Here is a 133,338-nt window from a genome sequence, read left to right on the forward strand (position 1 = left end):
TAAAAAGAAAAAAAAAATTGTGGGGCCTTATGGAAGAAGCCACTGGAATCACTGACTCCTACTCCACTCTCTTTCTGTAACTGCCTGTATTTTCTTTGTGTTTATTTTTCTATTTAACAACTCCCTGGAGTCGAACTCCTGCTTAAAATCTAGTTGATTAATAGTAAAAATTTTGAATTGATATAGTTATATGATGTAATATAAATGGACATTGATACGGTATTTTGAATATAATATAAAAGATAAAAAAAGTAAATATTTAAATTGCTATTTTTAAGAATTTTTTTTTGAATAAATAGTGAAAATCTGCATAAATATCTCGATGGGTGTGTTTGTTTGGAGGTTTGGATTTTGAGTTAGGATTTAAATAGTAAAAATTTTGAATTTGAATAGTTGTATGATCCGATATAAATAGGTGTTTGATGTGATGTTTTGAATGTAAAATTGAATTTTAGTATAATATAAAAAATAAGTATTTGATTTGATATTTTTAAGGAAAATGAGATAGAGCAGTGGATTGAAAATCTAATCCCAAACAAACACACACTTACTGTTTTACCCTTGTAGGCAGTAATCAATGAAAGACTCAGGTTATATTTATTAATTTATTTATTTTCATATTTTTAAACACAGTTAATTTAAAAATTCCATGCTTGAATGAGATAGGGTTTACTTTTGGTGATTTATATATTTCTGCAGTTGACAACTCACAGCCCTTGAAAATTTTTAAAACATATATTTCTATTCAATCGAAATTAATATAATAATAAAAATTTTCAAATAAAATAAAATAATCACAAAATAAGAAAACCCACTTGTAAGAATTATTGCAATATTATTAATCCAAAATTTGAAATAGATTTGTTTGGTTTCATCCCTTTTGTTGAAGGGTCAACATCCAGTCCCTGTCAATCAACACTAACCCCCATCAAGATTCTAAGCTCCCGGAGCGATCCACGCCGTCCATTGCATGCAATCAACGGTGTTGATCATCCCAGGATCCGAGGTCCGGGTCCGGCCAAGAAACTGCCATATAACTAGTGGATTTCATTACATTCTTAAAATTAAATAAAAACCCACTAATTGTCATTAACATTTGGCGTTGTTTTCTTGCTACATAATGTCCTAATTAATATCCATTTTTTCTAAAAAAATAAAAGGCAACTAACACCCCTACCCTACCCCTACACCCTACCCTACCCCACCCCACCCCCACCCACTTAGTAAAAAAATAAAAATATTTGTTTCTATTATAGGCAATGGGTCATAAGTATCTATCATTGTAGAGGGACAATGTATTAGTTAGATTGTCCTATAAGTTTAGTGTTTAGGACAACATATACACACAAAATATGCACATTATACATATTTGTGAAATGGGTTTTTGGGGGGTCCATTATTATAATGATTTTGTAAGAAAAAAAAAAAAGTTGTGGGAATTATTGATGCACCAAATTTTATTTTATTTTAATTTTTATAGTTTTTATGGGGAATAAATGTTTGTTTGCATGTATGTACGTACCATATTTGCAATGGTGATATGTCCCCTACCAATTATTCTTCTTCTATTTTATCCTCTCTATTAATGATTGCTTTTATTGCAAAAATTTTGTTTGATGTACACCTTTGTTTACTTTCTATTATTTTGTAATTAATATTATTTTGAGTCACAACAACACAAGCAAAACAATTGTCCCGTAGATGACAAGGACAGACTTGTGACCGGGAGATCATAAGTTCAAACTTTAGATGCTTTCAGATTGTGCATATTACATGTGGTTCGTCAAATATAATATATTTTATCGGGTTTAATTTACAAATTATTAAATTTCACTGAAAAATTTAATCAGAATGCACTTAAAAAGTAGCGACGAAAAATTCTCATATCGTAAATATATACTCCCTCCGTCCCAATACAATAGTTTTCTTTACCATTTTTGTCCGTTCCAAAACAATAGTCTTATTTCCATAAATAATCATATCACCACAAAACTACCTTTATTGTTTCATTTTTATTATACAATTACCACTATTTTTTACACTAATACACTCACAAGGGCAAAAAAGTCTTTTATCCATATTTTTACCAACTACCAATATAATATCAATATTTCTTAAATATCATGCCTAACCCAATTAAAACTATATTTATGAGACGGGGGAGTATATCTTATCTTTCACGTATGATTCGCCTAGTGTGACAGCAGGTGCAGATTCCCACGTCATTAAAAAATCTAGTAATTGTACTTGTATATTGATTAAGTCTATATCATAGTGAGATAATATAGATTGGAATTTAATTTCGATACATATTTGTTAGGGACTTCCGTTTGCGAATATATAGATTAATGACTGTGTTTTTTCTAACAGTTCGAGCTTTTAGGTGAGTCGGACATTCTGCATCCAAAATGATATATTCATATGTTAAATTACATGGGAGATAATTTCTATACATGATCTATATACAGTCCTAAAATAATAAAAGTGTCGAATGGAGATTAAAAAAAATAAAAAATAGTTTATTCAATTAGATAAGATCTCATTAGTACAAATAGAGAATAAAAGGAATCCCTAATTATTCATACAATTCGATTTAGAAGAAAGAAGAAATAAATATTTCAAAACTATTTAAATATATTTAACGACTATGATTATATATTCATAATTTAGTAACATCAATATTTAATAAACCAAATTTAGTCATTAGTATAACCAATTAACAAATTAAATTACTAGCTAGTTCTAGTAACAACAATAAACTTTAAATTATTTAATGGCTATCCCAATTGTTTTTAAGGAAATATATTTTTATATATTTATCAATATACTTACAAAATAAAAAAAAAGTAAATTATCCAACAACCAACACAAATTTGATCTCTAATTTTTAAATAAATTTTACATATGATCCAAAAATATATTCATTAATTATCAAATTAGTCGTTATCTAAATATACTAGAGCTGGCAAAAACTAATCCGATACGACAACCCCCGACACGAAATAATTGGATTTTGGTCAAAGATTTTCAACCCGTTTATGTATACGGGTCGACACGAAATCGACAAGATAATAAACGGGTTGTGTTAGGGTTGTGGCTCTCAACTCGAACCCGACATGACAACCCGATTATAATATATTAATATTTATTAATATATTTATTATATATGTAAAATAATCATAATTTAATAATTTTTTCATAAATTAATTTAAACAAAGTTCAATTTTAAATAATTCAACTTAATTCACGCTCAAACCAATAAAAATTAACATAACACGACAAAAAAATAATTTAATTTGAATCAAGAATTTCGACTTAAATATACATATGGGTCAACACGGTCAACCCGAACCCGACACGATAATAAACGGGTCGGATTATGGTGGAGTAATTTAACCCGTTTAAAGTATTCAATCCGACACGAATCGACTCATTGCCGGCTCTAAAATATACACACATGTACGTATAATTTATAGTTTATTTATTTGTGTGTTTTTAATTATTATTCATATTTTTAAAAAAATTAAATAGAAAAAAAAATGAACAAAAATACGCGTGGAATAATTTTTATTTTTATTTTTAAAGTTCCAATAGAAATTAATTTGTAGAATGATTAGGTTCATAAATGCATTCCTAAGATGCTTATGAAGTAGCTTGTTTGACTTTAGTACATAGTTTCTTTTTTTTAATAAATATTGTTGTCAATGGTCAACTATACCTGAAAATTTATTAAGCATTTGAATAAGTCTCCTAAACCAATAGGGATTAGGCAACTTAACTTTCTTGCCATAATTAAATACACAAATTAACATTAGTTGTTATGATTAATGCCATTTTGACCCATTCAATTTTTATTTTTTTTGGTGCTATTCTAAATCATTTCTTAATTTTTAATGGTGATTGTAAATTATTTTTAAGGTATTAATTATTGGGGGAATAATATATATATTTTTTAATTTTTTTATTTGAAATGAAAAATCATTATATTATTTGGTTTATAGAATTCTAGATAATATATATATATATAATAATAATAAAATATCACATCAAAATATTGTCTAAATTAAAAATCAAATAAAAATAATACTTTTTTTATTTGTAAAATTATATATACTTTTTATTAGATTATTTTCTTCAAACTTATGTTTATATTATAAACAACAAATATTTTTCTAGTCACTTAAATATTATTCATATTTTACCACATAATAATAATAATTTTAGGCTAAATAGCACAAAATCTACCCGTAATTTCATGAAATTACGCCAAATCCCCTATAATTCTAAAATTGCGTCAAACTCCCTCGTAGTTTCATAAACTCCGCGTCTAACCCCCTAAATGCGCACAAATTAAAAATAAATTTTAAAATCTCAATTTCTAAACCCCTCAAATTATAAATATATTCATTTTTCTTGTATTTAGTCTCAAAAAAATACTAAATATACTAAAAAATAGTTATTTTTATCAGGTTTTAAGAGTTTATTTTTACTGTTTTTTTATGCTAAATATAAGAAAAATATATATATATTTTTAATTTTAGAGGTTTAGAAATTAAGATTCTAAAATTTATTTACAGTTTGGGTGCATTTAGGTCAAATACTATTAAATAAGGACCGTCGAGGGGTTAAACGCAGAGTTTATGAAACCATAAGGGAGTTTGACGCAATTTAAAAAATACAGAAAATTTGACGCAATTTCGTGAAACCACCGGTGAATTTTGTGCAATTTAGCTATAATTTTATTAATATCATTATATTATACATATATTATCAATTAAATACTAATAATTCTTAATGAAAATTTCAAATCCCACATAACTTTTCCTTTTATAATTTATATTATCTCTCTCCCATATAATTGTCTTTTTGTTTTTTAAAAAATAGTTACATATATTAATCCCATTTTAAATATCATCAATTATAATTTTCTTAATACTAATTAATTAATTTAATTATCTTTAATCTTAATTTATCACTAAATATCATCATTTTATAAGTTTATTTTTCTATAATTAACATAAATTGATTTTATAGAAGATATAGAGTTTTAAATGTAGATTACTAAATTATTAATAATAAGTCATCATATTATTTTATTATTTTTTATATGAGTAGTATTGTTGGTATTTTAAATTAGCATTATATTTCAATAACATATATACAATATATATTATTTTATAAATAATAAAATTTTATATAATACAAAATAAATAAATAAAATTATATTTATTTATCTATCACTGCCATAAATTAGTTTTATAAGAAAATAGAGAATTTTAAAGATAAATACAAATATTTATTAGTTAAAAAAATATATAGATTTAAAAGTGATTTTGAACTAACTATACGTGTAAGATGTTAGAAATTTAATTTAATTAATTTTTATTTATTAATTGTGTTTAATATCAATAAATTTATCAAAAATATAAACAGACGTAAGCTTTTGTGGAATAAAAAAAAAAGGAAAAATGATCTAAGATGATATATTTTTATTAAAAATGATATAAAATATTACTCATTCCGTCCCAATACAATAGTATTGTTTACCATTTTTGTCTGTCTCAAAACAATAGTTTCATTTTCATAAATAATCATATCACTATAAAATTATCCATACTTTTTCATTATTATTATTACACAATTGCCACTATTTTTTACACTAATATACTCACAAGGACAAAAAAATCATTTATCCTTACTTTTTACCAACTAACAATGTAATATCAATACTTCTTAAATCCGTGCCCAACCTAATAAGATTATACTTTTGGGACGGATAGAGTATATAATTTGAAATTTAAACCAAACACATTCCAAACTTTAGATGTTTTCTTTTAAAGATTAATTAATTAGCATTTTTGTTTTAATTTTAAGTTTAAACATTTAATGTAATATTTTACATAAAAGAAAAAAATTATTTTTATTGAAAAATATATAATTATATAATAAAAAATTAAAATTAAATTTACATAGTGCGCTATTCAATAAAATCATATACTAAATATAGGTTTTAAACATCACCTTACTATTTTTATGTGACAAAACCTTACCAATCCTAATTATAGATCACACTTGCATGAAAATGACATTTTTTTTTTCATTTTATATTTATTTTTTTATAGTCAAATTAATATAAAATTCACATTTAATTTTATTATTTTTATCATTTTATCGGGACACAATTTTTTTTTTGTTTCACTCCCTAATTAAGTAAAAAATATATATTTATTTTTATTCTTTATCAATTTAAATGAACTATTTTATTTTCTATTTCCATTTTAGCTATCTAATTTTTCATAAAAAAAAATATATATTACATTCAATAGATTATTATTAACTTTTTTTTATCAAAATATCATTTCACCTCAAAATTTTTATAATAAAAATTAAAACATAAAAGAATACACACAACAAATAATACATACCAATTTTTGAATAAAAATATATTTGTGAAAAAAATAAAAAATAAAATATATCATACAGGAAAATGTGGGTCTTGTATTGTACATGAAATTGTATTGGCCTATTGGACCTTATTTAATTAGGCCCAATAAAAAGTGCTTATTGTCCTCCGTACGGAAATTGCCGGGAATAAAACCCCGCCGTTGACCGTCCGACGCCGGAGTTAAACCTCCGCCGTCGCGCAGTCGGTTCCTTCAAAATTTCCTCCATTGAAGATTTGAAATCAGCTGATTGCAGATGAAGATCGTTAAAACGCTTTATGTTTCTAGCTTGCTACTACTGCTGTCGAAAGTTCTTCACTGCGCCGATTCTTACAATGTAGGAGATCCCGTCCCGTTTTTCGTCAACAAAATTGGACCTCTCCATAATCCTAGGTAATACTTTTGATTATTTTTTGTTTGGTATGCTCCTCAAGAAGGATTGGATTCTGTGAATTTTGGTAGCAATTTGGTTCTGTAGTCTGGGGATTGCTCGGGTTTGGTGCACCGTTTGGTTTCAGCAACTTGATTCTGCATATAGTGTTCAATTTGAATTTATTTTCGATTAATTAGGACATGGTTATCACAAGGAATCATGGCTCAACGTAGTCAAACATCACTCACACGAATGAAAAAGTGCCCTCTACAATTAAGCTAGATGAGGAACAATCGAAATTCGACTCATAGAATTGTTACTATGGTTTATAAATTAACACTCATGGTTAATTACACATGAGGATCAATTGTATTTAGAACATTTCTGTTAAAAGATGAGCCATTGTGATTGTGTTCCTATGTTTTGTCAAGTGCTTGCAAGCTCTAAAGCTCAAAAAAACAAAGATATTTTCATGTTTCGGCTTGGATAAAGGTAATGTAAGGTTGTTTGCAAATTTGTTTGTAGCTGTTAACCAATCAAAATTACAAATTTCAGCTCGAAGGAGGAAGCTGTATAGTGCATCTAGCAACTTCTTGATATTTCACATTAAACAAGTTTTGAAGAGGTTAATCTGTAGTTGAATTATATATATTCGTTAGCACATAGTAATTTATCTTTCTGATGTCATTAAAGATTTATTTCTTCTAATAATGACTCTATCTGCAAACATTTTAATTGAAGAGTAGGAATGTTTGCAAACGGTGGCATCATATTGAAGGCATCTATTTCTTATCATTAATTAATATTGTATCCTTTACCGGAGCATCTTCAGTAGTAGGCGGCTGAAATTTTCATATTGCGGCATTCATTTGTTCATGCTCTTTTGTTTTGATATTGGTCTAGAGAAAGAAAAAAAATAAATCTAGACTGCAAGTTCTTCATCAATAATTGTTGTGATGGACATATGCCAATCTTTCTCTGGAAGCCCTCCTTCTGTTCATTATTCTAATCTATTTTCATTTATTTCAATTTTGCAGTGAAACATACCAATATTATGAGTTGCCTTTCTGCCATCCAGGTGGGGAGTGAACTTGCACAAATTCTTTGAGTTATCCCTCAAACTTTATTGAAGCATGCTTTGAACTATCATTTTCTCTTTTGATGTGATGTTTGTTATGTGTAATCATTGTGTATTAGTCGATATATGCATAAAATATCACCAATGCTACCGTAGCCTATACCCAAATTTAATTATAGATGCTATTTGGTTGCATTTGTGTTAAATGATGTCCTGTCTTCTTTAATCTTTTTTTTTTTTTTCCTTTTGAGTTAGTAAGATTGAAACTATATTTATGTATATAATTTAAAGTTTCACTTTTTTATGTTTGTAATCCATCTGATGTTGTTTTATGATTGAATCGTGCTAGAGGACTTGGATAATCAAGAATTTTGTGTTGTGTAAGTTGATATTTATTAAAATGGGAATGTTTATGTGTGTATAATTTGAAATGTTGAACTAAACACATGTAATTGTTTGTTAATGATTGAATTACAAATATTATAGTAAGAACAAGGAAAGAAAGTAATTATGGTTGTTCAAATTTTAGGGAGTAGAAAAGATAGCAAATGTTAACAAAAACAAAGCAACAATATTCCGGTAAACTGATCACATGGAAATTGGTGTTATGTTGTTGCAATAGTAATGAATAAGCCATTTAGTTGTTTGGTTACGTGTAATGGCTTTGGGATTTTTAAGTCATTGTTCTAATGGCATTTATCCAAATAATAGAGCCTGTATTTTAATTGACTTGATTTTTCATAACATGATTGTGCAACATAACCAGCATTTTCTCAGAGGGAATTTTATATGTTTCTTCTTGTAAACCTTATATTAGTTATGGATGATTCTGTTATACGGTACCTGTGTAAATTTGAAATGCCCTTTATAAAGCTTTTCCTTATCTTCTGAATTTGTTGGCAGGCCGAGTTCTTGAAAAGAAAGAAAGCTTCGGGGAGCTTTTAAATGGTGATCGGATGGCAAATGCTCTGTACAAGTTGGAATTTGCAGTGAACAAAACTGGCGAAAATCTGTGTCACAAAAAGCTTAGTAAGGATGATGTCGCGAAATTCAGAGATGCTATAAAGAAAGATTATTACTTCCAGATGTATTATGACGAGCTTCCCCTGTGGGCATTCATTGGAAAAGTTGAAGATGACAATACAGGACCTAAGTATTTTCTATTCACCCATGTTAACTTTTATGCTCTTTACAACGGGAATCATGTCATTGAAATCCATGCCTTGAGCGACCCAAATCGCGCCGTAGATGTAACAGAAGATGCTGCTCTTGAAGTTGAGTTTTCTTATTCTGTGTTTTGGAGTGAAACCTCGACACCATATATGAATAGAATGGCGAGATACTCGAGGGCGTCCTTACATCCTGTCCTCCAAAAGATTCATTGGTACTCGTTTGCTAATTCAATCATCACTGTCATTCTGCTCACGGGTCTTCTTACCATGCTCTTCACGCGGCATCTCAAGAATGATTTAAGAAAGTAATTTTCTGTGCTGCTTTTACTGTATCATTGCAGTCGAATCATCGTTTTTATAATTCTAAACTTGGTTGTTCATTGTTTTTTTTTTTTTGTTTTTTTTTTTCAGATGGTCGATTGGTGATGAAGAGGAGGATGAGGTTGGTCGTAAATACAATTCTGTGCACGCTTTAGTATGCCCGAAAAACATCCCATTATTCTCTGCAGTTATGGGTTGCGGCACACAGCTGTTGACCTTGTAAGCTGTTGTTTTTTACTTTCTCAATGAATATGCCAATGCTTATTACCGTTGAATTAACTGTTAAATATCTTTGTAATTGGCTCGTTCCACAGGGTTATCCTCTTATTTTTTCTCGCATTGCTCGGAGCCATCTATCCTTACAGCCATGGCTTAATCTCGACGTATACATTCACATCTTACATTCTTACATCTGCAATTGCTGGCTATACATCTGCATCCTTTTGCAGCCAACACGCCGAGACTGGTTGGGTAGTGATTCTTTATCTTTTACTCATAATTTGTTTTCATTTACTTTTTGCTACTCAATCTACAAATTATGAATAAAATTTTATGCAGAAATGGAGCGCCGTCTTATCAGGAATGCTCTTTATAGTTCCTTTTACAGTTGCAGCGTTCTTCCTCAACACACTGGCTACATATTTCGGAGTTACTTCAGCACTTCCTCTCGGAACAATATTTTTAATTCTTCTCATTTACTTCTTCGTCGCCTTGCCATTACTTGTCTTTGGTGGAGTGATTGGACACCGCCACAAATCTGATCTGCACGTGCCGCCTGTCGCCAAGAAATATGCAAAAGAGGTTCCCTCGCTCGCCTGGTACCGTAAAACTCCAGCCCAAATGTTCATTGGAGGGCTTTTACCTTTCAGTGTCGTTGTCATGCAGCTGCACAACTTATGCAGTACCATATGGGGATACAAAGTCTACACCTCTCCCGGGATTTTGTTCGGTACATTCACAGCTCTTGTTGCGACCACGGCCTTATTGAGCATTTGCTTGACGTATTTTCAGTTAGCCGGAGACAACCACGACTGGTGGTGGAGGTATGCTCCCTCCCTCCTACTGTTTCGTTTAGATAGAAATTTTGAAAATTTTTGAATATAATATTTCCTTCGTCCAGCTAAAAAGTACTCCCTCCGTCCCAGCTAAATTGACCTATTTAGCTTAGGGACGGAGTTTTAGGTATTGTGTAATTAGTAAGTAATTAAAAAGTGTATTAGTAAAAATAATTATGATTTAATAAAACTAATTATCGATTAACATTATGACTAAATAGTTAATTAAAATAAATAAATAAATAAATAGATATGAAATTTGAAATGTAATTAATATATAATTATATTTAAAAAAAAAGAAAGGACAAATTAGGTGAGACGGACGAAAATAGAAATATGAGACAAATTAGGGGGAACGGAGGGAGTATATATATTTACTTTTTGACGAGTATTTTAATTGCAGTGAATAGTTAAAAATAGTATAAAGATAATAGTGTAATACTATTTTTAGAAAAAAGGAAGTATTTTTGAAATTGTCCGAATCAAAATATGTATACTTTGTTCGTGGACTACGGAGGAGTATAAATATGGGTATTTGATGTGATATATATAATTTTAAAAAAATTACTTTGATAAATAGTACTCTTTCCGTTCCGATACAATAGTCTTGTTCACTATTTTTGTCCGTCCCAAAACAATAATCTTATTTCCATAAATAACCATATCACCATCAAACTACCGTACTTTTTCATTTTTATTACATAATTGTCACTGCTTTTTACACTAATACCCTGACAAGGACAAAGAAGTCTTTTATCCATACTTTTTACCAACTGCCTATGTAATATTAATATTCCTTAAATCTCGTACCGAACCCAATTAAGATTATAATACTGGGACGGAGGGAGTAGTATAAAAAGTTTCAAAAGTATCTACGTAAACAGAATTTGACAATGCCCTCTTTTGACCTGATTGGATGCCTTGTTGAGCATTTGTTTAGAATTTTGGAAATGGTAAAAAATTTGGATATTCGACATAATGTTTCTAGAGAAAAATTGTATTTGATATGATTTTTTTTTATTACTATTGATAAATAGCGTCAAAAGTTCTAAAAGTATCTATAGAAACAACATAATCTAAGTGTTTTGCTGCTTATATTTTATGTTATCATAATTACTCGCCCATTTCATTTTGACGACGCCCTCTTTTGATCTGATTGGATCGCCTTTTCAATGTAATTCAGGTCTATATTATCCGGGGGCTCGACCGGGATATTCATGTTTGCCTACTGCATATACTTTTACCTGAAGTCATCGGATATGCGCGGCGCGCTGCAGGCATCCTTCTTTCTTGTATACAGCGGTTGCTTGTGCTATGCATTCTTCTTGATGCTCGGAACTGTGAGCTTTCAGGCGTCGTTGCTGTTTGTCCGGCGCCTATGCCGCGCCGGTAAGAACGAATGAGGTTGTTGTCTTATGATGTCCTGCCACCCATCCGCAGGTACGCTATACACACTCACTTTTATTCTACTAATTTTTTGTTTGTCACTTTTTTGTCCTAATACATGCTAGAATGATTGAAAACGGGGTTTCCAATTGTACTAAAAAAATGTTTGGTTGATCCATTTTTCTCTGGAAAAATACACTCCATTTTCTCATGTATTTGGGTTTAGGTCACATCCTCTTTGCTAGAGCATGGAATTGGTCTTAGGGGTTATGTATAGGAGTCTAATGCTGTGTTTTGAATTAAAAATTTAATCTTTAATATAATATTAGTATTTTTTTTTTTTGAAAAAAAAAAATGATGAATTGCACAAGATCAAGGCCAAACCTACCAAAATAACAGATAAAAGTGCTTGTGGTTTGAGTGGTTTTATGTTTGTTTTTGGTGTCAAATCACAAATAATAAAAATGGAAGAACTTCAGATCAGAAATTTCAAAGTTCTGCAGAAAAATGTCAAAAATAACAAAAAATTAAATATTTAATATACTAGTTTTTTTAAAATAAAAAATAAAAAATCATATATATAGTATATATATATTTTTAAAGTGTTTATAAATAACAACGGACACTCTTTATAAATATTATTAGTTATGATATTATTATATTATTTTTTTGTATAATTAATAATATTTATATTTTTAAAGTACATTTAATATATATAATTGCAAAAATTAAAATATATATTTAAATATTTAAAAAAATTATATAGCCATTACAAAATATATGCAATATGACCCTACTCATTTATATGTTATATAGTTAATTAAGTTATTAGTTAATTAGTTTATTTATATTTGTTAAATATATTTTGATTTAATAATTTTTACTAAAAATAGAAAAATATCAATTCACAGAAACAATTGAATAGTGACAAAGAAAATATTATAATTACACTGGCTATAGACTTTTAGGAAGTAGTATTTTTAATATAAAATAAAAATCAAATACACTCTAAATAATTTTTTTTTTTTTTTTAACCAAAAATACAGACCTTAAATATTTGATTTGATAGTTTCAAATAAACAAATTCTTTATATATATATTGAAAGACCAAGAAGGAACTTAACCAAAGCATACCCTTCCATTCTCGTCATCATCTAAATTTAGAACATACAAAGGGTAATTATTGACTGACTGGATAGAACATTTCATCTGGTGGAGTAGAAAATGATGTCCAGAAAGTGTTGAAATCAGTTCACTGTGAAGGTAAAAAGAAAAGCTGCAAGAGAACATTCATCTGTTCTTTGCAGTCTAAAGGGTTAAAAATAACATCAAACTCACAGTAAAAAGAAGAAGCTAACGTAACAATTATTCAACAAACACCAAAATGTGTCTTCTGTCGAGACGAGTAGACAACGAAGGCGCAAATGCTCGCTTCATTCTTCAGATTGTCTCTGCCCCAAAACTGGAATATCCTCATAGCGCTTCTGTAGTGTTAAAAACTTATTAACAACACGGATTATTATGGATGGATGACTTTAGCACACGTGACTGTGTGTAAGGAAAAACAGTACACATAATGAAGCTCGAGATTTAAGCTATGGAGAATGTAAGGATTGGTAAAGAAGAAACTACAGGTTTATGATGTGTTGCATAATTGATTGTGTTTTTTTTTTTTTTTTTTTTTTAATGCTTCATTCAATTAAATCATACTACCTTCGTCATCGCCTTTGTATTTTACAAAGGGAATGGAATGCATAATTAAATTATACTCTCACCGTGCTCTAAAGATCACATTTACTTCTTGCGTGTTGATATTTGAATATTAATTATTATATCAAAACGTGGTACAAATTAACAAAAAAAGGCCAAAAATACTTCTATTACTGTCTTATAATATTAATATAATGACATTTGTACAAAAAATTATACAAATATAAGGATATTTTAACGTTAAATACAATGACACAAAAAAGCTAAATATAACCCTTAAGAGGCGGACAAAGAAAGTATTTTTTTTTATGCCCAATTCAACACAATGGAAGGTAAAATTATTATGTGCTAATCTCAATGACAACCCAATAACTGCTAAAACTTGTAAAAGGATAATCAGGAAAAGTTTCATAAATTATCAAAAAAAACTTTCAACAATATAGATTCAAATACTATACATGTCATCACATAGAAGATCACAAATCAATGCAACAAAGAATGAATAAGCTCGAACAAACTTTGATTTTGCACAGAAAAGGATAGCCATCAAACCATTTTGCTTCATTACCCTGTATCTTAATAGTAGTCATTTAAGCTTATCTAGCCATTGACTCGAACCTCATTCTATAGATTTTATAATCCGAACCGTCTAATTTGACAAACACATGCTACTTCAAACATTCACACACTATGCAATTAGAAACATGCTAAGACAAGTAGTAACAAACAAATAACACCAAACAAAGATAACACCTCTTGATTTCAGAAGTCGAAAGAAAACACAAGAAACTGGCCGAAGCATCCCATGTAAGCCGTGTAAGCATACCCAACAAAACAAAACCCTAGGTGACATCTCAATCCTTAGTATCTAATTCAATTAATAAGATGGGAGGATGCTATATACTACAAAACATTCAGATAATTGTATGATTAGCTTATAATCCCTAATATTAGTTTGATAATACAAACTTTAGTACAAATATTATTATGGATCAATCCCGGGTTTTGATCTATTAAAGTAAACGCTTGATTAGGTGGGATACAATAATATTATACACACTAATTAACCAAACTAAAACACATCCCAAATGAATCGATCTCTACCCTTTCCAACAGTATAGAGCAGATTTTGAATTGTGCAATATGAAGCAAGAATCTCACGCATGAATCGGTTGAAGAAAATAGCATACCACAGTACTAACCATAAATGATCAAAAAAAGTTACTCAATAATGAACAAAGATTGAGAAAATACCCCAACATTGACGTGCTCCCATAGGGCATGAACGCCGCGATCCACAACCTGAAACCAAAAACGCAGAAATAGATATATCCATGAAACCAAAATTTAAATAGGTAACCAAAAAATTTCTCCCCGTTTCCCATGGCACATCACAAAAATGTCTCAGATCCAACAAAGAGTACGAAAACTAGAACACAGGCACGCCGATAAATCAACCAAAACATCGAAAACAAAAGTAAAAATTCGATACAGACCCGTTCCCCAACGAAGGCGCCGACGACGACGAACGTAACAAGGACAGGCGTCCGGCGCATAAACACTCTGTACAAGCCTTCCCATACGCCGCCGCCGCTTCTCCTAGCTGCCGATTCCATTTCCGATCCCAAAAAAGAACTTGTTCGAATCTGCCAATCTCGCGTGAGGAATGAGAAATGGGAGACGGCGAGGCTGCGCACAATCGATTTATCCCTCGATACTTTTCAACCCGGAATTTCAGCGTGGTTGTTAGATGACCCGACCCGGCATAGATCCGACCCGAGTACGCAATCTGGTTAGGCCCATTTTAAAAAGGCCGATATTATTTGGGTCAACAAATTACACTACTGAGCTCCAATTAGTCCTATTTGGGCCTACAAGAAAGACCCATTTACGCTCTAGGGTTACTAGTGAGAGTATCTCTACTACAATTTTCAACCCGGAACGTCAGCGACGTTGCTAGATGGCCCGACCCTCCGTCGATCCGACCCGGAAACGCAATCTGGTTAGGTCCATTAAAAAAGGCCGATATGATTGGGCCTAGAAAATACACTGTTTAGGCCCAGATGGTTTGTTTTGGCCCATAACAAGGCCCATTTAAGTTCTAGGGTTTTTAGTGAGTGTATATCTCTATGTTATAGTTCATCAAGTGCCTCCCGTCGTCTCATTCTCTGCAAACCCTAATCCGGGGATTTCTCTTCAGGTACCTCTCTCTGTCTGATATTTTCTACGCCGTGCTTCTTTCGATGTATGTGTGCGGGAGATGTGTTTGTTTTTCGTTCTTGAAACTAGCGTTTGGATGCGTACTTGCTGATAGATTCGATTTAATTTTTTTGTGGTTTGAATCAGGAGCGTGCTGGGAGAGAGAGGATCTTGAACCATGAGGTAAGGGTAAATTTGATGTATTTTGGATGATTATGTTAATGTAATTAATTGGATTGATTTTCATCGGTATTAGAGTTTTTGAGCTATTATCTATACATTAATAGTGTGTGGATGCTATTCTCTGCAACGCCTTCGGTTTTCGATTCTAACGAGATGATGTGTAAATTGCTTGGCGCTTTTTTTGGTTTTAATATGATCTTTTTCAGTATCTATCGTTCATTTGATGTATGTGTGTTGGGAGACGCTGTGCGTTAAATGGATTCATAATTGCCCAAGGAAAAAAAGAAAAAAGAAAAAAAACACAGCTTATAGTTGTAATCTGTTTGTAATATTCCTGCAGTAAGCTTCAGAGTGATGCCTTGAGAGAAGCAATCTCTGTGATTGTTTCGGACTCAAAGGAGAAGAAACGCAATTTCACGGAGACAGTTGAGCTCCAGATTGGGCTCAAGAACTATGATCCCCAGAAGGACAAACGTTTCAGTGGCTCAGTCAAATTGCCCCACATTCCTAGGCCGAAAATGAAGATATGCATGCTTGGTGATGCCCAACATGTTGAAGAGGTATATAACTCATCCATGTTAAATTGTTAACAGAGGCCCAAAATCGAAAAAAAATTGATTACGCTTTATGTTCTATACAGGATGATATTATTTAATTTTTACTGTGCAATTCATGTTTGTCTAACGCGATAAAAATAAGCAATTTTTATGATCATTGTTTCTGTTATCTACTGACTCTCAACAAGTATGGAAAAGCTTATTTCTGGAGTGTATATCATGAAATATGCTTGATTTTTCTTTATTTATATTGAAATGTTTACATAATCGGCTTTATGTTGTGCTACAAACAACCTTAATTTGGTTGGCTTTTTTAGATCTTCCCGAGCACTTGCGTTAGCCAACTCGTGTGAATATATTGTACAATCTTTTTTCCTTAAAATTTTGTTTCTGTAACTATTTTAGTAACTACTTGGGTAAGATGCTATTGGAAACAACTTTTTTATTAGACTGTCTAAATAGTCGTGTATCAAGAATCAGTTTGAAATTTCTCTTATGGTTTTCGATTCTTTCTGCAGGCTGAAAAGATTGGGCTCGAGTCCATGGATGTGGAGGCTCTAAAGAAGCTGAACAAAAACAAGAAGTTGGTGAAGAAGCTTGCGAAGAAGTATCATGCTTTCTTAGCATCAGAAGCTGTTATCAAGCAGATTCCCCGTCTCCTCGGACCTGGTCTGAACAAGGCAGGCAAGTACCCTGTCTTAAGCAGCTCCATTCCCTACAATAGCATAGTGTTTAAATTTTGATAGAATCTTTTTCTCTCGCCATTATCATACATGTTCTGGATTGCAATGATGACGAATAATGTCTGCTTATACTGTTTATTTGACGATGCAGGCAAGTTCCCAACACTTGTGACCCACCAGGAATCTCTCGAATCCAAGGTGAATGAGACCAAGGCTACCGTGAAGTTCCAATTGAAAAAGGTTCTTTGCATGGGTGTTGCTGTGGGAAACCTTTCGATGGAGGAGAAACAGATTTTCCAGAACGTTCAAATGAGTGTCAACTTCTTAGTTTCACTTTTGAAGAAGAATTGGCAGAATGTGAGTCGTCCGTCCATCTATATCTATATTCTTAATTCAATCTTGCTGCTATTAACATAGTTCTCGATCATCTAATGGTCACTCTTTGTTTTCGATTTGTTTGCATCAGGTGAGGTGCTTGTACTTGAAGAGCACAATGGGACGACCCCAGCGCATTTTCTAAAGGGTTTATTCTCTTTTTCGATTTGAAGTGAAAACAATGTGATGCCTGTTTTTAGGTTTTGTATGTTTGGATTGGATCATCGACTTCATTATTTATTCCCGTGTTTCAGATGCTTTGATTTGCTCTTTGAATGCATGCCGAATTTTGCTGTTTATTGTTCTTATTGTTACTGTTTAGCTGCTCTGCTGGTTGCAAAATATTTTTACTTAATTCTCTGTTCTATCATTCTATGGTTGGCTTAGTTGTGTTTTTGGGAGTATTTTAGGATTTTGGAAATAATATTTTAGTTGAAATAGGTTTTTGATCTGGTTTTAGATGTTTTAAATGCAAAATGTGTTTGGTATATGTTAATTTTGTTATATATTTGATTGGTGTTGTTTTGAAATTAATTTAAAATAGAGTGTTAGGTTTATAAATTTGTTCACTTAGAGGTGTCAATTTGTATTTTCGGGATGTGTTTGTGTTTGGTTGAGTTATGGGTGAAATGCTTTTGAATCGGGTTTAGATCATCTTGTATCAGGTGATCCGAAACCTTTTGGTACAAAACAGATCCAATTTACTTAGGGTGTGTTTGTTTGGGGGATTGGATTGGATTTACACTGTACATCTAATCTTTTTTTCCAAAAAATATCAAATCAAACACCTCTTTTTTAATTTTTTATATCATATTAAAAAATAATTTTACATTCAAAACATTACATCAAACAACTATTTATATTATATTATACAACTGTTTAAATTTAAAATTTTTACTATTCAAATTTTAAACTTAAAATCCATATCCCAAACAAACACACCCTTAGAAGAATTCAATTTTAATTTTATTTTTTATATTATTTTATATTTAATATAATATAAATATTATTAATTAAAATAGCAATAATATAATTTTAATTAGATTTTGCATTCTTTTTATTGAAAATAGTAAAATTATATTTTCAAATTGTGATTTTATTTAATTGAATTTTATTAATTATAAAATTTCTTTAAAAGAAAAATACTATTTTCATCTACCATCAATTTACCAATTTTTTTTGTGTTATTATTTTTAATATATTTCCTTTGTCTCATAAATATAGTTTTAATTGGGTTAGACTTTTTTACCCGTATTAGCGTAAAAAGTAGTAGTAATTGTGTAATAAAAAAAAATAAATAAAGGTAGTTTTACAATTATTTATGAAAATAAGACTCATTAAATTACATTAGTATTATAAAGAAAAAATATTTTTGTTATTTTCTTTTGATTTATAGTAGATTTTGTATAATAATTAATATTTAAATATTAATATACAATAATAAATGGGCAGATTGACAAAAAAAAAATTGATAAATTGACTGTTGACCTTAGTATATATTTTTAAATATTTAGGGTTTTGTTCTTTTTATTTTTTTATTTTTTATTTTCTTATTTACAAGATTTTAAAAAAGAAATTAAAAAATTAGTTCCTCTATCCCAAATACGGTTCCTTAGATATAGTAGTGAAAATAATTATTTTTTGATAAAAATAAATTAAAATTAAAATTAAAATTAAAATAAATAATTAATATAATTAAAATTAAAAAAAATTAAATTAAAAATTTTATAATGAAATTAAAGGGTATAAGTGAGACAATCGAAAAATAAAAAAATGAACAACAGTGTACATTTATTTTTCTTATATTTTTTTACTTATTTTTATATATTTTATATTAAAAAAAATAAAAATTTAATTATTTCACAAAACAAATCATATCCAACTTTTGAGTGGAATGAATGCATATATATTGGGAATTGTAATTTGAAATCTCGATAATTATTAAAAATGTTCTGTAATATTCCATGGCTTGAAAAGTATTTTTGGCAAACAAGAAAATTTAGATTATTTTATTTTATTTTCTCTCTTTTCAATTTAAAAAACAAACAATTGCAACATTTTATTTATAATATTAGAAATAAATACTACTCCCTTCGTCCCACTCACTAGTTGCAGTTTCTATATATCCCACATTTCATATCATTTTTTTTAAATATTACTAATTTTAACCTCATTTTAAATTTTTTAATTTATTTTTAAAATTTTAATTAAATTAATTAATTATTTTAATTTATATTATATGTTAATTAATTTTACTAATAAATTTTAATTATTTATTAATTATATTTATCCTAAATCTCGTGTCTATAATAACGAAAATATTCAATGTGGGACGGAAGAAGTATTAGATATGGGTGTCTTTCTTTGGATAACTTTAAAAAAAATTAATTTAAATTTAATATAAAAATAATATTTGATGAGATGTTTTGTAAGAATTTTTTTTTTTTTTTAAACGTATAATCCAAATAATAAAAATTTAAAAAACTTTGGTAAAGAAACAAATTGTCTTTTGAAGGTAAAAGTAATTTATTATATAAAAAATTATATATATATAATTATTTAATTATACTTTTTTTTAAAAAAGAAAAAATTCAGTCGAAATCCCCCAACTAATTATTTACTAGGGTGGATTTTGAGGTAGGGTTGGTGAGTGCCCTAACATATGAACAGGTGCACCTTTCTGTCTGCGGTCATATTTACATTTCTCCAGAAGCTTCTCTAGACACTCCTATTTTTGCACCTGCTGCCCTCTCCTCCCTCCCTACAGATTCAAATCTCTCCCTCTCCTCTGGAATCTTAGGTATCTCCGCTTCCTGTTTTTGAGTTTTGGTGTTGAGGATGTTTGGGTTAATGGATTTTTGTTTTGCTTTTTACTCTATTTGGATTGTGGAAGAGTAACGACATTTTGCCATGTTCTAGGTTTTGCTCGATCCAGTAAACATTCTTGTTGGATGATTTATTTTTTGCGTTTATTTAAGTTTCTATGCTTGAAGCTGGTTTGGAAATGGTTTCTATCTACTAATTTTGATTTCGTTAGTAAGCTGTGTTTCGTGTTTGAGACTAACTGCAAATCTGGAGGACTGCTTGTGTTGTGTTGTGTTGGCTGCATTAACTAATTTTATGTCTGGGATATACTGGCTTATTGCACGATTCTTTTGTTGTTTTTATGCGATTGTGTTTTGGAATTATTCTAGTGAAATTTGCTTTAGGTTAAAAAGGTGCAATTGGGGCAACGTCTGTAGTTTGTCTCTATACCCGAAGACGTTGTAGTTTCTGTCGATTTTGTGATAGATATTCATCACCTACTTCTGTTTAGACATGAAGACTTAATTATAGTTTCTGCCCATTTGTAAATGATTGATTTATTAATTAAGTAATTTATGTTATACATTAGGTTGTAGTAATATTAAGGCTTGATGATGCAAAGAAAATGACCACATGAGAATGACTTCTTGTATCATGGATACAAAGGCTAATTCATTTTGGTCTTTGACCATCAACAATGCTTTTAGATTAGATTTTGGCCCACTGCCTGAAATGAGTTGCAGAAAGATTTTGGTGGCTTGTCTAATGGTTTTGTAATTTGTGGACAGAAATGAGTGCTGCTAGGGGCTCCGGTTAGATATAAGTTTTAAAACGTTTGGAGTTTTTGGGAAATTTTGAAAATAGTAAAAATTGTGTTGTTTGATGTGATTTTGTGAAAACTAAAAGAATTCGATGTGATGTTTTTCTCAAATGTTAGTGTTTTTGGGGATTTGCTTTCTTTATTTTCTAATTATGTGTTTTTTCTCCCATTGTTTTCTTTTCAACTTCTCCTATACATCTTTTGCACTGACTATAAGCTCATTGGATAAAATGAGCTAGTTAAGTTTGTTCGCTATTATGGTTTTAAGTTGTAAACATCAGTTCGTTAACTATTTGATGCAACAAAATCTTCTCTTTGAGTTCATTTTTTGTAAATTTTGTGGAGCCTCGAGTGAAGGGCACAGAGACATTGTACTTGCTCTTCTCATAATGCTCCAAATATTTACTGCTCTGTTGCTCCCGAAATGGATGACCATTATGGTTGATCTCATTGGGATTATCTGCATCAGGCATATATTAGCAATCATATCCATGACCGAGAAGCCACATTTATTGTAGAGGGATGGTTTAGTTCATCTGTGAATCTACCAATTGGATGTGTTTGTTTGGGGGGTTTGGGTTTTAAATAGTAAAATTTTGAATTGGACTAGTTATTTGATGTGATGTAAATAATGTTTTGAATGTAAAATTTAAATTTTTTGTTGATATAATGAATGATAATTAGGTATTTGACTTAATGTATGGTTGTGGAGAAAGTTTTTGGGAATTTGTTAAAGATGTTACGTAGGATCTCTCAATAACAATGTCAATCAACATACTGATAAGATTAATTATTTTCTTTAGGAGAAAAAATGGCGACTGCGGTGCTTCCCACTGTATGCATGTTTGGAGGTGCTACACAATCCCGAATCAAAACTACCTTCGTCAAGAATACATCCGCATTGGGGTCAGTAAAGAGCAAAGCAAAAGCCTTTGGCCTTTCAGCGAAGCCTAACTTCAGAGTATCCGCCATGGCCACATACAAAGTGAAACTGATTGGACCTGACAACACAGAATTTGAATTCGAGGCCCCTGATGATTCATACATCCTCGACTCAGCCGAGAATGCAGGTATCGATCTTCCATACTCGTGCAGAGCCGGGGCATGCTCCACATGTGCTGGGAAACTGGTGTCTGGCGTGGTTGACCAGTCGGATGGCTCATTTCTCGATGATAACCAAATGAATGAGGGATACTTGCTGACGTGCGTTTCTTACCCGACATCTGATTGCGTGATTCATACACATAAGGAGAGCGACCTCTACTGAGTGAGTATTGCTTTCTTTCTGTCATTCGATTGCCTAAATGAAGACTAGTTGTACACCTATTTAAATCTATTCGAACTAAATCTTGTTGGCTGGTTTTTCTCCAATCTATATGGTCTTGTTCTTTGTGATTCTTCTACTCTTTTTGCCTATGTTAGAATAGTGTTTCTTTGTTAGTATGTGGTTTTAGCTGTTCGATAAGGTTTTGTTATAATTTACTTGTAGTTTGAAAAGTTAGTTTAGAAATTGTACGAGGTTCCCTTCGTAGATTACATAAGCATTACATAAAATCCCGTAGAAATTATGTGACGTTCCTTTGAGTTATAAAAATTCCGATGTTTTTTAAAACATAAGGGGTCATGTAGTTTCAGAAATTCTTTCTTGTTTTTTCTTTAACATCACAAAATCTTATAAAAAAAAAGGGATTATTTGAAATATTTTTGCTTAGATTAATGATCAATGGGCTATGATACAAGAACCTTTTGAAAAGGGCTAAAAGTGTAGGCTTTTAGAAGTATTCTGGAGGGCCCAAAGAACAATCTGGATGAACTACTTGTTAGGGGAATAAGAATAAAGTTAAATTTATTGTGCTCTGGCCCTCCACTACAGATTTTTTTTTTCCTAATTAGAAAATTGAAATGATTTATTTCTAGTTGTTAAAAGAGGTTGAAGGAAGTCCAGGCTTGATGGGTTGGGGGTATGGTAGGTGGGTAGGGTAGGGTATGGTAGTAGGGGTCACACACCTTTATTCATATTCCCCTAAGTAAGTACTGTGGATTTTATTCCAATCATACCTCATATAAAAGGTGGGTTAGGGTTGTGTGTGGAAAGATCTAACATAGGTCTGTTTGAATTAGGTTTCTGATTTTGATGTTATATTAGAAAGTGAAGTTGTTTTTGAATGAAATTGTATTTATTTTTTATGTTTTTTAGGGATATAAAATATCATGAATGAAATTGTATTTATTGTTACATGATTGTTTTTTATTTTTTTTATTGTTGATGAATAGTAGTATTAATAATTAATTTATGTTTGCCTCCAATTTACGATGGGATTTATTTACCATTCTTATTATTAAATCACGGTTTGATAATAGATTTATTGTAATAGAATGGTTTTAAATTTTTATTTAAATATTTGTTTAAACAATGTTTTGATTTTATGTTTTATAAGAAAAAAAAATATATTGTATTTTTATTGATAATGGTGTTTGAGGGTTCAAAAGTTTTTAACAGAGCATTTGTGTTCAAATGAAACATTGAATTTTTTTAATTCAATAAATTTTAAGTTAGGTGAGTTAATTGAATGTGTACATTGTTCATTGAATGTGTACATTGTTCCACAAGATTGTAATTAAATGATATATATATATATATACACACACACATATGTATAAGAGAAAGAGAATGAAAATGAAGAGTGTATTTTTTTAACAATAAATAAATAAATATGTTTTTTAAAAATATTAATATATTATATATTCTCTACATTGTTTTTTATATATCACATAAAAAAAAATATTTTTTAAAATTATTTTACAAAACAAACGATACCCAAAATTTGAAAACTTATATTGATAGTGCAATGAATTTTTTTTTCATTTACTTTTGAACTAAACATTTATTTCATTCTAAGCATTATGACTTTGTTCTTTTTAATGTTTTCAACAGAAATTACTATTACTATTTATATATACATAATTTTTAATAAAAATAAATTATTATTATTATTATTATTTTATAAAATATTATATCAAAATAGTATTTAAATAAAAATTAAAATTAAAATTTAATTTAAAATTACATCAAACAAACTCATAATAATTTAGATACAATTATATTTTAATTTTTATTAAAACTAGAGATACCTGTGAACGGTCTCATAACTCCCCCGAAAGTGCGCACATCAAATATAATACTCTGGAAACGAGTCTTAAGATATATTGGAGTTCTTTTCAATTTCCATACCATTTATGGATAATCAATTAATATATAGATATAATAATAATAATAAAAAATAGAATATATATTTAAATATTTTAAATATTATATCTAAATAAATATGTATAATATGATTATTATTTTTTTGTAAAGTGTTAAATTTAATGTAATATAATATAAAATAAAAATTTATTTATTTATATTATATTTAACAAATTTATATAAAAAATAAAATTTTAAAAATAGATAAGAATATTTATATATAAGAAAATATAAATATATATATATAAGAAAAAAATTTACAATTATTACTTACTTTTACTAAAATTTGTGTCCGATCAAATGAGCAAATATTTGTACGAGGAAGGGAGTAAAAACTATCTAAATAAATTATGTATAAAAATATTGAAAAGAAATGAAGGGCATTTCCGGAAATTCACTACACAAGATCAGTTAAGCTAGCTCATGATCATCAGAATCAGCCTTGACTTGAGTTGAGAGAGAAAAAGTTGAAAAGGAATAAAACAATCACATTAAACAGAAACCTCTCTCTCTCTCTAGATATATATACATACATATATATATATGTACGTGGAAATAAACTATTGGAAAATGCATAACAAAAATCCTTTCTCTGCATACAGTGAATGAGTATGTATAGCATAGGGAATTGAATTCCAAATAAAGCAACCAAAGCAGCCTCCATAGCTCTCTGAGAGAGCTTACTGACGGGACGGCATCAATTCCTTTTGCCATGGCCACGCTTTTCCGGCTTCTTCCTCTTCTTCTTCTCTTTTCAGGTACTTTCATCTTCTTCAAATTTAATTTTTAAGAGAAGAGTCCTTTCTGCTGCTTTCATTGTTACTTGGTTCATAAGCTTCGACTTCGCATTTTATTGTTTCATCCTTATGTTATGTCCTCTTCTGATGATTATTCGATCTTATTTTGTACCTGTTGAGGAAATGATTTGATATTTGAAGTTTGATTGATTTTAGTTTAGTGAAAAGAATTTTTTCGAGTTCGCATTTGATTGATTCGGTCTTATTTCCTCTTTTGATGATTATGCGATCTTATTTTGCAGCTGTTTGAGGGAATTGTTAGGTATTTATAAGCTTGATTGGTTTTAGAATTCGTGTTGTTTGATTCGCAACATATTCAGAAACTCTCTGTTTATTCAATTTTTACCGAGTATTTTGCTGTTCATAGCGATTCACAGTTTCACATTCGTAGCAATTTCGAAATTCTGCTAGCTTTAAATTAATCTTTAGATTTAGATTTCGATTTCCAGTTATTGTTCAATGAATTGTTGCTCTGGTTGTTGGAATCTTCAAGTTCAATTTCGATTTTGAATTTGAATTTGTACTGTGTGTCCAGATTGTTTTCCGACGACCGGAGCCGTCGGCGTGGGGATAAACTACGGCCAAATCGCGAACAACCTGCCGTCGCCGCCGCGCGTGGCGTACCTCCTAAGCTTACTCAACATAACGCGCGTCAAGCTCTACGATGCCGATCCAAACGTCCTGTCGGCGTTCGCCAACACCGGCGTCGAATTCACCATCGGCCTCGGCAACGAGCACTTGCAGGCGGTTACCGATCCAAGCCAAGCCAGATCATGGATCGAGCAGCACGTGCATCCGTACATCTCTCAGACGAAGATCACGTGCATCGCCGTCGGCAACGAGGTCCTCACCGGAAACGACACGCAGCTAATGTCGTACCTCCTGCCGGCGATGCAATCCGTTAACGACGCCCTTTTAAACTCCGGCCAACAGATATCGGTGACGACGGCGCACTCCTATGGAATCCTATCGACATCATTCCCGCCGTCTTCCGGCGCATTCCAACAGAATCTCGCCGAATACATCCGGCCAATCCTTGAGTTCCACCGCCGGACGGGGTCGCCGTTCACAATCAACGCCTACCCGTTCTTCGCCTACAAGGACAATCCCGACGGGGTGTCGTTGAGCTACGCCTTGTTCCAGCCGAGCTCCGGGATGATCGATCCGTCGACGAATCTGCGTTACGACAACATGTTGTACGCGCAAGTCGACGCCGTTTACTCCGCGATCAAAGCGGCTGGATTCGACGATATCCGCGTCCAAGTGTCGGAGACGGGATGGCCTTCGAAGGGCGATCCCGACGAGGCGGGCGCGACGCCGGAGAACGCAAAACTCTACAACGGGAACTTGGTGCGACGGATACAACAAAATCAAGGGACTCCCGCAAAACCGTCGGTGCCTATCGACATCTACGTTTTCGCGCTTTTTAACGAGAATCAAAAGTTCGGACCCGCCTCCGAGAGGAATTACGGATTGTACTATCCGAACGGGACGCCCGTTTACAATATCGGGTTGGAAAGCTATAGCATTCCTCATATGGACTATTCGGCTTCTAAATCGACCGTAAGGGCTCATCGACATTCGCTTAATTGCGCAATTCATTTACTCCAAATGATCGTCTTATCTGAAAGTTTAACTAAGACTAACTTTGCGATGTTTTCTTACATTTCAGGTAAGATGTTTCGTCGACAAGCGGACGGTTGTGGCGTCTATATTGATATATGTATACATATATACATTCCATTGTAGGTAAGAATTCATCGATTTGAAGAACGGGGACAAGAGTCGAGGAAACTTTTCCTATTTATGGAAAGATATTCGGGAGGTACGATGTCTTGTCCTATTTACCATTTGCCTTTTTCGTTCATAACAAATCGAAGGGGTTAACAAGTTGAGCAAAGTTCAAATTCGATATAGAAAGGAATGCATATAGATGTTTTGATCTTTTTATTATTTTAAATTTTGATCAACATTGTTCAATCTATAATTTCGATAAAAATATATTATTCTTTTAAAAATAATATTTTATTTCAAATCAATTTTAAACTATAACCAAATAAGCTGAAATTAACTTTAGGAGGTTAGATTATTACAATCTTATGGAGAACTAAGGCAACACTCTTAATGCAACACTCTCTCTAATCATGTGTTTTTGTTTGGGTAAATTTAAAAATAATAAGAATTTATATAAAAATAGGATGGATAATAAGAAGTAAACTAGAATATAGGAGTATGTCCAATTTATTAAGGGTATGTTTTTTTTTTATCGAATTTGAAATATTTTGGTATTAAACTAATGTATGATGTGATATTTTGTTAGAAAAAAAAAATATATTTTTTTCTAAAAATATGAGATTTGAAGTTAAAGAAAAAACTCTAAATTTTTTATAAAAATATAATGAGTTAAATATAAAAGATAACGTATAAATCAATTATTATTGATTAAAGTAACAATAATATAATTATGAATTGATATATATATATATTTTTATGTTAGACTAAGTGGCAATGTTGAGAATACTGGCATAAAATACACAAATAACACATAAGATATAAATTACAACTAATAAAATAATATAATATAAATAAAAATATGAATTGACAGGATATGATAGTATCCACAAAAAATATATATTTCAATTACTTTTAACATATAATGTATATTACCACAACACATAGGACAACACGATTAAAATATTTCAAACAACATGATGATGCTGATTATCCTCATCCAATACCTAATTATTTTAATTTTTTCAAAAAAATTATAAATAAATTATTGATAAATTTAATAGTCAAATAAATAAATAACATAATTTTGGTGGAAGAAAATAAATATTTTTTTAAAATTACTCATTTTCGATTAATATTAATTCCCAAAGTGTGTATAAGAGCATATATAATGTTGCCATTGACATCGAAAAGTAATAAAGGGTTTGTTTCTGAGTTTTTATTATTTGAACTTTGCATTTCTCGAAAAAAATATATATATTTTTTTTCTCACAAAATATTTCATTATATATTATCTTAATGTCAAATTCAAACCAATTTTTTTTTTCAAATTCATAAGAAAGGAACTTTTATATGCTCTAAGTAGTCCCTAACCAATTGATTGAAATGTTGAATTTAAGGACAAAGATCACTACTAATTATTATTATTATTTAAAGGTAAAGAGTCTTCATCATCATAATCACCCAAAATGAAGTGGTTTTCGATTGGTATTAGATTTTAGAGTTTGGAGTAAGCCAATGAAATTTTGAATTGAAATTATTCACAATGTTTACCCAAACCAACTTTTGAATTGCGATTTTTCAAAACTAATAGTGAATAATACAAATAAAAGTAAAAAATAGATTCAAATATTTATTGCAAGAAGTCAAAAAATTAAATATTTAATTTCAAATAATATTATATTTTATATTTTTTGATACAACTTTTTTTACCAGACATGCAATTATTTGTGTTTGTGTTTTAAATATAAAATTAATAAAACAATGAAAACGAAAATAAATAAATAATTTAATATTCGAACAAATAATAATAAAATTAATGAGTGAAACCTACGAACAAACACACTATGATGTATTTGAAATGACAGAGTTCCTAACTTATTACTTTTTTCCTACAACAAATTTCATCGACATGTCTCCATCCCATAATTTGCTATCAAGCTTTTTTTTTTTTTTTTTCTTTTTTTTTAAAAGAATTTATAATATATATATATATATATATATATTTTTGGTATGTTATGTCGACATATTACATCATGGTTTGATGTGCAATAAGTAATTTTGGTGAGTTTCTCTACTCTTATTATCACACCTATTTCCATGCTTTTGCTTTGGGCACAAAGGGCTTCTTTATTTCTAGTATTTTTTATATGAAAATTTCACCATTTATATTTAAAAATATCATTATATATATATATATATACACTTATAGATTTAAAAGTTATTTCATGCATTTATTATTATTTTTTTATTAAAAGTAAAAATCTGGATAAATATATATATATCATTTGAAAAGTGTAGGTTAAAATCTAAAGGTGCAAGTAACATCAGTGTATATATATATACTCCTTCTGTCTCAATACAATAGTTTTATTTACCATTTTTCTCAGTATCAATACAATAGTCATAAATAACCATATGACTGTAAAACTACCCTTATTTTTTCATTTTTACTACACAATTGTCACTAATTTTTTACACTAATGCACTCACAAGGACAAAAAAATCTTTTATCAGTACTTTTTACCAACTACCAATATAATATCAATATTCTTTAAATCTTGTACCGAACTCAATTAAGATTATAGTTTTTGGAGGGATGGAGTATAATTCTATGTTGGTTCAATTTGTGTGTGGCTTTCAACATTGAAATTTTCACCCTTTAATTAATCATGGATTTGATTTAAACCAACTAACAGGATAAGATAATAAGAAGCCTGATTGATTGACATAGACCCTTTAATTTTTTGACTTCATATTATTATTATTATTATTATTATTTTTAAAAAAAATCATTTTATTTTATAATAAATAAATCAAAATCTCAACAACAAATTAAAATAGTAGTATTAGTCAAAAAATCACATGTTATTAGCAGTTCTTAACACAGTTGTCTTAAGACAATTATTGGTAATGTCTGCAGGTGAAGCTGCTGCCATTGGCACACACACACACTTGTTATTTACATACATACATATGTATTTATTTATTTTACATATTAATTATAGTCTTGGAATTGCATTTCATTTTTATTGAGTGACAAAAAACAAAAGAACAAGTTGGAAATAAATCATCGAGCTTGTATTACTCCTTCCGATCCCGAAAATTATTCATAATTCGATGAATATAGAAATTAAGAAATAATAGTATTTTTTAAATATAAAAGTAGTATAAGTAAAAGAATAAAATAAGAGAATTATGAAAAATAATTGATAAAAAAAAAAATAATAATACTCCCTCTCTTCCTTAACAATATATCCATTTTTCTATTTTAGTCCGTCTCGTAACAAAGTATCCAATTTTTTTTAGTAATTGTATTGTCTACCTAACATTACAAATACTTTTCCAATTTATAATATATTACACATATGTCATTACATTTATATTATACAATACTAATAGGGTTAATTTAGTCTTTTTACCTTTATTTCTACTTTATCCGTAGATTTGGGACGGAGGGAGTATAAAAATATTAATAAAATAGTTATTGTTCATTAAAATAATAAATATAATAAAATTATGAATAAACAAAAATTGACATAATTTTGCTAGACATATATATATATATATATATTTAGCAAAAGAAAAACACAATATTGTGAAAATTGAATTTCTATAAGACTATCAAAGTCCACACACAATAAAATGAATATTAGAATATCATATGTTATAACTTATAATTTTTTTGATCGGAATATTATAACTTACAATTCTTTCAATGACCAGTTGTTTGGATCGAAAGTTGTCCGTACAAAATATGATTTCATTTATTTATTTTTATTGACGTACATTGTGAAAAACAACGCAATGTTCGTTGATATAGTTTGAATTTTCTTAAAATCTCATCATAAGATATCAATTTAAGAGCAAATTTACTATTCTAATAATTCAATAATCCATAAACTTTTAAAATGAATAAAAAAAACTATCGACCGAAGACTCACAAATTTCTTTAACTATACTGTCAATTATAAAAAAAAAAATTAATTTGATTTGGCTTTCTCCGGGTATATATTCAAGTTTGCAATATCAAAATCTTCATCACTAATGTGGTTTTTAATCATCCCTTTTTACTATTTTGAGTTGTATTCGAAAATTCAATCTCTTTTATTCCAAGAAAATAAAATAAACTCTCTAAGAATTACTACTAATTTTCTCTATAACATTATCTTGATAGGGTAATCCATTATTTATCTATAATCTCGATCCCTTACCTTATCGATCGGCTAGAAATGACATCTATGTAAAGACTCGGCTAAACTTCACTTTAATTGATTTAAAAATCGTATTTTTGTCACAATTGTCTAACGTTTAAATTATGTTGTCGAATTTTCATTTTATCGTCGGTCATTATTGTTGCAAAGTTTGAATATCTTGTAAATATTGAACAAAATAAGATAAATATGTATAAAGATATTAGTCGAAATTCATATTATTTTTCCACGATAAAGACCACACAACATTAAAGAATCTTATATCCCCATTTGCTATTAAACTTTTATTAGGGAAGAAAAAATTCAATAATTATTATTATTATTATTAGTTTCTTTTATCATTTGATGTTCTTGCTGATTTATTTATTTTAATTATTTCAATCATAAAAAGTAAGAATATCATCATCGTCATCGTTATCCTGGGAAATACAAGACAATAATTAATGGTGAGATTGACGTAAAATAGCCTTTGGTTTTATCTATACATGAATGATTATGAGACACTAGTGGTGGTGGATTTTGGATTTGATTTTTATTATATATATATATATATATATATTTTAAAAAAATAATAATAAATAAACTCATGGAGTATTATAAAAAAAGTACTCTAATTTTAAAATATTATTAGTTTAAAATGATAAATAATAATAATAATTGTAATAATAATAATAAATATTGGATATAATATATATAACGTTATTCATAATATTTTAAATAAAAATTAAATGTTAAATAAGGGTTCTGAAAGTCGCAAAGGTTTAAAACATTTGGGAACAATAAAAAATTAAATAAAAATAAATATATAATGTGATATTAACATTGCATGTATTTTATATTAAAATAAAATTTTAATTTAATATATTAAATAAAAAACAAGTATTTTATATAGTAATATTTTCATATTTCATTATTTATAAATAATGACATCTTTTAGGTATGTGAAACTAACTCTTGGAGTATAAGTAAAATATTACTTTCAATTTGAGTAAATATTAAAAATTTTGAATTAAAATAATTATTAATATAATATTTTATATATAAAAGAATTTTTTATAGCATAATATAAAAATAAAAGTATTAAATATTTAATTTGATATATTTAAAAAAAATATATTAATAAATAATAAAAGCTAACAAAACAAAACCTCTATACAAACACAAGGTTAAATAATAGATCTGTGACTGTGAGATCTCTGGACACATTTGAATATGGTATGAGTTTCCATATCATCAAATAAAAATACATTCAAACATCTCACGGCTCAAAGTCTATTTGCTACACATCCTTGAATTTAATTTAATTTGCAAGGTATTAAATGTTATTTCCACAATATAAAAATAAAATAATAATAAGAATAAGGACAGGAGAACCCCAATAGTAATCAATGTGGGTAGGAGTAACCAACCAATAACAATGCCAATCCCAATCAATACAAGTAAGGATCATATGACAATCTTCATCCCCCCCACCCCATATTCAATTTCCTTCCTTCTTACAACCAATTAATGTCTCTCATGCTCATAATCACAAATCTACCCATCCACTTCTGTCTCTCTCTCTCTCAAATCAAATCAAATATCCTCACAACTTACCTCAAGAACAGGAACAAGAAGACAACAATGGCTGCTGCATTTTTCAGTTATCCACTTCTCTGTAGTTATCTACACAGCCATCACAACTCCCAGCGGAAAGCGATTCGCCTTCTGCTTCCGCTTTTTCTGCTCCCGCCAGTCCATTCGCATCAGCGCCACCGTCCGTATTGCCGTTTTGGAAGTTCCCCGCGCCATCGGGCGCACCTGATCCCGCGTTAGACTCCAAATTTGTCGTAGTAGCTTGAACGCCGTTCTCTTTCTTCGTGCTCCGCCGCTTCTTCTTCTGCTGTTGCTTCTTGAAACGGCCTTTCTTTGGCTTGAGTGCGGCCGCAGTCTCCTGAACGCTGATTCCCAGGTCGGACACTTTCTTCTTCTGTGGAATTACGCTGTAGACGGAGGAGCTGCCGGCTTGATCTGCAGAGATAGAGCCCGAAGATTGGATGGCTAACAATGCCGTCCTCGCTGCTTTGATTTCGGCTTCCTTCTTTGTGGTTGTTGCAGCTCCGATGTACTTGATGCCCCCGATGTCGACGCTGCAAGAATACATTGGTGCTTTGCCGCGTTTCTCATCTTTGTGGCACTCGTACAAGGGGATGGCGTAGTTCATCTTTTGCGCGTATTCTTGCAGCAAGTTTTTGCACAAGCCGGTTTCATGCTGAAAAATTTGTAATCATCGAATCATGGCGTATAATCAACAAACAAATGAGCGGGAGAAAATAACTAGGAAACAGAAAAAGTAATGTATAAATAAAATGCAATCGAATATTATTATATAGTGAAATGTTTCTCTATTTAGGTAGATACTCTTGAAACTTTTTAAATAGACTAGTATTCATCAATAGTAACTTTTTAAGAAAAAACAAACAAACAAACATCATATTAAATAATTTTTAGTCTCACAAAACATAGCTATCAAATAGTCAAGTTTTCACTTCACCGATTTTTTTTAAAAAAACCTCTATATGAACGTAGATACTTCGGGATTCCTTAACAACAAAATACTAGCAGCTGGTTCAACGTTGCAATGGGTTTATATAATAGATACAGAATGAGACAGATGTCGAAGAACTTTTAAAGGGCTAATTTCACTTGTCACAAATGATAAAAACTTTTAAATGGTTAGTTTCACTAGTCACACAAATGATATAACTTTTAAAGGGCTAATTTCACTTTGCTATGTCGAGTTGACACCAAATCGGATACTGCATTCTAAATGCAATTGAATCAGATTCCACCTGGCTGATAAATATGACTTAGTCTACATGATGATGCAAATCACAGAGACCAAGATCAAAGAACATGACAATATAAGTTAAGCAAACCTGCATTTCTAACCAAAGAGTTAAGTAACGTTCATGGCAGGGGGTACAGCAACTCATTTTTAACTTTTTCAAAAAATCTAAAGATTATTCAGAAACATGGTGGGCAGGATATTTAAAGTTTTAGCTAATGCACTGCATGAGTCACTACGCAGTGAGCAATTATGGTAAGATGGGCTCATTGTGGGATCACATAAAAAATATGGATGCCTTAACACGTAAAATTATATACATAAAAGAGTGTAAAGAGAATTACCACTGGTACAGATATACCAAACTTTGTGCCAACAGATTTGGAAAGTTCTATGAGTGCGACCTCTGCAGCCGACTGCTCTGCTGTCTTGCGATTGAAAAATCCAGGTAGGGAATCATATCTTACGTTGTTCACAATGACAGTTGTTCTGAAGGAAGGCTCATGCGAAGGGCCTTCCTTGATAGTTTCGTAAGTGGGAGTTGTGAGCCCTGCTTTTTGACAATACTCTTGCAGTCGGCTCTTGAAGGCATAACAGCTTGAAACACCTGGAATACATACGGATGATCATGTGTCCTTAACATTATTTAGGAATAATAAGAAAAGTTTTCATTCTGAGAGAATTACATTAAAGAACATCGAACAATTACAGAGAAAACTTATATTAACAAACAGAAGATTACTCAGGAGGTCGACTCAAATTTCTCAGCAGGTCCTGATAATATTTTCATTAGCTCCACAAACATGATCGGGTTGGGAACCTTAGTACATAATAAAAACCAATGTTCACCAATTTAACCTACAAGCTACATATTATTAGAAAAGATTACATAGCAAGCTTGCCAAACCATTCCTCATTCCCCAAGGAACTTTCTAAAAAACATTATAGGTGACACAATGAAATGCTTATTCATACAGCTATCAGTCGGTAAAATATATATATATATATATATGCACAGCACGAAAGCCAAAATACAGAACAAAATAAAAATGAGGCAAAGTTTGGAGCTCACAACTTTGACACAAATTCTGTAAAGAGTAAAGGAATCTTCAAAATAAGAACTATGAATTTCCGGAAAGTAGAAGGTCTTACTTGCAGGTGCATTTTTGTCTTGAATTTCATGATTGCTGGCCATGCTCAATTTTGTGACTCCCAACACTTCTTTCTGTTTGTTTGGCTTGCCCACACCAACAAACAAAACTACAGTCGATATCTAAAGGGTACTAGAAGTTGCACCAGACTTCTTCTGCAAGTCAAGTTTTATTCCCACCCTGAAGAAACATTCAGAACCTCAGTATTAGAAATTTGAGGACCAACCAAACTCACAAAATGAAGATGTGCATACCGAAGGGCCTAAATCTAAAACAGCATGATTGATTTCGAAGTCCAGAGCCCTAATATATGGTTACTCACCTTTCCAATGCTCTTATATGTCTGTAATTAGGTTAAATAAACACTATTATCATCTTATTTTCACCAAACCCTTTTTAACTCCACAAACACGTGCAACCAAAACCTTATCAAATCTTATCCCTTTCTAAACTGAAGCAACAAAGTTTCACCAAATCCTTTGTCAGAATTAAGAACTGATATGGCATTCTCCATTCTAAGTTAGTAATTTCTAAATCCAAATCTGCTAATGCTTGGATGTGATATTGAGAACAAAACACTTGAAATTTCTGCTATCAATCCAATTTAGAACAAAATACAAAGTGAACCTTTTTCCATATAGCACGAACCAACATTACTTCAATCATACAAGACTAAGGAAAGCAACAAGCACCTCCTCAGCCAACACAATTCTGTATCACTCAGTCAAGAAACATTACATCAAATTTCCAAAAATAAAAATAATCCTCCTCGAAAATACAAAGCGAAATTAGAATTTGTAGTTCAAAACACATTAAGCCCTCGCAGCAATACAAATTACTTCAAAAAAGCAGAACACAAATTCGAAAAGATACGAAAGCCAAACGCAAGTAAAACTACCTGGTACGCAGCGGAGCACAGCAGTAAAGATTCCGCCTCGACGAACGAGAGAATTTAGGAGAGGTGGAAGAGGCCGATTCCTAAAATTCTTCGGCCATTAAAAGGCGAAATGAAATGCAGAGAGCAGAACGAGCGAGACATAGTAAATCAATTTGGGCCGGGCCCAGGTGGACTTAAAGCCCATAACATATGTGGGCTCTCAAAAGCCCAGCCCAGCCCAGATTATATTATTTCTACATAGTAATTAAAATGTGTTTGTTTTGTGAAATATTTTGAAGATATAATTTTTTATACTAGTATATAAAATTGTATAAAAATAATAAATATTTATAGTATATTAATTTCTTTTAGAAATGTGTGGAAAATAAATATAAAGAGAACACACTGACAACAAATAGCATGAAATGAAATAAATTGATACGTTTTTTCCTTTTTTTTTTCTTTTTTATCTTCTTGTATTATTATTATTATTATTATTCATTTTTAATATGCAATTTGTGATAATAAAATATAACTAAAAATACATTAATAATATTCATGTTTTGTATTTTATTTTACTTTTAACAAATTTATATATTTTATAAATAAATAAATAAATGTAAAAAAACTAATGGGTATGCTTTTTCTTTGGGTGTGTTTCTTTAATATTTTGAATTTGAGGGAGATGACCATTGTTTAAATGCAAATAAATAAATAAATAAAATTAGAGTAAAAAAAATACTGTTCCAAAACTCTGAATGATTTAGGGAATGTTTCTTTGAGTTCAAAAAATTTTGATTGAGTTTATAGTAAAATAATATATTTAGGGTGTGTTTGTTTGGGGGTTTGGATTTTGTGTTGGAATTTGAATAGTAAAAATTTTGAATTTGAATAGTTGTATGATGTGATATAAATAGGTGTTTATGTGATGTTTTGAATGTAAAATTGATTTTAGTATAATATAAAAAATAAAAAATAGGCGTTTGATTTGATATTTTTTAGTAAAAAGAAATGTACGTTTTTAAATATAAAAAAAAGTAGAAATCATTTTTGTCCCATTCAATATCATAATTATCAATTTTGGTTTCATTAAAAAAATATATCAATTTTGGTCTCATTCAAATGAAAATTTATCAATTTTAGTCCTAAAATGGTTGACTGAGACTGAATACGGCCGTGTTGGACGACTCAGAAGGTGACTGTACCAGGCAGCTAACACGGCCATGTTGGTTACCCTGCACTTCTGAACACGGCCATGTTCCTGCCCGTGCTCTGAATACAACCATGTTCATGTTCTACGCCATGTTTCTGCCCATGTTTTCAACACAGCCATGTTCTAGGCCATGTTCACGACCATATTTTCAATATAATTATATTGTAGGTTATATTTATTATTATTTTCATTTTCTTAAAAATTATTTGATATATACATTTATAATTCAACAAAAATATTCTTTACAATTATTTCATAATATAAAAATAATTATTATTTAATATTTTTAAAATATATAAAAATAATAATATATTAATATATTTTTTTAAATATCTATAGTAAAAATTTTAAAATATTATTTTAAATTAATTATTTCTATAAAATATAAATTGAATTTATTATTCAAAATAATATCTTAAAATAATACTCCTTCCATCCCACATTGGATGTCTAGGTCACCATAGACATGAGAATTTATGATAAATATAATTAGTAGATAATTAATAATATATTAGTGAAAATAATTATCATATAATATAAATAAGTATAAATTAAGATTAAGATAACTCATTAGTTTAATTAAAATTAAAAAATAGTCTGTAATTATTTTCCAAAAAAGGAAAGTGACATGGAGATGCGGGACGGTCAGAAACGACAGATATGGCAAGTGGAATGGAGAGAGTATTATTAAAAAATATATATTAATATATTATTATTTTAATATATTTTTAAAATATTAAAAAAAATTATTTTTATATTATGAAATAATTGTAAAAAATATTTTTGTTGAATTATAAATATATATCAAATAATTTTAACCAAAAAGTGAAAATAATAATAAATATGACCTTCAATATGATTATATTGAAAACATGGTCGTGAACATGACTTAAACATGGCTGTGCTGAGAACATGGACAGAAACACGGCCGTGTTAAGTGCAGGGTAAACAACACGGCTGTGTTGAAACCAACGTGGCCATGTTGGCTGCCTGGAACGCTCAATCAAGTCATCCAACACAGCCGTGTTCAAGCCAACACGGCCGTATTCAATCTCAGTCAACCATATTGGGACTAAAATTGATAAATTTTTATTTGAGTGAGACCAAAATTGATAATTTTTTTTTCAATGAAACCAAAATTGATAATTATGATATTGATTTGGATCAAAAATAATTTTTACTAAAAAAAAAAAAAAAAAAAAAAAAAAGAAAAAAGCAAAGAGTCCAGATAGTGCAAAACTGTTAGTTTGTTTGGGATGTAAATAAACAAACTCTTCGTTGTTTTAAATTCAACATTTACTACAAACTTTGATTAGCAATTTGACTAGATTGCTAAAAGCTAGAATAATTTGTTTTTTAAACATTTCAAACCAAAACATTATTAACTCTGCATAGTTTTCAATAAAAAATACTTCACAAAATATCCCATCCAAAAATTAAAATTAATTTTTATTTCAAATCTAACTTTAAACCACAACTAAACAAACCCTTATAAATAAACCAATTGTCAAACACCTTTCTAAATAACAATGGTTCAACATGATGGTTCTTGCATCACAGTATCGACAACACACAATATATACAAACATTACACAATAAAACATATGAACTGACAGCGCATAACACTTAGTCGATACAGTGCATCTCAACACACAATATATATTAAGACATAACATATTTAAACTACAACATGTTAATCCACATCCTAACCATTTCCTTTCAGGCTTCAACATATAGTATCAAAGTTCACAGCAAAATGCAAGATCTCCATAGCCAAATTTAAGCCAAAATGTATACCCATGCATATATATATATATATATATAACGTTACCTACAAACAGTTTCCCCTCTCCAATTTATTCCATTTCAATCAGAACTATCCTCTTCGACGCTTCTGCTTGCTTCGACCTTCATGTTTTGCAGCCGGCACTCTCCTTTTCCCTTTCTTCTCTGTATCTTTTGTCCTTGATAATCCCGCTTTCGACTTCTTCTCGGCATTCTTTTCTCTAAACTCTGCCGATATTGAAGGTAACGGGTTAATAAATAGATGGATATTCAAAAAAGCCAAGCAACAATCGTCAATCAATGCAGACATAAATCTAAGTATTCCAATAATCATCATCGTTCTGTTTTTGTGGCACAATGCAAAGATGTTTGGGGAAATTGAAACAGATTCTCACTCAATGAATTGATAGGAATACAAAGCTTGATAATTTTAAAAAACAATTACGACAAAAATAGACTCAGTGTTGATCTATAAGGTCAATCCACGACTGTCTAACACAAAGGTTGGTTTACAAATCATGCTGCTTTTCTAGACATTCTTTTCCTCCAAAAATATTACATCTAAAAAACTATTCATTTGAAAAAAGTCAAAAGGGCAAGTAGGTAAAACAAATCTATCCAATAGCTGTCAACATAAAATTTAATCAACGGCACACAAGATTCTTAAGCAACCATAAACATACAATGAATTGAAATTCGAGACCACAGAAACAGGATACTGCTTATTGTAAGTGCTCAACCATGCATGATGTGAGGATAATTTTATTTAAAAAAAAATTCAACTATTAGCACACATTTGATGCAATGAAGAGTTTTTAATCTAACAAGCTCGATGGTTTAAACAAGAAACTTGTGCCGTTACTTTACTTTGAATAAGCATATGATACTCTGTATCTCCAACAACATTTCATGCCCTTATGGTCACAACACCATTTGCAAAGGAAGAAAAGAAGATGGATTTAGTTCATAATCTCCCCAATCTATTAAGGAATCATTCGATCCGGATCGTGCCTTTTCATTCGCAGTTAGTTCAAATGAAAGTTTCACACATTTATTCACCAATATTGATGTATAAAGGAAAAGACAGATTCAAATAATATGAACTTCACATATCTCTGAAATAATGCTCGGCTACTAGCCAACAAATATGTAATCCTCACTTGAAGCATAAACATCTGTGTGAAGCATACAATGAAATTCTAATCGATACAACTTATCATATTCTTTGTAAATCTATTAACAATTTGTTCGATAGGGTTAGTGTAGAAGCCAGTTTCCAATATCCTCAAGACTCAACCGAATGAAAGTCACTGACCTTCGAGCGAAGATCTGAGATCAGTATCAAATTCTGGAAACTCAAGCTCTTCCAAGGCCTTGAATACATCTTCAGCAGTGATTATATGTCGATTTGAATCTTTACATATCTCATTGGCTCTGCATAGATCAAGAAACCTTTGTACATGTCCAGTGATAATCCATTCGACTCCCAAAACTCAAAATCGTGATACCGATATTGTCAATCTTCCATAGTTTCATGATTTGTAACCAAAGTCCAGAAATGCACACTACAATTCACAAGTTGAAATCACACTAAGCAGTAAAAGCCCTAAAATCAGATTAAACCCTAACCAATTTCAGAACATCAGCTCATCTTTCAAAATCAAAAACTAATTTCCACAAATTGTGCAGATCTATGAAATAACAATCCGAAACGAATCCAATCAAACGAAGAAATGGAAATCAATCGAGTGAAGCAGTGTGTAAAACGCAATTGATTTACAGATTTTCGAGCGAGGATAGCCTTACGCAGCGGAGAGTGAATGGATGAAGACTCGGCCGCCTACACAGAACGCGTCGAGCGATTCGCCAACCAGAGGGATATCGGAACCGTGTGAGAGCTGAGACAGCGTATCCTTCACCACGCGGCGCACGATAGCCTTGGGCAGCCCCTCCGTATCCGGAATGACCATTTCCGGCAAGTCTTTGTACTTCCCCTTCATCTCCTTCGCAGCCGGCGGCGGCGCACGGCGTGCAGATTATCAGTGTAAATGGGCAGAGCCCGATTGCCGCTTTTCTTTCCCGCCTTCCGAAAAACGACAGGCGAATTTATTGCGCTCTGACAGCGGAAGAAATGAGGATTCGGCCCAAAGAATTTCTTCTGCGCTGACCATTTTGCTTCAACGCGAGTCTCTTCTTCATCTTTGAATTGCTGATTCTAATCCATAATTGAACAGTTGATCTCTTTTCAATTTCAGATTTTTTCTTTGCGTTGGATCAATCTCCATTTCATTTCAACAAGGGCCTCGTCAATCAATCAATCTCCTGCTGGGCTGTCTTCTTCAAAGTACTTGATTTTTTATTTATTCTTTTAACAAAATTATTTTTAATAAATAATTAATACTTCCTCCGTTCCAATAAGATATCGATTTATTTTTTTTTTATATAATTTTAAAAATATTAGCATTGTATTGAGATATAGTAAAAAAAAGGAATAATTAAAATAATCTTATTAGTATATTATAATATAAATGTGATGACATATTTGTTTAATATATTATAATTTAGAAGAATATTTGTAATATTAAGTAGATAGTACAGTTACTAAAAAAACGAAATTGATACTTTGTTATTCTTTTTATGGGGTTTGAAAATTTTTTGTTGGAATTTGGTATAAAAATAATATTCCCTCCGGCCACATAGAAAATAAACATTTACTTTTGGCGCTGTGTTTAAAAAATAATACTTCCTCCGTCATTCAAATTTATGTTCATTTTCATTTTGGGGTTGTCATTGAAAAATATTCTCATTTTTTTTAAGTAAAAAATTATTACACTTTATACTTTTTTTTACTATAAAAGGAAAAAATAACAATTACTATTCACTTTTATTAAAATTTATCTCCGGTCAAATAAGCACACATTTGCATGATAAGGGTAGTATTTTAATTATAGTGGATAGTTAAAAGTAATATAATGACATTTTTGTCATTATTTTTTTATGTAAAAGTAATGATGTAATGTAAAATAAAAGTATTTGTAAAAAAAAATGAAGTATTTAATAAAATATTTATTTTGTAATTAGACGTCTCCAAATAGAAATATCTACCATTTCTAGCTTGACAGAGAGAATATATGATAAAATATTTTATAAAAGAAAAATATATATATATTCTAAAAAACGTAGAATCCAAATTAGTAAAAATTTGATTTGAGACTAAAGAAACATAATAATAATAATAATAATAATAATACAAACCAAATGTAACCATACATGTTGCGTCAGAAACTATAAAAACAAGTCTTAAATTTCAAACATCCGAATATCATATCAATATTTTTTTCCGCCAAAGCGCCTATCTCTTTTTTGAAAAGAGAGTAACGCCTCGACATAATCTTGTTCTTCAAACTCAGGGAACATTTTCTTGGAGAAGACAAGCTCGGTATAAGCCATTTGCCATAACATGAAATTACTAATTCTTTGCTCGCCACTCGTCCGGATCAACAAGTCCGGAATTGGATACTTCGCACAACTCGTCTCAAGTTCCTCCTCTATTAGACTCTTGTTGATGTCTTCTATTTCCACAATTCCACTCTTCACTTTGAGCACGATATTTTTTGTCGCCTTTACTATATCGTATTGACCACTGTAGTTTATAGCAATCAAAATGTGAAGTCCTTTGTTGCCTTTGGTGTTTTCTTCCGCCATGTTTATCACTTTGATTAAGGATTCTGGTAGCTTCGCTCTATCTCCCATTACAGATATTCGTATGTTGTAGCTAAAAACATTCATAAAAACGTAAGAGAATGTGTATGCTTAAAAATGATGTTAGATAAAACTATTTTGATTCAAAATAGCAAATAATTCACCATTTTATACTTCTTCTATTAATCTAAAAAATATGTTTATTTTTTTAAAGCGTGAACTTCACTTTATTATACAAGTTATATTTAAACTTTAATAAAGCTTTTGAAAATTTTGAAGTTTCAAGTAATTTTAAAATTAGTAAAAATTAAGTATTTGATGTGATATTTTATTAGTTAAAATAAATACTTGATACTATATTTTTTATAAAAAATTATTGTATAAATAATATCAAAATTTTAAAATAAATAAATATATATATGTGTAAATAGAGCCTCTCTGTTTATATGCTAACAAATTTAGTATAAGTATAGCAGCAGTAACATTAATTATTCATATGCTATTTTAAAATATATTCAAATTTTTTAGTACAAGTTTTAATATGAAATTATATATATATTTATCTTTTTATTGAAAAAAAATACAAAACAAAATATAATTTTTCATGAAAAAAAAATAAAAATATATTTAAAGGACGGATAAAAATAAATAAATTCTTTAACCTCAAATCTTATATTTTTACTATTTGAATAATGTATTTTTCAAAAAAAATTATAATTTTTTTTCTCACAAAACATTAATCATATATTATTTTAATACTAAATATAAATCAAAATTTTTTCGAACTAATATAAAAAAAAAAACCTAAGTAAATTGTTATTATTATTATTTTATTATTATTATTTTTTTTAATGTGAAAGTACCAGTTACCTGAAAAAGTCAACTAAATATGTCTGAACCACTTCCTCAAGCAATGTCATCAAATTGTCAACTTCCTCCTGTCTCAAACAAGTATTTTAGGAATTTTGAATTATTTTAAAATAAATATCAATTAAAATTAAATATATAATATAATATAATATAAATATTGAATATAATATTTTATATAGAAAATAGAATGTTACGTGTAACATTTTAACAATAATAAAAAATATTTAAATATATATATTTGATTGAAGGGTAAACTGTTTATTTAGTCCGTGACTGTACCCCTTGTCATTTTAGTCCCGTAAGTGGAGCATGTACCAAACTAATCCCATAAGTGAAAATTTTTCGTTGTTTTAGTCCTCCGGTGCCGGAGATGTCTGCGTGGTTCGCCGGAGGTGACGTGTCCGCCAGGTCGTGGATTTATTTTATTTTATTTTTATTTTTAATTTTTTTTAAAACTTATTTTTAATTTATTTTAAATTTTATTTGTATTTTTTTTATTTTTTTTATTTGGTTCAATTAAAAAAATAAATAAATCCACATGTCTACCGGATGTCGCTGACCTGGCGGGAAACCTGGCGGACACGTCACCTCCGGCGAGCCACGCGGGCATCTCCGACGCTGGAGGACTAAAACAGCGAAAAAATTCTACTTATAGGACTAGTTTGCGACAGGCTGCACTTGCGGGACTAAAATGATAAGGGGGACCAGTTACGGGATTTAAAAAATAGTTTACCCTAATATATATTAATTTATATAATTTATTTATATTATGAATATAATTAAGATAATTAACTTTTAAGCTAATCAGCACAAGATTCTTACCGAAAAGTTAAAATTATGTTTACTAGGAATGATTATTATGATAGAAATAGTAGTTGGGTAGATTTCAATGACATTAAAGGATGTACACATGATGCACTGTTTCAAACCTATTAGTTTTGATCAAATAATTCCACCCATTGGACTAAAATAAATTATATGTTAGATAAATAAAATTTATTTATCTTCATTTCAAATTTAATACTCCTTCCGTCTCAAAAAGCGTTTTTTGGAATTTTGTGTTAGATTGAAAAATAATACTAATATTTTATTGGTTAGTAAAAATGCGTAAGTGATTTTGATATTTTTGTCATTTAATTTTTTGTACGAAATAATTGTATGTGTAATAATACGTTTGTAATTTAAATAAAAACTAAATTTATTTTAGTATTAGTGTACAATCAATTTTACTGAAAATGAAAAAAGATACTTTCGAATTAGACGGACGAAAATAGTAAAGATAATACTTTGAATTAGAACAGATAGAGTAAAATAATCTATATTTAATAAAAATTTATCGAAATTAAAACACGAACACAGATTAAAGAATAGAATCCAACAAAATTATAAAAATGGAGAAGGTGCGACAAGCTAGCTTACTTGCGGCCGGCTCCAATTTTCCGTTGAGAAGCAAAAGAGCGAGAGAACCTTAACGCCCCATTTGCACGATAGAAATGCGATTTCCATCATAACTCGCTTGCCTTCGACGTGCCCCAACTCCACCGGAAAACCTCTTGCCTTAGCCCACCGCCGGTTGCCATCCAAAATCACCGCCACGTGTTTTGGCATTAGCTCAGCCGTGAGTCCCTCCGGCAGCGCCGCGGCGGCGACACCTATTTTTTTCTCATCGGAATCCATTTAATTTTTCAATTAGTTTTAAATTTATGCATGAGAACTCATGAGTACTGAGTGTATTTATAATAGTTGCTTCAAGATATCTAAGAAGCAAGTTACATGAATTTCCTTGAAATAAATAAATAAATAAAATTTCATTCACATTGAAATATTAGAAAGAAAATAAAAAATTCATACTTTATAAATATCATATATAATTCCATTTAGTATTAATTCTTTTTGAAGAAATTTAGAAATAAATCGCCTGATCCGGAGTAAACAATATTATATTTATTGTTAAATAGCGAAGTGTCAATTAAATGTGAATGAAAAATAAATAAATAAAGAAAATTAGGTGTTAGCGCATCATTACTATTTATGTACAATAATATGCATGTATATTAAAAAAAATAACAAAATATCAACTATATCATTTTTATTTAAAATATTATCTTTAAAATATTTTTTAATTGAAAAATCATAATAATATATTTTTTATATATATATTATATCAAATATTTATTTACATTCAAAATTTACTATTTCTAAAACAAAAAAAAAATATTTATTTTCAAATCACGATCGATACTATTAATTTATGACTAATTTTAATTCAAAGAAAAAAAATCAAATTAAAAATTTAATCTTTATTTAGAATATTTAATCAAAATTATATTTTTTATGTAAAAATATCAAATATAATATTTATTTACATGACATAAAATAACTATGTTTATTTTTTTATTATTTTCAAAACACCAAAACATATTCAAATAAAATGAAAGCAAAATAGCATAAAATCGTTCTGTAATTTTCGAAATTTGTTTGAAATCCCCTTAGCCTTAAAATTTCATTATCTATTTGTAGTTTTCAAAATATTGCATAAAAAAATTCCCCGTTAGTATTTAACGACAATTACAATTCATGCACCCAAAATATGATTGTTGATAAAATGGAGCACAATCGTTAGTACTTAATGTGTTAATGTAAGTACGATCGAACAATACAACAAAGAGTTTTTTATGCAATCTTTTTTGAACCAAAAATAGATAATAATTTGTAATTTTAAGACCAAAGTGAGTTTTCAGTAAATTTCAAAAACTACATGGGATTTATGATCAACATATAATTAATGAAATATCGATAGCAAAAATTAATAATTGATCATAGATAATTGACTAAATTTATAATTTTTCCTCACAACTAATCTGGCTAATCATGTGACATTTATTGTCGGAAGTAAATTGCAAGAAATCTAGTTGGAAGTGAAGTGTTTTGTTTCATAGTTGTATAAATTACAAGAAGACTTTAAACAAGGGGAAGACTTTAGCCTATGTTTCACATATTCGTGTCTTAAACTTGACACTATATACAGCTTGTCTCGACGTATATATTTTGTATAGAAAATAACGTGTAAGAACATTAACAACGACGTGCAGCAAAACTCATTATGCGCATTATATATTTTTAGAGACAATTTGAAGAAGCGTAGTGAATATAACACATAAGTAAAACGAAACATGTATTAGGGACCCCTCAAATCCGTATATCGTTTTAAGTCTAGGGACTAAAACGACGAGCTAATTAAATATTTTATTGGTTATTTTTAAATTCCATATGTCTCGTAAGAAGAGTATCATGAGTTTTTTGTGGGCAGATATTTGAATATTAATTATTATATCAATACATAGTACAAATTAAGATAAAATAATACAAATACATCTATTACTCTATTATAATAGAAATACAATAACATTTGTAGAGTAAATTATACCAATATAATAATATTTTTAATGTTATGTACAGTAACTTAAAAGACAGATGGTTACAATATTTTGTTAATCATTAATATATTAATTAGATCAAAATTAGTTAATCTAAATATGAAAAGTCGGCGTTAAATTCTTTTAAAATAAATTAAACTTGATTTTAGAATGTATAAAATATTCTATTTAATCAAATTTCAGCGTATTAACACATTATTACAAAGAATCAAATCCTCATCAGCGCTATATCAAATTCACTCTCTATCATCGGAAAATATACTCATGCTTTTTGCAAAATTTTAATGTGCGTGGATATATTATAATATTACGGATACTTTTTATCCTTTACAATAAAAAATGGTAAAAGATGACAAAAATTGATATAAATTTTTACTAAAATAATAGATAAGAATTTTTTTTATAACAATAAAAAATTAAAAACAAACATAAATTTTGATGGCAGATATAGTATTTTTTATTTTCATTTTTTCGAAGAATTCATTAATTAATTATTTTAATACAAAATTAAATATATGCTTGACAACTTAGGAATGTATTTATAATAGTTCACATGGTCGTGTTACTTCTTATTCAAGTACAAGTTTTGTTGGAATTTAGTTTTTTTTTGTTGAAAAACATTGTGAAGAACATGCACCAGAGTGTAATGTAATGAAACTCATCACATGCACACTTATTTTCCCGGGATATTCGAAGAAGAATAATTAACAAAATTAGAACTAAATTAGAAACTGTTGAATATTGTCTCATATTGCTAAATGTGTGGGAACTCCCCTAGCATGTAAGGGTGAAGGCCACTCCACCTATCACCAATTGGTTTTAGGTTGGAAGCCCGGATTCCTCCATAACATGGTATCAGAGCCATGACACCTTAATTATTTACTATTTATGTTTATCTTAAATTCTCGAACTTATATTAACCAAGACACCCAATGTGGGACGAAAGGAATATTATTTTTTACAATATTTTATTAATAATGTGTATGTATATGTTCGAATTATTTTTGGATGTGTTTATTTAGTGTTTTGGTTTGAAAATTGAATGCATAAATAAAAAGAAAAAACATCTAATATAGTTAATAATTACAATTCTTACTTTTGCAATATACAGGTGCAAATTTAATGCAAGATCGAAATCCCCATTTAGAAATAAAGTAAAAAAATACTCATGCATTCTCTTAAAATATGATAAACTTATAATATATTTTGTTAAAACCTTAAAAATATTTAGGTGTTTGCTAAAGGATTATTTTGTAAATGTTGATAAAAATTACTAAATTGGATAGATATTCTTATTACAACTCCAATTTCACAATAGAGTTTAAATAAACTTAAGGATATATTTTTAACTCATAAACTTTGATATTATTGTGAAGAAAAATACTAATGTTTAGTTGTTATAAAAATAATTATTGATTAGTCTATTAGTTAAGAATTAACATTAGAATTGCTTGATGTATATTATAATTATATGATTAGTCATAAATTTAAAATTAAGTTTAATGTACACTATCAAATCGATGGTTTGAACCGAAACCGCCAATTTGATCTTTAAAATAAAAAATAAAAAAAATATCATACATAAACACACTAATAGTTGTAATTTATTTATTTTTTCATTGAAAATGAAGTGAAAATTTACATGAAGTTAAGTGTGCAATATGAGAATATTCTTTGGTTGATGCTTAATTCAATAAAAGTTTGAGAAAGTGATGGATTTTTACGAGAGAAACAAATATATTTTCTTTTTATTCGCGTTCTTCCATCTCTTATTTTTTTGGAGAAGAAGATGATGAACTCATAAAAAAGCTTAATCTCACCGGGATAGTTTATGTGCCGGAGTTATTACTACAATATAATATCTAGTTCTTTTTTCTTTTTTTTTTTCTTTCTTTCTTTTTTTTTTTTTTGTGTCTAACAAAGCAAAGAGAGCAAGAAAATAGACTAGTTTGTTGTTTATGGTTATCGGATGTATCGAATCCATGTAAAATTTAGAGTAAGTCAAATACTCCTTTCGTTCCACATACTAAGTCCACGTTGCCGTTTCTGTCTGTTCCACATAACATGTCACTTTCATTTTAAACTTTTTAATTTAATTTTTTTTTAAAATTTTAATTAAATTAATTAGTTATTTTAATCTTAATTTATAATTATTTATATTATAGAATAATTATTTTTACTAATACATTATTAATTATCTACTAATTACACTCTTTCTAAAATACCGTGTCTACAGTGATCTAAGGAAGTCATCCTAAAATACCGTGTCTACAGCGATGTAAGGGAGTCACGTTGACATCTTGTTCATGACTAAGGTGTCTAGCCTAACTAGACACGGTATATTAACATGATCTTTGACCACATGCACACATATATACATACATATATATATACTCTTTATATATTCGCTTTATTTTTATTGGTTTTGTGTCTCTCGTTTGAATCATTAATTGTGTCCAAATTATTACAAATAACATTGAGTTGTTTGCCACCAAATTATCCTAATTAATAATATATGCTTTCAAATTATGGATTTGGATTAAATATTTAAGAGCTTTAATTCTAGTTATGTTCCATTGACATTCTTCCAAAACTATTGGATTAACTTTTAATATGTAATCCTCACTTGAAGCATAAACATCCATGTGAAGCATACGAATCGATACAACTTATCATATTCTTTGAAAATCCATTAGCAATTTGTTCGATAGGGTTAGTGTAGAAGCCAGTTTCCAATATCCTCAACTCACTGACCTTCGAGCGAAGATCTGAGATCAGTATCAAATTCTGGAAACTCAAGCTCTTCCAAGGCCTTGAATACATCTTCAGCAGTGATTATATGTCGATTTGAATCTTTACATATCTCATTGGCTCTGCATAGATCAAGAAACCTTTGTACATGTCCAGTGATAATCCATTCGACCCCCCAAACTCAAAATCGTGATACTGATATTGTCAATCTTCCATAGTTTCATGATTTGTAACCAAAGTCCAGAAATGCACACTACAATTCACAAGTTGAAATCACACTAAGCAGTAAAAGCCCTAAAATCGGATTAAACCCTAACCAATTTCAGAACATCAGCTCATCTTTCAAATTCAAAAACTAATTTCCACAAATTGTGCAGATCTATGAAATAACAATCCGAAACGAATCCAATCAAACGAAGAAATGGAAATCAATCGAGTGAAGCAGTGTGTAAAACGCAAGTGATTTACAGATTTTCGAGCGAGGATAGCCTTACGCAGCGGAGAGTGAATGGATGAAGACTCGGCCGCCTACACAGAACGCGTCGAGCGATTCGCCAACCAGAGGGATATCGGAACCGTGTGAGAGCTGAGACAGCGTATCCTTCACCACGCAGCGCACGATAGCCTTGGGCAGCCCCTCCGTATCCGGAATGACCATTTCCGGCAAGTCTTTGTACTTCCCCTTCATCTCCTTCGCAGCCGGCGGCGGCGCACGGCGTGCAGATTATCAGTGTAAATGGGCAGAGCCCGATTGCCGCTTTTCTTTCCTGCCTTCCGAAAAACGACAGGCGAATTTATTGCGCTCTGACAGCGGAAGAAATGAGGATTCGGCCCAAAGAATTTCTTCTGCGCTGACCATTTTGCTTCAACGCGAGTCTCTTCTTCATCTTTGAATTGCTGATTCTAATCCATAATTGAACAGTTGATCTCTTTTCAATTTCAGATTTTTTTTTTTGCGTTGGATCAATCTCCATTTCATTTCAACAAGGGCCTCGTCAATCAATCAATCTCCTGCTGGGCTGTCTTCTTCAAAGTACTTCATTTTTTATTTATTCTTTTAACAAAATTATTTTTAATAAATAATTAATACTTCCTCCGTTTCAATAAGATATCTATTTATTTTTTTATATAATTTTAAAAATATCAATATTATATTAAAATATAATAAAAAAAGTAAAAATAATTAAAATAATTTTATTAGTATACTGTGATATAAATGTAATGATATATTTGTGTAATATATTATAATTTAGAAAGATATTTGTAAACGTTAGGTAGATAGTACAATTACTAAAATAAACGAAATTGATACTTTGTTATTCTTTTTATGGGGTTTGAAAATTTTTTGTTGGAATTTGGTATAAAAATAATACTCCCTCCGGCCACATAGAAAATAAACATTTACTTTTGGTGCTGTGTTTAAGAAATAATACTTTCTCCGTCATTCAAATATATGTTCATTTTCATTTTTGGGTTGTCATTGAAAAATATTCTCATTTTCTTTTTAAGTGAAAATTTATTACACTTTATACTTTTTTTATTATAAAAGGAAAAAATAACAATTATTATTCACTTTTATTAAAATTTATGTCCGGTCAAATAAACACGTATTTGCATGATAAGGGGTAGTATTTTAACTATAGTGGATGGTTAAAAGTAATGTAATGACATTTTTATCAATATTTTTTGATGCAAAAGTAATGATGTGATGTAAAATAAAAGTATTTGTGAAAAAAAAAAAGAGCTATTTAATAAAATATTTATTTTATAATTAGACGTCTCCAAATAGAAATATCTACACTTTCTATTTGGACGGAGAGAATATATGATAAAATATTTTATAAAAGAAAAAATATATATATATATTCTAAAACACGTAGAATTCAAATTAGTAAAAATTTGATTTGAGACCAAAGAAACGTAGTAGTAATAATAATAATAATAATAATAATAATAATAATACAAACCAAATGTAGCCATACATGTTGCTTCAGAAATCGTAAATACAAGTCTTAAATTTTAAACATTCGAATATCATATCAATATTTTTTCCAAGCGCCTATCTCTTTTTTGAAAAGAGAGTAACGCCTCGACATAATCTTGTTCTTCAAACTCAGGGAACATTTTCTTGGAGAAGACAAGCTCGGTATAAGCAATTTGCCATAACATGAAATTACTAATCCTTTGCTCGCCACTCGTCCGGATCAACAAGTCCGGAATCGGATACTTTGCACAACCTGTCTCAAGTTCCCCCTCTATTAGACTCTTGTTGATGTCTTCTATTTCCACAATTCCACTCTTCACTTTGAGCGCGATGTTTTTTGTCGCCTGTATTATATCGTATTGACCACTGTAGTTTATAGCAATCATAACGTGAAGTCCTTTGTTGCCTTTGGTGTTTTCTTCCGCCATGTTTATCACTTCGATTAAGGATTTTGATAGCTTCGTTCTATCTCCAATTACAGAGATTCGTATGTTGTAGCTAAAAATATTCAAAAAAAACCATAAAAAAATGTGTGTATACTTAAAAATGATGTTAGATAAAACTATTTTGATTCAAAATAGCAAATAATTCACCAAACTATACTTCTTCTATTAATCTAAAAATATTTTCAAACACAATATATATATATATATTTATTTTTTTTAAGTGTGAAACCTCACTTTGTTATACAAATTATATTTAAATTTTAATAAAGCTTTTGAAAATTTTGAAGTTTTAGATAATTTTAAAATTAATAAAAATTAAGTATTTAATTTGATATTTACTAGTTAAAGTAAATAATTGATACTATATTTTTTTTATAAAAAGTTATTGTATAAATAATATCAAAAATTTCAAATAAATAAATATATATGTGTATGTAAATAGAGCCTCTCTGTTTACATGCTAACAAATTTAGTATAAGTATAGCAGCAATAACATTAATTATTCATATGCTATTTTAAAATAGATTCAAATTTTTTAGTACAAGTTTTAATATGAAATTGTATATATATATATATATATATCTTTTTATAGAAAAAAAATACAAAATAAAATATATTTTTTCTTGAAAAAAATATATATATATATTTAAAGGACGAATTAAAAATAAATAAATTTTTTAACCTCAAATCTCATATTTTTACTATTTGAATTTTGAATTTTTTGAAAAAATATAATTTTTCTTCTTATAAAACATTCATCATATATTATTTTAATACTAATTATAAATCAAAATTTTCTGAACTAATATTAAAAAAAAAAAAAAAAAAAAAAAAAATCATTTTAATGTGAAAGTACTAGTTACCTGACCAATTCATCTGAAAATGTCGGAACCCCTTCCTCAAGCAATCTCATCAAATTGTCAACTTCCTCCTGTATCAAACAAGTATTTTAGGAATTTTGAATTATTTTAAAATAAATATCAATTAAAATTAAAATAAATATATAATATAATATAATATAATATAAATATTGAATATAATATCTTATATAGAAAATAGCATGTTTGGTGTAACATTTTAACAATAATAAAAAATATTTTAATATATATATATTTGATTGAATGATACAACATGCAACAATGTTAAAACATAATTAAATAATATTTTTTCCTTTTCATCAATTAATATAATTTATCTTTTTTTAAAAAATATAATTATATTTAAAATTTTATAGTTTAAAATTTTTTAAACTTAATTAAATTAATTACTTATTTTTAGTTTATATTTTGTTTTATTTTATAATTATCATTTTTAATAATATATTTCTTAATTATATTTTACCTAAATTTATGTATCTACAGAAATGTAAACAATTTATGTAAAAAAAAAAAATAGTTGTTAATTTTTATAAAAAAATGAAGGCCATCGGTAGGTGCGGAAATAATATTTCAGCACTTGTCCGGAATACTTTAATATATATTAATTTACACTCGCTCAATCCCAAAAGTACGGTATGTGTTGTGTTTGGCAAGTTATTTAAGAAATATTAATATTATATTGGTAGTTGATAGAAAGTACGGATATAATTTTTTTTTTTGCCATTGTGAGTATAATAATGTAAAAAGTAGCGCTAATTGTGTAATAATAATGAAAAAGTAATGATAGTTTTATAGTAATATGATTATTTATGAAAATAAAACCATTATTTTGAGACGAACAAAAATGGTAAATAAAACTATTGTATTGAGACGGGGAAATATCATTTATTTATATTATTAATATAATTAAGATAAAATGTAATCAGCATAGATGCTTAAATTAAAATTCAACATACATGGGTAGATTTCAATGACATTAAAGGATGTTATATATTAGATAAATAAAATTTTACTCAATTTTTATTTCAAATTTAATACTCCTTCCGTCTCAAAAAATATCTTGAAATTTTGTATTAGATTAAAAAATAATATTAATATTTTATTGATTAGTGAAAGTTTGTAAGAGATTTTGACATTTTTGCCCTTTAATTTTTTGTATGAATTAATTGTATGTGTAATAATACGTTTGTAATTTAAATAAAAATTAAGTGTATTTTTACTTAAAAGAAAAAAAGATACTTTCGAATTAGACGGACGAAAATAGTAAAGAGAATACTTTGAATTTGAATTAGTACAGATAGAGTAAAATATTCTATATTTAATAAAAGTTTATCGAAATTAAAACACGAACACAGATTAAAGAATCGAATCCAACAAAATTATAAAAATGGCAAAGGTGCGACAAGCTAGCTTACTTGCGGCCGGCTCCAATTTTCCGTCGAGAAGCAAAAGAGCGAGAGAACCTTCACGTCCCATTTGCACGATAGAAATGCGATTTCCATCATAACTCGCTTGCCTTCGACGTGCCCTAACTCCACTGGAAAACCTCTTGCCTTAGCCCACCGCCGGTTGCCATCCAAAATCACAGCCACGTGTTTTGGCATTAGCTCAGCCACGAGCCCCTCCGGCAGCACCGCGGTGGGGACACCTATTTTTTTCTCATCGGAATCCATTTAATTTTTTCACTTAGTTTTAAATTTATGCATGAGAACTCATGAGTACGAGTGTATTTATAATAGTTGCTTCAAGATATCTAAGAAGCAACTTACATGAATTTCCTTGAAATAAATAAATAAATAAAATTTCATTCATGTTGAAATATTAAAAAAAAAAAATTCATACTTTATAAATATCATATATAATTCCATTTAGTATGAATTCTTTTGAAAAAATTTAAAAATAAATAGTTTGACCCGGAGTAAACAATATTATATTTAGTGTTAAATAGCGAAATGCCAATTAAATGTGAATGAAAAATAAATAAATAAAGAAAATTAGGTGTTAGCACATCATTACTATTTATGTACGGTAATATGCATCTATGTTATAAAAATAAAATAACAAAATATCAACTATATCACTTTTATTTAAAATATTATCTTTAAAAAATTTCCTTATTGAAAAATCATAATAATATTTTTTTTTATATATATTATATCAAATATTTATTTCCATTCAAAATTTACTATTTCTAAAACAAAAAAATACATATATTTTAAAATTACGATCGACACTTTTAATTTATGACTAATTTTAATTCAAAGAAAAAAAATCAAATTAAAAAATTAATCTTTATTTAGTATATTTAATCAAAATTATATTTTCTATGCAAAAATATCAAATATAATATTTATTTATATGACATAAAATAACTCCAAAATAGTATAAAATCCTTCTGTAATTTTCGAAATTTAAAATCCCCTTAGTCTTAAAATTTCATATTATATTATCTATTTATGGTTTCCAAAATATTGCATAAAAAAATTTCCCGTTAGTATTTAACGACAAATACAATTCATGCACCCAAAATATGACTGTTGATAAAATGGAGCACAATTGTTAGTACTTAACGTGTTAATGTGAGCATGATCGAACAATACAACAAATTTTTCGATTACTGTATTACAGTGTGCAAGTACAATTTGGAGAACAGTTTTATTTGGACGCGTGAATTGCAATCGTGGTTAAGTATTAACGGAGAGAGAGTTTTTTATGCAATCTTTTTGGAACCATAAATAGATTTCAGTAAATTTAAAAAACCACATGGAATTTATAATCAACATATAATTGATGAAATATCGATAGCAAAAAATAATAATTGATCATAGATAATCGACTAAATTTATAATTTTTCCTCACAACTAATATGGCTAATCATGTGACATTTATTGTCGGAAGTAAATTGCAAGAAATCTTGTTGGAAGTGAAGTCTTTTGTTTCATAGTTGTGTATATTACAAGAAGACTTTAAACAAGGGGAAGACTTTGGCCTATGTTATATTACAAGAAGACTTTAAACAAGGGGAAGACTTTGGCCTATGTTTCACATGTTCGTGTCTTAAACTTGACACTACAGTCTAAACGTATATATTTTGTATAGAAAATAATGTGTAAGAACATTAACAACGAACCGCAGCAAAACTCATTACGCGCGTTATATATTTTGAGGGACAATTTGAAGAAGCGTAGTGAATGTAACACATAAGTAAAACGAAACATGTATTAGGGACCCCTCAAATCCGTATATCGTTTTAAGTCTAGTGACTAAAACGACGTAGCTAATTAAATATTTTATTGGTTATTTTTATACTCCATATGTCACGTAAGAAGAGTACCATGAATTTTTTGTGGGTGGATATTTAAATATTAATTATTATATCGATATCTAGTACAAATTAAGATAAAATAATAAAAATACATCTATTAGTCTCTTATAATAAAAATACAATAATAACATTTGTAGAGTAAATTATACAAATATAAGAATATTTTTAATGTCATGTACAATAACCCAGAAGACAGATGGTGTCCTTATTATGAGACGATAATATTAATTTTACAATATTTTGTTAATCATTAATATATTAATTAGATCAAAATTAGTTAATCTAAATATGAAAAGCCGATGTTAAATACATGCTTGACAACTTAAGAATGTATTTATAATAGTTTACATGGTCGTGTTACTTCTAATTCAAGTACAAGTTTTGTTGGAATTTAGTTTTTTTGTTTTTTTGTTGCAAAACGTCGTGTAAGAACATGCACCGGAGTGTAATGTAATGAAACTCATCACATACACACTTATTTTCCCGGAAAATTCGAAGAAGAATAATTAACAAAATTAGAACTAAATTAGAAACCGTTAGAATATTGTGCTACATTGCTAAATGTGTGGGAACTCTCCTAGTATATAAGGGTGAATGGTCACTCCACCTATCACCAATTGGTTTTAGGTTGGAAGTCCATATCCCTTCTTAACATGATATCAGAGCCGGATCACGCTTCATGAAGAATAAATCGAGCTTTGGATCAATCAACCATGTCCATGTTGCATTCTTAATTATTTACTGATTATACTTATCCTAAATCCTCGAATTTATATTAACCAAGAAACCCAATGTGGGATGGAAGGAGTATTATTTTTATTATTTTTTACAATATTTTATTAATAATGTGTATGTATATGTTCGAATTATTTTTAGATGTGTTTATTTAGGTTGCTTTGAAAACTGAATGCATAAATAAAAAGAAAAAAACATCTAATATAGTTAATAATTACAATTCTTAAATTTTGCAATATATTTTGTTAATTTAATGCCAGGTCGAAACCTTAAATTTTGTTAAAACCTTAAAAATATTTAAGTGTTTACTGAAGGATTATTTTATAAATGTTAATAAAAATTACTAAATTGGATAGATATTCTTATTACAACTCCAATTTCACAATAGAGTTTAAATAAACTTAAGGATATATTTTAACTCATAAACTGTGATATTATTGTGAAGAAAAATACTAATGTTTAGTTGTTATAAAAATGATTATTGATTAGTCTATTAGTTAAGAATTGACATTAGAATTGATTGATGTATATTATAATTATATGATTAGTCATAAATTTAAGACTAAGTTTAATGTGTACTATCAAATCGATGGTTCGAACCAAAATTGCCAATTTGATCTTTAAAATAAAAAATAAAATAAAATAAAATTAATAACAAACCGGCCGTTTGAACAGCCAGTTTAATATGTATGAGAGAAAATAATAATAATAATAATAATTGGAATAAATAAAAAAAAAAAGAAAAAAATCATAATTAAAAAATTTGTTACGAAAGAAAAAAATAATCACGATGACTTTCTTAAAAGTAATTTTTTTGTCAATTTTAAATAGTATAAAATGAATATTTGTTGGACATATATGCTTTCTAACTAAATATTTTGCAGTATTTTAAAAAATAAAAAGCCTCGAATAATAAAATTATCGACAATAAATATATATATTGTGTTAATTTAAAAAATTTCAAAATTAGCCTCCTTTTTTTGGAATTCTAATTCACCTATGCATATTTGTTTCTACTTACTTACATGTCCACTTTTTTTTATAAGTGATTTAGATTGGTTGATCAACTAATATCACATAAAGCTACACTACAAAATCCATCACTTTCTCAAACTTTTATTGAATTAAGCATCAACCCAAGAATATTCTCATATTGCACACTTGCAAGAGCAATTAACTTTATGTAAATTTTTACTTCATTTTCAAATGAAAAAAATAAAATAAAATTACAACTATTAGTGTGTCTATGTAGGGAAAAAATCTTTTTTTTTTTTGTCATAATACAACCAAAATTCATTAATTTTGGTTCCAATATAAAAATCTTATCAATTTTGGTCTCAATATAACCAAAATTTATCATTTTTTGTCTCAATATAAAATTTTTTATCAATTTTAGTCCAAATATAACCAAAACTCATTATTTTTTGTCCCAATATAATCAAACATTATCTTCTTTGGTCCCAATATAATCAAATCTTATCTTTTTTGGTCCCACACCGTCAACAAACAACGGAAAATGCTGACGTGAAAAGAAATCAAACCTTATATTTATATTTGAAGAAATTGCACAATCTTGCAGCATTTTCCGTTGCTTTGATTATATTTGGACAAAAATGATGAGTTTTTGTTATATTGAAACTAAAATTGATAAAAATTTTATATTGGGACAAAAAATGATGAGTTTTAGTTATATTGGAACAAAAAGTGATGAATTTTGGTTATATTGGGACCAAAATTGATAAAAATTTTATATTGGAACCAAAATTGATGAATTTTAGTTATATTGAGACCAAAAATAATTTTTTTCGATTTATGTATGATATTTTTTTTTATTTTTATTTAAAGAATAGTTTGAATTAATATTTTGTTATAATAAATAATATATTTTTATCGAGAATTGTAAAAATTAAATAGGGGAGGAAAAATGTTACCAAGCAAATTAACACAATTTATGTTGTATTTTAAGTAATTGATTTTTATTATTCTTTTAAGTAAAATAATTATTACATTCTATAATCTTTTAAATAGAAACCGGATTTATTAAGGTAAGATTGCAAATTAAAACACTTGAATATTATAATAAATCAATAAATATTTATTTATGAAGAAAATAATAAATATTAATATAATATATATCTCATATTTTAATATAAAGTTATATAATTACATATAATAAAATATATTTTTGGTTTTATTAAAATATATTCTAATTTCAGTATATTAGTAATTTGAATCAATCATCAAATATTTATTAACAAAATAATAAATATTAATATAATATATATAGCAACACAACATATGATATTTCTTTTGTGATGAAATATTAATTATTTTAAATTAATGTGTTATATTATATTAATGTCATTTTAACCTCGTCGGCACCTTAATCGCCGCATCTATATATATTGGTTTAGGTTAGTCTTTGAGTTGGATATTTGGCAAAAGATAATACTCCATATTTTATTAAAAATAATAAAAATCAAATTAAAGACAAAATACAAAGTTTCATTTGTACTTGTATTTAAATAATGATTGGATTTAATATTTTATTAAATAAAATAATCGTATAAATCATACAATAATTTTTAAAAATAAAATAAAATAAAATCAAAGAACAACAAATAAAATAAAAACTACAATAATGTTTCAAATCCCATCCTCTTGGTCTTAACTTAGTTATTAGTTATTAGCATGGGCATAGGTCAGCCGTTGATCTTGATATTTATACATATCTCAATATATTTATAATAAAATATATGTTATATTATAATTCATCATATCTTGTAACATATGTATATATATATACACGATGATTATATATGTATATAACATATACTAATTCCATCAAATTAACGCCATCCTAACTTGGCCGGATCAGTCTATTAGCATAGTTTGCAAGTTTTTACACTCAGTCAAAAAATTTACCCATGATACATTCGAAAGCAATGTAAGATATTCATAATATAATATTATATATATATATATATATATATATATAACACATATATATGGATTGTCCACTCAATCCAATGCCCTCATTATAACCACTCGATCCTCATTCCTCTTGCCAATTTTTTAGGCATCCCTAATAAATAGGATACACATATATATGTTTCTTGACTTTATCCCCAACAACTTCTTCATGTCTTTCTCGTGCACATTATTATGAATTCACACAATTTTATTTATTTATTTTTTTTTTAAAAAAACCCTTTTATTATTCTCATTATCATTTAAATATAAATATAAATAAAAAAAGAAGGAATGGAAAGCAAAAATCAAGAAACATGACAGCCTGTGGTATCCTCAACCTAAACCACATATCTTCCACTTCTTGAATCCATTCCGCCATGGAATTGGAAGCTCATAATCAAATCCATGAACCCCATTAATGATCCCAAAACATTCCCACCTGCACCAGAATCATCTCCCAATTCAAAAGGGTTTCATCTTCCCACAAAAAATAATCATTTTCTTGGCAGCCATGGAAGCACCAGCAGAAGCATCTTCAACCTGCAGGAGGAGAATAACAATAATAACAATAATTATAATTACAATATCAACAAAAAGTACCCTTCTTCCCCTCCCGTCAATTCCAATTATTACCACAATTATTCCCTTTGCACAGAGGGTTTGGGATTCGAGAGCTCCGATGACGTCGAGGGTTTGTTCGAAACCTGCGGCGATGATGATAACGCCACGAGTCGTCTCCACAATCAATACGATGAGGGAAGAGATGGGTCGACAGAAATTGCAGAGATGGAGGAGGAAGATGACGAGGAAGCTTCGAAGAGAGGTAATGAAAAATCGAGGGCTTCATTTCCTCCCCCAATTTCTTGTATTGGCAGAAATGGGAAGCCATGGGTGAGCTTCAAAGCTTTCAGACAAGAAGGGAGATTCATTCTCAAGGAAATTAGGGTTCCTACACAGGAGTTCTTGCAGGCCTGCCGCGAGAATGGACGGCTCAGATTGCAGTTTGTTCAATCCGACGATGAGGATGACGAGGAGGATGAACTTAGGGAAGACAGTAATGGTGAACAAGATCATAATGAAGGGGACAACCTACGAGTTGGGAATTAATTAAATTGGATTTTCCATTTGAGATTATTGAATCTTCATCTTTTTAATTATTAAATTCCCTTTTTTATTTTTGTTTTCTTCAACATCTGCGTAATTTGTGTGTAATTTTTCTGGAGGAATTTCAGATTAATGAACATGAAATAGCCAGAATTCAATCAATTGTACAGTTTCTAAGTTCTATGATCTTTTGTTATTTATTTATTTATTTTTTTTTTTTTTGTTTTTTTCCATTTGATTTGATTTGATTATTTATTTATTTATGTCAAGGCATAATATAAAAAATTGAAGTGCTGATTCAAAAAAATTACAATGGGTAAACTGAAAAATTTAACATTCTTGTCTTCAATCAATTCGAGAATGACATTGATAACAAAATATCTATACTCCAGTTCAACAATTTTTATTTTATTATTATTTTTACAATCCCTCGAATTTTTTTTACGAGATTTGGATGTTGAATCTAGAAAATGAAATGTATGAAAGAATCATCCAAATTAATCAATGGGAAAATCCCACATTATCATCTTCTCACTCAATGTGAGAATGATAGTTATACTTTTCTTCGACAAATTAATTTCTAAGAATTCGATGCAATTTGCACTTTCATTGATAAATTAATTTAAAAATTTTTAGCCGCCGAGGCATCATTTATATAAAGATAGTAGGATTTGAAAATTGGTTCTATAGACTTAATTATTCAATAATCAATAGAATAACATTGAAATATTATTTATTGTTTAGCATAATTTAATCTTAATTGAACAATATAGGCATGTTGATCAACATAGGTTAACCTTAATTCAATATCAATGTTTAATGAAATAATATTAAAATCTTTATGTAACATTGATCTCAATTAATTTCCGATTAAATAGATTTGTGTTAATTTATTTCGAAAAGTTACCTCAACATATTTTTTCAAGAAAAAATGTATCATAAAATCCTCTCTAATGCAAAATAATTTTCAATACTAATTTGATGATGAGATAATTCGTCTCAACATTCAATTACTCGCTAAATAGTTACGAGCAAAAGACCACGGATAAGACTATTGCCAAAAATTCTATCATTGGCGCAAGCACATAGTTCAAAATAATTTGATTGAGACTAATATTGTAAATTTATAACAGTGATAAATCTTATCGAAGTTTTCAACTAAATTAATTAATATAATTACCTTTCTATCAAATCAAATAAAGCATTTGATACTAATAACAACATTGGAATTAAAAATAATATTTATATCATCCACTTTATAAATATATATTTGCCTTGTGCTATTAGTATGTATGTTCAGTGACGAAACTAACATTTAAATCCTGATGGACAAAATATTATAATTTATTTAATATTTAGTTAATAAATTTAAATAAATAATAATGATAGAATTATGGGGGCAAATTGTATAAAAAATTAATATTTTTAATACTAAAAAAATCATAAAAAATTTGGCTTAGGGGACATTCCATCCCTGTGTATGTTGTGTGTTATCAACACAATAACAATAGTCACATATCTAATTTATTATCACCGACTATCTACAATTAGACGGCGGTTAAGGTGTTGAATTTTAAAATTTAATACCGTATTGATAGCACATTATGTAGTAAAAATACAGTATATAAACTAAAAATACATAAATCTAGGCAAAAATATGATTAGTAAATAATTTTAAAATATATTAATAAAATTAATTATTATATAATATAAATAATTATATATTAAGATTGAGATGATTAATTAATTTAATTAAAATAAGATTATAAATTATGAAAATTTAAAATATTATTAAAATGTACAATTATTTTCAAGAAAAATGAAGGAAATAAATTATGTGAGACGAAGATAGTATTTTTTATTTATTTATATACATATGTGTTCAATATATATTTGTATTAATAATTTCATCACCAAAGTTTATGAAATTTATATAAATTAATAAAAAAAAATATCCCACAATTTTATTAATTATATGAAAATTTTATTTAAATCAATATATAATCCTAGGAATTCTATAAGAAACCTTCAATTAAAGATATCATTCAAACTTTGCAGTGAAAAATATTATTTTATATTAAAATTGCTAAAGAATAATTAGTTAATTGTATCTGTACGGGCTTTATTTTTATTTATTTATATATTTTTATGAAATTTAAATTTGTGGGAAATTTTGTGGCAATTAGACTTCCAAGTGGGTTCACAATATCCATGCACATATGCATGGCTTCTTTTATTAAAATGTACATATTTTTTAAATTTGACATTTTTAATCAAAATTATTTTTTAAATATTAAATTACATATTTATTTTAACTCACAAATATAACATTGAAAAATCAATTTTTTATTTAATATTTTCAAAAAAATTCAGAACTACAAAATTTCAAAAATACATTTTTAGACGGATAGTATATTATTCTTAATAATGCTTTTAGGACTTTACTATATAATAATTACATAGGGTACCATAATCAAAACCAAAATAAATTACATTTATTACTCATTTATTGTAACTCATTTAATTATTCATATGCTGACCATTGTTGTTTTACTTATTTTATCCTGCTCAATTATATTAATTGATTTTTAATTAAATGAGTTGCAATAATAATAATAATAATAATAATAATAATAATAATAATAATTTAAACAAATTTTAGGCCACGGATTCGGTAGAATTTCATGGGATTGGATTCTAAAATTGTAACGGATTCATATTTAGTTAAAAAATATAAAATTTAGGGGCTGTTTGGTTCGTAGATTTGGTGGGATTCATGAGATTTGGATTTTAAAATCCTAATGAATCCATGTTTAGTTATAAAATTGATAATGGAATTTTAAGTGCATGCAATTTTAAAATCCTAAAAATGCAGGATTTTTCAATAACAGCGTATCCTATGTTACTTTAAAATCCTATGTCATTGTATTTTATATTTTATTATTATACTCGCTAATAAAAAAAATCATATTTTTTTTAATATTAAATGTATATATATTTACATTTAAATTATATTTTATTGGATTTATAAAATATAATATTATATTTAAGCATACTATTACAAATTATATATTTATTTATAATTATTAATGTTATTTATATTTAATTATTTTACAAATGATAATTTAAATAAATTAATAATTTAAAATATAAATTTATTTTACTGATATATTAATTTTTTATTTTTAGTTTAAAGTATTTTTTTTATATTAAATATGAGAAAGAATGTCGATACTACAAAAAAATAATTAAATTGTCGTATTTTTTAGTGTATAGATTATATATTACAGTATATATTTTGTATGAATATATATAAATATTATATTTTTTATTATTAATTGAAAATTGTATTAAAGTTTTTGTATTAAAATACTAAATTTAGTAAAAATTAAAGTTTACGGAAAAAAAATTGATGTAAGTTTAATTTATCACAATAAATAAAATTCGTTAAAAGATAATTACGTAATTTAAAATATCAAAAATTAAAATCCTTGAACCGAACAGCCCAACCAAACACGGAATAGGATTTCGAATTCTAAATACAATAAATCCTATGACATATAAATCTGCTGCAAAATCTCAATCCCATAAAAAAAATAAAAATAAAAAAAAAATAAAAAAAAAAATCTTTAAACCAAACAGCCCCTTAAAGTAGTTGAGATTTTAAAATCGTACGAATGAATAAATTTTTAATGATATGAAACTTTATTACTTTAAAATCTCATTTTCAATGTATTTTTAAATTTTCTTTTATATCCTTCTATCTAAGGTAAAACTCTATATTTTTTAATATTATAAGTATATATTTATATTTAAATCATATTTAGTTAATTTTATAATAATATAATACTTTATTTAAACATATTACTATAAATAAAATATATTTATTTATAATCATTAATTTTTTATATATTTATGAACTATATTACTAAAGATATTTTAAATAAATTAATAAGTTTAAACTTATTTTTTAAAAAAACTAATTTAACATAAAATATTACATTGAAAATATATTTGTTACTCTTTTTTCTATAGTTCAATTTATCATATTAAATATTTAATTAATTTAAATTATTTAGAGTTTGTTTGGTTTGTATTTTTATTTAAATAAAAAAAAAACTAAGAGTTTTTTTTAACCAACAATTGGAATAATTTTCCCTTCTCTTTATTCATTTTCTTTCAACATTTCCTAGTGCCTCTAATAACCTCTAAAGCCAGTTGTTTGTTAATGAAATTTTTTGTAATATTGTATAAAAAAAAAAAAAAGAAGTAAATATATCGAAGATGAACATACTAAAATGACAACATAAATATATTGAGTGTGGATGGAGATAATATACTTTTAACGGTGCAAGATAATACTCACTCCGTCATCTATTTTTTATTTTTAAAAAATAATCATACATTAATACTAAAATATCTTTTAACTTTTATTTAAATTACAAATATACCATTATATATACAATTACTTATACATTAAAGTCAAATAGCAAAAATATAAAAAACTCTTATATACTTCCGGTAACTAATAAAATAATATAATTTTTTAATCTATTATAAAACCCAAAGAACCTCTTTGATTTGGAAGGAGATTAAAAAATTGTGATTGAATTCAAAACTAAAATAATCCCATAAAGAACTAAAACAAACTATAAAATATTGAGACATGAATATTAATATAAAATACTAAATAATATCTTAAAAGAAACATGTCCTAAAATAATTAAATGGAATACATAGTAATTAAGTAGCCAATCTTGGTGGTTGGACTAAAAAAAAAAAAAAAACCTACAAACCCTTTTATTCATTAAAATCTTAAGACATCAACAACCAACTCTTCAAGCATTTGGGTCCTTAAATTTACTACATTGCTTACTTCTTGTAATAATGTAGATCAAGAATTAGTATAAATAGAAACCCCTTTGGGATGATGTTCTTTCATTGTAACAAAATATATATATATATATATATCACAAAAAATTATGGGCATTAGTCGATCTCAACGGCCGGTTGGCTTATTATTCTTTACCATTGCTCTTGCGATTGTGAATGTTGTTTACACGAGCCAAGTTCTCAAAGGATCCGTCGCTTGCCTTGATTGTGCTCACGGTGTTGATCTCTCGGGTATTTCCTTTATTTTGAGTACTTGAATTAATTATTTTCAATATTTTGAATGGTAGAAAGAATCTTCAGTCGAAAAATCATGTCATTTGATTTAGAACATAGTTTGATGTTTTAAAAATAAAATAAATGTTGAAATGTAATAATTTCGATGTGTATATAAAGCATGGAGGCAAATTCTTTGTTGGTGATTTGATTATGGAGAAACATATGTTATCTATGTTTATTATTGATGGAGTCAAATCAATATTATGCTGATTTGACTCAATTAGTAGAAAATTTGCGTCTATATTCATTATTTGTATGCATGGATGAAAAAAATTAATCATTTTTTCTAAAATAATAGCATATTCTAATATCAAATTTTCATCCAATACATTATATATATTATGTGCATAGACTATTTTCACTTAAAAAATAAAATTAAAAAATTAAGACACTCACACAAAAGCGGACATTTGTAAGATTTCACCTTTGAACTTTTGAATTTTGATCTGAAATAATTGTTTAACGTGATATAAAATATGTATTAACTAGTTGTTTTAAATGTAAAATTAAATTTTAGTATAATATAATAAATAAAAAATAGGTATATAATTTGATATTTTTGAAAAAAATTAAAAAATTAAAATCAGATGTAAAATTATTTACAAGTAAACACACCCAATCTATATACTCTATTCATTTACAGAAAATCAACATTAATACAAAATTATTTTTTATATTACCGAACTTTATAAGAAAAATAATATACTTTTACAAAAAAATTGTGATGGCTGCATAATTTAAAAAAAAAATTAAAATCAAATTACAAACAAATATAAAAAATTTCTAAATATATAATTTTAACACTTTCGTCCATTCTAACCAACCAGAATATTACCGCTACATGAAATTCATGATAGAGTTGGTAACCTCCTTTATATTTCATTTTAATTGTTTATATATATATATATATATATATATTTAATCATATAATCCTATTACACATATCGATCCATCGATGGTTTCTCCTAGGGTTCCAAGTCTTAGTAAAATGCGATAGCTCGAAGAAACTAGCCATGACATACACGCGGCAAGACGGCACTTTTGATACTGAACTTCCCTCCGATGGCCAAAATGTGTCTAAATCGAGCAATCCCGATAAGTGTATGGCAAAGATAATGGGTGGCCCTCACCAATTCTACATCCGGACCAACAATGCAATAATTCCCGTAGTCAAATCCATCGAATTTGGACACTCGACAGTGTCGAAACCTCTCGGATTCTACAAGAATTGTCCTCCAAAGAGCAAATGTGATGCCAAAGATTTTGGCTTCGAAGCATCCGAGGTTAAAAAACCCTTACCAGGACAAGGACAAGGGGAAGGGGAAGTTCATGATCCATCTACCTATAATTATATCCCATTTTTTCCTATTGTTGGTATACCTTAATTTGTACTAATTATTAATATGCAAATATATATATATATATGTGTGTGTGTTGAATAATTAAAGATGAGTAGTATGTGATTTCAGATTTATATTTATATGGTATTTGGTTGTAAGAATATTGAATAAGTTTGATTTTTGTGTGGTTTGATTTCTTTATATATAAGGGTTTGATTTATTAAAAATATGTTAGATTTGTATATGAAATGTGTTGTTTTAATAATAAAGATGAGTTGATTTGGTTTTCTTTTTTTTTTAAAAAAAAAAGGCTAATTTGTAGTTGTACAATATAATGAATACCTAGATGTGAGATATTGATCCAAGAAATACAAGTTTTTAACTATTGTTAGCATATTGTTTTTTTAAGGAAAAATGTTAAGAAATATTTTGTACATACTCAATTATTACTTTTATTTTTTAATTATTATTTTGGCAATATATTATAATTTTGTTATTTCAGTATATTGATCACACATGAATTTCTATCTTGGTCGCAGTGATTTGCACTTTATGAACCCTTTAATAAAATATATTATATATATATACACGTTACAATTTAACTAAAATTATATTTTTACACTAACATTTTTTCTACTTCAAGTCGCAAACACCCTCGTATGACGTTGCACCGATGTTCCTTGCACGATCGGTATGTCTCCAGGCGTCAGTCCGTCCATCATTTCATGCATACCTATATTTTTGTGCCCAGCGTGTGTCAGCGAGGCTTTTTATAGCTGACCCACAACTAGCCCATTCTGTCGCTCATCTCTGCACATTGTTTGGGACATCTATTGTTGTGGTTTGCACATTTTTGCTCTATGATCATCTTTAATGTGGTTTTTCCCTCACGAACAAAATTTTACAGCTCTGGCGCAACAACACCGTCGAGTATTCCTTCCCTCAAAGAGCACTCCCCTTTGAAATGTCCAGCTCCCGTTAGACATATTCTTCCTTGACATGCTATGCTTTCCTGCAGAGATCTTCATCATCGTCAATATCCGCTCTGATATCATATATGATGTGTTCAAAAGCTTGACATGTCCAGCGCCTAGGCCCTGTCCGCTCGGAGGCCCAAGCTAACCATCAGAAGCTTGAGTATACCATATAATATAGAAAAATTATACAAAATATATACCTAGACCAAGACATATCTCATCATACAAAACAAAAAAAACTCAATACACAGAGAACGGAATATGGGCGAGAATCTGAGTCCCAACTAGCAACCGTGACACTCGGCTTTGTTGACTGATTCCTACGACTGAGACATAACCCAAACACACACACACACACCCCCCCCCCCCCACACCCCACCCACCCAACACCTTACCTTCAATTTATTTCATTTGATTGCCGCGTCGAAACCCAACAATCGTTTTCTCTCTCTCTCTCTTTGCCATTTTTTTCTCAATCCACACGCTTGACGAACCCTCTCTCTCTTTCCCTCTCTCTCTCTCTCTCTATATATATTACACATAAGTGATATAATTATATCAGTTTATCCCCGCCATACCTATGCATAACAGTATGCTTATAGCACACAAAACAAATATTAAATAATAATAAATAAATAATATTTTTAGAGATAATGGGAGGATGGGGTACAGTGAAGGAGGGTAATCTCAGCCCCCCTCCACCACCCCCAGGATATCGATTTTACCCTACAGAGGAAGAACTCATCACCTTCTACCTTCACAATCACCTCCTCCATACCCATAACCAAACCCTAATTCGCCACGTCATCCCTCTCCTCAACATTTACAACTTCGACCCATGGCATCTCCCAAGCACGTTTTTTACTTTAATTAAATTCATTCATTCCAAAAACACGCTTTTAATTAAATATATATATATATAATTTTATAATTGCAGAGCATTCTGGGGAGCTCTGCCGCGGCGACACCGAGCAGTGGTTCTTCTTCACGGGGAGGCAGGACCGGGAGTCCCGCGGCGGCCGGCCCACCCGCAGCACCGCCTCCGGCTACTGGAAAGCCACTGGCTCGCCGAGCTACGTCCGCGCCGCCGCCGCCGGGAAGGTCATCGGCGTCAGGAAGTCGATGGTGTTCTACAAGGGGAAGGCTCCGATGGGGTGCAAGACCAAGTGGAAGATGAACGAGTACAGAGCCATCCAACAGGATCCCGCCACGTGTACCCCTCGGGTAAATTAAATAATTAATTAATTCGCAAAATTATTTTATTTATTTGTTTAACGAGTATTGGGATTTAATTTTAATTTAATTAATGATATAATTGGGCGCAGCTGCGGAATGAAGTGTCCCTCTGCAGAGTTTACGTGGTGTCCGGGAGCACAAGGGCGTTCGACCGCCGGCCGGAAGCTTTTCCGGCGACGGCGATCAAGATCGACAAAGAAGACAGATTGTAATTGAAATATATACTTCCTTGTCTTTACCGTCTCATATAAAGAATAATATTTGTTTTTTGAACTTAAATTTTTTTTAATATTAGTATTGTGTAATATAAATAATGTTTAATATATTGTAAATTATTTTAATATTATTTTTTTGAACTTAAATTTTTTTTAATATTAGTATTGTGTAATATAAATATTGTTTAATATATTGTAAATTAAAAAAATATTTATTATATTAGATAAGTACTACAATTACTAAATTAGACTCTTATTTTTTATACGAAGCATAATAAAAAATGGAATCATCTAACCCAAATTAATTCGATTAATGGAATTCTTACTTATAAAAATATAACAAAAAAAATAAATATTTTGTAAAAATTAAATACTTTAATATTTAGATATTAAAGTAATATTTTAACTAGAATTAAAAATAAATACTAAATAAGTATATATATATATATTTTTGACGTGAGAATTTGAATCCGATAATGCACCAAGCAAATAATATAGCATATAGAACCTAACGATATCAAAACTCATGACCTCATTTATCGAGTCAACGCGGGTGTGTTCATTGACGAAATATTTCTGATATATTTCTCGACTAAAATTATAAAAATACAATATATATATATATATAATACTTTCATTCATAATCACAAAAAATATTTATTCAATATAAATATTATTTTTAATATTAACAATATATTTTTTATATATCTAACATAAAAAATTGTACCAAAATAAAAATACTAAACAAGCACAGCGTTTATCCCTGCAAAATATATTTCAATATAAATTTAAGATAATAATTCCAATTCTTGACCAAAGTCGTGAGTGAGAAGTCAAGCATGACGTTTACAACAATAATTATTATTAAATTCATTGTAAATATATTTGTTCTTTTTCAAGGTTTAATGAAAAATAAATTTTAAATAAAATATATTACTTATATCTATTGCACAAACAAAATCTATCTCAATAAAAATTAATAATATATATACTCCTTTAGTCAATTCTCAATGTATCTATTTTATTATTTTAATTTATTTCCTTTAATATATTTATTTTTTTAGCAATTGCATTTTTTGTTTAAATAAAATAATATCATACTTAATATACTCCATAATAATACAAAAGAATGCCAAATATATTGTTTTAAAATTTAAGAAAAAATATTTTTACTATACTATAATTTATAATATACTAATATTCTAAAATTTATGTAAAATAAATAAATAAATAACCACTTACATTGAGACGGACAAAAAAGTGTAAAAATAACTAATTCAATATTTTAGTGCAAAATATTAAATGTTGGGTTTTGGGCAATAATTTTGGCCCAGCCCAAATCTTTGTCCGAATTTTTTTTTAGCCCAATTTGTATTAGATCCATTGGGCCACTATTGTCTTCATCTGATTTAAGCCGTCCATTTCCTAGGGATTTAGGTCATTTCTTTATGATTTTTTATAAAATGCTTTTTTTTTTTTTTAACTTTTGCTTTTAAAAAATATAGTAAATTTTTTTAAAAAAAAAATTCCACGTATTCGTCAGGTGTCGTTGACTTGACAGACACGTGTCATCCAATGAGCCATGCAAATGACACGTAGTCATCTCCGGCGCCTGAGAGCTAAAAATGATAAAAATTTTTGGTTACAAGAATAGTTTGAGACATACTGCAATTACGAGATTAAAGTAATAAAGATATCTAGTTACGGTACTAAAAAAAATTAATTTACTCAAAATTTTAGAAAAATACGACAAGAAACAACACGACGAGGAAAAAGATGACATAAAGTGAGTGAGCGGCGGAACGAGAGATTATAAATTAAGTTAGAGTGTGTTTGTTTTGTGTTTTTTGGTTTCAAAATTATGATGTGATATATAGAGAATTATGCAGATAAGACAAAAATAATAAAGGTATAGAATATTACTCTTTTCGTCATTTAAATTTATTCTCACTTTTTTTTTTTTTGTTATCTAAATTTATTTCTATTTCCTTTTCTAGTAAAAAAATATAATTTTTTTTAACAAAAAAAAGTAAAAATTTATATTCTTACATATTTTTCTTAAAATCCGTGATCGGAGAAATGTGTTATAAAAAAAAACAAACCGTTACCATTTTTTTTTATGATAACATAGGAACCTGCAACCGCTACCCGAAAATGATGCACTGGATAAATTCAAGTTGAGCTTAATACTCTGCAAAACCGTTACATTTTTTTATTCCTTCGTATAATTGGACGAGTGGATTTGTTTTGTTTGGTGGGTGGGTGGGTTTATTAATTGGGTGGGTGGGTTTTTATTAATTGGGTGAGTGTAACGGATTTGGGTTAATTTGAGTTGGATTAGATTTGTAATTAATGGATTAATATAATCATATTTATGTAAATATATGATAGGTAATTATAGAAATTTAGAAAGGTAAAAGTGATTTTACTTTAAAGAAAAAAATAAAAAAAATAAATTTAGATGATAATAATAATATAAAAAATACTAGAATAAATTTGAATGAGATAAAATATGTAATTTTTTATTTTTTTTGAAAATTTCACATCAAAATAATTGTGGAAAACAATAAAAACATAAAACAAATACTCCAATGCAATGTTTTGTAGGATTTGTTCTTTTTTTTTTATTTTAATACAAAATTAATATTATTCACCTAACATAATTTTTAATAAATATACATTATTTTTTTTACAAAATAATATATAAAAAAACTATTTAAATAAAAACTCAAACCAATCTCTTAATTCAAATTACAACTAACTAAATCCTTTTAGCATTGTATTTGTACATGATAGAGGTTAAAATAAAAAATAAAAAATTAAAGCTATTTTACAAAACATAAAAGCTCGTCTATTAATATTTTTTGAAATTTCGGTACTATTAAATTTATTTTTAAAAAATTATATCAAGTATTTTTTTTCAAAATATTAATGTGTTTATTCGTGGGATTTTAATTTTAATAATAAAATTTTAAATTGAAATAATTATGTAATATGATATAAATATACATTAATATTTTATTTTAAATGTAAAAATAAATTTTAGTATAATATAATAAATAAAAAATAAATTTTTTATTATTATTTTTTAAAAAAATTAAAATTAAAAAATTATGATAAAATCACCAAAGTAAACAATTTTATATTATTTCAAAACTCAAAAAATCTTTCTAAAATGTAATAAATAATTATAAAATAATGCGGTCATTTTAAAAATATTTGTAATAATGAAATTTACAGTTCGTAAGTACTATTAAAATAATAATACATTTCTTAATTATTTAATATAAAATATTATTTTTTATATTCATATAAAAAAATATCATTTCATAAATTAAATAATAATTATTATAAAAAAAGTAAAAAGCCACGTGGCAGTAATGGCAAAATCGGAAGAAAATATAATAAAATAAATTGGAGAGTCACGTGCCTTTTCCCTTATTTTCCTTCCTATTTAAAACTCAGCCTTCCATTCTTTCTCCTCAAACAGAACCGCTTTCTCTCTCTCGCTCTACCTATACATACACACACATATATGTATGTAGAGAGTGAATTCACGCACTCTCTCTCTTTCTCACTCTTTCTTTCTTTGTCCTGAAGCTTTCTCCGCTGTGGTGGTGGCGTTCCCTGGACAAGACTTTTAGGGAAATTTCACTTCCACTGTCCTCGCTTCATTGTCGATGGTGAGTCCTTTCACTGCAACCCGGGGCGGTGGGTGGGTGGTCAACCCTAGGGCTCATTTCTTGCCTTGATTTCACTTTTCCTTACTGCGTTTGAGTTGATGAATTGAGTCTCTATATTTTTAGAATTGGTTGGTAGCCGATTTCTTTTTCTCCGGGATTTACGAATCTTGAACTGTATTCGATTAATCGGTGGTGGGGGGTTTGGGCGGATTTGTCCATGAACGATTTCCGGATATTGTCGTCGGTCGAGGGGTTTGTGTTTGTCGATGATGAAATTTAATCCTCCATGCTCTACGATTTTTTTTTGTTTCGGAATTTTGCTTTCTTTGAGATAGTGAGTATCGATTGCGATTTCTGTGTGTGATTTTCCTTTGATTCGATGTCGATGTTTATGATTTGTGATTGTGTTTACTTTCTTGAATCTTGTTTGCAGTTGTGAAACTGTGGAGGTGATTGTTTCTTAATCTAGGGCTTTATACGGGTAAAACTTTGTCTACTTTATCTCAACGAGGGTTTAATTGTTTAAGAATAAAAGGTTTGGAGGTTAAGGTCTCATGAGAATTGTTAGGGGAATGCAGAAATCGATTCGCGAGGAGAGCTTACTTGGCTGGAAGAACAATTCACTTGCATTTGGAATTGGTGTGACTGCTCCCAAGGCCAGAACCCGCAACAAGTATAAACCTGCCATTTTCGGTCTCTAATTCTGTCGAGGAGACAGGGTTACGCTACACCATGACTCGAATTGTAGTGCAGCGAGGTTCTGCTAGTTCACCATCTTCATCTAACCAAAACAGATCGTCGGCGTCGTCCAGTTCTTCTCCATCATCATCTTCTTCCCCCTCCTTGCCGCAGCAGCAGGATTCTGGAATTGGCCAGGTTGTACCGGCAGCTAAGGATGAAAATTTGGTAGAAGAACTGCCTGAGCAGATTGTCGTGGATGAGTTTTTGGAGTCTTGTGAGGTTTCAGAGAGCAAAAGTGAGGAAAATACAGGCGAGAGTCTTTCTGCAGGAACTGTGAACCTCGATCAACATGAAGATGAAAAGCTTGGAGAGGATGAGAATGTGCGAAATGAGGATGTTATAGTTTCTGGAAATCTGCTTCAAGGATTGGGTGGTCTGCCAGTTGTGGATGAAGAAAATGATGGAGCTGTTGGAAGTTCTTGCCAAGTGGTTACTGGCTGCTCGTATCCACCCCCGCCTCCAGTGCCACCTCCGAAGCCTTCATCAATGAGCTCAAGCCCTAGGAGGTTTGCGTCTGCTGACTCAAATGCAGTTCGGATTGGTTCATCCAGGAGAGCTGCTGGTCGGGCCAGTGTATCGAGCAGGTCATCTCCAACTGGATCCCGGCCATCATCACCCCGGTCTCATTCTGAAGGTGAAGGATATAACAGTGCTGATGAACAGGGCCCATGCTATAGCTCGTCTTATGATGACACTGTGAGTTTCATAATTTTAATTCAAGTTGTAGTTTCAATTAATCTCATGTCTTTGAAGTTTGATCTGTGTTCTTTTGTCGTCCCGATCTATTTAAGTAGAAGTATATTATATGTTAGCTTTCTGTTATGATGATAAATTGTCATTTGTCGTTATTGATAGTCCAAGTAAATGCTATCTGTTGATGCTTATCCATGTTTGTCGTGGAGTAGAAAGATTGTGTTCCACATTTTAGTGAGACAGGTGCATTAATTATCGTATGTTTTGCTTGAAGGAGCGAGAACGTCAGTTTGAGGTTGAGTTAAGGAGGGTTAAAAGCTTGGAAGTGAGGAAAATGATGGAGGATGGGAACTGTCTTTTCCGCGCTGTCGCAGATCAAGTCTATGGTGACTCTGAAGTGTATGATTTGGTTAGGCAGATGTGCATCGACTATATGGTAAGTGAGTTTTGTCGTTTCCGCGAATTGATTGTGTCTTGTTTCAGTTTGTTTTTTTCCGTATTTTGGACTTGCATGTGTCGGAATTTGGGGTGAAAGGTCTCTTCTTTATCAACTTTGGATGACACTTAAATGCTTTGGCTATACCTTGATTGGCTGCAACCCACTTTTCCTAGTTTTCAACAAACGGTATTGCTTTATGTTCTCATATGATTTGTCCGTTAACACGTTATCCTATGGGAGTTCATTCATTATGGTCTTTTGTGCCTGAACGGTTGGCATTTGTGATATGGAACATAATCTTTGTTTTTCTATTCATAGTCGTTAAGATTTTTCACAAAATCATTTTTGTAACAATTAATATACATCACGTGGTTTCAAAACTAGTTCGGTGTGACGCCAGAGAAAGTTGTAAGCAGTGTGAGTTATTATTTAATGTATTTGTTTCTATTAGGTTGCAGTATTTGGATTTACTCTGTTCTACGTATTTTCAAACTTAGACACGGGTTTACATTATATTCTAACAATTGGCAATGCCTCTTAGGTCATAGAATTTAGAAATGGATTCGTGTTGTGTATTATCTATATTTGCAGTTGTACTATAACTATTTAGCGCCCAAAGTTTCGTTGTGATAGAAATCAGAAACATGAAAAATTGTGATTTTTTTTAGCATAGCAAGCATAACTATTCAGTGTTTCAAGATGTTAATGTGATATTTCCACTTAGAGATACCGAAGATCCATGATAGCTGATTTAATATATGTTGAACTGGACGAAGCTTTCACTAAAACTTAGTAAGATTGTTAATTTTGTGTAGAGGAGTACTATTAACATTTTATTCGACATGGTAAATCAACCCTAGAACTTAGGTTTGATGAGCTTCTGGCCGTATCTCAAAATCTCTTGTTTCCACCCTCTTGTTTTTTGCTCGATGAACTGCTCTTTCTGCAGTCTAGCTGTTCGACAATGGCTGTCCTAGTTGAGCTATGTCATTTAGTATTTTGAATTTTATCATTGTGTAATTATTAGCCGTATGGATTTTTTTTCATCATTTTAACAATAATATGCCATATAAATGTGTCGGAGCATTTAGGTGCCATACACATGTATATACGATCAAAACTGTTCCAACAATTCAGCATACTTAATTCTCCCCCAATTTTGAATTTCTATGCGCAGGAACGGGAGAGGGATCACTTCTCACAGTTTATCACAGAAGGCTTCACTTCATACTGTAAGCGGAAAAGAAGAGACAAGGTATTGGTATTAGAGTTTTATTACGAAGCTATTTTAATGGGGACATTTTTTCCTTTGCAATATGACATCTGATAATGAACATCTTTTACTAGGCTGTCTAGTTTGTAGGTGTGTCGTAGGATTTTGATTTCGCTAATCTAAGTTTTACTCCATTTGGTAATGTGTTACATTAAGGTAAATGAAGTGCTCGATGCACCCTGTAATTTTCAAATTTTCCTGTCCTTTTTGGCAGCATAATGTTGTTTGCTACTTTGACGGAGAAGAAAACATTAATTAAATGTCGAATAAGCAGTGTGGCACACACTTGATTTCATTTCAACGTAAATTTAGAAATCAAGGAACTGGTTATTTATGTTAGTGTATAATCCGTGATAGAAATCACAAAGGAGATTGATAAGGCCATCTATTTTTGTGTTACCGATGTAAATTATTCACCAAAATTACTAATACTGAATACCAAGTCACTCCTTTAATGGGCTCCATTTCATGGTTGCTGTTTGTTCGATGCGCGTAAAATGCTTCACTCATTTTCTGGAAAATAGTTTCTTTATCTGACTCGTCGTTGAATTTCTGTGTTCATATTTTGGGGGATTCGAGCTGATCAGTGGTGATTATTGAATAGCATTATTTCATATGATTTATTTAGTAATTCGGCCTCTGTGATGGCTTGCAGGTCTATGGAAATAACATCGAGATCCAGGCTTTATCGGAAATGTACAATAGGCCAATTCACATACACTCTTACAGCACAGGTGCACGATTGAGTTTCGCTATTCATTCCTGTAGTGAACCTACTTTCCGATTATTTTCCGATTTAACCAATCACATTCTTGCTTCTAGAGCCTATAAACATTTTCCATGGAAGCTACAGTACGGATACGCCTCCGATAAGACTCAGCTACCACCATGGCAATCACTACAACTCTCTTGTTGATCCGCGCCGACTCGCCATTGGTGCTGGACTTGGATTTAGCTCTCTACAAGGAGTAAGTCGACATCCATCCACCGTTAATTTAATTCCGAAATCTGCGTAACGTAATTCATTATCTATTGTTTTCTGTATTCGGCAGACAAATGTCGACAAGGATCAGGTCAAAGCAGCTATCAAGGCTCAACAGGATCAACAGATTGACAATGTAATTTTCTGTCGACAATAACGAAACCTTTTTAATCAATTGCACATCAAATGACACGATTCCCCCCCCCCCCCCCCTTTCCGTAGGCACTTCTTGCGGAAGGACGATTCTACTCTGATCTTGAGCTGACGGAGAAGGAAATGGAACGGATGGTGATGGAGGCTTCACGGGCTGAATATGTTGCGGACGACAAATTCAAGCAACTCAGTTTAAAAGAGTCCTCGACTTCTAAAGCCGAGCCATCTTCTTCCGCAGCCCGTGAGTATTTCTGTTAGTTATACGACTTCCCGTTCCGATTTATACGACCGACTCACCGACTAAGTTATTATTCAACGCCAGGTTCATCGGGAAGCGAGGCAAGCCAAGGAGCGCGTGAGTCGGGTTCTCCGGGATCGGTTCTGAACAGCAGCATGCAGATCATGCTGTCGATGGGATTCAGCTATCTACAAGTGATGGAGGCTTACAGCATCTTCGGGGACGACGTGGATTCCATGGTTTGTTACTTGATAGAAACGAGCGGCAACAGCCGACGTAAAGGAAAGGCAACTGAGGGGTGATGACGAAACTGTGTTCTTCCCTGCCGTCTCCTCGTCAGGTCTCTTAAAACTTCTCTTTTGCTCTATATATATATATATATTGACGAAAAGAGATTGTTGAAACTTACAAACCTACCTATCGTTTTAAGGCGTCGTGCAGCTAGCTATCTTGACTTGATAGAAATATTCAATAAGATGAAAGACTTGGAACCCGTTTCTATGCATGCATTATAAATATCGTCTTAGTAACTCTTTTATTAGACTACTTATGCTTCAATCGGATCGGTGGTTGAAATTATGTCGTAGAATTATTGGTTTTGTTGGATTAGGTTTAGGAATTATGTGAATAGGGAGGGAATCGACGAGAAAGGACTCTTTAAGGGTTCGGTTTCACATTGAGATCATACATCGGGCGTTGTTTGATCGCCGTCACATTGTTGGATTAGATTTGAGGGTTTTAAGTGAAGAATGGGAGAATCGATTTTTCGGTGCCAAGAAAGGGTTTAGGGTTTCGGGTTTGCATTGAAGGTCATCGGGCATGTTGTTCTTGTTCGATCCCGGTCTTGTTCTTGGCTCATATGTTTGATAGATGCTTTTTTTGGTAGATTGGGGATTGCATTGAAATACTAATATATTATTATAGGAAAATGTGAGTTATATAGTAGAAAAGATTGAAATGGAATTTAAAGAGAACAACAAATCATGTATGCTTTGATATTCTTTTATTGTTCGGTATGTTATATATGTATTAGTTCCTTGCATTACATGTTAGAAAATATTTTGCTTAAATATATTTATATTCCCTCCAGCGTCAAGGTTGTCATTTGTTATTTTCGTCCATCCCAAAACAAAGTTACAATTTTCTAGTAATTGTACTATATACTTAACCTAATAAATACCCTTTCAACTTACCATATATTACACAAATGCTATTACTTTAATATTATACAATACTAATAGGGTATTTTCGTTTTTGTCATCACAATTTATTATAATATTAATATTAAAAAATTTATGTGCAAAAAAGTAAACGGAAACCTTGTTTTGGGAGGGAGGGAGTATAATATATATATATATATATATGATTAAAGATGTCAAAATTGTCCATAACTCCCTTGTGGTTTCGAAACTCAGCGGAAATTCCTCTATTTTAAAAATTGCATGGTACCCTATGAAATTCCACCCCCATAAAATTTTTCTCATGTTATAAGAAGATGATTTCCTTTAAAGTATAAATGAGCGTCATGCAATTTTTTAAAGTGGTTTTATGCAATATTTTTTTAAATACAAGGGATACCATGCAATTTTTAAAATAAAAGGGGAATTTACGCAAGTTTCGAAACCACAAGGAAGTTATGGGCAATTTTGTCGATTAAATTGCATTTTGTGGCTAGAGATAGTGGTTGTGTTTGGTTTATGTTCCAAACACAAATTAATTGATTCATATGTTTTTAATTAAAAAAATATTATTTATTTTTACAAAATATTTATATACAAATGCTGGTTAAATAAAATAACCATTTGAATTTGGATTTGATTTAAATTCAAATCAAACAAATTCATTATATTATGTTAGAATTTAGTTAGTACAATACATTTGTTATGGCTATGGATCTAATCAAATTAGTATGATATATCATATAAGAGTAATCAAGATAGATCATACAAGAGTAATAGATAGTGTCTCAGCATTTTGTAATAAGATTTTATTTTTTATTTTTATTTAAATAATAGAATTTAACACACTTTATAATGTAAAATGATATATGTTTTTATAATTTTATTAAAGAAAACATTTATCGTTTCATTAACTAATCATGATCTTTTTTTCAAGAAAAAATGGAGTACAAAGGATATTTTAATATAAACAATAACGAAATGATAAAAATACCACTAATTAATAGTAATAACCAGGTTGGTCGAACAGTGCAATTGGATTTGTTAGTTTTTGCTGAAATGTTTTATTTAAATTTAAATATATATATATATATTATATTATATTTTACAAATATAAAAAGTTTGTTCGTCCAACAAATATTTTTGACACACAATTAATATTATTAAATAAATATGAAATATATATTCATACAATATATACTAATTTATACCATATTTTTCATTAAGTAACATCACTTTAAAAATGCAACACAAAAAACTAGTGTATCTTTATAATATATGTTTATTACACCACTTGGTCTGGGTATAATTAAAATTAAGGTCACACATAATTTATCTAAGTATAATTAGAACTGTCGAGCGTAATTTGCAAGGTAAATTCAACCGTGAATTTACTCGGAATGCATAAAAAAAAATAATAATAAATAAATAATGCCAAATTATATTAATTATTTATAAATACATAATTTTCATTTATATGATTTTAATTCTATTTTGTATAAAATAATTATACAAATGAGCTGATTCTTAACTACGTACCATCCCAAAAGCCAACGAAATGCAATCAACTTTTGGGTGTTTTGAAAAAATCTCACACTACTCGTCGTATGTTAGTTTGTTCTTTGAATTTGATTTCAATTTATTTTACTATGTAATTATTTCGATAATTATAAAAATATATTATTTTCTTGAACAAAATCTCTCATCTTTAAATTATTCAATTAGAGTTTTGCATCGATTCAATTTTTTTGTATTGGGTCGGCCAAACAGGTGGTCAGCTAAATTCGGGCAATTCAATTTTTATTAATAACTTAAACATTAAATCTATAATTAAATTAATTTCATTATACCTTTACAATATATTTATAAATTAATTAAATTAAAACTTATGTGATATATCGTTTGAGGATTAGACACAGCCTGATTTGCATAGACTCTGTTTATGAATTATGTTATTTTTTATTTAAATCTATATTCAATTAATAATAATAACAAAAAATTTTATGTCAAAAAGTTTAAGTACCATATTATAAAAATACACATTCACAAATAAGCTCGAGTTCCGTGGTAAACATAACAAAGCTAAGCTTTGGGTTAATAGTGAACAAATATTTAAAAAAGTTGAAATGAACCAAATCAAATTGAGCTTATAACATACATATATACATATATATATATATATTATTTTATATTTAATTGTTAAACTTTGAGAATAAATAGAATATAAATATTACATATACAATATTTATGTATATATATGATATTAATCGAAAATCACATCACCAAACCCACCCTTCATTTGTTTTCCAACTCTTACTATCAACAAAACAAGTCACTTAACTTTAACACAAGATATTGTATCGAATTCATATTTCCTTTCCTCCACCGAAACTGATTAACAAATACCTCACGGCCTTTTACTTTTTTTTTTTTTTTTTTCCAAAATTTTCAAAAACTCCAAAAACCCCTATTTCCTACACATCTTATGGATAAGACTCAAGTTCAAGTTCAAGCCCGAGTTTCTATTCGACTCAAAATACATAGAACTAACTGTCAGCAAAATTATAGTAACTGTCAGCAAAATTATAGTTCAAGTTCGGGTTCAAAATCCTAGTTCGAGAGACATAATAAAAGCAACCGACAAACCTCGCACAAAGAACAACTTATAGAAGCAGAAAATCCGGCAACATATATAGATATATATAACAACCAAAGATGAACAGTGAAGTGTACCTGGCAAATAGCTCTCTCACCAAATTCAAATTCAAATTCAAATTCATCATTCATCCAGCCGGCATTACTCAGCTCTCGCTTACCTCTTCCTCCCTCCACGTTCTCTAAGAGAAAGCGACAGGGGCTCTCCCGGCAAAACATTGTAATATGCAAGAGATAAATTGTCCTTGAGGAAACCTGCCTTACCGCTCAGCTTCTGTTTGTTAGCCGGGAGTTGAATCTCCCCGGCAATCTTCTCCTTCAGACTCCCCACTGTTTCCGACAGCGATTGCACGCTGATCTCCAGCTTTTGACCTTTCAGATTTCCTCCTTCATCCACATTCGGCACCGATATACTGATCCGGGCAGGACCCTGTACAAGCAACCACCATAATAACTACTTTGTTATTAACATATAGTATAGTTGCATTTTTCGGACAGCATTATGTGGAATACCGAATAGCGGAATGACTGGTATTAAAAAGTTTAAGAATATACATATAAAAGTTATTATATATGAAACATTACAATGAAAATTCTATAAATTAATCTCATGATTATTAATCAAACTAGTAAATTTACAAAACATATAATTATGGTTCATAGATAGTCATATAAGTGAAAACAATTTGATCATGCTCGTCACATTGCACAATATTCTTTTTCCCTTTTAGAGCTAGAAGGGGCTACAGTATAGTACGCTATAATATAATAGTATAAAACCTACATTAATCAAATAACAAATATAATACTAAATTGTACTCCCTCCATTCCACCTTTTGTGTCCAATTTACTATAGATACAGGAGTTTGGGTAAACTATAATTACTAAATAATTAAAAAATGTATTAGCAAAAATCTTTATTATATAATAAAACTAACTATAGATTAGAATAACTAAATAGTATCATTAAAATAAAAAAAGTTATAAACTATGAAGTTTTAAATGTGACTAAAATGCATAATTACATTTCATTAAAAAAAAAAGGACAAATAAAGTGGGACGAACGAAAATAAAAATAGTAGATGAAAAAGGTGGGATGGAGGGAGTAAAATCTAACACGGTATTGACAATTATAACATATATATGTATATATTTATATACATAGATAGATTGGAATGGGAAAAAGAAAATGATCGGTACCGAATGCTGAGCAAGGAACTGCTCTTCGGGGATGAGCATGGAGTCGTCGAACCGAAGCCTCTTGGGCTCGGGTTCGTCAGGAATTGGCGGAGGAGCTTCCTCAGGCGGCGGTGGAGGTGGGATGCTGCCTTGGGGGGGTATTGGTGGTGGAGGAGCCATGGGCGGTTGAGACATGGGAACCATGAAAGGCGGTCTCGGACCACCCATAGATGCAGTAGTGAACTGTGATCCAGGCGGCGGTGGGACTGAGATATTTGGCGCACCCGACATCGGCATGTGGGGGCGGTTAGGCATAAGATGTTGCCCGTGCATCATTGGCATTGAAGGAGGCGCTGGAGGACGAATCATGTTGATGACTGGAGGACCGGGCTGGGGTGGTCCAGTGAGCCCCGAGGAGTATTGAACCATTGAAGGTGGCGGCCTAGGGATGTTCAACACGAGGCCGGGAGGCGGAGGTAGTGGTCGAACCGCCGGAATACCGGGCTGAGGTGGAGGAGGAGCAGGGCCGGGAAGATTTCCGACTTCATTGTTCGAAGAATCGTTGAATTCTTGGCTTTGGGACATGGCCTGGCTAGCTGTACGGCCGATACTTCCTGTATGACCATCCCATATGACCTGTTTCGGTTGCTCGTCTTTCTTTTTCTCGATTTCGGCCTTCACAGCGTTGGAAACTTCTTCTTCGGTGGTGCCGAAGATATCCGGGCGGGTTCTTGCAAGTCCGACGATGTTTCTAGAGATTTCATCGTCTACGGCGAGAGTAGTTTCACGGATCTTGGCGAACATCCTGTCCTTTTGTTCCTTGTACTTTGGATCGATAAGGGAAATCCTCATGTGCTCGGACATCTCGCTGATGGGAATGAGCTCGCCGGTTATCGGAGACACGACGTATTTCGTTGGATCTCTTTCGGCAGGAATTCTATCCTCAGGTCTCTTCCAGTTTTTAACAATTCTCATGGGTGGTTCTTGTTCTTCGGGAGCTGCTTCTTTGGCCTCATCGTTCTTTCTATCACCGTTCTCTTCGAGATTAGCGGCCCTCATGCCTTCCTCGACCAGTTGAACTTCTTCTTCATCCATATCCATTTCGACTTCCTTGCCGGGCTCGACTGCATCGTCTTCATCCATGGCAGTAATCTTGCTTCTCCTCATCACTTCCTCAAGTGTCATTGGAGGAGGTAAATCATCATCTTCATCATCGGCAAAATCAATAGTTTCAACCACGACAAAATCGTGCCAATCAATCATAGCCATCTGTAGCCTCTCCTGTTCGATTTCATCTTCAGCTTTCTGCCTAGCCTGTTCCTGTGACCGTTCCCATTCGAGGCGATGCAAGCAGCGTTCAAGAACTGTCGTCATATCAACAACGCTATTTCTGAGCTTGTCTGTCAACCCTTTTGGAGGCATCAATACCTTTGAGTATGCATCGGCAAGCGACGTAAAGAACATGAACATACTGTGTGTTGGTCTAAGAAAATGAAACTGAGGGTTAGTGCTCTCCCTACTAGTCAATCCCGTCAAAAATGATTTCCCATTTCGGGCCACAAACTGTGCCGTTAGCTTAATAATATCCAGTTCCTCCCCTGTAATCCCTTCAGGAAGCCTAACTGTAAATTGTTCTGCCTCTGGTGGCTCAAGAACCTTACGAACAGTTCGAAATTGAGCTGCAGGATCAGGCTTAGCTGCTGCTGTCTCACCTCCATCAGGAACTGCTGCAGCTGCTGATTCAAGAACAGACTCAGAAGACTCATTCTGTGGCTGGGTCGAAGATTGGTTCTGTAGCCGAGCTTCGGATAAACGGTGCTGATAGTAGGCATGGTAAGGATCAGACCCCCTTAAAAAGTTAAACTTTGCATTTCCTTCATTGTTTGCTATAATTCTCTTCTCAAACTCCGGTCCATTCTTTGCCACAAACTGAGCAGTTTTATCGACAATATTTCTAATGTCCGGCGGCGGGTATATGATTCCAATAGTCCTAGTATGTGTTGCTACTGATGCTGGAGCTGAATTGGAGTTTTCATTAGATTTGTCGCCCTCATTTTCAATGGATTCTTCACTCAACTGAGCAGGTGGTTTTGGACCAAGATCTCCATCTGCCGGCGGCGCCGGAAGGGGCAATATCGGCAAAGAACCCAACATTTCACAACCTACAGTGACAAATAACAACAATCTTTGCTATGAGGTAGAACAATGGAAACAAGATTTAAACAAAACACAAAACGAAACAAAGCATGTAGTGTAAATTTAACCTAATGTTCCCTAAAACCATTTTAATTCATCATTTACAGGACATTCGTTGAATTTCATCATCTAGGTTAAGTCGAAACCCCAAACAAAGCATCCTTCGCTACTAATTGCATCAACCACTAAACCAAAACAACAAAAAGAAAAGATAAACAAATCTGAAATTATTTCTACCGCAACGAACCAAACACGAGCATCTACACTATATACGCCACTGAGAAACTTCAAATCAAATGAAGCAACCAAATCGCCCCGAGTTCAACACTTAAATTCAAAAACGCAAACAAAAATTAAATCAAACTAACACAACATTTTCCTCACCAAATCTTGACGACGGTGGGGCTGCAGCAATTCGTCGGCGGAATCGGGAGTGGAACGCACCGGAATCCAATCGAGAAAGTTAGAAAATAAAATAAAACAAAAAAAAATAATAAGAAACCCTAACTTATCGACCATATTAATAGATGTAATCCGTTTAGGTCAGACCCGACCCGTACCAAGGAGGTCGGGTGGGTCAAGCACTCGACCCGACCCGACCCGTTTATGTCAGACCCGACCCTTATCGACTGTATCTATTTTATCTGAAATTTTAATCAATTCGGGTGTCCTTCCTCTTCTTCTTCTTCTTCCACTGTTCTTCTTTTTTTTTTAACCTTGCCTGCATAAACGTATAGTATTAATCCTCAAATTCAGCCTGTGTTGGAGAAGAAGCTCTTACATCCATCCGCAGCACTGCAGTTCTGCAATCGATCCGCAAGGTAAGCAATCTCTTTTCAGCTTCAATTTGAATCGAATATTGGCGACTTGATTCCGTTCCGCAATTTCGCTCCATATCTGAAATTCCGTGCTTAATTTCTGTTGATTCCGAATTCCCCATCCGTTTCGGTGAGTGTTCCTTGATTTACATTTTACGGTTTCATGGAGTGAATTAATGTTGCTGAGGTTTACCACTTTGTGTGCTTCATTGGTTTTTATGTTTACTTGTTTCCGTTGTACTATTTTTTTTCGCGATTCAAGTTCATGTTCATGTGCACTCCTTGAATTGACGGTTTCCGGTTTCTTGCTGTACAATTCATAATTTTCTCTAATATGCATTTTCGGATAATTGCATTGGGACGAACTTAGTAGCATTTCAATTGGTTTTGAGTTCATCCAAACATTGTGTATAATGATGATTTGGGACAAACAAATAATTATTAATAATAATATTTTATTAATTAGATGAAGTATTTAAAATAATTTTGATATTTTTATTATTATGAATAAATTAATTAGATGTTGTATCTTTGTAATTAATGTAAAAATAAAATGATATTTTAGTATCAGTATATAATTATTTTTATTATAATAAATGATATTTCGAATTGAATTCAAAATGATAAAAAATAATAATATCTTTAGCCGGAAGATATGAATTATAATTTAAAATTTTATTATTTAGAATAATATCTATTTATTATATTAAATAATTTAAATTTATTAAAAATTTGATAAAAATGGTAAAATAAATAAAAAAGTATAACAATGAATTAAGATTAGAAATAGAAGTAATAAAATTAAGATTAGTAAAGTTATTAAAGGATGAATTGATGTTGTAAAAATGGATAGGCGATTCGTAATTGACATACTATTAGGTACCGCTGCAAATTTAAATATTATATTAAAAAATAATATATTTTTGTTAAAAGATATGCATTTTAATTTTATTTTAAATATTTTAATTTATAAATTTTTAGTTTTAATCGGACTAATTAATTATCGTCATTTTAATTTAAAATTATTTTTATTATATAATAATTATTTTTATTTATGCAGATTTTATTATGTATTAATTGTATTCCTTTGAAAATTTTTTGTGTATGCATTAAAGAGGATACGGTAATCGAAATAAAAATAGTAATATTAAATAAATAATAGTAGAATATTTTATTTGAAAAAAATAATAATAATAATAAAATAATTCAATAAATCTAAAAAACGATATCCCTGTGACTGTGAGGAGCAAATATGTCATTTCAGGTCGTTTCTATTTAACCGAAGTAGGCTCTTAACTGTATTTGCAACTTGCAGACTTCGCCGGAATGAGCGCCCTCTCAGCTATTGGATTGCTCCCAAAATATCGTCTTCTTCACTGCGCCAAACGCCGTCGTGTTTGCTCCAGAATACCGCCGGTGGTCTCCGCCACCACCAGAGCTTCGCAGCCGCCCCCGCCGCCCCTTCGTAAGCTCCAATTTGAGCATTTCCCCCGAATTTCAGCACATATATTATTAAAGCTTCTGCGGAACCTGTTTCGTTTTGGTTATTGATTTTGAAGCTGATTTTTATATTTTTTGGTTTAATTATTCTGGAAGTTAATGATTTTAGTGAATGAATATGCTGGAGATGATGTTTTGCAAGCCTTTTTGAAAGAGAGGGAGGTGAGCGGTGACTTTATCGCGAAACTCAGCGACGGAATCTGGCTTAGGAATGCGGCTGCGACTTCGAGTAACCGTGAAGAGTTTGAGGAATTTGGTAGTGTTAAGAGGAGTGACGCCACGCAGTTACTGGAGGAGGTGAATTTATTGCTTTTGCTTTTTCTTAATTTTGTTCTTATTTCCTTGCGATTGATTAATGGCGATTTTCAAAGTTTGTTGTTCTGAAGATTCGAATTGTTCTTTAGCGTAATGAAGGTGGATTTCTTAAATTGAAGAGAACAAGTGAATGGCTGTTGGGTGACACTGATTCAGCAGCACCAATGAATGAGAAAATGGCTTCCAAGGTTACATACTACCAAATTTCACCATTAAATGAAGAAATTCCAGAACTATGACGTTTTTGTGTTTTCAAATCCTGTTAAGGAGCTCTAACAAATTGATTTTTTTCTTTTTTATGTTGTTGCTGATTAATATGAACAGGAAGTGCGAGATGATCGTGAGAGAAGAAAAAGACTGAATTTCCTCCGATACGAAGCTGTATGATTCCCAAAACTCTTTTTATTCATCTGTATGTTTATCATCATAAATTATTATGGATTATAGATAGGGTTGGGCATAGAATGGACATCCCAAGTTCCATTCCCGCTGTCTAACCAACATTTACTTCAGTTCATACTTCGGCAAATGTGATCGATAGAAATGATGAAAGCAATGAATAGTCTCTTTCATTGGTTTCTATCAATTCATTTCTATATTATCATTACAAAATATCCTGGTTCAAATTACAATATGATCGGTATAACCAGGACATCACTTCTACTTATAGATTCGTAATATATTTGTGCCTTCCCTCCGAACGACCTAAGCTTTTTTGTCAGTTAGTCTTTTTATAAATTAAAAATAAATTTAATTCATGACTACCCCTTTGTATTGCAAATGCTCTACTTTTGTGATAATCACATTTGTTGTTCTAAATGTAGCTGAAGAGAGAGTTGCTTCTTTTAACTGTGGGAGTCGGGGCTGCTTGTACGGGATATTGTCTCATTACCTTGTCGGTCGAGGTATGTTCTGTTAAATGCAGTATGTTGAGTTACATTTGTCTGTGATAGTTCATTGTTGCAAGGCCTAACTTATTATATATTGATGCTCAAAAGTTGCTATAAGAAATGCTTCTTTGAAGTCAAAAATATTATGATGGTAAGATTACTTATTAAAAGAGATGAGATGATGGGATCAATGCATTTTTAATTTCGCATGTGGCATCTATAAGTTTTGAACAAAGGATAATAATTAAATATTGATTTGTCAAAATTAGTAATGAAGTAAATTTAACTAACGGACTAAAAAAAGTGATAATAAATTTGGCGGAACGGATGGATGGAGTAATTTTATATTTAATCCGCAATCGCCGTAAAGGTCCACTGTGTTAGACATGATACTTCTGAAGCTGATATGACCTCACCACTTTTACTTTATACCACCAAATATTGACGTAGATTTTATTTTGTGTATTTATCTAAAAATAAAATTCACTTGAGGCGCCATATTAGCACATGTGGTAATATTTCGGTACTAAAAGACCGATTTGATATAGGACTATTTCTATAGATAAATGATTATGGCAGTTACGAATATTAGAATAACAGGTATTTTTTGCTTCTTTCTATGATTATTAGGCTGCTGTGAGCTATGCAATCGGGGTTTCCTTCAGGTAAGATTTCTTTAACGTTTCTCAATTCTACCAATCCAGGTTATTACATTAGTGTTCCAGGCAATGCCGGATGTATATCTAGGGAAACGGCATTTAATTTAATTTAATTTTTTCTTCTTTGGTTCTGCAGTTGCTTATACTTTCACCTTCTTTGTAAGCATGCCGACAACATGTCAAGAGAAACCATTCCAGCAATTTTCACGAAAAAGAAACCGAAAAGGTACCCATACCATTTCCTCCTAGTCCTTGTTATTCATCATTTATTACTACATAATGCAAGCGGCATTCATCCTAAACAAACCTTACCTCGACATCTTTTTTTCACAAAATGGTTAGGAATAGAGCTATTAAATGAACCGAGACGTTCGTGAATTCGGCTCGATTTGGCTCGATTAAAGCTAGTTTGCTAACATTAACGAGCCGAGCCGAACAACATAAACAGGCTCGTTTAGTTAACGAACGAGCCCGAGCTTTGTTCATAAATATTATATATACATATAAAATTATAGTTTATAAATAAATAAAATATTAATTTAAAATATATAAATAAAATAATTTTAAATTTTCTTTATAATTTATATATAAATTTTAAAAAAAAATAAGACAAACGAGCTCTTAATCAAGCCTAAACGAGCCGAACACGAACACGAGCTCAAACAACAAAAATTTTTAACGAGCCGAGCTTGAACACTACGAACGAGCTCGAAAGCTTAACAAACGAACACAAGTCTTGTTTGCAAATGTTAATGAACACTTAAAATTTGGCTCGGCACGGATCGTTAACAGCTCTAGTTAGAAATGACAATAGGTCTAGGTAGACCCGAGACTCGACACATTTATTTGGGATCAGATCAATTATTCAGGTATAGGTATTGAGTCAGATATGAATTGGAGGCAAAGGTAAATGGAGTACTATTTATATATATATATAAAAAGAATTTCTAATAATATAAATTATATTAAAAATATCTTTTTAAGTTTTTCTTTATTTAGTATTTATTATTTTATTATAATATTTTTTGAATAAAATATATTAATTTTAATATATGCCGAGTCTCTAGTCGAGCTCAATTTTGAATTAAAATTTAAGAATGATAAAAAAATTTTGCAGAACTGTGAAGTTGAGTCTCAATATCGGATTCAATTCGGATCTCGAATCCAACAATATGTGTTTGGGTCGGGTCTCTGGCGAGACCCAACCCATACTTAACCTATTGGCATCCCTAAAAGGGGTGGCAGCTAGACTCAAACACCGGACCTTTTGTTTCATAGCACGTTGAAATGACCATCTTATTTATAGGAAAATGTATCATTAATTAAATATTACATAGACGTTTGAAACCCTGCTTCTGTACTAACGGAACACTCGCCAATGCATCAGAATCGGAATACGAAGCGAGGATCTTCAGGATGCGATCGAGAAATCAGTGAAGGGCAGCAGCATTTCCCTGTCATCTCCACGGCTCGTCATTCCTGCCGCGATATATGGTCTTTGGGAACTCTCCCAACACTTTACCCACAACATTTTCGACTTTCAGGTATCCATCCCTTAATGGTTAGCTAAATGTATTATATATATATATATCATTGATCGAGCTCTACATTTGATGAACCATGTTTGTCGATGGTAGCTCGTTCCAGCTATGGTAGGGCTGTTTGCATATAAGGCGGCAGCACTTGTACAAGTGTATAGAGACAACGAGGATCTTCACTTCATTTTCCCCGAGAAGAGCACAGACAACACATCGAGCAAGTGAACTCGCTCGACCATTGTGTACAAAAAGAATAGCTAACTGAATTTTTGTCCGACCCAAACCAGGTGCTGGCATTCTCCATCAACATTGGTTTGGATTCATTGTGATAATCACGGTACCTATCTCGAATACTCAAACCTCATCCCTTCCCAAATTGCTCTAAACTTTCAGTAAGGCCCTAAATGTAATTTTATCTTGCACTCTAAATCATTCGACCTTACGGTAATCGGTAATATTTTATTTTATTTTTTTAGAAAATATTCGGATGGGACTGAATTGACGTACTGAATTTACTAATAGTATATACTTTATTTGTTTAGATGTATTCAAACTGAAAATATATGTAGAAGACACATACTTAAATTTGCAGCATTCATCAAGAATTCCATCAAAGGCTAACATATACTCCCTCTGTTCCATATTTATCTATCCGTTTGCTTTTTGCACGGAGTTTAAGGTATATTAATATTATATTGATATATAATATGAATAATGTAGAAATGGCTAAAATAACCTTATTAGTATTGTGTAATATAAAGGTAATAACATTTGTGTAATATACGAAAAGTGATAAGGATATTTGTAATGTTAGGTAGATAGTAGGACATACCAAAATGAAAAAATGAAAAAATGAATAGATAGATATGGGACAGAGGGACTATGTAAACTTTATCTTTAAATATAACCGACTTTAACCAAAAACTATATAATCAAATAATCCATTTAATTCTAGGAAGCAATAAGGTAGCATAAAGTATAAAAAGATCAATACTTAATTTTCCAAAAAACGGAAGAATGCGCATCATCAACGGCGTACCTGAGCTCAGGCGACATAGTTTCTACCTTTCCGCATGCCTTCAGTCGAGACCTGAACATGTGAAGGAGTTCCTTGTGACGCGACTGCTTTTTCTTGAGCACCCGACTGTATGCATAGAGCCCGAGCCACACTACGTCCTTGCTTTTTACGCCATAGTTTGGACGGAAAGCATTGCCTGTTTGGAAATATCTCATCTTCTTCTTAATGGTTTGACTCATGTACCTGAAGTATTCCATAATCCAGAATCACTTGTCCAGGGTGAATCAACTATAGCATGAACAAATTATATTTACTAAGATGGATTTAGGTAAGTGAAATGATTTGCATGTTTAATATAAATAACATAAGCTCCTTGTTAAGAAAAAGTCGAAATGCATAATTGATGAGTAACTACACAATATGATAGGGACCGATTATGGTGTTGATCGGGGTTAATCAAATCAACACAATGTAATGATATACACAGCACACGACTGTTGTATATCGTTAGCATGTATTGTTAGTTATATGTTATGTCATGTGTTGTGTAAACTATTGTGTCAGTTTATATGATCCATTTGTATTATATTAACATAAATAGTGTTACACACCGAATAATATCATTCTATCACCCTAACATACAACCAAAATAATAATGAAAAAATATTAATAAATAATATTCCCTCCGTCCGGAAATATTAGAGCATTTGTGTCCGACATGGAAATTAAGAAAAATAAAATTTTATTGAAAAAGTGATAAAAATAAAAAGGTAATTAGGAGTATTTTTGGAAATTCAGTTATAAACATAATTAAAGAAAATGATGAGAGAAAATGTAATAAAAGTAGTGACATTTGTTGTAAATAAATATTGAATTGATGATAATTGTTGACTTTTCAAAATTTGTAATGGGATAAATTTAGTGGACAGACTAAAAAGGAACGTTAGAGTAAATTTAGTGGACAGATTAAAAAGAAATATTGAACTAAATTTGGCAAACAGAGAGTAAAATTTAAGAGTAGAATCCAATCTAACAGAAAATATAGTTTGCATACCTCAAAGATGCAGTGATGGCATTGAAGTAGAATTCCGGGCTGAACTTGGATATGATCGACAATTCGGAGATATAACAAACAAATTTCATGGCACATACGAGAAACGCTTGATAGATATTGAGACAGACTGTGTTCAGAGAGTTAATGTTAGAGTCGTAGAATATAGGATGGCATTTTGTCAGCAGATAACTACGCAACTTTTTCTTCAACTGGCAGCCGATCTTGCCTTGACGGCTTACAGTAAGAGTTGAACTCAAGTGGATGTCGAGGTACCTTTACAATACATGACAGTTTCATCAAGAATGTTGAAAGAAAGCAGCTATATTTGAAGCAATAATTTTCGGAAACTTGAAACAAATCAGCAAAACTTACAAGACATGATCATTTGCAGCCGATATTTTGACAATGTAGTCCCACAAGAACAATGCATCCAATTTTAGTTCCATCAAAACATATTTTTTGAATACTTAAGGTCCATTCTAAACAGAAATCTAAATTCTATTAATTTAATTCCAGTAAGGTATTTCTCCTTAAATTTCACTTATGATCAATTGGAACTACAAAGGAGGCTCTTGTGATATAATTTAACACTGACTGAATTTTCAACCAATTTCAATGGTAAGAAAAAACTGATAGGACTAAAACCGACATAATTTGATCACAGATTATAATATATGCAAATATTGAAGCCAAAATTATATATACATATATACACCTTGTAACAAGATTAAAAGTGAAATGAGTAGACTAGACATGCTATTGGCCTAATTTTCATATAGAAAAGATGCACGAAACCAAAATCGAAAATAATGACCACTTTGATGCAACACTCTGTTGAGAGCAGAGGAACAAAAACGCAATTCACTATCTAATAATATTTTCCAAAATCACACATGACTTTTCGGATTATTTTATACTCGAATGTTTCTAAAATCTTTACGGAGAAATGGCAACTTAAAAATGATTCTCGTAACAATCAAAGCCCAAGTGAACCGAGCCATAAATGTAGCATAATGGCAAGCACCATAAGTACTTATCCTAGCATATACTTAATTCTGAGTTCATCAACAGCCTGCACCCTGACTAAAGGTTTTATTAATCATTTTCAGCTGAACTTATTGATTACAATTTGTTATTATACATTGATTGAGAAATTGCAAGATTTCCTTGAAAGAGCAGGTTTGGTGAGAGTTTCATACACGAGATGCATGACACATTATGATTTATATTAAAAGAAACTAAAACATAAAGACGAATAAATAAGATGAGAACCTGGTGTAGTCTGCCTGAATCTCTAATGTGGAGCAGTTGACAAGCAATCCACTCCAACAAAGGAAGGAGACACCATCCTTGCCGACAAATAATCTCTTCGAAGTATTTTGCCTGTTTTCCACGTCAAAATTTAGACCAAACTTGTCCTTGTTCATGCTGCAGTTATACTCGTGAAATCCTCTATCCAGACGGGTGAAGAACATGGATGCCTGTGTCCTTGATGTTGATATGAAAAGGTAATCATCAATAAACCGAAGAAGAAGCTGCTGCTGCTGCAGACCACTCACAATCATTTCCTTTGTATGATTTTCTGCTAAAGAAGCTGAAACATGGGATTCTCCGAAACCAGCCTTGTTTACTTTTGCTAGATATGGATATATCACATTCCTTTCCATGTGCTCATAATAAAATGCGCAAAGTATAGTAGACAAAACACTTCCCTGGGGTATTCCAACACGTTGCAGATAAAAGTGGTTATCTAACTGCACCACATTGCGCGTAATGTGCTCTTTCAAAAGAGAAATTATGTTTTCCTTGCTTAACTTTCTGTCCAGTTCCTGAAATAGCAATCAGAAAATTATTTAACAGCACAGAAAGAAAGGCAATATCTTTATAGCATGAAGCAGGGTCATATTTTGGTGCAAATACTACAACATGGCTCGCTACTAAAACCTTTAGGCTTGTAGTAAACCCAGTTTAAGGGCACCATTCAACTTGCTTCAGCTTAAATGCAAAAATGGTTTCAATTGACATGTTATAGCCACCACGAAAAATGGAGCACTGGGCAATATAATCAACAGAACAGCTACCAATCCCATATATTTTACATGATTAACCTTTCAAATGCTTAAAAAACCTAAATATCAGTTACTTTCAAATGAGTGTCAGATGTGTCGAGACCTCAGATGCATTAACAAAACCAACATATATATATATATATAACTGTGTGCAGAGAGATATTCGGCGAACTAAACCCCTAGAAAATAAATCAAATCATCAAATAGATAAAGTTACCATTATTATATGAGCACACATATATCAAAACTATAAAATATGACAAAATCTAACATAAAAGTGAAAAACTGAAAATTAGGCATGCAATATCCCATTCCATTCCTCAAACAAATGGGCAATTGTTTATCAAATATATATATATATATATATATACTGTACCTTCTTAACAAGAACACCACCCAATGACTGCCCTAGAGGCAATGATGTAATTTGTGTAGATCCAGAAGTAATATATTGGTTCACCAAGTTCAGATGTTTATGGACCTTCAAAGAGTTCTTTGTGCAGATAACATGAGTGAGCTTTTCCAAGGCATATTCATCATCCAATATGACATCCTTCATCACACTCAGCAATTTATCATGAGTAATAGAGTCAAAAGCTTTTGATACATCAGCAACCACAATGAAAATATTAGGCATAGTGACGGAGCTATCTTTCAGAAGCAGCAGAAAAGGTACAAGCTTTCTGTAAACATCATTGTAATCAAAAACTGATGAACCCAACTTCCCGGACATTTCTGTAAATAAACCTTTCAGAACCACATGCACGTCATTAAGAACCTGGTTTACAGACTTGAAATTCTGATATCTCATAGGATTGTGAAACATTTCCCCCTGAAACTTTCTGCTGATTTGAGTTCCAGCAGGCAGCTTCAAAGGCAGTCTTGATGGTGCTTGAAGATTTGCCAGCAGTCTAAATCCAGATTGCTTAGGAAGAAGTCTTGCCCTTGAGTATCCAAACGGCCTCTTCCCCAATATTTTTCTAGCATAAGCATGAGTCATCAGTCTGAACATCTTTTTCTTCATGCATTCTGCTTCTTTCATCAGTTTCTTCCAGGTAGATTTCTGATAGTATACTACATCTTGTCTCCCATTTTCACTGTCCGTAACATAAAAGTTGGCTTGCACTAATGGTGATACTAGATGTGCAAAAAGCCAAAATAACCAGCATTCAAGAATTGCATGCCTGGAAGCATCTGTAATACAAGGCCCACTGCATTCGTTGTCCCTACATCTGCTTTGCTTATTTGACAAGAAAGGAAATTTAGACAGTTTTAATTTATGAATACATTCCTTCAGAGAGAACTTCTCAAATTTTCGCAGGTGAATAAACTTAGAGATATTTTTTCTCAGAATTCTCCAATTAGATGGCTCTCCCAGCAATGGTGGAGGGACTATTCTCCTACAAATTGCCCAAATGAATGACACTACCTGTTTCTTGGGACAAGGCTCAAACAGATCAGCAGCAGATTCTGAAGCATGATTTTTGGGGTGGCGAGGGTTAAACAATTTCTTGTCAATCTGAACCCAATCTTTTCTGCTTAGAAGCAACTCTGTCTGGCAATCATTTTCCTAGTTAACCATTTTATAAGTGTTATAAGCAGTGAAATCAATTTAATAGTTACATGCTAAAGAAGCAGAAACAGGGCTTAGGATTCATATGCACACATAAATTGCCATGCGGACAGGTGAGTAAACGATTGAATTTTGTTTTAACTTTCTTAGGAATAATGTAGCTGCACAGCAATTGCAAAAGGGTAATAAGAAAGAAATATGAATGACAACAAAAATAGAAACAGAAGAAAACTACAACCAATTTCACATAAGACAATTATATAGAAACAAAACATATTTCGAACAACATAAAAGAGCATCCTCAAATAAGAACCTCAATATGATTGGCAATGGTGCTACTAGAGCCATGAATTGAAGATGCGATTGAGCAATGTTTCTTCAACAACCTCATGTGGGGGCAATTCCGAGCCATACGTATGAGTCGTTTGAGTAGCTTGGTAAGGCAGTGATATCTAGGGGCCATGAGCAAAACTGTTATACGGAACATCCAATATAGGATAAAATTTGGGGGAAATATGATCATTATTGATCAGCCAAGCTATAAATCACACTTATCAAGTTACTTCGCAATTCCATCTTTTCAGGCAGGCCAACTCAATATAATCTGAATTGAAAATAAGAACATCTTCAAACTCTAAACACACACGTACACACACACATACACAAACACACAGACACAAACATTTGAAAGGAATAAACATTAACAGTTCTTGTTCCTGCAAGTGAACTAATCTTTACACGGTCAAAAGGGCAAATTGATAGTAGAGATCAATATTCTCAAATGTTCCAACACATGTTGATCGTAAAGCAAAACTAGCAGATGCATAGAAACACTTCTAAATGTGTGAGTATGTGTGTGTTAGGTGTCGTTAATCAGGATATAAATGCAGTAAGCTTTTTCTTACAAGCAGGTGGATAAGACAAGACCACTACTTTGGTTGTGAGAACAAGGCTTTGTCCCAGGATTCTTGTCAAAGACAAATGTACCAAAGATATTGTTGAACAAAACAGAAGCTCCATAACTATTCGGCTTGAGCGTGGACAATGTGTCTGTTTCATGTTAAGGTTGCAGTACAATTACTTCAAAAGAGCTAGAAGAGCAATAAGTGGAGTTAAGAGTGATCAAAGATTTTAAAACAGGAGCATTCTTAAGGAAAACAGGATTGATGAGTGCATATAGAAATGGGAGTTAGGGATAACTATGTAAGAACAGAGAACAGCCATTTTTGCAAATAAATGGTAGTTTAATGCAAATATATTTCATGTATTGAATACTGGAACTAATAAACTTCGTTTTAAGTAAGATTAACATCTTCAACACTCTTTTTAATCTGAGTTTACAATGATAATTCAATCATTTGGAAACAGCTACCGAGAAGGATACGCTTCTTTGGAAACATTGATGTAGAATTATCAAACCTATAAAATAATTTCTTCCTATCAATCTCAGCATTTTTGCTCATTCTTGGTACATTTTGGAAGATTGAACAACAAAAGCAATCGATTTTCTGCAAAGGAAACATGCTCTGTTACTCAAGCAAAAAGAATAGGCTTATTTAAACAGAAAGATGCATTTGCATAAACAACATAGGGATGATACAATATGTGCTGCAACTATTGGCATGCCCATTCAGCACTAACAATTTTATTAAAGTCTATTTATGTTTTTAGCATTTATTGTGTGAGATGAAGTATATAAGGATATTTTGGACTTCTAGTCATACTGTTGGTCACAAATTTTAGCTTCCATATTCACCTGGAAAAGAATGTCAAGTAGCATGCTAAGGAAATTGAAAAAAGAAAACACAAATTAGTAGTTCAAATAAAATATAACTCACCAAACATACACTCTTATCGCTTGAACAGAGAATATTTTGAGGTAATCTGGATGATGTATCACTATTGCAACTTTTTCCTCCATTTTGGATCAAAGAATTAGCATTTTTGTCAATCAACTGCCTGCGTTTTCTTTGCCTCTGCCAACGGAACAGTCTTTTACGCTTCTGAAATGGCAGAATGCCATTCTTTGAACTTCTTTCACATACATTATGTGATAGTCCTTCACTACCAAAATGTCTAGAGCCTGCAGGACCATTGAAATTTCTTAGGAGTTTTCTTTCTAAGTGATATCTCAGTCCATCATCCTTACCATTATTTGCTACAAGCTCAGCAGGGTTCAGAAAGGGCTCAACACCAAGACAACAGGTACTTGGTTGGTTCCCTTCTATGGACACAACTTCAACTATTCGCTTCTTCTTTCCTGATCCTGATATATTGATGCAAAATGGATTTTACCAAAATCTTGCTTGAACATTGTTTAAACTTAACAAAGTTCTGATGCTAGAAACTTGTAAGATCCAACAAAACATGGAAATACGAAAGAAGCTAAAGTCAAATGATTATTTTTGAAGGAATGGGTAAAAGTTAGTCATATAGCAATCAGGATAGAAAACTTCCATTGCAAGTGCTTTTGAAAAAGGATTGTCAAAGTGAATCAGAACTATCAATATGATGGGGTTTAATGTTATACAATATGATGGTTCTAACAATATATACAAATTCCTTTAGGCCCTACATGCAAAAAGTTGGGCATGACAATTGGAACCATTAATCTACCACATATTATGACAAGAATGCAGAATTTTCCATATAAAATCCATGTATTCTGTTGCAGAAGAGTAGGTTGCAGCAAAAGGTGAGCACCCATAAATACTTACAGACAAAAGACCCTTGCCAAGGACAGCATTTAAACTTGCACAGAAAGTATTTCACGGTCAGCTAAACATTCAAATAAAATACAATCTAATTCAAGTAATATCTTACTAACATATAGAATGGATATGTGCATAGACAAAATGTACTATCATTTATAAATTCCACCGTCCTCTCCAAATAAATTTTGAACAGAAGGAGCTTTTTGCATGACTAAATACCATAAACATTACCCTTATGCATTGGAAGATGCAGAGTTTTAGGATTGGGCATGTGATATGCAGATTTGAAGTACAAATCACTAATGGGATAACCAGTAATTTGAATATGCTTCCCTCGAGGCAGAGGCAGAAATAGTGATGCGTACTTGAACAAATATATAATCAGAGCATCACCAACCTAAAATTTGTTATCAGCACAACAGTCATATTAGAACCTTTATAATATTAATACTAATAGAAACCAAATAACTCACAAACCCTCATTGAGAGAAGGTTCCAATTTGATGACGACAGTTCATCAACAACAGAATTCGAGCAGCTGTCCTGTGTTGGAAAAACATGTATAATAATAAGTAAACAAAAAGGGAAGGGCAAGAATATATCTAGCCAGGAACAAACTGACTGAGCAGCAACCCAAAGTAAATGAGATCACAAGAAACAAATGACATACAGAGCACTCACTTTATCGTATCTGCAGCAGATCAAACTAGAAGAGGAAGATTGCTCGCACATTATCGTTTCAATGCATCTTTTGACATTCTGAAAGCACATGAAAACTTGTCCAAGATTACATATCTCTAAACAAAATATTTATAGTTAACTAAAATAGCTGAACACTGTTCCACTGCAATTGAAAACAAAAACCTAATGTCAAAGAAGAATGCCCTACAAGAAGCATGTCAAAGGAGCCATTAATTTCACTGGTCCAAAGAGCAGAAGGACTTGACCATAGCCTATCAGCAACAAACCATCCCAATTCCCAATCTCTTGGCTGAGGACTAACTTTAACATATGAGTGAGATATGCGTTGAATGATTTATGTATCTAACCAGCCTTAACAACTTCATTCACGCGTACATTTAGCTAGTAAGAAAATAATAACAAAAAGTCAAAAACAACAACCCTCTTAATCAGATGGATGCTTTCACCTTCTGCTCTTTTCACATCTTCATCAACTACTCAAGATCACAACTACAAAATTCATGCCGAAATTCAAAAAGCTAAGATATCAAGAAACTAAAATGCCTGCCAGCTACAAAAAGCATAATCAGAAACTTTGACAGTACCTTTGGATTGTCAATTTCATTTCCACCAAAAACGAACGACATTATTTTTTATTAAAAATTAAAAAAGTTGCATACAATTCCAACTTCTTCACTCCTATTCCCGCCAAAAATCAAAGCAGATGAGAATGGACAAGGATTCCGGCCGATCTAACCGCAGAAACTGCAGAAACGACGTACACAAGGTGCGCGAACACGTTACCTCACGTTGCAACTGGAAATGTCGGGGATCGAAGGCTGAGAGAGGAGGAGCGTCCTCGGGAACAACGGCGAAGCATCCATTGAGGAGCCTGCGGTAGCCAGGGGGATCGGAGGGCCTGAGGAGCAGGAGCAAGGCTTCGTCGCGTTTGCAGGAGAGGCACTCCGCGCTATTGCTGCTGCTGCAGCTGCAGCAGCAGTTGGGAGGGATCAAGGCCAGAATGGTATCGCAGAGTGGGCGAGCGCGGTGTCGGAAGAGTCGCCAGAGCACCTCCGGGACTTGCTTCCTCCTCTTCTTCTTCCTCATCGCCGGCGGCGGCTGAACTACGAGCGAGTGGTTGGGAATATCCATCGTAGAGCAGAATTTGGGAGTGTGGAGGCGAGGCGACAATCCAAGGGCTACCGGTGACCGTTCAAATTCAAAGAGCGCCAGGCAGTAAAAATAACATTAAACTATTATTCCGCAAAAATTAGAATATTTGTACTAAAAATGTTAAAAAATAAATAAATAAATAAAAATGAAAGAGAATGTAACAATGGAAGTGCATTTAAATAATAATTGTTAATAGAGGATAATAGTTAAGCCTTCATTAGTTGACTTTACTATAATTGTAATAGATAAATTTAACGGACATACTAAAAAAAAATAGAATAAATTTGACTAATAGAAGATAATATTTTATTTTTTTTATGACACGGGGATTCGCAGCTGCTATTCGAAAAAAAATGACTAAACTTCGAACCTAATACCCTGCAAAACTAATACTTTTTCTTTAATATTATTATTAGAGGTTGCCTTATAGCAAATATGACGGGTCAAAACAAAAATTACTTTCATTCTATTTCCGTCAGCTAAATTTATGGTGGTCCAGTATGAAAGATTAAAAAGTTGAATACTAGTAAAAGTAAAAAGATTATTTAATGTATTTTTTAAAATTTAATTAAAAGTTAAAAAAAATTAATAAAAGTAGTGGTATTTATTATAAATAAGTGTTGAATAAATAATAATAATTAATTATTAATTTGTTAAATTTGTCAAAATTAACAATAAAGTAAATTTAGTTGATAGATAAAAAGAAAAGTGATGGTAAAATTGAGTATAAGGGAGAGTAGTTCCATTTAACCCTTATGTTTTTGAGGTCCTTCAAATGGTGTTTTCTTTTTATTTGGTTTGAAAAATTTTATTTTAGATTTGATATTAAAATAATATATTTTTTATTTATTGTTGTTCAATTACAAAGTAACTATTTTATGAAATATTTCATTTTTTTTTTACAAATATTTTTATTTTCCCATTATATCGTTACTTTTACACACAATTTTTATATTTATATTAAAATACTATTATTTCTTAAATTATGTAAAATTAGTAGAAATTAAAGATTTGAGAGTAAAAGAAACACTCTTAGTAATAAATTAGTGTTGCCATTTAGTTATTTTAAGCAAAATTTTGTGTTATTATATATGAATATTATTTTATGATATATCTTGATGAAAATAGTCATTGAATACAATTTTTATTTTTATTTTTAAAAAACAAGTGTTAATGAATGTTGAATATAATTATTATTTTTGTTTTCTTAAAGTAAAAATTGAATGGTGACGAAATGAAAACTAGTGGTGTGTTTGTTCGGGAGATTGTATTAGATTTCTACTATTCATCCCATCTTTTTTCCCCAAAAATATCAAATTAAACACATGTTTTTTATTTATTTTATTATACTAAAAATCAATTTTACATTCAAAACATCACATCAATACCTATTTATATCACATTATACAACTATTCAAATTCAAAATTTTTACTATTCAAATCCCAACTTAAAATCCAAACCGCCAACAAACACCCTGTTATTAGAATAAATCTTAGGTGAGAAGGTCAAATTTGCTTACACAATTATAATCAAATCTAAGTTAATTTAAATGGTAAAAAATCCAGTTGTTTAATTAATTATTTAATTTTTTTATATAATGTACTACTAAATTTTAATTGAATATTTAAAAATGAATTTACATGGGACCATTCTAAGTCTAACTAGGGGCAATGAAATTGAATGGAATAGCCATATTTGACTATTTTATTAGGTGTGTTTGTTTAGTAAATAGTTGGAAAAATTATTTTTTTTATATGATATATAGAAAATTGTGTAAATAATATAAAAATAATGAATATATATAATATATTAATTTTCGAGGGAATTGTATTTTTGGAGAATTGTGGAAGAATGTGTACTTTTCAACACTTATTGCAATTTGTAAGCAACTTAGTAGTCTAATTATTTCCATCATCTCTTGATTACTTAGGGTATGTGTTTTTAGTGTTTTAGTTTAATTTTTTTTAATATGAAGTATATGAAATTGTAAAAGCAGTATAAAAAAATATTATTTTAGGTTATAATATTAATTTTTTGAGATGATAAAATATAATACTATATATTATATATATTAAAAATTCATGATAGAAAAAAAAATGTTTGGAGAAATAAAGCCTTCATTTGTTTATTTATATATTATTACTTAGATCCTATTTATATCGGTATTTAAACACGGGCATTTCACAGGGGACACGTCCGTGTTTGAATACTTATATAAATATGATTTAATGATTGTTTAAATACGCTTGTGTTCGATTCGAATCAAATGTCACTTTGACTTCCGTTACAATCAATCAAGTTAGCATACAGTTGGTCTTTTTCCTGTCGCGATAAGTGATTTTTAGTATTATATTGTATTTTATGATGATTTTTCCCAATTTACTTGGATTTCATTTGTTTACAATTTGTTATGAATTTTCAACTATATATGTTCAATTTGTTCCGATGATCCATATTCAATTCTCATGTTCTATTAAAATCATTTTTGTACTGATTTTGATGTTCCTCAACCGTCTTTTAATGTACTTCACTGCAATAGTTAGAGAACTATGAAGATAGTTCAAAATGATATCTCACAAACATATCAAACATATTGAATTTGACTATCATTTCATTCGTTAGCATGTTTTCTATAGAACTCTCCAACTCATTCTATTATCTTATTCGGATCAGACAACAAATATCTTCATAAAAAACTCTTATTCCAAACAATTTTTATTGCTCTTAAACAAACTAAAGTTAATCTCTAGTGCTGATCTTGAATATGAGGGATTGCTAGTTATAGATATATTATTTGTTATTTATATTAGTTTAGACTCAAACCAACTTGTATATATATATATATATATACACACTTTTGTGTGCCTTTATTTTTGCCATACATTCTCAGAATCTTGTACTCTGTATTAATTATTTTTTTTAATGAGACTGAAAATAAATATAAAAAATAGTTTGATTAAAATCAATTTTGATGGTTGATCTTATTTTTTCTAAATATTATATTTTAGAATATTTTTTAAATATTAATTTTTAACAGAGTATTTTTTTTAGTGTCTAATTAATTTATAATATTAAAAAATTGGTTTGATTGATTTCAAATAAAAATTACTATAATATACAATTATTATTAAAATTATATTAATATTTTTTGTAATATTTTTAAATTTAAAAATAATTAATTATATATTTATATATAAATATATATTTTACCTTATCACATCTCATTATTCAAATAAAAATAAATAAATACTCATTTCGTAGTCTTGTTTACTATTTTTATCGGTCCCAACACAATAGTTTCATTTCTATAAATAATCAACTATAAAATTACCTTTATTTTTTCATTATTATTACACAATTGTCACTATTTTTTATACTAATACACTCATAAGGACAAAAAAGTTTTTTATCCGTACTTTTTACTAATTACCAATATAATATTAATATTTATTAAAACTCGTGTCATATACAATCGAGACTATAATTCTAGAACGGAAATAATATTTTTTTTTTCAATCGTATCACTCAAATTACCCTCCACCAAAATTGTTCTCGAAATTCAAATATTGCATGGTGTTTAAAAGAGAATGACGGAGTATTACATTAAAATACTGTAACTAAAATTTAAATAAAAAAATCCAACCCAAAGTGAAACCAAAGTCTCTCTACAGTATATAGGGGTGGGCACGGTTCGGATATTTGCAAATATGCAGGTATTTGATATCCAAACCGAACCGAACAAATATTCGAAACCGCGAACCGAAACTGAACCGAAAATTTCGGTTAACCGAATCTTCGGTTAACCGAAAATATTTGTACTATTTGCAAATATCCGAACCGAACCGAATTCAAACAAATATTGACAAATAAATCTACTTTTGGAATTGAAACACTCATAAACAACAACACAATATCAGTTCAATTAAAAACAAATTAACATGAAACATAAAGTATATTTAAAAGTCAAATTACAATATCCACGAAAATAAATCTGCGTGTGCATCTTTTCACCGTCGAATTCCTGAAAAATAAGATAATAAAATAATTCTTTTTAGAAAAAATCAATAATAATGCACTGCAATTAATTGTTAAAAAATAATAATAAAACCTGCACAATTATATTTATATTTTGGAAAAAAAATTTGAACAAAAAAAACGGTCCACTAAAAAAACAATAAAAAACTCTGCACAATGTAAATAAAATGGAAAAGATTTTATAATCTTGAATCGACTATTTGTAGTTGTTACCCGAAAGATTTTGTAGTTGTATTGTGCGCGAAGAGTTGAAAACGATTGTCTGGATAGTTGCACACAAACTGCAGAAGAGGGGGTGAAGCCGTGCTGAGAGATGGAATAAAAAATCGCAGAAACAAGATGAAGCCGCCGCTGATTGGCTGAAAAATCGCAAGATGGTGAACAGGTGAAGTACCGCCGATGTCCAGGAGGTAGACGAAGAAATTAGGGTTGTGAAATCGCGTTTGAGATTTGGGAGATGAGGTTTGGCGGTTTGCACTGGGTTTGAACCGGGTCTGCACTGGGGGACTGGCTGTAATGTATATTATTAATGATAATTTATATAAATAAATTATAAATATATAATATAACATAATTAATTTATTATAAAATTATCCGGTTCGGTTAACCGAACCGAAAAAAAGGTTAGAAACCGAAACCGAACCGAACCGAACAAATACCAAATATGCAGTATTTGTATTCGAACCGAATTTGCAGCAAATTCGGTTCGATTTAGTTCGGTTCGACGGTTTTGCGGTTCGGTTCGGATATTTTGCCCACCCCTAACAGTATATATATGTCCATGACCTTTCTCATTATTGAAGGGTAAAATAACCTTCAACAACGCAACGCACCCGACGCATATAAACGAATTTTAAATTGATATCTATATCTAGAATATAAAAATAAAATAATAAAATCAAATAATCTGGATAAGAATGGGAGAGCTGAGAAAGTCAAAATAGTCAAACTGTGCAAACGTGTCCAACCTGCGTAGCCGTACGGTCCTCTTTTTCTAATTTCTAATATTTATTTATTTAATACCCGTCATTTATCTCTTCTTCTCTATAATATCTGATTTCAGAAATATCTCTTTTTATTCCACAATCCAAACACGGCCTTCTTCCAAATCCCCATGTCCGCCGCCGCCGGAGACACCACAATCGCCGCCATCCCCGCCGACGTCCTCCAGTCGCGCATCCTCAACCACCTCGACGGCGCCACCCTCGCCTCCGCCGCCTGCGCCTCCACTCAATTCCTCTCCCTCTGCAACGACGACTCCCTCTGGAAGGACATCTGCAACGCCACGTGGCCTTCCACCGCCGACCGCCGCGTCCTCCGCGCCGTCGCCGCCTTCCCCGCCGGCCACACCTCCTTCTTCTCCGACGCTTTCCCGGTCCGCCGGCACCTCCGGTTCACGGCGCGCCAAACGCCGTTACCCTCGGAGTTAATCTCAGCCGTCGATGTCTCATTCGACGGTCAGATCATCTTCTCGAAGGTTCTAGAAACAGAGACGGTTTCCCCGTGGTTCCTCTGCACGCCCTTCCGCCTGGACCTCCTGGACCCGAAGGAAACCGTCCCCACTCCCCTGGACCTCAGCTCCGGAGACAGCGCGTCAATCGAACGCGCCGCCGAACGTTTCAAAATAACCTGGATTCTAATCGACGCCACGAACCACCGCGCCGTCAACGTCGCCAGCGAGTCGGCGGTGGAGGTCCGCCGGCACTGGCTGACGGACGACGTCCAGATCCGGTTCGCGACTGTGGTCGCCGGCCGGTCCTCCGGCGAGCTCCTCCAGTGCGGCGTGGTGATGACCTTCGGCGGCGGAGGCGGCGGAGGCGGCGAGGCGCGTGTGAAGGAGATCAGTATGCAGGTGGAGGAGATGGAGGGGAAGATCGTGACGGGGGCGGAGGGAGTGGCGGCGGTGCAGGCCGCCATGGAAGGGCAAAAATGGAAATTCGATGGGGTAAGGGAGAAAGATATTTACGAGGAGTATACGAGAATGAAAGCTCAGTTTAGAGAGAGAAAGCAGAAGAGAGAGAAAGGGGTAGACATGGTTTGTATAGCTACAGGAGTCTTTGTCTTCGTTGCACTGCTCCTTTGGATGCTCTCTCGCTCTCTGTCCATGCCCTGAAGTTACTTTTCCTACGGTTTGCTCCAGTTTCTTCTTACAATTTTTTTTTTTTTTTTTTTTTTTTTTTTTCGGGATGAGAGGAATGTGTGTTAAGGTTGATACTTATTTAAGTTATGAGTATCTTTACAATTAATTAGTTTATTTAATTTAATTCAATTTAATTTGCACATATGAAATTCAATTCAATACTTAAAAACGATCATTTTTGGTTAAATTTAGGGTGTTTCTTTATCGCAATTTCTATTTGAACTTTATATTTATTCAAAAAATAAATACTTTTTTTATACAAAAAAATTATATGAAATTATATTTTAATATTAAATTTAAATTAATTTTTTTCAAATTCAATATAAAAAAATCTCCTTAATTTAACATTAAAATAATGTTTAATTAAATATTTTAAAATATATATTTTATAAAAAGCGTCAGGAATCGAGATAATAAAATTAAAAACACAAGAACCTAAATATTTGTGGGTGTTTTCTTCAGTATATTATTTTTCATATAATAATTTTTAAAAATTAATATATTACGCAGAGATTATTTTTATATTATTTACATTATTTTTTATAATTTATATTAAAAAGAATTCTTTCAAAATATTTTACAAAAATAAATACACATTTTCCTCTCATTTATTTATTTTATTTATTTATTATTATTATTATTTAATTAATATTATTAATTACAAAACATCTGCATCTGGTTGCTAAGTGTTGGTGGATGAATTGTTCTTTCAGTATTAATTAATGGGACACTTTTTCTTCCCTCATCAATTAATTTTTGATTCAATCCTAAGTCAGTCCTCATTATTATTTTATTTATTTATTTTTTATTTTAAATCCAATATTTGCGGCACGTGTAACTGGCTGGTTATATGTAATTAATTATTTAGTGATTAGGGATTTTCTAAGTTCGGTAAATTCTTATTTCTGCATACATTCTTAACGCTATTATTACAATTCTTTACTTAATGTAAAAAAATGGGTTCATATGTTTTTAGAGTAATATTTTTGGAAAGTGTCATATATAGTTATTTATATTATACTATTTTATTTTATTTTTATCGGAATTATTATTTTTAATTTTTTTGGGATAATATAAGAATTTGCAATCGTTACCCGAGAGTGCATAATGAGTATTAATTAATGAGACATTTTTTTCTCGTCGACTTAGTCGTAATATATTTTTGGTCATTTAGTACTTTTTGTAGTGTTTTGAAAAACAAAATATTTGTTCACATAGTGCTTTTAAGTGACATAATTTTTCATAAATATTATAAAAATATGAAACATACATGTATTAGTTATGCTCTTTCTGTCTCATATTTATTTATTCATTTACTTTTTGCACGGAGTTTTAGAAATATTAGTTTTATTATGATATAGTAGAAATAAAAATAAAAAGACTAAACTAATTTTATTAGTATTGTATGATATTCCCTCCGTTCACATACCGTGTCTGCTATAATGTAGACAAGAGTATAATTAGTAAATAATTAAAAATGTATTAGTAAAGATAATTATCTTATAATATAAATAATTATAAATTAAGATTAATATAACTAATTAGTTTAATTAAAATTAAAAAGATTAAAATGAGATTAAATTGTGTAATCATTTTCCAAAAATAGAAAGTGACATGGAATGTGGGACGGACAGAAACGGCAACGTGGACATGGTATGCGGGACGGAGGGAGTATAAAAGTAATGACATTTATGTAATATATTGTAAATTATAAGGATATTTGTAACGTTAGTTATAGTATAATTACTAAAAAAAAAGTTGATACTTTGTTATGGAACGGACTAAAATGGAAAAATAGATAGATTGTTAAGAGACGAGTAGTCTTGTTTACCATTTTTGTCCGTCTCAAAACAATAGTCTCATTTCTATAAATAACTATATCAATATAAAGCTATCCATATATATATTTTTTTTTATTATTACACAATTACAACTACTTTTTACACTAATATATTCACAATGACAAAAAAGTCATTTATCATTATTTTTTATATATTATCAATATAATATCAATATTTCTTAAATCCCGTGTCCAACACAATAAGACTAAACTTTTGAGACGGAGGGAATATGATATATATTCATCGACAAAACCAGCCCTAAAACTCTAGGGGCCAAAATGTCATTTTATTTTTATCAATTCAATATTTTTATTTTTTTTACTCACAATTTCTATTAGTTAAATACATATACATTTAACACCGCCATATCGTAACACATTCTCATACTTAATGCTTTGTTTAGACATAATTTTGGGTTTTAGGCATTGTTTTAATTTTTCTAAAAATTATTAAATCACAAGTTTATTTTGAAATAATATATAAATTCGTAGTCGTTATTCTTGTGCATTCTAAATTTTTTTAAAAAAAAAAATTCAAAACTTTCGGTGTTTGTTATTTTAGATAAAAAAAAATTAAAAAAATTCATTATTCATCTCATATGATTTTCATTAAAAATATATTATTTTATATCATAAAACAATATATCAAAATATTATTTCAATAAAAATTCAAATCAATATTTTATTTCAATTAAATTTAAAATTACAATCAAACAAACCTCAAACTATAAGATATTTTCCAAACATGTCCGATCATAAATATAGTTATTAGCATATAATTAGCAGTAATATTTTTATAGTAATTTTAAATAGTAAGTTATCAACTATAGTATTTATATTGATATTATCTAATACTCTCTCTCTCTGTCTCGGATATTTTGTCCCTTTTACTGTAGACATAAGAACTGAGGCAACTCATTCTTTATACAGTAGAGTCATATCTCACCGCTTGATTTACAAGAGTGTGACAAAAATATTAATTTATCAATTTAATTATAGTAACATTTAATCGAATAAAATAAAAAATAAATACCTATGTTAGATATTTTTAAGAAACAACCTTATTTATTATGTCAGCATATGTTACACATGAGTGTTTGGTTTGTTTTATATTTCAACTTTAGATTTTATGTTTGTATAGTAATTTAAAATACAATATTTTAAAAATAAAAAGTAATATTATCCGCTTATTATATAGTCTGTTTCGTTAAATTTACATTATTACTAATTTTAAAAAAGTCAACAAATTAATATTTCACTATTATCATTAAGTCAATGTCTATTTACAATAAATACTATTATTTTCATTACCTTTTATTTTCTTTTATTTTCTTTAATTTCTAATTTATTTTGAAAAATATTTTCAACCATCTTTTTACTTTCAATACGGTATTTATTTTTCTTAAATCTCCATGCTAACCCAAATATTCTAAATAAATAAATAAATATATATATATATCAAATTACATATCACTTCACTATACTATCATTTTATGTCAGTGGGGTTCCATGTAATTTATTTTGATTTTGAAATCATGTGTTCTTGGAGCCTCTCAAAAACCAAAATATCTCATGTTATTGCTTTCTAGATATTTATTATTTCAATTTAAAAAAAAATAATAAAAGGATTTTAAAATGATATAGAGCGAAAAATAGAACATCTTTCAAATTTCATAAAGATGTGTATATAGTTTGTATGATTTATGTTTGATTTTAATTTTTTATTTGACTTTTAATTTAAATAGTATTTGATTTAATATTTTATAAAATATATATATATATATATTTATTAAAAATCATTAGGATAACATAAAAAATGGTTTAAAAGGCAAACCAAGTGCACCTTAACCTTCTTACTATTTAAAAAATCGATTACGATAATCCAAAACATAAAATATTACAAAATTCTTCTCTCCCTAACTTCGTAGTTCTTACTACAACTCTTATAGCTCTTTTGTATCGTCCCAAAATTTCATTTTCTTGAAAAAAATAAAATATAGAATGGTTTTTCAAATTACGTACGAAACAAATTATATTACACTTTCTATGATTTACGGTAAAAAATCACCATTTATCATATGTATTTTAAAAATCGCAATAAACATATTTTTATATTGTAAAGTTCAGGGCAAAACTTCCCATTAGTAAAAATCAAATGAAAAAATTTTAGTTGCAATTCTAGCATGTAAGACATATTGCTCATTAAATTTTAACTAATGCGAGTTTTATATAGAGTTTTAAAATATATATAATGTTTGTACTCTCTATTGTGCTCGAACATATTGATACTATATATTAAATTTCATGAAACTAATAGTGCATTATATTGCCAAATTCGAAAACATGTAATCATAATATTTAGATTCTTCGATTTTTGTAAATCAAAACATTTTAGGTAGAAAGTTCGAAAAGTTTAAAACCGCTACAAGTTCATCACAATCTTCACCTTAAGTAAATGATTTAAAATGTATGGATATGATCATTTGAAAATATTAAGAGTTCTTTAAATAGTAGATATAAAATATCTAAGATAAATGAAATGATTTTAATATTTCGAAATTAGAGAAGTATTTAGATGAACTTCAAAAGCTATTTATAGAAATATTATCATAAATTTTTCTTATTTTATTATCCTTTCTAAGATGATCCAAAATATTTTAGGTATTTTTCGTCTCTAAAATTGCTTTAGAGTTACATAAGGCCGTGTTCTTGATACATTTAAGAGTCTATTATTTTTTAAAATAGTTTAAAAATTATTTTGCACGCCAAGATTAATTATATATGGATTCTAAATAAGTGAAAATTGAATAAGATTCGAATGAACTCAAAGCTATAGAGACGTGTGTATATATATATATATTTGAGGGCTTGATATTGTCTACTAGACATTCAACTTTTTTGTTATAATTGTTATGTCGTGAAATTAAAATTGAAGTCGAAAGAAATACTATATATCTAAGTATAATACAAACGATCGACCTATGAATACGTGGGCTTGCCTCGTTTTTTTTGGATCACGTATTTGGTAGTGAAAATATTTGACTTAGACCACACACCTCAAATATAGGTTTGCCAAATTGAGTCAATTAATTTTCGTCTTTCATATATGTTCCTTTCGATTTCATCAAATAGTTCCAAAAAAATAAATAATTAATTAAATCCGAATGCAAACTATTGATTCAATATCCCACTCCAAAATGTGTAGGATAATTATTGCGATTTGAATTTTTAAATATTTCTTCACTAGCTTCTAGAAGGTACATTATAAATGAATGTAAGTGTTAGATTATGTAAATGATCATCTCATCTGAAAATTTAAGTTATTAAAAATACATATAATTTATTTATTTATCTACAAACGAGAATCAACTAACGGTAAAAAAAACATGAACCAAAATAAATAAGTTACAAAGGTCACCTCTTTTAGGTTATTATTATTATTTTTAATAATGTAAATATTCGTAACTGTAATACCTTAAGTGTGCTAGTTGAAAAAAATTACACTGGGTAACTTAAAAGACAAATAAATGACGTTGTACTTACCAAACTTGAGGCAAGCTCTATGTGACAAATTCAATAAAAAAAAAAAATGTTGAATAGTTAATTTCAACTCGTGATCTTACAGTTACAAATTCACCTACTACATCTACTTGCCTATCATTTACCGATCCTTTTTTAGCACCTTAAAGTTACCCAAGGATGCATTGGATATTATGTACGTCTAACTTGTGGTGTTGTACAAATATTACATTGCAATGGGACAAATTTTGCATGAGATTTTTATAGACAATGGCATTGAAAGCATCATGTCCAAGTCTATCTCAATAATTCATTACTAATGGCTGTCGTAGTTTTACAAGATATTATTACTACTTTGGTGACATTTGGAGGAATAGCCTCCAACCAAAATTTGCGGGTGTGTTTCTTTATTCTAAATTTTTAAATTTTACTATTTAAATTATGTATTTTTTGAAAAAAAAAAAAAGCTCTCTCCATCCCACATTGCATGTCCGAGTTACTGTAAATACAAGAATTTATGATAAATATAATTAATAGATAATTATGAATATATTAGTAAAAATAATTATCCTATAATATAAATAATTAATAAATTAAATTAAGATGTATAATCAATTTTTTCTTTTTTTTTTTAAAAAAAATGATATGAGATGTGAAAATAATAATGTGGACATAAAATATCATCATCAAACATTATTGAAATATAAAACCTAAATAAAAAAATCTCAAACCAAACTCAAAGAAATAGACCCTGCATGTTTATTTCTTCGTCAAATAATGTGACTTGTCTGTCGTGCCTACTTTGCAGAATATTAGGTTCGATCGAATGTTTAGCCAATGCGCACTTTCGAATAGCGGCCGCAGATTCTCACGTCATTAAAAAAAAAAAAAAAAAAGGAAGTCAAAATATGAAAATTAGAGTATTTTATTTTAATCCCGCTTAAAATTGTCTTCTTTTATTTCCGGCCGTCCTATAAAATTAAAATTTTGAAATAAATATTTGAAGACAGTTGTCATTAAAGATGCAATCCTAAGTAAGATAAATTTGTAAGTTGGGACGGCAAACCCTCCGCGTGCCTTGGCAGCTCCACCTTTCAATATCTACATCTATGTTTAATTATATTTTCAGCTTTACGTTTATATTAATATTTAAAGAATTATTACATTTAAATATTAATTTACAATATCTATTTTATAGGAGTACTATTTAAAACAATAATTTTAAAATATAAAATTAAATCTCTCTCTTTTTTTTTTTAATATATATGAATTTATTTATATTTATAGTGATATACAAATAGTGTAAATAAGATAAAAATATTATAAATAGTTAAGAATCTTATAAATATATTAAATAAGACAACTATCATAAATATATTACTTAATTCAAAGTATTCATTTTTGTATGTTAAATTTCAAAGTATTCATTTTTTATTTTAGAAAAAGTAATCGTATACTAATATCAATATAAACTTTTAATTTTTACCTAAATTATAAACATACCATTACATACGTACAATTACATTCAATATTTACTTTCATTATTTTGAAGTGAGACATAAGAAGTATAAATGACAAAATTGTGAAAACTCATTTGAAGTGGAACAGAAAGAGTATATATTTTCTAAATATACCTTAGCAAATTACATTCAATATTTACTTTCATTATATCAATCATATATTTTTATTTAATATTCTATTATTCTCGAAATAATAAAAAACACCTTCAAAATATATTTGAACACACCCAATTCTTTCTTCTCTTTTCTTTCATCATTGTATCTGTAATTTCTTAAACTACATAATTATATACTCCCCTCCGTCCACCAAAGTATTATTTTTTCTTTATATATTACAAAAAAAAAATGAGAATATTATTTATGTTCGAAGAGAATATATATATATTTGAATCTGGCTTGCTCTAAGCCTGTTTTTCAACATGGTTCGTCTTGTGTGATTTATCTTGCCGGCCTAATTTGCAGCTATTAAGTTAGATAAAAAATTTATCCAAAAAATACTCAAAGAATCACAAGATTCTTACACTATATATATATATATATCCTATAAAAGATGACATATTGATCTGGGGCATGAGTTCAACGACTTATCTAAGTAGCCTGTACAAATGGTTAGACCAACTATTCAACACATTGAATCACAATTTTATAAGATACAAATTTCAATTCTATTTCACAAAACCATAACCAGTGATTTAACTCGAAACGAAATTTTTTAAAGAATAAATCGCAATAATTGTATAGTAAAAAAAAAAAAAGCTGAAAGCGTACCGTGGCTTGTATACCTAGACGGTAGTACATAGGGACATTCACATTACAGAGCTAGTTCCGGTAGCCATTTTTTCTCGGTACAATTCCCTCAAGGTTCCGATAGCCGGCTGGAAACCAGATTGCATTGGCACAACCGATACTGCGCGCAGATGCTGGGCGTTGCCATTCTTCGGTTTCGACAGTGTCACCGTCAGTATTTCCCCCTCCAACGCCCTGCATGCTGCCATAGCTGCCGAACAAAACATTATGCGAAAAGAAATCAACAGCTGGAAATCGGATCATATACACATAGATGTTACCATAAAAACAAAAACGAGCTTGTTGATCATCTGTAAGCTAGCCTATGCGAACATGTTGATCGAGAGCAGCAAAAATTGTATTGACAACTAGCTGTTATGTGATCCAATCGACATAAAGCAAAATAATAAAGGTTCATCTGCCGAATTCGAATAATGCTGCAGATACAATTTTTAACACAAATTTTTCAAATTTACTATTTGAATTATGTGTTTCTCGAAAAAAAAATACATTTTTTTCTCTAACAAAATATCCCATCAAAATTATTGTAATAATAAATTCAAACTTACAAACTTTTACCAAATTAACGCACCCTGGGAGTTTGATGCCGAGCATCAAAATGGCTACAGGAACTAGATACATTGGGAGCATCAAATTAAAGAATTATATTTCATCTCTTATGTTGTACTAAATATCAATTTTACATTCAAAACATCACATCTATAAATATCATATCAAATAATTATTCAAATTCAAACTTTATGTTATCACGGCATCTTCTTCATGTTCATGCACTAGGAAAACATTAAAAGACGCATTTGGTCAAAAGCCGGTAACCATAAATGTTAAGAAACACAATTGATCAAAAGATCGTGGACATACAAAGAACACAAGACTAACATTTGCAAAAACTCGCGATCGGTTATCTCAGGGCATTGAACTGGGCGAGTTACACGAGAAGCTCGATCCTTAGTTTGTCAAAAGTTCATATTCAGCTCTCTACATTAACAAGTATTTTTCTACGCTAAATCTAAAACGAACAAAGTGTATCAACATTAAAAATCTTCACTCAAGCAAATAATTCAACTCCAATTGAAAAAGGGCAAAACCAAATTGGTATGGAACACAAAATAGTTACCAGCATACGGATGAGTTTTGGCGAAGTCAAAGAACTCATCTGCTGAGCAACCAAACAACACCTTCGCAGCCCTATCAAACATTATCACCACAAAAACCTCGGTGTCCGTCGCTATAGACATCTGATTGAGATAAATAACTTCATTGTAAATAATAATGATTCCACACTATTACATTTTTGTAGAATTTCAGAGCTGCTTATTTTCATGAATAGGCATGATACAAATTGAAATTAATATAATACTATAACCAAATAATAACCATCTAAGTTAAATCTAAAGAATCATAACATAATTTAGAAAATCTCTTAGCATCCTCTCAAACAAACTAACTTGAATTTGCCAAAGATGCAACGAGAATCACAAAAGAAAGGCTCTCGACGAAGTTAATGTCGGAAACAGAACTTTCAAGGTAATTAGAGTCAGAAAACTCGCGGGGCTCTTAACAGATAAATAGAATTAGAAACAAAGGATTCCAATGCTATTAAAATCGGAAACAAAACTCACACCATTAGAGTCAAATTTTAGGTTCTCAATTGAATTAGAGCCCGAAACAAAACTCTGAACACAATTACTATCAAAAACATATCTTTCAACACCGAGTTAAAAGCAGGGCTCTTAAATAGATGATCAAAGACCGAATATATAGAACTTTATTAAAACTAAATAACAAATTTGACAGACTTGCAACGCCTTAGGCATAGTTTAAGATCTAATAAAATCAGAATACTTTCGGGTACATTATCGGTGAATGACTATGATACCATATTATATTTTGTAGAATTTCATATTGCTTATTATTAATGATGACTTAAACCAGAGACCTCTAAATGGACATTCAACATATTAGATTAGATGACGAAAAATAATTACATTGATATAACCAAATAATAAGCCCTAATTTGAACAATCATAACAAAATATAGAAACATCTCATCAACACTCACGTTATGTAAATGCATATTGATGTTACCAAATTCCATGAAACAAACGATACAGCAGAAGACTATCTAAGAACTTTATGCCGATGCTTACCAGAACACGAAAGAGGCGTTTGGAACCAGAGGTATTGAAAGGATTGCTCGTGGTGCAGTACCTGCAAGCACCGGCGGCGGCGTTCTCCGGGAGTGTCCTTTCGCAGACGGAGCAAACTCTGTAGCATAGATTCGTGTGATCCACGGCCACCACTGTGCACAATACCGTTGTCGGCTTATCAATTTCAGCGAAAGGCCTCTTCCTCGTTGGCTGATTCATCTTCAATTAGGCGGGAATCTAATTGAATGAAATTGTTGGAAGATTGAAAACAAACTTGTTAGTATTGTGCTAAATTGCTAATCCACCATTAAATTCGACTTCATTGCATTGAATTGCTTCTCGTAAATCCTTTTTTTTTTTCAAAAAAAATGTCGAATTGAAATGGCAAAACAGCAAATGCGTCAAACTATCAAAATTGCCGTAAATGTTTGAAGAATCTAGCAGTTGCTTCTCTTCCAGCACAAAAAAAAAATTGAAGGGGGAGAGTGAACCTGGTTGATGCTGGTGTAGCTTGTCAGAGAAGACGAAGGCAGAAGATGCCGAGCCTCGAAGATGTGAAGTGTGACGGAAAATCAGTACGAAATTGGAGTTTGGTGTGTTTGTCTGTGAATTTTTTAGGTTTTAGGTTTTGATTTTTTATAATAAAAATTTAAATTTGAATAATTGTTTAATGTAATATAAATATAAATTGACGTGATATTTTGAATTTAAAGTAAATATGTATTATAATATAAAAAAGATTATTCTCTACCTATCTAACATAATAAATATCCTTTCAAACATACAATATATTACATATTTTTATATTACATACTAATAGGAGTACTTTTTATTTTTTTTACTGCAATCCAATATAATATTAATATTAAAAAATTTATTTGCAAAAAGTAAATAACACTCTTCCAATTATTTAATTTAATATTTTTGAAAATAAATAAAGTCTGAATACTAAAACTAAAAAAAGAACACAACCTTAATTACTTTTGTAGTTCTGTCATTAGAAAAAAAAAGCGGAGGCGGATGGATGGTCGGCGGCCCGCCGTACCAAGCCGGCCACTCTATTCATCGGAAGGTTGGTACATTTTTTGGTCCTTATTATTTTTTATTTTAAGATAATTGATTAATTATTTGGTAGTAGTAGTCGGATTGAGCTAATTTCTTCGTTTATCGACTAAAAGTTGGACAATATTAGACAATATTTCATTTTTCTATTCTACACTGTCGTGTTTATTTTGAAATTATTTGATTTTTTATTGTATATGGCCGTTTTGTTTTAGAACACCACCGCTGTCACTGCCTCCCGCCCACAACCATTGCTGTCTCGCAGTCGTTTGCCCGCCGCCGCCTCGCAGTCGTTCACCGCGTCAGCCCATCCCACCCACAATGCTCTCTGTAAAAAAAATAAATGTTTCTAATTTTAATTTCATTTTGAAGTAACATTTATTTTTCTATTGTGTTTTGATTTCACTTGTGTTTCAATTTGATTTAGGAGTGTATAGAAAAATTATTTTAAATAACCAAAAAAATTGTCAATGAATCCACTAAAAATTATTATATTACCTCTTAGAAAATAATGTTATCAACTAAAATATCACAAATACGTAATATTTGAAAATAACAAATTCTAACCCAAAAAAAAAAAAAAAAAACCTATTTTTTTTTTATGGAAACACAGCCTGTTTCGGCAAGCTCGCGGAAACAAATTATAGTCAGCACAATAAAACACTCGTCCTAAACATTACGAAGCTCCTTTAAGGGTGTGTTTGTTTGAAGGATTTTGGTGGATTTCCACTATTCATCCAATTTTTTCCCCCCAAAAACATCAAATCAAACACCTATTTTTCATTTTTTATATTATACTAAAAATCAATTTTACATTCAAAACATCACATCAAACCCTATTTATATCACATCATACAACTATTCAAATTCAAAATTTTTACTATTCAAATCCCAACTCAAAATCCAAACCCCCAAACAAACACAACCTAAGAAAACATCTACTTGAATTAAAAAAATAAAATAAAAAAGAAATCAAGACAGCCCTCCACCATGCATTGAATTTGGTGGGGTATTACTTAGCAACATCATACTTCAAATTTTGTATGAAATATTCTGCCAAGTCATCCTACATATATCCAAATCCCAAGATCCATTTTATCCACAAGAATCCACGTGTCAGTCCCTCATTCTTCAGCAGCCAATCCACACAATCCCACAATCGCCAGACTCCACAAATTCCCCAACGTGCAAATCCTCATAACACCATAGTTGTCTTCTCTTCTTTCTTAACTAACCCAAAAAAAAACACAGCCCCAAATCACCCACAAACACAAACACAGATCAAGAACCTAAACCCATCAATGGCTGCTGCAACAATGGCCGCTGCCTCAACCGTTATGGGCTTGGGCACTTCCTCCCTCATCTCCCCCAAGAAATTAAACCTTTCCTCAGGTAAATCAATCAATTTTTCAAACGTCAACAATCAAAATTCGTTTCGATTTCATGTTAATTTTCCCTAATTTCTATTTCCCACAGGATTCATCAAATCCTCAGCCCCAGCAAGGAACCCTCTGAGGCTTGCACAAGCGTCAGGGGGAAAGTTCACTTGGTAATTTCGTCGAACACCTTAACTGCACTAACACTAAATTTTTGTCTAAACTCAAATCATAACGTTGATTTCATTCATTTCGATAAACAAACTAACAGTCCGATCTAATAACTGAAGCTTCGAGAGAGATTGGCTGAGAACTGACCTGAACGTGATCGGATTCGGGCTGATCGGTTGGCTGGCGCCGTCGAGCATTCCGGCGATCAACGGCAGCAGCCTGACGGGGCTCTTCTTCGGGAGCATTGGCCCCGAGCTCGCGCACTTCCCCACGGGCCCCGCCCTCGATTCTCCCTTCTGGTAATTGAACTGAATTGAATTAGGGTTTGTGATTGGGATTTGATGGTGGATTTTGATTTTATTATATATATTTGTGTCGGCGAACAGGCTGTGGATGATTCTGTGGCACCTTGGGCTGTTCCTGACGCTTACGTTTGGGCAAATTGGGTTCAAGGGAAGATCTGAAGGGTATTTCTAGGGCGGGTGATGTATTTGTGAATTTGTATCATAATGTCACCCACTTGGTGATTTTAATTTTATCGTCACGGCCAGTAATGTGTTGCAGATTGAAATAGCTTGTCCACACATTATTTTTTATTTTTTATAATTCGTATAAATATTAAGTATATAAAATACAGCATATATTTAATTTATATAAATAATAATATAATTTAATATAAAATATTATTTTATATTATTAAATTTTCATATTTAATATAATAATTTTTTTTTAAAAAAAAACAGATTCATTTAAAACGTTAGTGAACAAACTCTTTATATGTATTTTCATTAGTGAACTCCTTAGATATAGTATTTCCTTAGGGTGGTGTTTGTTGGAGAATTTGTTAGGATTTTTACTATTTATTAAAAAATAAATTTTAAAAATATTAAATCAAATATTTATTTTTTATTTTATATATTACACTCAAAAATTAATTTTAAAATATTTATCATACAATTATTTAAATTTAAAATTTTTACCGTTCAAATCTCAATTCAAAATTCAAATAGAAAGCAAACCTCAAATCTTTACTCCTTCCTTAGGCTATTTTTATCCTTATTTGATTTGGTACGAAAATTAATAATAATATTTTAATATAAATATAAAATAGAAAAATAAAATAAAAAATAAAATGTGAGCATTATAAAAATTTTGCGTGAAAGTTAACAAGAAAATAATGAAATAAAATAAAATAAATAATGCCAATTGAATTATTATTTATTAAAATATGAATAATTAATTTATAAGTGAATAAAGTATTTATAATTGTATATAAGTTTAACCAAGAACTATTACGGTGGTGAGAGTATAATGTAACAATTATAATTTCGTAAATTTTCACACATAATTAAGTATTCAATAATAATTTATTAGGGATTTTTTTTCTATAAAACTTGAAATAGTCCTTTTTCCTTTTTTTTTTTTTTTTTTTTGAGAATTTTGCAAATTTTTTCATTAAACTACATTATTATTATTATTATTATTATTATTATTATTATTATTATTATTATTATTATTATTAACGATTGTTATGATATATTGGAATATATATATATTTATGTACTCCAATTATATTTATAATATTACTTTTATTAGAGAAATTAATAAGATTACATTTATTTATTTAGACAATTTATATTCTATTATAATTAAATATATATGATTTATTTTGAATGAAAGGAAATTTAATTTTGTATTCCAAAAATTATAATCTAAATGAGTTTGCTTATTTGGTATTTTGAGTATGTACTATTTTCCTTTAAATATTATAAAAAAAATAATAATAAAACATTTATACATATACATTAATACAAAACATTTATTTTATCCTGTCATTAAAAAATTAATAATTAAATAAAAATATTATTTTTTATATTATCAACGTAATTTTTTAAATTTATATAAAAAAAAAAGGTAAAAAAATACATTAATCCAAAGTACAAAGTTGAACAAACTCTTTTGTCATTAACATCTAAACTAAGGCAAATTACATTAGGCAACAATGTGCAGCAAAATTCTCGATTTTTTTATTTTTTTGGGAACTACATGTTTCCATCAAAATTATTATATTGTATATTATGGACTAGTTTGAAATTGATTTGAAATAGAATTATAAATTTAAATTCTTATTAGCATTTTAATGTGATATTTTATAAGATAAAATAAGTATGTATTTTTTTTATTAAAAATCCTACAAAATAAATAATGTTAATTTTAATTTGAAATACTAAATCAACAAATTCGATATATTTTATTAAAAATCATAAAAAATAAATAATAACTACAGTTGAAAATATATATATATATATCAAAGTGAATATGTCCTAATTGTTCTATACAATGAACATTTGGGTGTGTTTGTTTGGGAGATTGGATTGGATTTATACTATTCATCCAATTTTTTTCCCTAAAAATATCAAATCAAACACCTATTTTTCATTTTTTATATTATACTAAAAATCAATTTTACATTTAAAACATCACATCAACCCCTATTTATATCACATCATACAACTATTAAATTCAAAATTTTTACTATTCAAATCTCAACCCAAAATCCAAACCCAGACAAACACACCTAAGTATAATTTGAAGTTTAACATGAAAGCAATCACTCAAAAATATGACAAAACTACTAATGAAAGACAATTGGATTGCTTTTTTGCTATTTTCTTTGTTTTGGTTATTTGTTTGAATATTAATTTGAAAGTAATATTTTGAATAAAAAAATACTCCCTCATCCCAGAACTGTAGTTTAGGTTGTGTTTTGCAAAAGATTTAAGAAATATTGATATTATATCGATAATGGGTAAAAAGTAGAGATAAAAAGATTTTTTTGTCCTTGTGAGTGTATTAGTGTAAAAAGTAGCGGTAATTGTACAATAATAATGAAAAATAAAGATAGTTTTATAGTGATATGATTATTTATGAAAATGAGACTATTGTTTTTGACACGGAGGGAGAATATAATATTTTTTATATAAAATTGCGATACTTGTGTGATTAAAAGAATAATAAAATCATTTTTTATTTTTTATTTTTTAAAAAAACACCAACTCACAACCCATCATTGCAAATAAATCAAATTCAAATAATGCAAATTTAATATTGTAATGGGCCAAACTGAAATGAATCAAATATGTTGGCCCAACTCGATACTACTATTATTTATAGGCAGTTTACATGATATATGTTTTTTAATATCTTAAATTTAGTTAAATATATTATTTTAAAAAATATATATGTATATGCACACCATTTATTTAAATTTTAAATTTTTATACTAAAAAAAGTTTAGGCGGATTCTAAACTTTAGGCCTATAATTATTATAATACATATGGAGTGTTCTCTTCATATTTATTTTTATTTATGTCTCTTTAAAAAATGTCGCATAAAATATTATGAGTATATTAAAAATAATTTTTAAAAATATTAAAAATAAAAATAACGTAAACGACAGCCTCTTTTGACCAATTAAGTAGCAATAATATTATTGTTGTAAAAAGAGAGCGAGGGGTCGTAGGGGCCATGTGGTGGGGCCTACAATTATTAGAAGTTCGTGGGTGTTTTATGGAAATTTCGGATTCCCTTGTCCTTATATGGAAATAAAAATCCCTACAGATCCGTTGCACTTCGTTGATGGCCCCCCCCCCCCCCTTGCTGAACTCTTGTGGGTCCCGGTCCCGAGTCTCGTCAGTTTTGTCGATCAAAGGTAACACCTATAGGACCTGAGATCCTGCCCCCTGTATAAACTTAATGCATGTCCACTCACTTAATTACAATAAATGAGGCAATATTTGAAACCCAAAAGGTTAAAAATAAAATAAAATGAAATAAATTGTTGATATAATTTTTTATTTAAATAATATTTTTATCATATTATTTTTTGAGATAAAATAATAATATTATTTATATTATTTATTTATTTCTTTTTATGTATCTAATTTTACTAAATGATCCATTGCTACCGTTAGAAGAAAGACAATAATTTAAAGAAATTAGCCTTTAATTCTTATTAGATATTATATATATTGAAAAGCATTTTTTTTAAAAATATTTTTGTTTTATTATTTAGTATTTTGACTTGAGTTTTTTTTTTTTTGTTTTTTAAATTATATTTTACGTTAAATGTTAATTTGAGAAAAAAATGATTGTGCAGACAAAATTATTTATTTCTTAATTTAGGTTTGGATATAAAAAATTAATTTAATATTTAAATATTATTTTATTAAAAAAATATTTTTTTCCAAAATATAAAATTTAAATAATGAAAGTTAGAAAACTTTAGTAAAAAAAAAAAAAAAACTCCCTACATTTTAGACAATATTTACCACAAATAAATGTATACATAAGTAATTATAATTATACGGGATTTAGTTAATAGTAATTATAATTATATAATCATACAGTGTGCTGTAAATAGTAAACATTAAAAAATCGAAAATAATTTTGATACTACATGTGAAGAAATGGGTATGGCGGTGATGGCCGCCTCAATCAATATTCACACACACACACAGGCGTTGAGATCCAAAACGAATCTCTACCGTTTATTCCCAAAACTGAACGGTCAAGATCGTAAAAACAGATTAAGCTCCAGGGAGTGGCGGGTGCTCACGTGGCTGCCACGTGTTCACCCTTCTTCTATATCTGAAAACCGTCTCTCTCCCTTTCTCTCTCTCTCTAAAATTCTCTCTCTCTCTCTCTCTCTCTCTCTCTCTCTCTCTTACATTTCCCTTTCCATGAAAAAGTGTCTGCAGATTCGCCAGTTGAAATCTCCCCCTCTCAGTCTGCCCGCATTTTTTGCATCGCCTTTTTCAACTAAATAATCTGCAATCTTCAAGGACGATGTTGCTGTAGTTACCAACTTACCCTCATTTTGCAGACTTTCCATCATCTCCCTCGCCTGGTTTGAAATCGGGCGTTAATTCGCGTGCCGTCGTCGTATTCAGTTCGTTTTGTTGTGCATACGACGCTTGAATCGATAACTGGTACGCTTTTATATCGTTTTGATGCATAATTTCCTGACTGGACGATGAATAGTGCTTGCTCGGAATGCTCACTTGTTTTTGGAAATGTAAAATTGGAATTGAATCTTTGTCTGATCAATGGAAGATGAATTTCGTGTGGAGTGAAATCATAGCTTTAGATCTGTTGAATGCTAGGGATATTCGCAGTTGAAATTGTAGGCAATTGTTTAGCGAATTGGTAATTTTGTTAAGGAGATGTTATGAGTTCAATTCTCATCTATAGTCTAAATAGTCTGGATTTTGATAGTTAGTAGCAATAGTGTGCTAATGATGGAATAAGAAGAACACTTCAGGAAACAGTAAGAGTGAATTTTGGAAGATGAAATTAGGGTTGGTATATATTGATCGAAGATTTTAGTCATGCAATTTTGGATCAGTGGATCTTGCTTTGCTTGATCTTCTTCGGAGTTCTGTATATGAGATGAGATTACAATTTTCTTGCAAAAATTTTGAGGTGTTATGTAAGAAGATATGTTATAGAAAGATCAATGTTATTACGAATGATTTTGTGATTCAGGGAATGGATCCACAGAGTCAAAAATCAAGAGCATTGACAGGGTCCAAAAAACATCAGCAGACTGATTGCGATCCAAGAAGTTCGAAATCGCTCCCCGATTGCTTGGTTGAGGTAGTCTTTTGATTGTTAGATCAGAGCCATTGTTATGCTTTCCTTTAGTTTAAGTTTAATTCTTATCTGTTTTACCTGTTTTGTGGCTTTAATTAAGCTGTTCTTGTCTCTCATTATATATTATCCGTATACGGATTCGTGTATTTGGTTTGGTTAAAACTTAAAAGCTACTTTCCTAAGATTGAGCAGTTTGGATTTTCCTGATCTTCATTGAAATTCTGTTCTGTTGTTGCTTTTAGAATTGTTTGAAGAAATTGAAAATATATCGATGTTAATAGCTCGGGGCAGTGAACATGATTTGGTTATAAGCTACTGTTCTGGTATTAAGCAGTTTGGATTTTCTTGATGTTCATTGAAAACTTAAGAACAACTTGCACGTGTTATTGGCAATTCTGTTGTGTCTTTGCTTTTATAATTGTTCGAAGAAAGGGACAACAATTGATGTTAATAGGTTGGGGGCAGTGAACATGGTTTGGTGAAAAGCTACTTTTTCTGGGATTAAGCAGTTTGGATTTTCGTGATATTCATTGAAAACTTTCGAACAACTTGCACGTGTTTTTGGCAATTCTGTTGTGCCGTTGCTGTTAGAATTGTTCGAAGAAAGGGACAATAATCGATGTTAATAGGTCGGGGCCGTGAACATGGATTGCCTTTTCTTCTGTTATTCTCACATGTTTGTCTCATTGCCCCTATCAGTAAATGCTTAGATTTTCTCGTTTGTTTGTTGTCCGATCTTTGCAAGAACATTTTCTGTCTTATCCTATCTCGTTGCGTATTTCTTTATGTCATAGTTGTGATGAATACGATTGAATAAATTTACCTAGGAAATACAGGCGGCAAATAAGACGCGTACGCAAGTTGGAAGTCCGATGAAAGGGGCGACGAATCCTCTTAAGGATGTCTACAATGGCCTCATAACATCTAAAGAATTGATCAAAGTAATGGACCGCGTTTACCCCGTCGAACAGCAAAGCTCGACGATCGTATCCCTTTTCTCCGCCCTGAAATTCGAGCTCGATCGAGCGTGCGCCAATGTCGGGAAATTAATTGTCGAGCGGAACTCGAACCGGAGTGACGTCGAGATCCTCTTGAAACACTTTGAAAAGGCGAAAGCTTTCTGGAAATTAAAAGAACAGGATCGAATCTGCAGCGCCGTTAAATCCATAGCCGGAGAGCTCGAGACAGAAAAGAAGCTGAGGAGACAAACCGAGCGACTAAACAAGAAACTCGGGAGGGAGTTAGCCGAAACTAAGGTTGCCCTAACAAATACAAAGAAAGAGCTCGAGAACGAGACGAGGGCGCGGAAGATATTAGAGCAAGTATGCGACGAGCTGGCGCAAGGGATCGGCGAAGATCGAGCTGAGGTCGAGGAACTTATGAAGCAATTCGAAGAAGTTCAAGAATCCGTCGAGAAAGAGCGGGAAATGCTTCAAGTAGCTGACGTTTTACGGGAGGAACGTGTGCATATGAAGCTCTCCGAGGCGAAATTTCAATTCGAGGAAAAGCACGCGCTCGTCGACAAGCTAAGGTTCATAATATCGAATTTTCCTAAAAATTTTTATTTGTTGAAGCCGTTACACGAATTTATTTTCGTCAGGTACGAGCTCGAGACGTATTTGAAGGGGAAGGGCTCCGATGATGATGATCGTCGAACATATCGCTCCTCCGATTCTCCGCGTTACGACAAGATCAAAGAGCTCCAGATGTACTTGCGGGAAACGCTCCCCGGCGGGTACCAAGATCAAAAGAAAGAAGAGATCGATGCGGGAAACGGTGGAAACGAGCTCGACGGTGACGATTCAGCCGAGACCGATCTCCACTCAATCGAACTCGATGTCGACGATACGGGACAGGCGTTTCCGTGGAGCGATGGCGTTGGGATCGAATCGAGAAGGAATCCGAGTTGTAAGAGTAAAGGGCGAAAGAAATCGATGATGGTATCGACGAATTATAGCAATGGTGGCGAGGAAGATGAAATTGAGCGATACAATATGATCAAGGATCTTCGAGATCACATTGTTTCGGGTTCGCGATCGGGTTTGTCTCGGGAATTCGAAAGATCGGGCGAAAATTTGGCGATGTCGTTGCCGATGCCGAAGACGAGCGTTGTGGTTACATCGAAGGATTCTAACCAGGTAACATGTTGTCAAGGTTAGTTTTCCTCAATTGTGCCAATGTTGTTTGAAGATGTTAAAAAGTGACTATTTGATCGATGATTTTATATAAGTTATACTACTATAGTTTACATACTTAGACGAGAAATGAAAAGTTTTTCAATGTTGTAGTATAATCAAGTGTTTGTTTATTGTTGTTTTTATTTTTTTTAATTATTAACTGTTATTTTTCGAAGTAAATTTTCAATCAAATTTACTGTCCTGTAAATTAATTTCGATAAGACAAATTATATTAGATGAACTGTAAGGTTAGAATTTAAACTTATGAACTTAGAATGACGAATTCACCACGCTAAGAGTTCATCTGTTGTGGTGACTTTTCCGATTCTTAAATATTATTCCATTGAAAATTGTATTTATATATATATATATATATTATATTTTCTGTCTAGGTTAAAAATTTATATTTATTTTTTTTGTGAAGTTTAAAAAATAACATCGAATAATTAAAAATAATACAAAGATAATTTTATTTTATTGGTGTAAAAGTAATAATGTGATTGTTAAATAAATATTTGTAAAAAAAATGAAATCCATGGTTATTAGTTACTTAAAAAAAATTATTACTTTGTAACTTGGTTGGCAATAAAATAGTATAAAAATCCGTTTGTTTATTGAAGACAGGTAGATATTAATCCAAAATAAGTATACAATATATTGAAAATATCGCATCATATTATATTATATTGAAAATTCGATACGATAGGTATATATATAATATTGTACTGATAATCCCTACTCCAAATTGTTGGTAGTATTAAAATAATAGTATATATTTTTATTTTTATTTCGATATTTTAAATGTAAAATCAATTTTAATATAATATAAAAAAAATACAAATAAGTGTTTAATTTGATATTAAAAAAATTGATTAATAATAAAATTTTGGATAAAAATTAACAAAAGAATATTATATAATTCATACTATTTTATTTTACAAAATATAATATAAATATTCAATTTTTTCTAAAATGAAGATAATTAGAACTATCATTAGAAAGAGATTGCAGCATGTCACTCATAGAATAAATATATACGTTACAGTCGAATACGATTATTTTTTCTGCACCGCTAATTTAGTAAATTTTATTAAGGCCGTGTTTAACAATTAGTTTATAGCTGTTAGCTCTTAGCTGATTCAATTAGCTGATAGCTGTTAGCTGATTCAATTAGCTGGTTTGACTAGCTGATTCGATTAGTTGTTTGTATTAAAATGTTTGGTAAAACAACTGTTTGATATTAGCTGTTTATACGTAAAATGACAATTGAGGACATTTCTATTTTATTTTTGTTTCTAATATATTCAATTATGTTTTTTTGAGTTTAGAATGTTTAAAATTTTTTGTTATTAGTTATTGAAAATTGTAAAAGTGTTATAAAAGTATTTATTTTTATTACAGTTAGATTTAAAAAAAATAATATATTTTTATTGAAATATGTAAATAGTTTTTTCTATTGAAAATGATGTAAAATATAAAATAATAAATTTTTCGTGCATATATTTATTATGTTAGTTATCGATTAGTTCATTATATTTATAATTTTCAATAAATTTAATTTATTTAATTTATTTTTAGTATAAAATTTATATAATGTAATTTTAATATAAAAATAAATTATTAATATTTATATTTATATTTTATATTTTATGTTGATTTTAATAAATTTATATATTTTACAATTAAAATAATTTTTATATAAAAATTAATTATTTTAAATTTATAAAAGTAAAACTATATTATAATAAAATATTCTAATATAATCAAAATATATTTATTTGTGTAAAATGCATAATAAATTTTTAAGGATATATAAGGAATAATTTTTTTTTTTTTAGAAAAAACTATTTCAAAACGTTGGGTAAGTTAGCTTTTCAGAAATTAACTTTTTGGGTCCAAAAAGCTATTCTAAAAAGCTAATTTATCAAACACCTAAATTAGCTTTTTGACCGGTCAAACAGCTAAAAGCTGTTCAATAAGCTAAAAGCTATTCAAAAAGCTATTTGCCAAACACCCCCTAAATAGTTTTATATAATAATTTAATAGATTGATATTATTACGATATAATATATTTGAATTTTTTAAATTAACACTATACTTTTTTTTTTTTTTTTTTAATAGTGTTAACTTATTAATTTAGGTGTAGTGTAGACTAGCTAGGCTATACATGTTAGCGTTTGGTGATAGTTTATTTATTTTTCGGCAATAGGTTCATAATTATGAATGAATGGTTAGTAAAATTTATGATTTATTTATTTATTTTTGAAATAAAATAATAAAAATTTTAGTATAATATTTTAAATGCCAACTTTATATTATAATAATCAGTAGTTAGAATAATTAAGATGGTGATTAGGATTAAATCATATATAAAATATAAAATTATAATACTATCTACATAAAATATGCCATAATTGATTTAACACAAAGATTACTAATGTATAATGCCACTATTGAGTATAAATATATGATATGAATCGACAAAACATAATAAAAATTCATATAATATATACTAATTTAATTTAAATTATGTAACAAAAAATAGTTATTTATATAATGACTGGCATTAAAAAGAGATTGCAATGTGTCACTTGTATAATGGCTTAAATGGACAAAATGACAATTTCTTACCTCTATATATGTATATAAGTTAAAGACAATAAAATTTAAGGGTTAAAATTATTTGCATGGCTTCAACTTCTTTAAGAAAGTAAGTTCAATTGTGAGACGGTTTGACCGTGTATAATTATACCTAACGTTAAAGATTTGATTTTATTTACTTATTTATTTTTAATGAAATGTTTTAATTGTTTTGAGGTTGGAAAGAAAAGTAGCTTTGATAACCGGTGCCGCTAGCGGCATTGGCGAGGCGACGGCTAGGCTATTCTCCCGACACGGGGCTAAGGTTGTAATAGCCGATGTCCAAGACAACCTAGGCCAAAAAGTCGCGAATGATTTGGGCTCATCCTCGGCCATATTTGTCCATTGTGATGTCACCACAGAATCCGATGTAAAAAATGTCGTCGACACTACAATCTCTAAGTTTGGAAAGCTCGACATAATGCACAACAATGCAGGCATAATCGGCGAGCCCAATACTAGTATTCTTGAAAGCACGTTAACTGATTTCGAACAAGTCATCAAAGTTAACCTAATCAGCTATTTTCTTGGTACTAAACACGCTGCCCGTGTAATGATTCCTAATCGCAGTGGCAGCATAATAATGACAGCGAGTACGTCTAGTGTAATAGCCGGTGGCGCACCACATGCCTATACTAGCTCGAAGCATGGAATAGTGGGGCTTACTAAAAATACCGCGGTGGAGTTAGGACAACATGGTATTCGTGTGAACTGCATCTCGCCGTATTTGTTGGATACTCCCTTATCGAGGGTTTTCTACGGAGATGATGTTTTTAAGAAAGTGTATCCTAATGGGAAAATTTTGCATCGGGATGATGTGGCTGAGGCCGCGCTATATTTAGCAAGCGATGAGGTTGGCTATGTGAGCGGCCATAATCTCATGGTGGATGGAGGGAATAGTAATTTGAAATTGGGATTCAATTATTTTTCTCAATCGAAGTGAATCGCGAGGTTCTAATGATTCGTGCGAATCATTGTTAGTTTGTATGAAGGACATGAATTGATCCAGTCAAGTCAGTATGATGTTGATTTGACAAGATCTAACATATGTTATAGATGTAATCAACCTATATTTATACCTATCTCAACGTATTTATAAAATACAATATATGTTGATATAATAATTCAATATATTTTATATTATGACATATGTTGATCCGATCAAATGAGCATGCTGATTTAGCCGGATCAGCACATATCCGCAACCTTGTATGAAACTTTCATAATAAATAATAATATGATGTGTGTCTTGTGTTCTGATCATCGATGAGAAGCTAAATATATGTAATTTTAAAGAATAAATTCATTTGGAATACCAAAAATAATGATAATAATAATAAAAATAATACTTTCTCCATCGTGGCTATGGTGTCCACGTTAAGATAGACACAAAAATTTAAGAAGTGTATAATTAGTAAATAATTAAAATATATTAATGAAAGTAATTATCGTATAATAAATATCATTATAGATTAAGATAATTAATTAATTTAACTAAAATTAAATAAATTATAAATTAAAAAATATAAAATAAGATTAAAGTAAAAAATAAAAACCATAAGTGACACGAAGAGAATAATAATAATAATAATAATAATAATAATAATAATAATAATAATAATAATGAAGTTTATTTGAATAGGATAATTTTACTCTCCCCTTGCTATGACAAAGATACAATAATATTTTTATTTTTATTGGCAAATATTTGTATTTTTATTGTTGTTCACATTGATAATGTATTCTTGTATATATTTTTTGTTCGTTGGAAAGATATATATACTTTTTCGTTGTTCAGATATAATATATAAATTGATTATTAGTGAACGTAAAATATATTATAAATACTTAAAATTTATATTTATTTACACCAATAATACTAAATTAAATTAAGACACAAGAGTAAAATAATATTTACATAAAAAAATTCCTCAAATTACCATCAAATTATAATATTCATCTCCTAAAAAAACAAATAAAATATATACCATACGCCTAGATATATATTTATCAACAATAATTTAATAAATTAGTGTAGCTTGTGTCTAGAGTAAGGGGCTTGGGTGCATTATATTGATAATATCAAGGTTTAATGTTACATTTTATAGTCTAGCCCGTGTAGCATAGTCTATTTATTTATTTTTGTTATATCAATGGTAAGATCTAACACATGTAAGATTTGTTTGTTCAATAATGATTAAATTTATATTTTCAAATTCAATATTATTTAAGAAAAATATTAATTTAAATTTTTATAATAGATTAAAAAATAATAATAATATTTTATTAGTTAATAGAAATATATAAGATATTATGTTCCTTTTATTTTATATATATATATATATATAAACGTCTACTAATATATTTATATAAGTAAAAAATTAAGAATATTTGATATTAGTATAAGATTATTTTTTATTATAATAAGAAATATATATTTTGAACGGGACAAAGATAAAATTGATAGTTTCACTTAAAATTGAAGAAGTATATATATATATAACTTTTATCTATAAATTTAATATATTTTAATATAATTTTACCTTTAATTAATACTACTATAATCTTAAGATTATTATTATTATTAATATTTCTTCTTTCAAATTCAATTAAAACTACACTTTTAAAGTATGCCATCATAGAAGGGTCCATAATTTTGAAACTAGATGTGGGGAGTCAATTAGGGTG

General features: G+C 30.0%; 20 protein-coding genes across 32 annotated transcripts; 13 read left to right on the top strand and 7 right to left on the bottom strand.

Moving 5' to 3' along the window:
- The first annotated feature begins 6,577 nt into the window (after positions 1-6,577).
- On the top strand, positions 6,578-12,114 carry LOC127266700 (transmembrane 9 superfamily member 5). The gene is made up of 7 exons (XM_051297053.1): positions 6,578-6,836; positions 7,854-7,894; positions 8,798-9,371; positions 9,478-9,606; positions 9,702-9,858; positions 9,946-10,430; positions 11,626-12,114. The coding sequence occupies exons 1-7, from the start codon at positions 6,700-6,702 to the stop codon at positions 11,843-11,845; spliced, it is 1,743 nt and encodes a 580-aa protein (XP_051153010.1). The 5' UTR covers positions 6,578-6,699; the 3' UTR covers positions 11,846-12,114.
- Positions 12,115-12,947: 833 nt separating this feature from the next.
- LOC127239455 (cytochrome b-c1 complex subunit 9) lies at positions 12,948-15,238 on the bottom strand. The gene is made up of 3 exons (XM_051257619.1): positions 15,035-15,238; positions 14,793-14,840; positions 12,948-13,312 (listed from the first exon to the last, which is right to left on the bottom strand). Exons 1-3 carry the CDS (start codon positions 15,152-15,154, stop codon positions 13,262-13,264), a joined length of 219 nt encoding a protein of 72 aa, XP_051113576.1. The 5' UTR covers positions 15,155-15,238; the 3' UTR covers positions 12,948-13,261.
- A 412-nt stretch (positions 15,239-15,650) lies between these two features.
- On the top strand, positions 15,651-17,834 carry LOC127239424 (60S ribosomal protein L10a-1). Its single transcript, XM_051257563.1, has 6 exons — positions 15,651-15,738; positions 15,885-15,920; positions 16,261-16,480; positions 16,996-17,161; positions 17,312-17,517; positions 17,627-17,834. Exons 2-6 carry the CDS (start codon positions 15,916-15,918, stop codon positions 17,678-17,680), a joined length of 651 nt encoding a protein of 216 aa, XP_051113520.1. The 5' UTR covers positions 15,651-15,738; positions 15,885-15,915; the 3' UTR covers positions 17,681-17,834.
- A 2,347-nt stretch (positions 17,835-20,181) lies between these two features.
- Positions 20,182-22,557, top strand: LOC127239487 (ferredoxin, root R-B1). Its single transcript, XM_051257669.1, has 2 exons — positions 20,182-20,335; positions 21,964-22,557. Exon 2 carries the CDS (start codon positions 21,972-21,974, stop codon positions 22,425-22,427), a length of 456 nt encoding a protein of 151 aa, XP_051113626.1. The 5' UTR covers positions 20,182-20,335; positions 21,964-21,971; the 3' UTR covers positions 22,428-22,557.
- Positions 22,558-24,914: 2,357 nt separating this feature from the next.
- Positions 24,915-30,040, top strand: LOC127239454 (glucan endo-1,3-beta-glucosidase 14-like). 2 transcript variants are annotated; one of them, XR_007836135.1, is made up of 4 exons: positions 24,915-25,165; positions 25,740-26,767; positions 26,877-27,029; positions 29,859-30,040. XR_007836135.1 is itself a non-coding variant. In XM_051257618.1 (3 exons), exons 1-3 carry the CDS (start codon positions 25,120-25,122, stop codon positions 26,955-26,957), a joined length of 1,155 nt encoding a protein of 384 aa, XP_051113575.1. In that variant the 5' UTR covers positions 24,915-25,119; the 3' UTR covers positions 26,958-27,143. The 2 variants fall into 2 exon arrangements, 1 of the variants encoding a protein (XP_051113575.1); XM_051257618.1 differs by lacking the exon at positions 29,859-30,040 and having other exon boundaries at positions 26,877-27,143.
- A 2,395-nt stretch (positions 30,041-32,435) lies between these two features.
- Positions 32,436-36,135, bottom strand: LOC127239428 (double-stranded RNA-binding protein 1-like). The gene is made up of 4 exons (XM_051257568.1): positions 36,026-36,135; positions 35,129-35,307; positions 34,321-34,583; positions 32,436-33,400 (listed from the first exon to the last, which is right to left on the bottom strand). Exons 2-4 carry the CDS (start codon positions 35,169-35,171, stop codon positions 32,789-32,791), a joined length of 918 nt encoding a protein of 305 aa, XP_051113525.1. The 5' UTR covers positions 35,172-35,307; positions 36,026-36,135; the 3' UTR covers positions 32,436-32,788.
- A 2,708-nt stretch (positions 36,136-38,843) lies between these two features.
- On the bottom strand, positions 38,844-50,718 carry LOC127239401 (DNA polymerase II subunit B4-like). Of its 2 annotated transcripts, none has more exons than XM_051257522.1 (3): positions 50,257-50,718; positions 49,766-49,884; positions 38,844-39,230 (listed from the first exon to the last, which is right to left on the bottom strand). In XM_051257522.1, exons 1-3 carry the CDS (start codon positions 50,448-50,450, stop codon positions 39,094-39,096), a joined length of 450 nt encoding a protein of 149 aa, XP_051113479.1. In that variant the 5' UTR covers positions 50,451-50,718; the 3' UTR covers positions 38,844-39,093. The 2 variants fall into 2 exon arrangements, with proteins under 2 accessions (XP_051113479.1, XP_051113478.1); XM_051257521.1 differs by lacking the exons at positions 49,766-49,884; positions 50,257-50,718 and adding exons at positions 40,318-40,436; positions 40,809-41,281.
- On the bottom strand, positions 42,227-54,729 carry LOC127239399 ((2Z,6Z)-farnesyl diphosphate synthase CPT6, chloroplastic-like). 2 transcript variants are annotated; one of them, XM_051257520.1, is made up of 3 exons: positions 54,486-54,729; positions 43,575-43,642; positions 42,227-42,777 (listed from the first exon to the last, which is right to left on the bottom strand). In XM_051257520.1, the coding sequence occupies exons 1-3, from the start codon at positions 54,672-54,674 to the stop codon at positions 42,330-42,332; spliced, it is 705 nt and encodes a 234-aa protein (XP_051113477.1). In that variant the 5' UTR covers positions 54,675-54,729; the 3' UTR covers positions 42,227-42,329. The 2 variants fall into 2 exon arrangements, with proteins under 2 accessions (XP_051113477.1, XP_051113476.1); XM_051257519.1 differs by lacking the exon at positions 54,486-54,729 and adding an exon at positions 44,994-45,255 and having other exon boundaries at positions 42,235-42,777.
- Positions 54,730-60,382: 5,653 nt separating this feature from the next.
- Positions 60,383-61,419, top strand: LOC127266722 (uncharacterized). Its single transcript, XM_051297081.1, has one exon. It carries the CDS (start codon positions 60,509-60,511, stop codon positions 61,208-61,210), a length of 702 nt encoding a protein of 233 aa, XP_051153038.1. The 5' UTR covers positions 60,383-60,508; the 3' UTR covers positions 61,211-61,419.
- A 4,761-nt stretch (positions 61,420-66,180) lies between these two features.
- On the top strand, positions 66,181-67,910 carry LOC127239389 (uncharacterized). Its single transcript, XM_051257503.1, has 2 exons — positions 66,181-66,331; positions 67,346-67,910. Exons 1-2 carry the CDS (start codon positions 66,190-66,192, stop codon positions 67,759-67,761), a joined length of 558 nt encoding a protein of 185 aa, XP_051113460.1. The 5' UTR covers positions 66,181-66,189; the 3' UTR covers positions 67,762-67,910.
- Positions 67,911-69,163: 1,253 nt separating this feature from the next.
- On the top strand, positions 69,164-70,202 carry LOC127239329 (NAC domain-containing protein 90-like). The gene is made up of 3 exons (XM_051257425.1): positions 69,164-69,545; positions 69,631-69,917; positions 70,019-70,202. Exons 1-3 carry the CDS (start codon positions 69,347-69,349, stop codon positions 70,139-70,141), a joined length of 609 nt encoding a protein of 202 aa, XP_051113382.1. The 5' UTR covers positions 69,164-69,346; the 3' UTR covers positions 70,142-70,202.
- Positions 70,203-73,614: 3,412 nt separating this feature from the next.
- Positions 73,615-78,851, top strand: LOC127239250 (OVARIAN TUMOR DOMAIN-containing deubiquitinating enzyme 6). 6 transcript variants are annotated; one of them, XM_051257323.1, is made up of 10 exons: positions 73,615-73,827; positions 74,261-74,308; positions 74,396-75,264; positions 75,536-75,697; positions 76,878-76,955; positions 77,629-77,707; positions 77,796-77,941; positions 78,026-78,091; positions 78,178-78,349; positions 78,431-78,851. In XM_051257323.1, exons 3-10 carry the CDS (start codon positions 74,560-74,562, stop codon positions 78,646-78,648), a joined length of 1,626 nt encoding a protein of 541 aa, XP_051113280.1. In that variant the 5' UTR covers positions 73,615-73,827; positions 74,261-74,308; positions 74,396-74,559; the 3' UTR covers positions 78,649-78,851. The 6 variants fall into 6 exon arrangements, with proteins under 6 accessions (XP_051113280.1, XP_051113278.1, XP_051113277.1 ...); XM_051257321.1 differs by having other exon boundaries at positions 74,406-75,264; XM_051257324.1 differs by lacking the exon at positions 73,615-73,827 and adding an exon at positions 73,864-74,161 and having other exon boundaries at positions 74,406-75,264.
- A 3,088-nt stretch (positions 78,852-81,939) lies between these two features.
- LOC127266661 (probable splicing factor 3A subunit 1) lies at positions 81,940-86,068 on the bottom strand. The gene is made up of 3 exons (XM_051296999.1): positions 85,939-86,068; positions 83,380-85,520; positions 81,940-82,609 (listed from the first exon to the last, which is right to left on the bottom strand). Exons 2-3 carry the CDS (start codon positions 85,510-85,512, stop codon positions 82,337-82,339), a joined length of 2,406 nt encoding a protein of 801 aa, XP_051152956.1. The 5' UTR covers positions 85,513-85,520; positions 85,939-86,068; the 3' UTR covers positions 81,940-82,336.
- Positions 86,069-86,227: 159 nt separating this feature from the next.
- On the top strand, positions 86,228-91,901 carry LOC127266662 (uncharacterized). 3 transcript variants are annotated; one of them, XM_051297001.1, is made up of 10 exons: positions 86,228-86,375; positions 87,688-87,837; positions 88,015-88,169; positions 88,277-88,375; positions 88,512-88,568; positions 89,012-89,092; positions 89,708-89,742; positions 89,873-89,962; positions 91,124-91,280; positions 91,374-91,901. In XM_051297001.1, the coding sequence occupies exons 2-10, from the start codon at positions 87,699-87,701 to the stop codon at positions 91,497-91,499; spliced, it is 939 nt and encodes a 312-aa protein (XP_051152958.1). In that variant the 5' UTR covers positions 86,228-86,375; positions 87,688-87,698; the 3' UTR covers positions 91,500-91,901. The 3 variants fall into 3 exon arrangements, with proteins under 3 accessions (XP_051152958.1, XP_051152957.1, XP_051152959.1); XM_051297000.1 differs by having other exon boundaries at positions 86,229-86,375; positions 87,982-88,169; XM_051297002.1 differs by lacking the exon at positions 86,228-86,375 and having other exon boundaries at positions 87,689-87,837; positions 87,969-88,169.
- A 302-nt stretch (positions 91,902-92,203) lies between these two features.
- On the bottom strand, positions 92,204-101,596 carry LOC127266660 (telomerase reverse transcriptase). Of its 2 annotated transcripts, none has more exons than XM_051296996.1 (13): positions 101,188-101,596; positions 100,384-100,461; positions 100,180-100,245; positions 99,934-100,099; positions 99,138-99,254; positions 98,827-99,071; positions 98,373-98,496; positions 97,894-98,038; positions 97,302-97,440; positions 95,792-96,985; positions 94,619-95,175; positions 93,347-93,619; positions 92,204-92,535 (listed from the first exon to the last, which is right to left on the bottom strand). In XM_051296996.1, the coding sequence occupies exons 1-13, from the start codon at positions 101,533-101,535 to the stop codon at positions 92,262-92,264; spliced, it is 3,726 nt and encodes a 1,241-aa protein (XP_051152953.1). In that variant the 5' UTR covers positions 101,536-101,596; the 3' UTR covers positions 92,204-92,261. The 2 variants fall into 2 exon arrangements, with proteins under 2 accessions (XP_051152953.1, XP_051152954.1); XM_051296997.1 differs by having other exon boundaries at positions 92,460-92,580.
- Positions 101,597-106,706: 5,110 nt separating this feature from the next.
- On the top strand, positions 106,707-107,705 carry LOC127239273 (F-box protein At2g27310). The gene has a single exon (XM_051257348.1). The coding sequence runs from the start codon at positions 106,707-106,709 to the stop codon at positions 107,703-107,705; it is 999 nt and encodes a 332-aa protein (XP_051113305.1).
- Positions 107,706-115,060: 7,355 nt separating this feature from the next.
- Positions 115,061-118,212, bottom strand: LOC127266720 (uncharacterized). Its single transcript, XM_051297078.1, has 4 exons — positions 118,060-118,212; positions 117,569-117,805; positions 116,536-116,656; positions 115,061-115,608 (listed from the first exon to the last, which is right to left on the bottom strand). The coding sequence occupies exons 2-4, from the start codon at positions 117,785-117,787 to the stop codon at positions 115,418-115,420; spliced, it is 531 nt and encodes a 176-aa protein (XP_051153035.1). The 5' UTR covers positions 117,788-117,805; positions 118,060-118,212; the 3' UTR covers positions 115,061-115,417.
- A 1,634-nt stretch (positions 118,213-119,846) lies between these two features.
- LOC127266683 (photosystem I subunit O) lies at positions 119,847-120,748 on the top strand. The gene is made up of 4 exons (XM_051297028.1): positions 119,847-120,022; positions 120,107-120,179; positions 120,297-120,476; positions 120,564-120,748. Exons 1-4 carry the CDS (start codon positions 119,932-119,934, stop codon positions 120,652-120,654), a joined length of 435 nt encoding a protein of 144 aa, XP_051152985.1. The 5' UTR covers positions 119,847-119,931; the 3' UTR covers positions 120,655-120,748.
- Positions 120,749-124,875: 4,127 nt separating this feature from the next.
- LOC127266682 (WEB family protein At5g16730, chloroplastic-like) lies at positions 124,876-128,154 on the top strand. 2 transcript variants are annotated; one of them, XM_051297027.1, is made up of 4 exons: positions 124,876-125,169; positions 125,726-125,836; positions 126,670-127,364; positions 127,434-128,154. In XM_051297027.1, exons 2-4 carry the CDS (start codon positions 125,729-125,731, stop codon positions 127,990-127,992), a joined length of 1,362 nt encoding a protein of 453 aa, XP_051152984.1. In that variant the 5' UTR covers positions 124,876-125,169; positions 125,726-125,728; the 3' UTR covers positions 127,993-128,154. The 2 variants fall into 2 exon arrangements, with proteins under 2 accessions (XP_051152984.1, XP_051152983.1); XM_051297026.1 differs by having other exon boundaries at positions 126,661-127,364; positions 127,434-128,152.
- Positions 128,155-130,697: 2,543 nt separating this feature from the next.
- LOC127239274 (borneol dehydrogenase, mitochondrial-like) lies at positions 130,698-131,593 on the top strand. The gene is made up of 2 exons (XM_051257349.1): positions 130,698-130,720; positions 130,828-131,593. Exons 1-2 carry the CDS (start codon positions 130,698-130,700, stop codon positions 131,591-131,593), a joined length of 789 nt encoding a protein of 262 aa, XP_051113306.1.
- The last annotated feature ends 1,745 nt before the right edge of the window (positions 131,594-133,338 follow it).

This window comes from Andrographis paniculata, unplaced genomic scaffold, assembly GCF_009805555.1.
Source record: "Andrographis paniculata isolate CXL003 unplaced genomic scaffold, ASM980555v1 Contig77END, whole genome shotgun sequence".
NCBI lineage: Eukaryota > Viridiplantae > Streptophyta > Magnoliopsida > Lamiales > Acanthaceae > Andrographis > Andrographis paniculata.

Bases quoted from the DNA above. Each gene is read 5' to 3' on its own strand.
- LOC127266700 (XM_051297053.1), top strand. From the start codon at position 6,700: ATGAAGATCGTTAAAACGCTTTATGTTTCTAGCTTGCTACTACTGCTG. The intron at 6,837-7,853 runs GTAATACTTTTG...TCAATTTTGCAG, and splicing joins GGACCTCTCCATAATCCTAG to TGAAACATACCAATATTATG. The intron at 10,431-11,625 runs GTATGCTCCCTC...AATGTAATTCAG, and splicing joins AACCACGACTGGTGGTGGAG to GTCTATATTATCCGGGGGCT.
- LOC127239455 (XM_051257619.1), bottom strand. From the start codon at position 15,154: ATGGAATCGGCAGCTAGGAGAAGCGGCGGCGGCGTATGGGAAGGCTTG. The intron at 14,841-15,034 runs GTCTGTATCGAA...TTTTGGTTTCAG, and splicing joins GCGCCTTCGTTGGGGAACGG to GTTGTGGATCGCGGCGTTCA. The intron at 13,313-14,792 runs GTATTTTCTCAA...TTAACACTACAG, and splicing joins GGGAGCACGTCAATGTTGGG to AAGCGCTATGAGGATATTCC.
- LOC127239424 (XM_051257563.1), top strand. The intron at 16,481-16,995 runs GTATATAACTCA...TTCTTTCTGCAG, and splicing joins ATGCCCAACATGTTGAAGAG to GCTGAAAAGATTGGGCTCGA. The intron at 17,518-17,626 runs GTGAGTCGTCCG...TGTTTGCATCAG, and splicing joins TGAAGAAGAATTGGCAGAAT to GTGAGGTGCTTGTACTTGAA.
- LOC127239487 (XM_051257669.1), top strand. From the start codon at position 21,972: ATGGCGACTGCGGTGCTTCCCACTGTATGCATGTTTGGAGGTGCTACA.
- LOC127239454 (XM_051257618.1), top strand. From the start codon at position 25,120: ATGGCCACGCTTTTCCGGCTTCTTCCTCTTCTTCTTCTCTTTTCAG. The intron at 25,166-25,739 runs GTACTTTCATCT...CTGTGTGTCCAG, and splicing joins TCTTCTTCTTCTCTTTTCAG to ATTGTTTTCCGACGACCGGA. The intron at 26,768-26,876 runs GTAAGGGCTCAT...CTTACATTTCAG, and splicing joins ATTCGGCTTCTAAATCGACC to GTAAGATGTTTCGTCGACAA.
- LOC127239428 (XM_051257568.1), bottom strand. From the start codon at position 35,171: ATGGCCAGCAATCATGAAATTCAAGACAAAAATGCACCTGCAA. The intron at 34,584-35,128 runs GTAAGACCTTCT...TATGTATTCCAG, and splicing joins AGACAAAAATGCACCTGCAA to GTGTTTCAAGCTGTTATGCC. The intron at 33,401-34,320 runs GTAATTCTCTTT...CAAATTTTTCAG, and splicing joins TTGGTATATCTGTACCAGTG to CATGAAACCGGCTTGTGCAA.
- LOC127239399 (XM_051257519.1), bottom strand. From the start codon at position 45,251: ATGGATTCCGATGAGAAAAAAATAGGTGTCGCCGCCGCGGCGCTGCCG. The intron at 43,643-44,993 runs GTAAGCTAGCTT...TGTTTGAGACAG, and splicing joins AAAATTGGAGCCGGCCGCAA to GAGGAAGTTGACAATTTGAT. The intron at 42,778-43,574 runs GTAACTGGTACT...GAATGTTTTTAG, and splicing joins TATTTAGTTGACTTTTTCAG to CTACAACATACGAATATCTG.
- LOC127239401 (XM_051257522.1), bottom strand. From the start codon at position 50,450: ATGAAGGGGAAGTACAAAGACTTGCCGGAAATGGTCATTCCGGATACG. The intron at 49,885-50,256 runs GTAAGGCTATCC...TGATCTATGCAG, and splicing joins ATCCATTCACTCTCCGCTGC to AGCCAATGAGATATGTAAAG. The intron at 39,231-49,765 runs GTCAGTGAGTTG...CAATATCGGCAG, and splicing joins TCTCAGATCTTCGCTCGAAG to AGTTTAGAGAAAAGAATGCC.
- LOC127266722 (XM_051297081.1), top strand. From the start codon at position 60,509: ATGAACCCCATTAATGATCCCAAAACATTCCCACCTGCACCAGAATCA.
- LOC127239389 (XM_051257503.1), top strand. From the start codon at position 66,190: ATGGGCATTAGTCGATCTCAACGGCCGGTTGGCTTATTATTCTTTACC. The intron at 66,332-67,345 runs GTATTTCCTTTA...GGTTTCTCCTAG, and splicing joins TCACGGTGTTGATCTCTCGG to GGTTCCAAGTCTTAGTAAAA.
- LOC127239329 (XM_051257425.1), top strand. From the start codon at position 69,347: ATGGGAGGATGGGGTACAGTGAAGGAGGGTAATCTCAGCCCCCCTCCA. The intron at 69,546-69,630 runs GCACGTTTTTTA...TTATAATTGCAG, and splicing joins CGACCCATGGCATCTCCCAA to AGCATTCTGGGGAGCTCTGC. The intron at 69,918-70,018 runs GTAAATTAAATA...AATTGGGCGCAG, and splicing joins CCGCCACGTGTACCCCTCGG to CTGCGGAATGAAGTGTCCCT.
- LOC127239250 (XM_051257320.1), top strand. From the start codon at position 74,560: ATGACTCGAATTGTAGTGCAGCGAGGTTCTGCTAGTTCACCATCTTCA. The intron at 76,956-77,628 runs GTATTGGTATTA...GATGGCTTGCAG, and splicing joins AGCGGAAAAGAAGAGACAAG to GTCTATGGAAATAACATCGA. The intron at 77,708-77,795 runs GTGCACGATTGA...TCTTGCTTCTAG, and splicing joins CATACACTCTTACAGCACAG to AGCCTATAAACATTTTCCAT.
- LOC127266661 (XM_051296999.1), bottom strand. From the start codon at position 85,512: ATGTTGGGTTCTTTGCCGATATTGCCCCTTCCGGCGCCGCCGGCAGAT. The intron at 82,610-83,379 runs GTACCGATCATT...TTGCTTGTACAG, and splicing joins AGTTCCTTGCTCAGCATTCG to GGTCCTGCCCGGATCAGTAT.
- LOC127266662 (XM_051297000.1), top strand. From the start codon at position 87,699: ATGAGCGCCCTCTCAGCTATTGGATTGCTCCCAAAATATCGTCTTCTT. The intron at 88,569-89,011 runs GTATGATTCCCA...TTCTAAATGTAG, and splicing joins ATTTCCTCCGATACGAAGCT to CTGAAGAGAGAGTTGCTTCT. The intron at 89,093-89,707 runs GTATGTTCTGTT...TATGATTATTAG, and splicing joins TCATTACCTTGTCGGTCGAG to GCTGCTGTGAGCTATGCAAT.
- LOC127266660 (XM_051296996.1), bottom strand. From the start codon at position 101,535: ATGGATATTCCCAACCACTCGCTCGTAGTTCAGCCGCCGCCGGCGATG. The intron at 96,986-97,301 runs GTTCTTATTTGA...ATGGTTAACTAG, and splicing joins CCATTGCCAATCATATTGAG to GAAAATGATTGCCAGACAGA. The intron at 92,536-93,346 runs GTATGCAAACTA...GGAATACTTCAG, and splicing joins GCCATCACTGCATCTTTGAG to GTACATGAGTCAAACCATTA.
- LOC127239273 (XM_051257348.1), top strand. From the start codon at position 106,707: ATGTCCGCCGCCGCCGGAGACACCACAATCGCCGCCATCCCCGCCGAC.
- LOC127266720 (XM_051297078.1), bottom strand. From the start codon at position 117,787: ATGAATCAGCCAACGAGGAAGAGGCCTTTCGCTGAAATTGATAAGCCG. The intron at 116,657-117,568 runs GTAAGCATCGGC...TATCTCAATCAG, and splicing joins AACGCCTCTTTCGTGTTCTG to ATGTCTATAGCGACGGACAC. The intron at 115,609-116,535 runs GTAACTATTTTG...TTTGTTCGGCAG, and splicing joins CAAAACTCATCCGTATGCTG to CTATGGCAGCATGCAGGGCG.
- LOC127266683 (XM_051297028.1), top strand. From the start codon at position 119,932: ATGGCTGCTGCAACAATGGCCGCTGCCTCAACCGTTATGGGCTTGGGC. The intron at 120,180-120,296 runs GTAATTTCGTCG...TAATAACTGAAG, and splicing joins TCAGGGGGAAAGTTCACTTG to CTTCGAGAGAGATTGGCTGA. The intron at 120,477-120,563 runs GTAATTGAACTG...GTCGGCGAACAG, and splicing joins GCCCTCGATTCTCCCTTCTG to GCTGTGGATGATTCTGTGGC.
- LOC127266682 (XM_051297026.1), top strand. From the start codon at position 125,729: ATGGATCCACAGAGTCAAAAATCAAGAGCATTGACAGGGTCCAAAAAA. The intron at 125,837-126,660 runs GTAGTCTTTTGA...AAATTTACCTAG, and splicing joins TCCCCGATTGCTTGGTTGAG to GAAATACAGGCGGCAAATAA. The intron at 127,365-127,433 runs GTTCATAATATC...TATTTTCGTCAG, and splicing joins GCGCTCGTCGACAAGCTAAG to GTACGAGCTCGAGACGTATT.
- LOC127239274 (XM_051257349.1), top strand. From the start codon at position 130,698: ATGGCTTCAACTTCTTTAAGAAA. The intron at 130,721-130,827 runs GTAAGTTCAATT...AATTGTTTTGAG, and splicing joins GCTTCAACTTCTTTAAGAAA to GTTGGAAAGAAAAGTAGCTT.